Below are 144,179 nucleotides of genomic sequence, written 5' to 3'. Positions count from 1 at the left end.
TTGCTTCTCCCTACTTATACCTCCCGAGGAGATCACGAATATAAAATTAGAGAGATTCGAGCGCGCACGGAGGCTTTCCGGCAGTCGTTCTTCCCGCGAACCATACGCGAGTGGAACAGGAATGTGCCCCCCGCCACACACCGTTGGGTGGCTTGCGGAGTATAAATGTAGATGGAGATGTAGATATCCCTCACTGCAGATGTCGGACGTCGTTGGCTGGGCAGACTGGTAAAACAGGACAGGCGGCGAACTGTGGCGGAGCTGACACCAGACTTTAACTCTGGGCAGAGTAGGAGTGTGTGTGAACGCACACTGCACCGAACACTCCTAACGATGGGCCTCCGCAGCCGACGACCCTTGCATGTGCCTATGTAAACACCACCACATTGACAGCTGCGACTGAAATAGCCACGTGACCTTCCGCACAGGACGTTGGCGCAGTGGCAGAGCGTTGCTCGGTCTGATGAAACCCGACAGATTCTTCACCGTGGGGTTGGGAGGGCGCGAATCTGCGGGAACAGCTCCTTGACATCTTGAAAGGGCTCTGTTGGATTCCTTTCATGTTAATTTCCTAAATCTGTTGTCATTTACCGCATACATTCCACTTCTAAATTTACTGTGGTGTTTCTGACTCTATCTGGGAGGAGACAAGCAGTGGAACATGTTACTTTTACACATAACCAAGAACGATCTGTCACGCTACTAAACTTTAAAACACAGCTTATATGTAATTCATGTCACACAGTCTCACACAGAACCTACACCCGCTTTCTTTTATATACTGTATATGATAAGATACTGTCACCCTCCTTCCCTTCCGTGTGAAAGGATGAATGAGCAAATGTATTTCTAGTTGCATGCTTGATGGTAGCACACAAGCCTGTCTGCTAGAGAACACTAGGACCAACGTCGGAACAGGTAGCTACGCTTTCTAAAAGAAAAGAGGTTTCTATTCTTAGTATGGTCCTGTCCGTCCCTTGTCATGTTGGTATAGGAAGCTGCCTCTCTGGTCACTTCCGTTCGTATCTGTGAGGCACCCTCAGGAGGGGCAGTCTGTCTGCGGCGAGCGTCTGAAGTGGTAAGATCTCCGGCTAACTGAAAATTTAATCACCTTTATTTCAGGCTTAGATCTAAAATATCTTATGTTATCTTAAATTGCAATGCAGTGAAATTCGAGTGTGAAGTTCAGAATAGCTTCCAGTAGTTGCTTTTGTGAGTAAAGTGGAACTACGTGTTGATGATCCGTAACTCTAACTAAGATCATCAATCGTAAATGCAAATGTGCGTGAGATTACAACGTCTCGTCTTGACAATATTTTTCAATATAGCAACTTTTCTTTATGTTCAACCCACGTGGGGTGTATTTTGTGAGACCAGTACCACGTGCTTATACAATTGTTTGACCCACCAGGTTAATAGTAAGACAATAGTAACTAGTTCGAGGTTTTTCTTTTGTAAATTGCGTTTCTATGTAATTTATTTTAATTATCAAAGTAATTGTGGAGTTACACTCTTTGTGTAGCCCTCAGCTATTCTTTTCGGGAAGATTTCACAGAGAGTTAGTATGAATTTAGTATACCAGTGTGTGGTAATTTCATGATGGACAGGAGTGCATTACGAATGTAACTTCTTTGGGTGAAAATTGAATCGGTTGGTTGTGGTTAATTTCCTCTTGCATATGTTTCAACGTTCTTCGTGTGTTATTTTATGAATGCAGTGTTGTATGCAGTCTCCCAATCTTGGCTCCATATTTCATGTGTTCCGTAAGATTACAAGCTCACATTTTCACAATCCTAAATAAGGCACCAGTTTAGTTATGAATCAAGTTTAATATGCTGAAATTTTAACGGAATAATGATCAATGTTAAAAAAAACGTCCAAATATAAACTGATTTATACTGTATATCACCGGTTGTCGTAAGATGACTATTAAAAGATTATAATTGATGTTAGTCTGGTTGGGAATTTGGTAAGCTAGGCTGGATACCTGGTGAAACAGTTGCTCAGTAATGCAAGGTTAGCTTTCCCAGATAGCGCACAGCTTTTATCCCGCTTTTATTGTCTTGAATATCAGCACCGCTTTCAGAACAACTTACTGCATCAACATTACAATCTGCGCGATGGAGGCAAGCTGACGGCTGCTCCATTACACTCTGAGGAATATAAGTAAACAGACAGAATACAGCGCTGCGGCAGACAACGCCTACATAAGACAACGAGTGTCTGCTGCAGTTGTTATATTCGTTGCTACTGCTACAGTGGTAGGTTATCGAGATTTAAGTGTGTTTGAACGTGGTGTTGGCGTACGAGCTATCACCTCACGAGAGTACCGTGAAGATCACGAATCCGGTATGATATCAAATCTCTGACATCGCTGCAGATGGAGATGTTGCAAGAACGGGGCCAACGACAATTTAAGAGAATCGTTCACCGTGGCAAAAGTGCAACCTTTCCGCAAATTGCTGCAAAATTCAATGCTGGGTCATCAACAAGTGCCAGCGTGCGAACCATTCAACGAAACAGCATCGATATGGGCTTTCGGAGCCGAAGGCCCACTCCTGTACCCTTGATGACTGCACTACACAAGCATTATACCTCCCCTGCGTTCGTCAACTCCGACACTGGGCCGTTGATGACCGGAAACATGTTGCCTCGTAGGACGAGTGTTGTTTCAAATTGTGTTGAACAGATGGACGTGTACGGGATGGAGACAGTCTCATGAATCCATGGACCCTTCATGTCAGCAGGGGAATGTTCAAGCTGGTGGAGGCTCTGTAATGGTGTGGGACGTGTTAAGTTGGAGTGATATGAGACCCCTGATACGTCTAGATACGACTCTGATAGGTAACACGTACGTAAGGCCGGTATTACACTATCAAATTTTGTTTGTCAAAGATTTGATCAAAGATGTGATTAAATATTCCGTCAAATATTTTTGACAAAGATCTTTGACGTAGCGCTAGAAGGGGTATTACACTGTCATCATATTTTTCGTCAAAGTTCAAGATGGCTGACAACAACAACTTGTTATTAACCGCAGCAGTTGCATGTACCACAATTGCACTGTGTGCATATGTGGAAGAGAAGCGGGGAAAGAAATGGAAACATACCTGGGTGAAGCCGTGGGTTTTACGACGACACGATGAAAGCATTCAACAAAACTTGTTACGTGAGATTATAGTGGAGGGCGTCAAGTCGTACATCAATTACTTAAGAATGGTTGAGCATACATTTCTGTGTGTGCTCGGTGAAGTGTATCCTCATATCACAAAGCACAATATTAGCTTAGGATCTGCTACATCTGCAGAAGACAGGCTCACTGTAACACTCCGATTCCTTGCTACAGGAGAGAGTTAGGTTAGGTTAGGTCAGGTCCTTAATCTACTTTTGTATTCAGCGTGCCTCAGGTTGTAAAGCGCCTCATCAGCTTCATACATCTCTATTAATTTTGTAGTTGTCGGCACACACCAATTGGATTTACCGGCAATGTTTATAAAAACACTACAGACGACAGAATGCTGCAGCGATACTAGCGCTCCATGTGGTAACATGTCACATTGCAGTGAACAGGAGACAAACGACTTCTTTGATCGAATCTACAGCGAGGCCCTAGATTTGATGAAATATTGGACGACATTTGACCAAGTTCCCTATTACACCATCAAATATCTTTGACAAAGATATTGGACAAAGAAATTTGATAGTGTAATGCCGGCCTAAGCATCCTGTCTGACCACCTGCATCCATTCATGTCCATTGCGCATTCCGACGGACTTCGGAATTCCAGCAGGACAATGCGACAGCCCACACGTGCAGAATTCCTACAGAGTGGCTCCAGGAACACTCTTCTGAGTTTAAACACTTCCGCTGGTCAGCAAACTCTCCAGACATGAACATTATTGAGCTTGTATGGGATGCATTGCAATGAGCTGTTCAGAAGAGGTCTCCACCCATTCGTATTACGGATTTATGGACAGCCCTGCAGGATTCATGGCGTCAATTCCCTCCAGCACTACTTCAGACATTAGTGTAGTCCATGCCGTGTCGTGTTGCGGCACTTCTGCGTGCTCGCGGGGGCCCTACAATAATAGCTCTAATGCTGTACGGATTTATTTTGCCTTTTGTTTTGGTTTGATGTTATAACATTGAGTTTCTGTAAACGTTGTTGGATTGAATCCATACCATGGGAGTGTTTATTGTTTTCTCTGTTAAAAACTGTGATGTCTTTTAGATGTAGGAAGTGTAATCTATGAGCAAATTATATGTTTTGTCTTTGTCATATAATTTCTTTGGTTATCTTTGAAATTAAATAATTTTATTAATATGATTTTGTGTAGAACTGCCAATATATGCAAATGTTCTATTATATTTAAAATGTTTGTTTGTTGTTATGTAAACTGCTGACCTTCACTTAGGGTTCTTAGTTCTTTAGTATATAAAAGGTGTTGTGGTTCCCCTCGGGAACGGAACTGTGTAGCGTGCGCAAATTGTGGTTGGCCTAGGTAGAAAACGTGGAACCAAGAGGCAGTCGGGGATGAGCTACCAAACTGTCAATTGCTCATGTAAAGGCTGCTTACTGTGCTGGTGCCGAGAGAGGTTTTCCTGCTGCTTTCCAATGCCTCGGATGGATGGATAAAGAACTGGAGCTATTCTGGAATTGATGTCTATCATCGCCACCAAGAAATGACAGAGTCTGGCAATTCTACCTGCAAATCCACCTACCAACATGCAGTTGCCACCACATTGCAAAATCACTGTAACGGAACACTATAATAATGTACAGTGAAGGATCAGCTTATTGGATGTGTTAGTGCTCTCAGATATAAGGTAATTTATAACTGAATTTATGTACCTACCTTGATATCTTCCCTTATCATAACACCCCTCAGGTTTCTCTCCATTTGAACTAAAGTGAGTGTCCTTACTGAAAGAACATTAAAGCCCAGTGTTTTGCTAATTAATCCCTCTTGAACATAGTAAAAAGAAAGTTAAAGTTAATGTGGCAAGAGCAAGAGAGTGAGTTAAAGTTAATGATGCTTGCTGAAAATAATTTTCCTGTTAAAACTACTTGTTAATATGTTGTTGCCAACTTCAAAATTAAAAGTTCGTAAGACTGAGGCTTATAAAGTTTTGCTTAGTAAATGATCATATTGCTGCCTGTTGTAAATCGCAGAAGGTGAGTCAGTATCTTAAAAATATGTTAATTTTGTGTCTCACTGTAGTAAAGGTGGAAAACTGAAATTGTGGATATATACTCATGCTTGCTAAGCACTTGTTACTTTTGTGTATTAAAAGTGCATATTAATAGTGTAATAGGATCCACAGGTTATCCTTTATGCTCTAGATAAATAACAATAGAAAGACCACTACCTATGAAAACAGTAATTTCCTTATTCAAAAGACCGTGAGAAGTATCTTGTTAGTGAATTCCATTTAACTTTTGTTCTAATTAGAAAAGTATTTAGCTGAGAGAGGCTTAACCTGCAACCATTTCATAATTTTGCAGTGAACTACATTTACAATTTTATGTCAGCTAGGAAAATGTTTGAAAAGTAATACTGAACCTATGTCCAATTTATGATTCTACAGTGAATATTAATAGTAATGTTATAAGGACCATTCAGTTTGAATAAGCCCTGAAACTAATAGTGTGTAGCCGGCCGCGGTAGCCAAGCGGTTCTAGGCGCTTTAGTCCGGAACCGCGCGACTGATACGGTCGCAGGTTCGAATCCTGCCTCGGGCATGGATGTGTGTGATGTCCTTAGGTTAGTTAGGATTAAGTAGTTCTAAGTTCTAGCGGACTGATGACCTCAGATGTTAAGTCCCATAGTGCTCAGAGCCATTTGAACCATAATAGTGTGTATTATTATCTGTTACATTTATGCAAATAGTTTGTTCTGCCCTGTCAGCTTCCAATCTTACCGTGAACATATGCAGGTGTCAGAATTCATTCCACTCGCATGTGGCAAAGTATAGGTTGTGTTTGTCCGTTAAAGTTACACATACTTATTTTCTGTCAATCATTCTCTTGCCTAATTAGGCTTGCGACCGTTTTCCTAATTCTTTGAACAGTGTAGATAGGTAAAATATTGTTTGTTACTGTTTAAATATTTACGTAATTCTGACTTTCACTTCCGATAAACCATCTCCGTTAGGTACAACACGGTCAACATAACAAAATTCCTCTCAGAGGGTAACACTGCTCTGTTGCTTTATACCATAATTGCTTTAACAAGATAGTTTTATATCACGACCTGCCTCCAACTTTAAGGTTATGGTATAGCAGTAGCAGACAGAAGTCTTACACGTGGCTTTTCCGTGACAGGACTAATTGTTCTGTCGGGGCATAGTACGTAATAAACCAAATTTGGTATTTGATTGCATAAGCTACGTAAATCCAGTTGTAGTGTTATAGTAGGTGTACCAGTTTCTTTGGCTCTTCAGTGTATATCTCCATCTATGAGGGCCAGTGGAATGAAAACTGAACACCCGCCACAAGATGATCATGGTATGGTTCCATTCAAAACTAACCACCCCACGCGTTGAGACTTTCACCCCACTGCGAGACGAGGCGCTCAGTTCCTCTTTCGTAGAATGCGGTCGGCCGCTGACGGATCAACAACCGCTACCACTCTTGTAGTGGCTCGTCCAGCTGAAATCGGCGTACATCCATGTCTTTCTTCAGATCTTCAGATGAGAAAATCACACGGTGAAGGATCCGGGCGCTGCAGAGGATACTGCGGTGTTTCTCAACCACATCACTAAAGTCTAGCTTTCGTCTGGTTCACAGTGTGGGGGCTGGCGTTATGGCGCAACAGGATGATTCCGTCCGACAGTATTCGGTAGCCCGAGGGCAAACGGCAAAGCCAACAACGGAAATACCCCACATGTCCCCCATCAACGAAATCCAAAGATGTTCACTCAAGTTCCCATACGGTCATGATGACCTTCTCTGACCTCAGGTACCATCTGCTCGTCGAGTTCCTCGAGCGTGGAACCACAAGCAGTGCGCAGTGCTTTGAAGACACTTTGCAGAAACTGCAAAGCGCCATAAGGTCAAAACATCCAGGAATGTTATCGGGCGGAATCATCCAGTAGCACGGTAGTGTCCGCCCCACACTGCCAATTGGACGAAGGCGATTTGATTGGCAAGCACTGCAACATCAATCGTACAGCCCGGATCTTTCCTCGGTGTGATTATCACGTCTTTAGCGACCTGAAGAAAGACACGAGAGGACGCCGGTTTCAGTCTTACGAGGAAGCGCAAGAGCGGCTGAAGTTGTGAATCCCAACGCGTTCCACGAAACAGGAACCTGTAGCTTCGTCTCCCAGTAGGATAAGTGTCTTAACGGGTGTCGTGATTTCTTTTGAATGGGTTGTGGCCCCTTTGAGTCTCGTGTCCGGTGTCCATTTGGGTTCTCCATATACATGTGAACTCTGCACGTTACCTTTCGGCGTGTGGCGGAGGGTACTTTGTGAACCAGTGTAGTTCCCCGTGCCACGCAAGGCTACAACGGAATATCGAACATACAGGGTGGTGCATTGATGGTGAGCGGGCCAAATATCTTACGAAATAAGCACCAAACGAAGAAACTACTAAGAACAAACTCGTCTAGCTGGAAGGGGGAAACCAGACGGCGCAATGGTTGGCCCGCTACATGGCGCTGTCATAGGTCAAACGGATATCAACTGCGTTTTTTAAAATATGAACCCCCATTTTTTATTAAATATTCGTTTAGTACGTAAAGAAATATGAATGTTTTAGTTGGACCACTTTTTTCTCTTTGTCATAGATGACGCTGTAATAGTCACAAACGTGTAACATTCCCCCAGTGCGGGCGGTATTTGCTTCGTGATACATTACCCGTGTTAAAATGGACCGTTTACCAATTGCGGAAAAGGTCGATATCGTTTGATGTATGGCTATTGTGATCAAAATGCCCAACAGGCGTGTGCTATGTATGCTGCTCGGTATCCTGGACGACGTCATCCAAACGTCCGGACCGTTAGCCGGATAGTTACGTTATTTAAGGGAACAGGAAGTGTTCAGCCACAGGTGAAACGTCAACCACGACCTGCAACAAATGATGATGCCCAAGTAGGTGTTTTAGCTGCTGTCGCGGCTAATCCGCACATCAGGAACAGACATATTGTGCGAGAATCGGGAATCCCAAAAACATCGATTCCACCCGTACCATATTTCTATGCACCAGGAATTGCGTGATTACGACTTTGAACGTCGTGTACAGTTCTGCCACTGGGCACAAGAGAAATTACGGGACGATGACAGGTTTTTTGCACGCGTTCTATTCAGCGACAAAGCGTCAATCACCAACAGCGGTAACGTAAACCGGCATAATATGCACTACTGGGCAACGGAAAATCCACGATGGCTACGGCAAGTGGAACTTCAGCGACCTTGACGGGTTAATGTATGGTGTGGCATTATGGGAGGAAGGATAATTGCCCCCTATTTTATCGATGGCAAACTAAATGGTGCAGTGTATGCTGATTTCCTGCGTGATGTTCTACCGATGTTACTTCAAGATGTTTCACTGCATGACAGAATGGCGATGTACTTCGAACATGCTGGATGTCCGCCACATAGCTCATGTGCGGTTGAAGTGGTATTGAATAGCACATTTCATGACAGGTGGATTGGTCGTCGAAGCACCATACTATGGCCCGCACGTTCATAGGATCTGACGTCCCCGGATTTCTTTCTGTGAGGAAAGCTGAAGGATATTTGCTGTCGTGATGCACCGACAACGCCTGACAACATGCGTCAGCGCATTGTCAATGCATTTGCGAACATTACGGAAGGCGAACTACTCGCTGTTGAGCGGAATGTCGTTACACGTATTGCCAAATGCATTGAGGTTGACGCACATCATTTTGAGCATTTATTGCATTAATGTGGTATTTACAGGTAATCACGGTGTAACAGCATGCGTTCTCAGAAATGGTAAGTTCACGAAGGTACATGTATCACATTTGAACAACCGAAATAAAATGTTCAAACGTACCTACGTTCTGTATTTTAATTTAAAAAACCTACCTGTTACCAAGTGTTCGTCTAAAATTGTGAGCCATATATTTGTGTCCATTACAGCGCCATCTACCACAAAGCCAAAAAAGTGGACCAGCTGAAACATTCATATTTCTTTACGTACTGCACGAACATGTAATAAAAATGGGGATTCCTATTTTTTAAAAAAAGCAGTTGATATCCGTTTGACCTGTGGCAGCGCCATCTAGCGAGCCAACCATAGCGCCATCTGGTTTCCCCCTTCAAGCTAGACAAGTTTCGTTCTTTGTAGTTTTTTCGTTTGTTTGGCCTGGTCACGATCAATGGACCACCCTGTATACAAAGATGGGTAGCACATGTTATCATAAGTTTGTTTGACCCACGGGAGGGTGTCAGAGGGATGTTGAAGAGACTGAACTGGCAGTGGTTTGAAGATGGATGCTATGCCTCAAAAGTCTAATTATAAGTTTCGAGAGTAAGTGTTAACAAGCGATGTGTATATTACAGCTTTCTGCGTATCGAATAAACAGGTTTAGATTAATTACAAGGCGCACAGACTCGTTCATCACAGTTTCCGTGCTTCATAAGCGAGTGGAGGTGAGGAAGCATTAATACAGCTATAAAGGGAACTACCCCCAGTACCCAGCATATAAAGGTGGATGTAGGACTATGGATGGAACCAATGCTCTCGAGGTAGCATATTTGACTAATAATGAAAACATGCTGGGTCCAAGGTTCGAAGTCGACATGTGCTTCAGTTCTGAATGAAAATCATCAGCAATGGCTGCCGAAAACTTCCGGCAGGAGAAGTCACCCTCGGTCTGCCAACGGCCTTGTTGCCCCAAGAGGCGGAAGATTCGGCTATGATCAACGCCATGGGGAAGCAGAAGCTAATGGAAACCACTCAATTAAAGACACATAAGGTGTATCCACCGGCAGATGAATGCGAAAACTATCGCACAATCGCTTAACAGCTGATGCATCCAAGGTGATGACAAGAATGATATGCAGCAGGATAGAAAAGAAAATAGAGGATATGTTACGTGACGACCACTTTGACTTTTGGAAAGGCAAAGGCGTCAGAGAGGCAGTTCTCACGCTGTTAATAATGGAAGCAAGGCTGAAGAAAAATTAAGACACTCTCATAGGGTTCATAGACCAAGCAAAAGCGTTCGACAGTGTAAAATGGTGAAATATTTTCAAAATTCTGACAGGAATAGGAGTAAGCTATAGGGAAATACGAGTAACACACAATATGTACAAGAACCAACAGAACTGGAAGATCAGGAAAGAAGTGCTCGGATTAATAAGGGTGTATGACAGGAATGTAATCTTTCCCCCCTAATGTTCAGTATATACATCGAAGATTCATTGAAGGAAATAAAATAAAGAATCAAGTGTGGCGTTAAATTCCGGGGTGAAATGATATAAATGATGAGATTCGCTGATGAAATTGCTATCCTCTGTGAATATGGAGAAAAATTACGACATCTGTTGAACGGAATGAACAGTCTAATGGAGTATATGGACTGAAAGCAAACGGCAAAAACATAGAGGTAATGAGATGTAGTAAAACTGAGAATAGCGAGAAACTTAACACCAAAATTGGTGGTCACGAAATTGAAAAAGATAACGTATCCCGCTACCTTGGAACCAAAATTACCCATTGCGGACGATGCAATAAGGACATAAAAAGAAGTCTAGCGAGGGCAAAGAGAGGATTCCTCGCCAAGAGAAGTCTACTAGTATCCAAGAAAGGCCATGATTTTAGGAACAAATTTCTGACAATGTACGTTTGGAGCACAGCATTGTATAGCAGTGAATGGTGCACTGTAGGAAAACAGAAACTAAAGAGAATCGAAGCGTTGTGGTGCTACAGAAAAACGTTGAAAATTATGTGGACTGAGAAGATAAGGAACCGTGAATTTCACCGCAGAATCGGTGAAGAGAGGAACATATGGACATATGAAATACACTCACACGAAGAAGGGACATTATAATAATCCATATGCTAAGACACCTGCCAGCCGGGGTGGCCGAGCGGTTCTAAGCGCTACAGTCTGGAACCGTGCGACCGCTATTGTTGCAGGTTCGAATCCTGCCTCGGGCATGGATGGGTTCTCTGGTTAGTTAAGTTTAAGCAGTTCTAAGTTCTCGGGGATTGATGAGCTCAGCAGTTAAGTCCCATAGTGCTCAGAGCCATTTGAACCATTTGAACCAGCTAAGACACCAGAAAATAACTTCCTTGTTACTAGAAGGAACAGTACAGGGTAAAAACTCTGCAGGAAGACAGAGAATGGAGTAGAATCCGCAAATAACTGAGGAGGCAAAGTGCAGGTGCTACTCCGAGAGAAAGAGGTTACCGAAGGACAGAAGTTCGTGGTGAGCCGCATCTAACCCATCAGCAAACTGATGACTTAAAATAAAAAAGACGAAGCGCATCAAAAAGAAATGGACTGTGATTTAAAAGAGAGACCGCCAAGTGGGAGGTGACCCTGTGAAAAATACTGAATATCGAACGAAAGGGCTCTACGAGTAGGGAACCTATAAAATCTGAAAACGGACGTGCTGAGTCTCAATCTCTCGGGGTCACAGAAGTGAGATGGAAAGAAGGTAAGGATTTTTAGTTGGATGAATGTACGGACATATCAACATCAGCGGAACATAGTATAACGGGAGTAGGATGGATAGGAAGTTAGGGCAAAGAATGAGCTCCTGTGAACAGTTCAGTGATAGCGCTGTTCGCTTCTATTCTATTCTAGGAGGGTTACGGAAGACGGGTAAGTGAGCAGACGTGCCCTCAGTGCGTCTGTCTCAATGTTCAACCATGGAAGAGAGGTATTTGAATATTTGTACTAATTCTTTTACTTTCAGGTTCGAATTGTGCACGGAAATGAATGTTCTCGTTTAATTTCGGAAATTTGACCCCCTGGGTTAATGTATCTGGTCCCTAGTTTTCCCGTTATCCTCCTCACATAGTGGATGTCCCATGTAAAATATTGGGAGACTTTGGTGGTATACATTCGGCCAACGCCATTCCGTCTTGCCCGTTGAAATGTGAGTGCAGATTAGTATATAATATACCCGAGCTATAAGTTGTAAAATTGTAATATCTGTAAACTGGAGCAATTGCTGCAATCGCTGTAAAATCGAGTGATAATGTTTAAAATAAATAGGTAATCAATTGTCATCAATCCTTAACACACCTTAAAAAAATCACATAGGAGTCCAGTTAAAGGATTTCATTTAAAAATAGAAGATATAGAATGCAGGGACCCACACATCAGCGTGTGAGCCCTCCAGCCCCTTGCCTAGTATCGTACAGAAAGGACACGCTCTCTAGGTAGCGCTCTCAAGCTCCCCTCCCCAGTTATCCGTTGCGCAATTTTGATTCAGGGCTTGACGACATCAACTTTCATCTGGCGTCCCTAGGCAAGGAGGTTAGACGGTAATCTTTCAGTTTGACAAAGAAGGAATTACAAAAATGTTCGAGGAAAGATATGAATACAGCAATACAACTCAGTTAGGAATGAAAGTAATAGGAAGAGCAAGGCAGCCAAGGTGAAATGTCTAAAGGAAGACGTCCAAAAAGTCCTTTTCTACCTCTTCGATGATTTACTATTAAATGCTTTTGCTCTCTTGTTCTTTTTATACCTCAACAGACAATTATTTCTTACTTCATTTTTGTACTTTTAATTTTTGTTACATTTTTAATCGTATCTCATATGCATTTTAACTATTTTATTCTACGCATATTTAGTTTTATGACTGATAACGACTCGGATTATATTTGTATATTTTGATCTGATGTTTTATAACCTGTTACATTTCGGTTGGTTTTACGTCTGATTGATGCTTCTACGGCTATCTACCGACCGATGCTGCTAATTTCTACCTAGTATTTCGCTTTATACTTCATAGTACGCATTTTTCGATCGTCGGTCATCATGACACTGCTAATTTCCATATCATATACTGCTTATACCTCACATTATGTGGGGATCTTTCGCCCATGACGGTTACCTCACAACATACCTCAGCGTTTTTATGCACATCAACTGTTTTTCATGCCTGCGTGCTGGCACACAACGGAGAGGCGAGATGCTGCCGTATAATTGACATCTCTTTCCCCCAGAGATGCATGGTGCATATCGAAACCTTTTCGAAATCTCCGTGGAAACAAACGCGTCACATAGCTCTACCTTTGCTGTGATTATTCCCTACGAATTATCTTCAAATACTCATTGAGGGCAATCAACGTGTTCAGAGTCGGCTACAATTGGTTATTCTCCTGCACGCATTTAAATGTATTTTGAGAAGTTTGTTTATATAGCATATATTTACACTACTGGCCATTAAAATTGCTACACCAAGAAGAAATGCAGATGATAGACGGGTATTCATTGGACAAATATATTGTACTAGAACTGGCATGTGATTACATTTTCACGCAATTTGGGCACATAGAAATCAGTACCCAGAACAACCACCTCTGGCCGTAATAACGGCCTTGATACGCCTGGGAATTGAGTCAAACAGAGCTTGGATGGCGTGTACAGGTACAGATGCCTATGCAGCTTCAACACGATACCACAGTTCATCACGGGTAGTGACTGGCGTATTGTGACGCGCCAGTTGTCGGCCACCATTGACCAGACGTTTTCAATTGGTGGGAGATCTGGAGAAGATGCTGGCCAGGGCAGCAGTCGAACATTTTCTGTATCCAGAAAGGCCCGTACAGGACCTGCAACATGCGGTCGTGCATTATCCTACTGAAATGTAGGGTTTCGCAGGGATCGAATGATGGGTAGAGCCACGGGTCGTAACACATCTGAAATGTAACGTCCACTGTTCAAAGTGCCGTCAATGCGAACATGAGGTGACCGAGACGTGTAACCAATGCCACCCCATACCATCACGCCAGGAGATACGCCAGTATGGCGATGACGAATACACGCTTCCAATGTGCGTTCACCGCATGTCACCAAAAACGGATGCGACCATAGTGATGCTGTAAACAGAACCTGGATTCATCCGAAAAAATGACGTTTTGCCGTTCGTGCACCCAGGTTCGTCGTTGAGTACACCATCGCAGGCGCTCCTGTCTGTGTTGCAGCGTCAAGGGTAACCGCAGTCATGGCCTCCGAGCTGATAGTCCATGCTGTTACAGACTTCATCGAACTGTTCGTGCAGATGGTTTTTGTCTTGCAAACGTCCCCATCTGTTGACTCAGGGATCGAGACGTGGCTGCACGATCCGTTGCAGCCATGCGGATAAGATGCCTGTGATCTCGACTGCTAGTGGTACGAGGCCGTTGGGATCCAGCACGGCGTTCCGTATTACCCTCCTGAACCCACTGATTCCATATTCTGCTAACAGTCATTGGATCTCGACCAACGCGAGCAGCAATGTCGCGATACGATAAACTGCAATCGCGATAGGCTACAATCCGACCTTTATCAAAGTCGGAAACGTGATGGTACACATTTCTCCTCCTTACACGAGGCCTCACAACAACGTTTCACCAGGCAACGTCGGTTAGCTGCTGTTTGTGTATGACAAATCGGTTGGAAATTTTCCTCATGTCAGCACGTAGCATGTGTCGCCACCGGCACCAACCTTGTGTGAATGATCTGAAAAGCTAATCATTTGCATATCACAGCATCTTCTTCCTGTCGCTTAAATTTCGCGTCTATAGCACGTCATCTTCATGGTGTAGCAATTTTAATGGCCAGTAGTGTATGTGATGTTATGTTACTTTCTTTATTAATTTTTGTAAAATTGTTACGTATTGTATGCCTGATTCCCTGTTTTTGTCGTAATGCTGTAAGCTGTGAGCAAAGTCCCAGTAGTTAGCCCGTAGCCCCTCTACTATAATCAGTAGCTGACTTACGTTCCTGCTTCGTTCACTGCCGCAACCTACCATCATGGGTACAACTTATTTTAATTTTGGTCATAACAGCTATTGTTAGAGTTCCCTTTAAATTTAGAGGGTGGCAGCTTGTAAGGTTCTTGTGGGGTAGGTTGTGCTGAGAGATAATTCTGAAGAAAAAATTTTGATATTTTGAGCCGTTCCAGAGATTTAATTAGCATTGAAGTTAGCCAATCAGGTAGCTGCGCGCCTAGATTCAAGAGGCCCGTCAGAGATGTTGTCGCCAAAAGTGGTCTTCGTTTGGTTCCCTAAAACTGAAGAAGAGAGCGATCCAAAAATAGGACATGGGTCGCTAGTAAGTGTCGAACCCAAGAAGACTGAATAGTCTCGTGTGCTATCATCTACACTATAACAACTGACACTAATGAAATAGCTTAATGAAAAAAGGCTAACATTTGATTTACCAAATTTTTGAGAAAATGAAAAATCTCTTTGCTGCCCAAACGACATGTCGTATTGAAAAATTCGCTGTTAAGCAAGTGTACTGCTAGAGTTCGAGTCTCGGTCGGACACACAGTTTTAATCTGCCAGGAAGTTTCATATCAGCGCACACTCCGCTGCAGAGTGAAAATCTGATTCTGGAAACATCCCCCAGGCTGTGGCTAAGCCATGTCTCCGCAATATCCTTTCTTTCAGGAGTGCTATATCTGCAAGTTTCGCAGGAGAGCTTCTGTAAAGTTTGAAAGGTAGGAGACGAGATACTGGCAGAAGTAAAGCTGTGAGTACCGGGCGTGAATCGTGCTTCGGTAGCTCAGATGGTAGAGCACTTGCCCGCGAAAGGCAAAGGTCCCGAGTTCTAGTCTCGGTCGGGCACACAGTTTTAATCTGCCAGGAAGTTTCATATCAGCGCACACTCCCCTGCAGAGTGAAATTCTAATTCAGGAAACGTCCCCCAGGATGTGGCTAAGCCATGTCTCCGCAATATCCTTTCTTTCAGGAGTGCTAGTTCTGCAAGTTTCGCAGGAGAGCTTCTGTAAAGTTTGGAAGGCAGGAGACGAGATACTGGCAGAAGTAAAGCTGTGAGTACCGGGCCTGAGTCGTGCTTCGGTAGCTCAGATGGTAGAGCACTTGCCCGCGAAAGGCAAAGGTCCCGAGTTCGAGTCTCGGTCGGGCACACAATTTTAATCTGCCAGGAAGTTTCAAAAGTGGTTATGTCTTTCATAATATTACTGTCATTAGTTAATGACAAATTAATTATTAAACGTGCTGGGGTATCATCCTTTTTCCATTCACTGTTTAAACAACTCGAGAAATAGTGATAAGAAAGGCTACTGGGCAGAAAAGAGTCCAAACCAAAATACTGAAGACAATAGCTATTATTTACAGCCGTTAATGAACAGTTTATTTACTGAAATGGAAACAAGTAAACCTATTGGAGATGACAAAATCATTTCGAGATACTTCACCCGTAAGTATCGCTGTTCACCGAACAGGAGAGAGATCCAAGAATTGAACGTGGGTCGGTAGTAAGAATTGAATCCAAGCTAAAGGCTGAGCAGTCTCGTGCGATATCACCTACATTGTAAGAACAATTGACACTAATACAATAGAAGTAGGCCATTGAAAAATCTCATCATAAGATGACCTGTGGGTTTCTAGCACGTAGTGTATCCCTTTTTTAGAAGTCCTGCAGCTTGTTAGAATTGATAGGGAATTTTCCAACATACGCTTCGTCTTTCGTGAGCATCACATCCTGTGCCTTATTCAGCTTGAATGACCTCCCAACTAAGCTACCGATGGACCCAAAAGTCTCCACATATCCTTTCAATTTATTACAGCACTCCACATGTCTGTATATGCTACTGTTGAACGAATAAGCATTTCTCCCAACGTCGTTGGACGTCTTCTTGTAGTAGCGAGGCCTCCAATCCTTGGAAGTTCAGCACTTGATTGGCTTGGAGATTCTTAGCTACAAAAGGGAGTTTGCGTTTCCTTACAGTGCGAATTATTTCCCACAATCTTCAGGCAAAGAAATGCGACCGAATCTTCGAACGACTCTCTTGGCGACTGAGAAGTTTCTGTCACAGGCTAATAAACTACGTCCTCGAATCGGAAGGCACCGAGAATCTGCCGTTCATGATAAATGTCAAAAATAGCATCGGTACCGTGTGGTTGCAATTCTGTCCAGCAAATGCACCGCTGAATATATGCAGTCTGGTGGTCCGCTTGAATTTGCGAGTGCTAATTAACTCGAAACCGGCGCATCGTGTCGAATTCATTTCTGAACAATTATTTCTAAGCACGACTTGCCCTGCAACACTCTTACATGTTTCTCAGACTGTTTCTGACCAGCCTCTATATTGTAATTACTTTTCAGTGCATACGGTACAAAGATGGTTGCTGTTTGATCGAAACCGATTGAAATTTTTAATAAAAGTCCTATTGCGATCAAGACTGTTTTAATTTTAAATATTCCATTGATCTCGCTGTTTTATTCTCCATAAAAATGGTTTTAAAAATTGCGCTCGAGAAAATACCCCGCAATTGAAGCAGCCAAAGAGGCACGATTATAATGCAGGGTAGTAGACCCAGTAGGGGCTCGACTCGTCAACCGCAAAACGCGGCAGCAATTACGTTCCCACTGACCACAACAATGTAACGCTTGGAAAAGCACTGACAACTATCTACTACAAGGTAACCCCAGTAACGGTACCTGTTTCAATGATTTTTGCAGCTGGACCGAAGACTTTTTCCGGTATTGCATTCCAACCTTCCTTTGCGGCTATCGCTCCTGTGTGACTTGGAAATGACAACAAAAATTGTTTCTATGCAGGCTACCTCAAGGACGTATCGCATCCTGGAGCATATAAATGTGTCCGCTGGTCAATCATGGGCAACAATCTGACGAACATGAAGCTGCTGGTAAGTCATACCGTCTGTGTTTTCGTTATTTTCACCTGTCTCTTGGTTAAAATTTTCGCAACGAAGCGAGCTAGATCGCTACATAGGGATAGCTTGGATAGGAAGCAAAAGTTGGCATCTACATCTACATCTACATCCATACTCCGCAAGCCACCTGGCGGTGTGTGTGGCGGAGGAAACTTTGAGTACCTCTATCGGTTCTCCCTTCTATTCCAGTCTCGTATTGTTAGTGGAAAGGAATTAGCCGAGTGGTCTAATGCGCTGCAGTCATGGACTGTGCGGCTGGTCCTGGCGGAGGTTCGAGTCCTCCCTCGGGCATGGGTGTGTGTGTGTTTGTCCTTAGGATAATTTAGGTTAAGTAGTGTGTAAGCTTATGGACTGATGACCTTAGCAGCTAAGTCCCATAAGATTTCAAACTTTTTTTTTTTTTTTTTCGTGGAAAGAAAGATTGTCGGTATGCCTCTGTGTGGGCTCTAATCTCTCTGATTTTATCCTCATGGTCTCTTCGCGAGATATACGTAGGAGGGAGCAATATACTGCTTGGCTCTTCGGTGAAGGTATGTTCTCGAAACTTTAACAAAAGCCCGTACCGAGCAACTGAGCGTCTCTCCTGCAGAGTCTTCCACAGGAGTTTATCTATCATCTCCGTAACGCCTTCGCGATTACTAAATGATCCTGTAACGAAGCGCGCTGCCCTCCGTTGGATCTTCTCTATCTTTTCTATCTACCCTATCTGGTACGGATCCCACACTGGGGAGCAATATTCAAGCTGTGGCGAACAAGTGTACTGTAACCTACTTCCTTTGTTTTCGGATTACATTTCCTTAGGATTCTTCCAATGAATCTCAGCCTGGCATCCGCTTTACCGACGATAAACTTTATATGATCATTCCATTTTAAATCACTCCTAATGCCTAATTCCAGATAATTTATGGAATTAACTGCTTCCATTGCTGCCCTGTTATACTATAGCTAAATGATAAAGGATCTTTCTTTCTATGTATTCGCCGCACATTACACATGTCTACATTGAGATTCAATTGCCATTCCCTGCACCATGCGTCAATTCGTTGCAGATCCTCCTGCATTTCAGGCAACAGCGGTGAGTGGCTGCGTTTGTTTCTCTCTGGCACTGATTTTTCGGCTTGTCCTGTTCAAATGAACTACAGAGTCACCGAAAACGTGTTGTTTTCAAAACTCGAACGTTGCAAATACACTGGTGTCCAAAATTAAAGCAACAAACGGAAATTTTGCATGGTTGCGTTTATTTTGCCACAGAACAGTATACACAGTTTGTAAGGTGTCAGGCAAATCCAACATCTTCCATGAAAACCCTGACATGATAGCAATCCGGCAGTATGTCACATAGCTCCGAATAAATCCTCACATTAAATTAACGAAAGTAATACGATCAACGAGTGAGTAAATGGAATACGACAGACTAACACAAGAACGCCTAAATGCATGTCATACCTTCCCACCGTGAAACAGACTCAGTTCCGAGGGGAGAAACGAGAACAGAAGCCGAGAGCAGAGTCGTGTGAACTAGAAGACCCTACGATAAGGGACGTACACCCACATCGCTGGCCGATTGCCAAGAGCAGCCCCCGGCCTATGTTAAAAGATAGAGCCCTCCAGAAGAACAGTATAGATCTTACTATAACACTAAGAGGGCCACACCAGCTGCAAGTTTTTGCGTGAGACTATACGCGTCTCTGTTACGTAGCAAACATTAAAAACATTGACCCACCGCGAAAAGTATAACGTTTCTCATTGGATAGACAGTATTTTTGTAGGCGGAGCTTAAGGTTAACATTGAGACGCTGAGTGGTCAGTTGAAAACATAGCCAGATACCTTTTTCTTAAACCAACTTCGGTAAATTGTAGTAAGGAGAAGTTAGAGAGTTGCTTCCGAGACGGCGAGGTGTGTGGAGCTACGCCGCCCGCCGCCCCCTGATGCTGACTAACCGCCGACAAGGTATTGAATGCACGCAATGCCGTATAAGAGCACAGCTTCACTCAGAACTGCAGAAGTCTCATCTGTTACATCCCCTTTTTACGCAATACTAGTATCGATCGTCAATTAAATTTAATGGTATTCACATTTGCTACTAGAAGTTAAAATCTGAAATGCGATGATTTTTCTGTTATATAATTATTGAGAAGCCACATCAGCCACTGTAATTTATGACAAGTTAAATAAGTAATTAAAGATAATTGAGGGTCACTGTAGACCATTTTAGATAGTTTTCTCTTTTATGAAACTTAATTTAAACCTAGATTATAGATATGGTATGGCATAGGTCATCCTTCGATCCATTGTAGAACTTCGAAACCCATTCAGGGAATATTTGTTCACATTTTTGTTGAACATAGTTGGTTTTTATCATCCTGTTTTAAAATATTTCATTTCATCAATACTGGAATTTATAAACAATGTTTTGTGAGTAGAATAAAAATTCCAGTGCCAAACTTAACTGCTTTTTCGACGTTATTTTACCAGCTAACTAAAAATAGGAAAGCCTTGAACACCTTCCACTAAATTTAGTTAGTATTAAGATTCTTTTACAGCTGACGCTGAAATCATTAGGTATTTGATTATATCATCGCTAGTCTCACTGAACTCTTCTGAACTCTAAATGTCATGTGTGGTCTGGCGTCTCCTTACCAGCAACAGGTCCCAGGTTCAAACTAGTCAATTCCCTAAGAAACACACTCAGAGCGTCGTTGCACGAAAGTGGTAGGGAGACACGACTTAGAACAAACAGACACCACCCAGGATGTTAGAAGGTGATAGTAATGTAGAAACAATGTGAAGAACACAGAACGTAAACAACTACAACATGCATAATGGTAGACAAAAATGTTTTGTTTTTCCAAATTAACGGATTAGCACACACTTTCTGCTCAGTATGGGTGTCTCGCGTCCGTCGGCCGTCGTAATTTAATGTATATATTATTATTGTTATTATTATTTTTTGATTGTTGCCGACTTACGTGGTGGGCCTTAATAAAAATATTTAAGTTGAACAATGTAATAAACTTTTCATATTACTTTCCTCGGCTAGTCAGTTTACTTTAAAGCAAGAAATCTTTAGTTATTAATTAAAATTGCGGCCCACACACGCGCGAGAGTATTTTTCTTACCTCCGTTGACCATTGTATTGTAGTCGGAGTCCTGGCTCCGACTCTCAGCTATGGTACTGAAAATAAGAATCTTAAAGCTTAGTATTTCTGCAACTTCGTGCGGCTGTGGAGAAAAATTGATATTATGCTAATAGCGGGCGAGTTTTCCGCCTCCGTTAAATTTTCATAAGTTAATATTGCCACGTAATGGCGTCGTTGGCTGCATCGGCCGCTGCGATTGTTGAGCTGCAAATTACTTGAATGCAGGTTAATTCAAGGAAGGCGGACATGAAATCGGGATCACCTCTTACAAATTAGAAGTGCACAATAATATTAAATCGTTATATTATATGTTTAACTCATACAAATATGCTTACATTTGTCAGCACACGCAAGATGTCCCTCTAGACACATTCAAGACAAAAGAAGAAGTGAAGTCGACTAAAAAATTAACAAAAGAGCGTATCTTGTCGTCCCTTTAGATCATTCTGTCATAAATTATTTCTTTGCAATCTAAACCTACACAGAGAAATTATTATTTTACGGCTACATGATAAAAAATTTGGCACTGGGGACGCTATAGGTGCGGCCACCTCTAGCGGCAGAACAGGCATGAAAACGACAGGGCATGCTTTGAATGACGTCATCAGTCTGATTTTGAGGCAATAGCGCACATCCTTCCTGCAGAGCTGCTCGCATTCTTGGAGAGTGGTTGGTGGATGCTGACGTGACGCAGCCTGCCTCCCTGGTTAATCCCAGACACACTCTACGGGATTCAAATCGGGAGAGCGATCAGGCCACACCATGGGTGCAATATCTTCCGTTTCCAAGAAAATTACCACCCGTACCATGTGAGGACGACAGCACCTCTCGACAACTTCTCATGAGGTCGCAAGATCTCGTCGCGACACATGACAGCAGTTAAATCTTGCTGATTCAGCCGTACAATTTGATGAAGAGATGTTCGAGTGGCCAACATAATCCATCCCCACGCCTTAAGGTTGCAATTCTGTCCAGCAAATGCGTCGCTGAATATATGAAGTCTGGCGGGCCGCTTGAATTTACGAAAGCTAATTAACTCTGAAGCGGCGCATCGTGTCGAATTTATTTCTGAACAATTATTTCTAAGCACGACTTCTAACAACCGTACCACAACAAAGGTCAAAAATTAATTATGATTGTAGTGTTGCTCACGCTGCTAAATATTGCATTTTCGGGCAACAACAAAGTTATATTATGTGGCAGGTGTCATTAGAGCACAGTGAATAAAGTCATTTCTTGAAATAATGGATAAACTAGGCACTCATCTTTTCGTGTTTCCCACGCTGGTCTCGTTGTGAACTCATGGCTCAATCGTCGAAAATCTAGGTAGTGATGATTCCAAGCTCGGATGCAAAGAGGCCTAGGTGTTATTCTGCGATATTCAAAAGTTTTATAGATTTGTTTCATAATGGTACTTGAATTACGTAACCATTACGGCACCTCACCTCAACCTCTCGATACCACCAACATTCTACTGTGTTTCTGTGAAATAGGTAACGTATTTCTGTGACAACATTCAGATTTGATTTCATTAATGTAGAGGTACTTCAATACGTCAATATGTATATATTTCAATGATATTATTCTTACGAGTATTCTTTCTTTTGTCACTATGATCTTTGACGTACTTGTAACTCTGATTTTTGGGCGCGTAAGCGGTTATTAGAGAGTCAAGTTTTGGTCGTCATGTTAAAAAGACGCAAATTGTAGTCAGTTTATGAAATGTGAACTTTAACAGTGAGGAAGATGTTTTCAAGTATGTTTTACATTGTGAAGTGATGTTTTGGAACGAGTTACGTGATATTGCAACAAAAGTAATAAAAAAGAAGTGTAACTTAAATTCGGAGTGCTGATTACTTTCTTACATCACCATTGCCCTAACTTGCAAAAGTTTAATCTTGAAGAATGGTTTCTGAAAAACATCTATAGAACTTTTGAATATCGCAGAATAACACCTAGGCCTCTTTGCATTCGAGTTTGGAATCATCACTACCTAGATGTTCGACGATTGAGCCATGAGTTCACAACGAGACCAGCGTGGGAAACACTAAAAGATGAGTGTCTAGTTTATCCATTATTTCAAGAAATGACTTTATTCACTGTGCTCTAATGACACCTGCCACATAATATAACTTTGTTGTTGCCCGAAAATGCAATATTTAGCAGCGTGAGCAACACTACAATCATAATTAATTTTTGACCTTTGTTGTGGTAGGATTGTTAGAACCTGCAGCACTCTGACATGTTTCTCAGACTTTTTCTGACCATTCTCTATATTGTAATTACATTTCAGCGCATATGGTCCAAAGATGGTTGCTGTTTGAACGAAACCGATTGAAATTTTTAATAAAAGTATTGCGATCAGTGGTCTACATAATCCATGCCTACACCATAAGGGATCATCCTCGACGTCAGTCTCTTTCCACAATGTTTGGATGCCGAAACCGTGTTCCAAGTGCCCTCCAGATACGAATCCGTCGTGAATAGCTCTCCAGACCAAATCGGGACTCATCTGTGAAAAGAACATTGGTCCACTGTTCGCCCGTCCAGGTGACATGCTGACGACTCTATTCGTAGACCTTCTCTTCTGTCGAGACCTGTCAGAGGTAGACATACAGCAGGTCTGCGACAGTAAAGCCCACTCTCGTGAAGCCTTCTGTACACCGTTTGTCTCGATAAAACACGTCCAGTGGATGCTGCGAGGTGAGATGCCAGTTGCCGTGCAATGCTGAGGCGGTACCGTCATGCCTTTACAGCCAAATAGCGGTCCTCTTTTTCTGATGTCACAAATGGTCGGCTCTGCCCTCGTCTTCGGGATACAGTTTCGGTCTCTATAAACTGCCACCATATCCGAGAAAGAACGATTCACATTTTGCCATAGAAAGTCACATCAGTTTGCAACTGTCCTGCTTCCATTCTTCATATTGGCCCCCACCGCAGAGAATCTGCTAAGCGTCAAACAAATATGATCAAATATAGGGCCTCGCCGTAGAGTTGATTATAAAAGTCGTTCGTCTATTGTTCACTGCAATGTGAAATGTAACCGCTTCGAGCGCTGGCATCACTACAGCTATTTGACGTCACTATAGTGACTTTGTAAACATGGCTTCAAAGTTGGTTTGTTCCTTCGACTCTTTTTCTTTTAATAAACTTCCTTCGACTAGGGTGGGGGTTGAGAAAGGGACGCAGTGCGTGCTATTAATTGTGTGTCGATGGGCAGGTGGAATATGCTGCAAGCGACTTCATGTCCACAATCACCGCTACAGCCATCCATCTCTACATCTGGAAACATCCAGGCAGCTTCTCAGCAAGCCGAAATAAAGGGTGTGGTCACACTCTAAAATCAAATGTTCTTTCTTAGCTTTCCATCTTACATTGACTGTTTTTGAACTCTGGATGCTACATGTTAAAAAGCGCTTCATCTGTTTCATACTTTTCAATAATTTTGTAGTTGTTGGAACACTAATTCTATTAATTAAATTATTCAAGAATAAAAATTGTTCTTATTATCCATATAGTATACTGAACATTAATTTACCTTCACATATGCCCCATTCAGTGCTTTATAAATCACTTCGCACCTTTATGGAATTATTTTGGTTAATGTGCAATGTGAAGTTCGAGTGTTGTGTTGTAAGCTAGAGTACCTCTCTCCTGTATCAAGAAATCCCTGTGTCACAGTTCGCCTGTCTTCTGCACATATAGCACTTCTCAAGAGAGTATTCTGAATTGTAATATGAGAAGTCACTTTACTGAGCAAATACTAAAATACTCTATTATCCATTCGTAAGTAATTTATATATTAAGACTTGACTTCCTCCACTTGCAACTCTCGTCACAAATTTTTCTGAACGCTTTTATTATCTCGGCGTAAGACCTACGGCTTCATCCAAGTATGTTTCCTTTTTACTGCTGCTTTCCTTCCAAACGCACACACAATGCACTTGTGGTACTAGCAACTGCAGAGGATAATAACAAGTTGTCCACCATCTTGAAATGTGTCGAAAAATATGACGACTGTGTAGTACCCCCTCTTTGAGCCGCGTCGAAGATTTTCGTCAAAGAAATTTGACATTTGGAAACATCTTAGCAGCTTCTCAGCAAGACGAAATAGAGGATGTGGTCACACTCTAAAATCAAAAATTATTTCTTAGCTTTCCATCCTACTTTGTCTGTTGTTGAACTCTGAATGCCACAACTTAAAACGCGCTTCATCTGTTTCATACTTTTCAATAATTTTGCAGTTGTTGGAACACTAATTCCATTAATTAAATTATTTAATCAATTAATAATTAATAAATAAATATAAATATATATAAATATAACAATAAAAATAAAATAAAATAAATAAAAAATAAATAAAATAAGTAAATCAATCAATTAAATTTAAAGAAAATGATAGCGTAATACCGGCCAAACTCTCGCTCGCTGCGCGCAAGCTACACTACTGGCCATTAAAATTGCTGCACCAAGAGGAATGCAGATGATAAACGGGTATTCATTGGACAAATATATTATGCTAGAACTGACATGTGATTACATTTTCACGCGATTTGGGTGCATAGATCCTGAGAAATCAGTACCCAGAACAACCACCTCTGGCCGTAATAACGTCCTTGATACGCCTGGGCATTGAGTCAAACAGAGCTTGGATGGCGTATACAGGTACAGCTGCCCATGCAGCTTCAACACGATACCACAGTTCATCAAGAGTAGTGACTGGCGTATTGTGACGAGCCAGTTGCTCGGCCACCATTGACCAGACGTTTTCAATTGGTGGGAGATCTGGAGAATGCGCTGGCCAGGGCAGATGTCGAACATTTTCTGTATCCGGAAAGGCCCGTACAGACCTGCAACATGCGGTCGTGCATTATCCTACTGAAATGTAGGTAAATACATTCGCAGGGATCGAATGAAGGGTAGAGCCACGGTTCGTAACACATCTGAAATGTAGCGTCCACTGTTCAAAGTGCCGTCAATGCGAACAAGAGGTGACAGAGACGTGTAACCAATGGCACCCCATACCATCACGCCGGGTGATACGCCACTATGGCGATGACGAATACACGCTTCCAATGTGCGTTCACCGCGATGTCGCCAAACACGGATGCGACCATCGCGATGCTGTAAACAGAACCTGGATACAACCGAAAAAATGACATTTTGCCGTTCGTGCACACAGGTTCGTCGTTGAGTACACATCGCAGGCGCTCCTGTCTGTGATGCAGCGTCAAGGGTAACCGCAGCCATGAGCTGACAGTCCATGCTGCTGCAAACGTCGTCGAACTGTTCGTGCAGATGGTTGCTGTCTTGCAAACGTCCCCATCTGTTGACTCAGGGATCGAGTCGTGGCTGCACGATCCGTTACAGACATGCTGATAAGGTGCCCGTCATCTCGACTGATAGAGACACGAGGCCGTTGGGATCCAGCACAGCGTTCCGTATTACCCTCCTGAAGCCACCGATTCCATATTCTGCCTACAGACATTGAATGTCGACCAACGCGAGCAGCATTGTCGCGATACGATAAACCGAAATCGCGACAGGCTACAATCCGACCTTTATCAAAGTCGGAAAAGTGATGGTACGCATTTCTCTTCCTTACACGAGGCATCACAACAACGTTTCACCAGGCAACGCCGGGCAATTGCTGTTTGTGTATGAGAAATCGGTCGGAAACTTTCCTTGTGTCAGCACGTTGTAGGTGTTGCCACAGGCGCCAACCTTGTGTGAATGCTCTGAAAAGCTAATCATTTGCATATCACAGCATCTTATTCCTGTCGGTTAAATTTTGCGTCTATAGCACGTCATCTTCGTGGTGTAGCAATTTTAACGGCCAGTAGTGTGTATACAACCGCTCGCAGAAAGATCCGTAACTAAAGTCTGAAAAATTACTCAAGTCACACCGATACCCAAAAAGGGAAGTAGGAGTAATCCGCGGATTTACAGGCCCATATCACTAACACCGATTTGCTGTACGGTTTTGGAACATATACTGTGTTCGAACATTATGAGCTACCTCGAAGAAAACGATTTATTGACACATAGTCAGCACGGATTCAGAAAATATCGTTGTTGTGAAACACAACTAGCTCTTTATACTCATAAAATAATGAGTGCTATCGACAGGGGATGTCAAATTGATTCCATATTTTTAGATATCCAGAAGGCTTTCGACACCGTTCCTCGTAAGACTCTTGTAACCAAACTGCGTGCCTACGGAGTATCGCCTCAGTTGTGGATCTGGATTCGTGATTTCCTGTCAGAAAGATCACAGTTCGTAGTAATAGACGGAAAATCTTGGAATAAAACAGAAGTAATATCCAGCGTTCCCCGAGGAACCATTCCTGATCTATATTAACGACATGGTAGACAATCTGAGTAGCCCTCTTAGATTGTTTGCAGATGATGCTGTCAATTACCGTCTTGTGAAGTCATCAGATGATCAAAACGAATTGCAAAACGATTTAGATAAGATATCTGTTGTCGTGGTCTTCAATCCTGAGACTGGTTTGATGCAGCTCTCAGTAAAGCTGCATGCTCTCGGGAAAAATTACTGCTGTAGTTTCCCCTTGCTTTCAGCCGTTCGCAGAACCAGCACAGCAAGGCCGTTTTGGTTAGTGTTACAAGCCCAGATCAGTCAATCATCTAGACTGTTGTTCCTGCAACTACTGAAAAGGCAGCTGCCCCTCTTCAGGAACCACATGTTTGTCTGGCCTCTCAACAGATACCCCTCCGTTGTGGTTGCACCTACGGTACAGCCATCTGTATCGCTGAGGCACGCAAGCCTCCCCACCAACGGCAAGGTCCATGGTTCTTGGGGGGGGGGGGGGATGGGGGGAAAATATCTGTATGGTGCGAAAAGTGGCAATTGACCCTGAATAAGGTATAATGTGAAGTTGTTCACATGAGTACTAAAAGAAATCTGCTAAATTTCGATTACGCATTAAGTCACACAAATCTGAAGGCTGTAAATTGAACTAAACACTTAGAGATTACAATTACAAATAACCTAAATTGGAACGATCACAAAGATAGTGTTGTGGTTAGAGCAAACCAAAGACTGAGATTCGTTGGCAGAACACTTAGAAGGTACAACAGGTCTACTAATGAGACAGCTTACACCACGCGCGTCCACCCTGTTCTGGAGTACTGCTGTGCGGTGTGGGATCCGCATCAGGTGGGACTGACGGACAACATCGAAAAACTACAAAGAAGGGCTGCTCATTTTGTAATATCGCGAAATAGGGGAGATAGTGCAACAGACATGATACGTGAATTGGAGTGGCACTCATTAAAACAGAGGCGTCTTTCGTTGCGAAGGGCATCTTCTCATGAAATTTCAATCACCAGTTTTCTCCTCCGATTGCGAAAACATTCTGTTGGCACCCACATACATAGGGAGAAATGATCATCACGATCAAATAAGAGAACTCAGGAGTCGCACAGAAAAATTTAAGTGCACGTTCTTCCCGCGCGCTGTTGGATAGTGGAACGGTAGAGAGACAGCTTCTAGGTGGTTCATTGAAGCCTCTGCCAAACACTTTATTTTGAATAGTAGAGTAATCACGTAGACACGTAGATGTAGACGAAGCGGGTCGGAGGACGCGAAAAACAGCGCAGTCGCTGTCGTAATGCGGAATCGAAGCGGTTTATGTGACGTCCAAATGGACATGACCATCATTAGCTTTCGGGCCAAGGACGGAAGCATTTCAGCTGCTAAGTTCACGTGCCGGCGTAGATAAGTGAATGTGCATGGCAAAATGGCACTGTTCAAAACCGGCGCCGAGGCAAATGCGGTGCACCACGGGCCACAGATGAGAGAGAGGAGAACGAAGGTGTGCGGAGACTTGTACAGGCGAACAGACCTGCAAGTGTTGAGCAATTGATCGCCCAGGTCAACCAAGGATCTGCCAACAGTGTCTCCTCAACGACCGTTCAGCGAACGTTGCTGCCCATGGGTCTCCGATCCATGGTATTGGTAATGCACCCGTGCTGATTGCGGCTCATCGGCGACGAACGCTGTAATTTACATGCCAATGCCGAAACTATAAGTCCACAGTATGGCGACAGGTGGCCTTTTCTATGAATTACGTTTCATGCTCCATCCGACAGACTGGCGTCGGCATGTACAGCTCGAAACGTCTAAAAGTCCACCCCTGGCGGCTGAGTGGTCAGCGCGACAATCCTAAGGGCCCGGGATCGATTCCCGGCTGGGTCGGAGATTTTCTCCGCTCAGGAACTGGGTGTTGTGTTGTCCTAATCATCATCATTTTCATCCCTATCGACACGCAAGTCACAGAAGTGGCGTCAAATCGAAAGACTTGCACCTGGCGAACGGTCTACCCGACGGGAGGCCCTAGTCACACGATGTTAACGTCTAAAAGCGGACACCCTAGAACCAACTGAGCTCCCCAAGCACGACTCACGCCCCGTCCTCACAGCTTCACTTCAGCCAGTACCTCGTCTCTTACCTTCCAAACTTTACAGAAACTCTCCTGCGAACCTTGCAGAACTATCACTCCTGAAAGAAAGGATATTGCGGAGACATGGCTTAGCCACGGCCTTGGGGATATTTCCAGAATGAGATTTTCACTCTGCAGCGGAGTGTGCGCTGATATGAAACTTCCTGGCAGATTAAAACTGTGGAAACAGCGCTCCGTTAGTATACGTCGGACCAGCGTGTCGCCACTATCAGTGATTGCAGACCGAGCGCCGCCACACGGCAGGTATAGTCTAGAGAGACTCCCTAGCACTCGCCCCAGTTGTACAGCCGACTTTGCTAGCGATGGTGCACTGTCTACATACGCTCTCATTTGCAGACACGACAGTTTAGCATAGCATTCAACTACGTCATTTGCTACGACCTAGCAAGGCGCCATATTCAGTTACTATATTCTGAACACATAATATTGTGAATCGTGTACCGTCAATAGCGACGTTCATCATTAATGGATTAAAGTTAAGTATCAAACTAATTACGACCGCTTTCTGAATTCTAATTCCTTGTCATATTCCAGACCTCAGCGTCAGTATAGTTCTGCCCTCCTCACGCCAGCCTGCGTGAGCTAAAACGCGTGGATTTCGGCCTCCTCTAGTAACACGGTGTCGGCTCTTCTGCCAACACAACAAGTTTCATATCAGCGCACACTCCGCTGCAGAGTGAAAATCTCACCCTAGAACCAGGATGCACCGTTATGCTCTGGGGAAGCTTTTCGTGGTAGTATCTGGGTGGTCTCGTCAATCTGTTAAGGCACACTGGATCATCAAAAGTATGCCTCCATCCTTGGGAACCATGCCCGTCCCTACATGCAGTTTGCTTTTCCTCGGTCTCATGGCACCTACCAGCAGGACAATGCAACGTGTCGCACAACTCACTCTGTATTTGCGTGGTTCAAACACCACCATGACTTTACCGTATTTTCCTGCCCACCAAACTCCCGGATTTAAACGTAGTCCACAATCTGTGGATTCACGTCGGCCTAGCTTTTCATGCCATGGATCCAAAACCGAGAAACCTAGCTGAGCTAGACAAGGTACTGGAGCCGGCATGGCTCCAGATCCCTGTCAGCGCCTTCCAGAACCTCAGTAACTCTCTTCCAGTAGGTCTCGGACGGCAAAACATGGTGGCCGTATTTGACAAGCGGTGACGTTAACTTGAAGGTGTATAACACTCCCTTGGACTACACTAAAAGTTAGTTTTACATATGAAAAATTCTTTCTGTCGTGAAAAGCAGGCTGTGTTCTGTCTGCTAGGAACTCTTCAGTCTAGCGATAAACGTGATCTGACAGTCCGTACGCACGGTTTTTGTTCATTAGGAGGCAGTGGAGAGCTGTATCGAATGCCTTCTGGAATCAATGATCTTATTTACCTGTGCGCCGGTTATCTTCTTCTTTCTGCGTGTTACGTACGGCCGGCGACAGTGGCCGTGCGGTTCTAGGCGTTACATTCTGGAACAGCGTGACCGCTACGGTCACAGGTTCGAATCCTGCCTCGGGCATGAATGTGTGTGATGTCCTTAGATTAGTTAGGTTCAAGTAATTCTAAGTTCTAGGGGACTGATGACCACAGCAGTTAAGTCCCATAGTGCTCAGAGCCATTTGAACCATTTTGTTACGCACGGTCAGAGCGAACTGGGTTCCACACGGTCGTTACTTTCGGAATCCATGTTGATTCCTATAGAGGACATTTTCTGCCTTCACAAATGTCGTGTGGGCAGACCTTTTTGCGAAATACTGTAACCGAGTGACTACAGAGATTTAAGTCCACAGTTTCTGCGATTCTGTTCAACAAACACTCTTTCACTCAATGACTTTTCTTCAGTTACTAAGACTTTTCTGACAGTAAATCACAGATCCAGTTGTGAAAGTAAGATGAAAATAAATAGCCACACAATTTGATTAGAATCCACTTGTCAGGAACGGCGACATAACCTTGTTATAAGTCTAGAAATATGGGATCAATTTGAGACCACCTGTAGAAAGCACTCTTCGGTTAAACCAAACACGCCGTATGGCCAGCACAGACGCAAGAAATATCTGTCTTTTAAAGCATAACTAGCCCTTTATTCATGTGAACTTGAGGCAACTAAATATCCAGGAAACTATGCATCGTACAAAAAGAATTGTTCTTGCTGAGAAGTTGATGCAAGTAAATGGAAAGCTTGTGCGCTCAACAATTGGCCACCTCCCTAGTGGGCGGTGTCAGCTTTCTAGGAACTCCCCACTTTTATGGCTTATTCGGATTCTGCACCAGAAACTAGGTGTTCGCTGAAGGCTTTTGTCCCGTCGGGTCGTAAGTTTTTCTCCCGTCAGGAAATGGGAAGGTGTGAGTGCATCAGAATCATCTCCTGGTGTGATGGGCCCGGAGGTCACCGCGGCTTCAATACTGATCAAAGTGATGGTCAGTTGTTCCTCAGTGAGCTTTGCGAGTCCCAATACCTTCTGTAGGCAACGCATTATAGTTCCCACCATTCTTTCCCACCATCCTCCCCACCAAGCCGCCCGGGAGACAATGAATTTCCAATTAATACCGTGGTGGGCGAGGAACTGATAAGTTTTTGTGGTGGTTAATATCTTCCAAAGTTGGGCTAGTACCATATTCGTGGCGTGGAATGTTTTCACGTTACCTGTATATATCGTGTAGGGTAGTCCGCGTCTTCCGGCGAATCGCTGAAGTGCCATAAGAAACTTGTCCCTTGACAAGTTCAAAATGGCTCTGAGCACTATGGGACTCAACTGCTGTGGTCATAAGTCCCCTAGAACTTAGAACTACTTAAACCTAACTAACCTAAGGACAGCACACAACACCCAGCCATCACGAGGCAGAGAAAATCCCTGACCCCGCCGGGAATCGAACCCGGGAACCCGGGCGTGGGAAGCGAGAACGCTACCGCACGACCACGAGATGCGGGCCTTGACAAGTCTGTACAGAGTTTGAGGTGTACAGCTCGTGTGGTAGCACATGTGAAAAGAGTGATATATGACTTGCGCGTTTCCTTCCCCACTTTGATGAATAGTGGCCCAGCAAGTCTATTCCGGTTACAGAAAGTGGTTTGGCAGGCGAAACTCGTTCAGGTGACAGCGGTGCTTCAATCTGTTGCCCTCGTGGATTCTTCAAGGTCTTGCATGCGAGGCGTGAGTTTAGGATTCTTTTCGTGGCTTGACGAGCTCTAAGGACCCAAAATTCGGTTCGCAGTTCGGATAGTACAGAACGAACACCAAAGTGATGGAGGCGGATGTGTGTCTCTCGAATAACCAATTGTGTGAAGTGGTGGGAACCGTCAAGGAGTAAAGGATGTTTTTGTTCCCTATTTAGGCTAGTGCACTGCAGTCGACCTCCTAGACGTATCAATCCATCTTCTACGAAAGGATTGTAGGATTTTTGACTCTTTTGGCAGTGGTAAGTTATTTTGAAGTGCATTTAATTCGCTGGGGAAGGAATCTCTCTGGCCCACTCGAATCCAATACATTTTGGCAGCTGATAATTCGGTGGCTGTAAGTTCTCCTGAAGATTTATTCTTCTGACGAATGTTGTGTAGGAAGCGGAGAGTCCATGCTGTGATACGAATGAGTTTCCAGTACGAGCTGAATTTAAATAAGTTCAGAAGGCTGGTTGGTGAAAATATCGACAAGACTTGGCTCTGGGTTTTCTTCCTCTTTTCTTCGGGAGGAAGTCGTACCATCATTGGAGTATCGTTTGGCCAGCATTCAGGAGGGCGTGTAAGCCAAGGCGGTCCATGTCACCAAATATCCAGAGAATTCATAGTCACAGAACACACAATACAACATGTGAAAGATACACTGTCCTAAGAGTAAACAAACAATCTCTCACTTGCCACAAGTACTGTAACACTTCTGGCACTAAATGTAACTGGGTTTTCTCTTTTGGTGCTAGTCAATTGTCAGGATGAGCATTACTGCAAAGGGCATTTGATTCTAAAGCATTATGTCAGGGTGAAAATCACTAAATAAATTACTTTTTCTCTCTTAACAACACGTGGGCAGGGTGGGTTCTTCTTTGGCTCGGGTATGTGGTAGAATGAAACAGCAGTTTTACATAAGATAACTTTTATTGAAGATTTGCACAACGGTTTCCTTACTGGACCGTTCTGGCTGGGAGAGCGGCAGCTGTGTCGTCTGCGAAGCCTTCTGCTGCGGCAGCGGTGGCGTCTGATTACGCCTGGCGGTGTGTATCTCGTGTCGCCGTCTCGACCAGTTGACTGGAGACGCGCCTCGTGCTGTGGCCCGTCTAATTATTGAGAACGAAGTCGTGAATCGGATGGTGATACCTTGGATGTGGCGTCTCAGTGTTTCTCTTCTCTAAGCCGCCGCGTGTGTCAGTGTTGTGCGTCGGCCAGCGGAGCGGCGCGGTGGGGGAAGGCCAGTGTCCCGGACTCGAACAACGGACTCCCGCTTGCCAGTCTTCGGCTGTCAGGTCTTCATCCCAGCTCACAGGTGACTGCTCATGTGAGGCCGTCTCCTTCCCGTCCTCACGAGTCGCCCGGGTACGTAAAAATCAGTCTTCAAATACCTTTTAACTTTTGTCTTCTGGCGCCGAGACTGCTGCTGCTATTCTATTACAGCGGCGCACTTGTTGCGTCTGTGTATGATGTAGTCTCTTCTTGCATGACCGTCTTCAGCACCGAAACTGACTGAAAACTACTGCTACTCTTTTCGTCGGGCCCACTGCGTCTCGCATATTTATTCACTTCAGTTCACTGGAGGTGAACGACTTCACGGTCATTGCCTCTTCTGTCACGTTGAAAAGCTTCTCGAAGAATCTTCTTAACGTCGGTCATTGGCTCTTGGAATGTAGGCGAGGGCCTTTGATCACACGTGACAACTGAGAAACACGTGAGCCGGTCGGGCGATGCCCTGATGACTGAATCGACAGCGTCCGCTTCTCTCCTGAACGTGCTCACTTCAAGCGCCGGCCGTTGCCACTGCTGCTCTGCCCGCTGTTTGCCAGTGTGTAATTCTTCTAAACTAAACTAAGTTTTCTAATTTCTACTTCACTTCACATTGATTTCACTAATTTATTTACCTATCTTAAGTACCACTCAACAGTACATCACTCTGTGACACTAAGTACGGTTTACTCAGACCATTATTTCCCTTTCGTGGTAGATGACACTGTAATCGACAAGTATCAAGTGTGCCTGTTTCAGTAATTAAGAAACGACACATTTGATTATACACTCCTGGAAATTGAAATAAGAACACCGTGAATTCATTGTCCCAGGAAGGGGAAACTTTATTGACACATTCCTGGGGTCAGATACATCACATGATCACACTGACAGAACCACAGGCACATAGACACAGGCAACAGAGCATGCACAATGTCGGCACTAGTACAGTGTATATCCACCTTTCGCAGCAATGCAGGCTGCTATTCTCCCATGGAGACGATCGTAGAGATGCTGGATGTAGTCCTGTGGAACGGCTTGTCATGCCATTTCCACCTGGCGCCTCAGTTGGACCAGCGTTCGTGCTGGACGTGCAGACCGCGTGAGACGACGCTTCATCCAGTCCCAAACATGCTCAATGGGGGACAGATCCGGAGATCTTGCTGGCCAGGGTAGTTGACTTACACATTCTAGAGCACGTTGGGTGGCACGGGATACATGCGGACGTGCATTGTCCTGTTGGAACAGCAAGTTCCCTTGCCGGTCTAGGAATGGTAGAACGATGGGTTCGATGACGGTTTGGATGTACCGTGCACTATTCAGTGTCCCCTCGACGATCACTAGTGGTGTACGGCCAGTGTAGGAGATCGCTCCCCACACCATGATGCCGGGTGTTGGCCCTGTGTGCCTCGGTCGTATCCAGTCCTGATTGTGGCGCTCACCTGCACGGCGCCAAACACGCATACGACCATCATTGGCACCAAGGCAGAAGCGACTCTCATCGCTGAAGACGACACGTCTCCATTCGTCCCTGCATTCACGCCTGTCGCGACACCACTGGAGGCGGGCTGCACGATGTTGGGGCGTGAGCGGAAGACGGCCTAACGGTGTGCGGGACCGTAGCCCAGCTTCATGGAGACGGTTGCGAATGGTCCTCGCCGATACCCCAGGAGCAACAGTGTCCCTAATTTGCTGGGAAGTGGCGGTGCGGTCCCCTACGGCACTGCGTAGGATCCTACGGTCTTGGCGTGCATCCGTGCGTCGCTGCGGTCCGGTCCCAGGTCGACGGGCACGTGCACCTTCCGCCGACCACTGGCGACATCATCGATGTACTGTGGAGACCTCACGCCCCACGTGTTGAGCACTTCGGCGGTACGTCCACCCGGCCTCCCGCATGCCCACTATACGCCCTCGCTCAACGTCCGTCAACTGCACATACGGTTCACGTCCACGCTGTCGCGGCATGCTACCAGGGTTAAAGACTGCGATGGAGCTCCGTATGCCACGGCAAACTGGCTGACACTGACGGCGGCGGTGCACAAATGCTGCGCAGCTAGCGCCATTCGACGGCCAACACCGCGGTTCCTGGTGTGTTCGCTGTGCCGTGCGTGTGATCATTGCTTGTACAGCCCTCTCGCAGTGTCCGGAGCAAGTATGGTGGGTTTGACACAGCGGTCTCAATGTGTTCTTTTTTCCATTTCCAGGAGTGTATATTGCAATTACGATGTAGCCTTTAAATCGGCCGCGGTCCGTTAGTATACGTCGGACCCGCGTGTCGCCACTATCTGTGAGTGCAGACCGAGCGCCGCCACACGGCAGGTCTAGAGAGACTTCCTAGCACTCGCCCCAGTTGTACAACCGACTTTGCTAGTGATGGTTCACTGACAAAATACGTTCTCATTTGCCGAGACGATAGTTTAACATAGCCTTCAGCTACGTCGTTTGCTACGACCTAGCAAGGCGCCATTATCAGTTACTATTGATATTGTGAATCATGTACCGTAAAGACCGACGTCCACCATTAACGGATTAATGTTAAGTATTCCACCAGCTACGTCCGTTTTTCTAAATTCTAATTTCCTTGTCCTGTTCCAGGCCTCACGCCAGCCTGCGTGAGCTAAAACGCGTGCCTTTCGGCCTCCTCTAGTAACACGGTGTTGGCTCTCCTGCCAACCAAAATAACGTAAACTTTTGTGTTCCAACGACTGATACTGATGTTCGAATTTTCTTCAGTGTTTCATGTCTAGAGGCTGGCATTTCTGGCAGATAAGCTACTTGTACGGTAACACAGTTTTCTGTTCCTTACGGGGTTGATTGTGGTGAGTCCCCAAACCATTGAAACACTTGATTTCGCTGGCCGCCCTGTAACCCCGCTATCAGAGTAACTGATTTCGGTGTGTCTCCGTCCAACTCATAGCAGCTCTCACGCTGCCCTCCACGTGGCTGCCTGCGGAACACAAACTACAACCGTTCTGTTGTTGTTGTGGTCTTCAGTCCTGAGACTGGTTTGATGCAGCTCTCCGTGCTACTCTACCCTGTGCAAGCTTCTTCATCTCCCAGTACATACTGCAGCCTACATCCTTCTGAATCTGCTCAGTGTATTCATCTCTTGGTCTCCCTTTACGATTTTGACCCTCCACCCTGCCCTGCGGTACTAATTTGGTGATCCCTTGATGCCTCAGAACATGTCCTACCAACCGATCCCTTCATCTAGTCAAGTTGTGCCACAAACTCCTCTTCTCCCCAATTCTTTTCAATACCTCCTCATTACTTATGTTATCTAACCACCTCATCTTCAGCATTCTTCTGTAGCACCACATTTCGAAAGCTTCTATTCTCTTCTTGTCCAAACTATTTATCGTCCATGTTTCACTGCCATACATGGCTACACTCCATACAAATACTTTCAGAAACAACTTCCTGACACTTAAATCAATACCCGATGTTAAAAAATTTCTCTTCTTCAGAAATGCTTTCCTTACCATTGCCAGTCTACATTTTATATCCTCTTTACTTCGACCATCATCAGTTATTTTGCTCCCCAAATAGCAAACTCCTTTACTACTTTAACCCTTTCAGGTACATAAGAAAACTAAAGTGCTAGTGATTAAAGTTTTTGTATCTCTGTGGTAACTGGAGGTTTTATAAACAAAATATGTTATAATTTCAAACATTTTTATTTGTACTGCTAAAAAAAAAAAGCTGGGACGTATTTGTCCCTGTGGTCCTTAAAGGACAGTTACAGAACACATTACACCTAATACATCGAAAAATTACAGAGGCTGTGTATATGTTGTTTCTTGGATGTGAAATTTTGCAAAACGGTTTCTGCTTGACGTAAAGCATAAATTAACACCACACTGTTCACAAATATTGTAAGTGTGATTTTCAACACACTTTGAAGCACAATGAACACATCTCTTCCTTACGTCTGATTTTATCATTCGGTGCTCAGGACTCTTTGGATTGCAACTGGTCTGCAACCTTCTTGATGTTTTCACTCCTGTTGATAAATTCCTTTGTCGACTTGAATAATTTCCAATTAGATTTCTCACAATGCATTGTCTGAACTCTAGGGATGATACTGTTGATTTAAATCCTGATTCTTCTGCCAATTTTGAATATATTACATACGCATTGTTTACACCAATGTCAAGAAGATCGAAGAAAATTCTCAGGTAATACTTAATCTTTGCCTTCCTGTCGATCTCATAAGTCACTTTCTTGTGGTCCATAAGGTCCACCCCTCACATCCACTTGATGTACTTTCTTATCATAAGAGGACACTGAACATTGATCTTTTCAGAAGAACCAGACTGACGCCTCTTCACTGTCGTACATGGTATTGGGGAAATAAAATTAGTCAGTAGAAAAACTGGCTTGTTATTCATCCATTTCAGGATTGTCAGACCATTGCTACTGAGACTGTATGAATCACCTCTGTCCTTGTCTGGAGGGAATGTTTTTGGGAGGTTTTTACGATTGGTGCGCACTGTTCCACATGATCTGATATTTTGTAATCCAAGGTAATACTGCAAAGCTGGAGAGATAAAAAAGTTATGTACGTAAATTTCATATCCCAGTCTGGATTGTGATTTTGTCAGTAGCAGAACTACTGACTCACCAAGCCCTACTTCAGGACCTGAGTTTTTTTTGCCAGTGTATAAATCACACTCAAAAAGGTAGCCAGTTTCCGAATCACATCTGCACCACATTTTGAAACCCCATTTAAATGGCTTATTTTTAACATACTGTCACGTAACATTATGTCCTTTGAATCTGATCGTATGCTCATCTACAGATTGAGTCCTAGTTGTACTAAGAGATTCCTGGAAGGTCTTGTTCAAATAGGTAATTACAGGTCTCACTTTTTATGTGCAGTCTTTCTTTATTGACTGATCTGCATTACTGGAAAAATGTAAGTACTTTCGAATCTCTTCAAACCGATGTAGTGGCATAATCTGAGCTATATAAGGAACACCTAAATCGGGTTCAGTTGCCCAGTAGCTTCTAAATGTAGGCAAAATAAGGTACCCCATTACCAGGTTCATACTAAGAAATGCCTTGATTTCATCTTCATTTGCGCTGAATGCGTTGCCTGATTGTTCTGCATACCGAATACTTTCAGGAATTAATATATCATGCACCAAATCTTTTAGGCCAATAGTGGAAGAAAAAGTTTCAAATGGCTGTTGCATTTCACGATTTTCACTGACACTAAACAAAAGCACTTTCCCAAATTCACGTTTCATGTTATCACTGAACTGTCTTGGTTGGTAAGTTCTGGACCATTTAAATACTGGTAAATCTGGAAGGGAATCAGGTACCTCAGCATTTGGTTCTGATAATTCGTCTGTATGTCTTCTTTTGCTAGGTGGGCTACGTATTTCTTTTTCAGGATCTTCTATAATAACATGTTCTCTTTCATCTTCCATATCTCCTTCAAGAAAAATTTTCTTCATCCAGTAACAGATTATCTTCGTCATCACTACTGCAAGCCTCCAAAATCTGCATAACACTTTCATCAGTGATGAAAAATTCTCTTTTTCTGGAACACATGATTTGAAATTATATCAGTACAAATTTTTTCCGCTTATTTAATAAAATGAAAGATAATATATTTTCAACCGAATTTTAAATACCATTCTGCTCGTTATTTTACGTAATAGTAACGATTTCATGACATTCAAAAACAAGTACACAAATTACCATTGTGGTACCATTGTGGTTAAAATAAAGATTTCCCCTTATGAAAAACAGTTATTTTCTAAATGAATGGTCTAAAGTAAAAGAGAAACATACTTGAATATACTTTCAAGCTTTGACAGTAAGGCAGAGAACACAATACGCACACAATAAGTGAATAAATTTGTGTGTCTGCTCGAAGTGAGAACCACCAACAATAATCGACGGCTGATGGTAGTTATAGTAATTGTTGCCACCAAAGATGTACGATATTAAAGAAAACAAATATCTCTGCTTCAAGTAGAGCATCTGCAGCACATCAACTGTGATTACAGTCCAATTAGTAAGATGATTTATATGTGGGACAAATGTGTCCCATGTACGTGAAAGGGTTAAGTGTCTCATTTCCTAATCTAATTCCCGGAGAATCAACCGACTTAATTCGACTACGTTCCATTATCCTTGTTTTGCTTTTGTTGATGTTCATCTTATACCCTCCTTTCAATACACTGTCCATTCCGTTCAACTGCTCTTCCAAGTCCTTTGCTGTCTCTGACAGAATTACAATGTCATCGGCGAACCTCAAAGTTTTTATTTCTTCTTCATGGATTTTAATACCTACTCTGAATTTCTCTTTTGTTTCCTTTACTGCTTGCTCAGTACACGGATTGAATAACATCGGGGAGAGGCTACAACCCTGTCTCATTCCCTTCCCAACCACTGCTTCCCTTTCATGCCACTCGACTCTTATAACTGCCATCTGGTTTCTGTACAAATTGTAAATAGCCTTTCACTCCCTGTATTTTACCCCTGCCACCTTTAGAATTTGAAAGAGAGTATTCCAGTGAGTGTTGTCAAAAGCTTTCTCTAAGTCTACAAATGCTAGAAACGTAGGTTTGCCTTTCCTTTATCTTTCTTCTAAGATAAGTCCAAGGGTTAGTATTGCCTCACGCGTTCCAACATTTCTACGGAATCCAAACTGATCTTCCCAAAGGTGGGCTTCTACCAGTTTTTCCATTCGTCTGTAAAGAATTCGCGTTAATATTTTGCAGCCGTGACTTATTAAACTGATAGTTCGGTAATTTTCACATCTGTCAACACCTGCTTTCTTTGGGATTGGAATTATTATATTCTTCTTGAAGTCTGAGGGTATTCCGCCCGTCTCATACATCTTTCTCACCAGATGGTAGAGTTTTGTCAGGACTGGCTCTCCGAAGGCTGTCAGTAGTTCTAATGGAATGTTGTCCACTCCAGGGGCCTTGTTTCCACTCAGGTCTTTCAGTGCTCTGTCAAACTCTTCACGCAGTGTCATATCTCCCATTTCATCTTCATCTACATCCTCTTCCATTTCCATAATATTGTCCTCAAATACATCGCCCTTGTATAGATCCTCTATATACTCCTTCCACCTTTCTGCTTTCCCTTCTTTGCTTAGAACTGGGTTTCCATCAAAGCTCTTGATATTCATGCAAGTGGCTCTCCTTTCTCCAAAGGTCTCTTTAATTTTCCTGTAGGCAGTATCTGTCTTACCCCTAGTGAGAAAAGCCTATACATCCTTACATTTGTCCTCTAGCCACCCCTGCTTAGCCATTTTGCTTAGCCATTTTGCACTTCTTGACGATATCATTTTTGAGACGTTCGTATTCTTTTTTGCCTGCTCCATCATTAATGAGACATAATCTAGAGGTCAGTCTGTACAAAAAATCCTGCACCGGCAACACCTTCGCGATTATAGACGGCCATAGAGGCAGCAGGGAACTTCCAACGACTTGTGACCATGCCACGTCTAGTTGCTGCACTGTGTCAGGCAAAAGGAGGATCGACACGTTTTAAGAGGTGTCACATGACTATTCTCACCCTAGTCTACGTTGTATGGAAGTGAGTCATGGACTGTGGGAACTGTAGGAAAGAAGATAATCAAAGTGCTTGAGATTTGGTGCTACAAGAGGGTGTTGAAAATTTGGTGTTTTGATACATGAGAAATGAGGAGGTATTCGAAACAATGGGCAAGGGAAGGAAGTGTGGAGCGAACGTGTGGAAAATATTGATAAGAAGGACGGCAGGGTGATAGAACATGTGTTAAGACAACAAGGAATAGCTCCCATGGTCTAGAGGGCTGCACAGGTTAAAAACCTCAAGGGAAGACAGAGATTGGACTATATCTGTCAAATAACTGTGGTCGTAGAGCGCAAGCGCTACTTTGACATGAAGAGGTTGGCAGACCAGAGGAATTCGTGATGGGCCACATCAAACCACTCAAAAGACTGATGATAGAAAGAGAGATGTATCTGCTGCATCCAACATCCTCTGTAATCTGATTTTAATGTTGTAGACATTTTCACCCCCAACTCCTTCCCCACTAATCACACCTATTGCTTCTTCCGGCCCCAGGTTGACTAATCTTAGGTGCCGAAGGATGGTTCTTACAATGCTGCCCACGTGGGTGCAGTTACACCATTAGCTCACTCGCAGCTAAGCTACTAGCCAGGCAGCCCTATTATAATTCTGATGAAATGTAATGTTAATATAACTGGAGCTCATTCTGTATGAAAACAATTTGTTTGTGAAAAATGAAAAAAATGATTAACGAAGGTGCTCGGCTGATGCACAGTCGTTTTAACCACTAAACATCCCTGTCACAACATTTTGTGCAACTGATATCATCTGATACAAATGATATCACATATTAAAGAAAATGAGTTTGTCAATAAATCTCTTTAAACATATTTGAATAACTATGTCCCTAGTATCAAATTATAATTCATCAAATGATATTTGCATCCGAACAGTTGAGCGCCAAGAGAAAGGAGAACACAGAATAATAAATGAAAATAAATGAAACAAATGATGTGCACTCAAAAAAAAGACAAATGACTTGAAAGGATGACATACAGGATTAAATTCTTTGTATGTAATTATACAATAATAAATCTTTCCTACACAGTGATTTGTTTGTGATGAAATTTTCTCTTTACACACAGTCGTATGTGTATTATTTGCTTTCGGTGGAGATAATACAAAAAGCTGAAGCTCTATAATAATCCTGCTAACTAGACAGGAGAATCCTTTCAGTTAAGTCACTGGTGTGTCATTCCCAGTTTTGATGTTAAGCGACTTATTATTGTCGTTCCTACTACTTTTTGTCACCCAGTAAGATTTATAGGTATGAAACTTCCTGGCAGATTTAAACTGTGTACGAGACAGAGACTTGTCCGCGAAAGGTAAAGGTCGCGAGTTCGAGTCTCGGTCCTGCACAGAGTTTTAATCTGCCAGGAAGTTTCATGTCAGCGCACACTCCGCTACAGGGTGAAAATGTCATTCAAGATATGTAGCTTAATATGGTACAGGAGAGCATATTCATTGGTGTTAACAATGTAGAAAGTATCTTGCCGTGTCAACAATGCTAGTGTAAACGGGTGGTAACTGGCCCTGTGTACTAGCATCATTCCTATTCAAGCTCTCTTGTGTGAACTTTTTTGCACTGGAACGCTCTTAGTATTATATTACAATCAATCCCTGTAGTGTGTTCCTTGTAAAAAATTTTACGAGAACTGCTTTTCTCTTGAAGAGTTGTTTAGTGGCACACGATGTGGAATTGTATGAAGACGAAAGTATTAATAAAAATCGTAATTGCAATGCTATTGCAGTGCTTCTGTTGGTAAACAACTTACGAATTCCCAAAATTTGAATCATAGATGCTACAAATGGTCCTGCAGTAGCACCCTCTGAAACTGTTCCAGACTGTTGGGGGGAGAACGGCTTGCTACAGCTGTTGCCTACGCTTTATTTATTACTAAATTATATTACAGGTCTTTACTCTTATTAATATGAACTTGTATCCTACTTGTTTGTTTTGGCATTAAATCGTACTAGGACTTTGTCGTCTTTGAGATTTCCTATACAACACCACCTTGCTCTGTAGACTAGTAGTAGCCATTACTGATACTGTGGTTTCTGGAGAGATGTGTCACTTGTGTATAATCAATCCTCTTTCCGTGTGACAGGTGTCGGTCCTGTTGGTGGCTGCTGTGGTTGTGGTGTTGGTGGACGCAGGAGGTGAGTGTTGCGTAGCTGCACGTAACAGGGACGACATGCAATAAAATACTCAATCATTTCGTAATTTCAAGTACTGCTTGTTAGTAACCGTTTAAGTAACATTGTCATTAGTGAAAAATTTACATTTTTATTTCCTTAACGAAATAATCGAACTAAAAATCCTTACTGAAGAAAATCACAAACATAATTTTAAGTATGTTTGTTTTATAACTGTTCTTCAGACAGCTTATACAGCTTTTTATTTATACTTGGATAGTGATTTATTTATACAGCCATCTTCCAACCCTGATGTCCATGATGAGATGGCAGCGTTAATACAGTAGTTCCTTACACTAAGTATTAAACAATTTTGTACGATTAACAATTATTGTGGCTGCAACCTAACAATGAATATCTATGTCGCAAGATGCCTGTTTAGCTAAAACAACCAACAAGTGTAAAAAATAGATTAATTGTGTTTCTAGATCAGATTACACTTCGCTATGTTGTCAACTGACATCATGGTGACACTATGGATGTATATTACATATTTTCTGACTTGGTAGAGAAATATGTTCTTACGATCAAAATTATTATCGTACACAGCTTCCAATGGATTTTCAGTCTGACAGATCGTAATGCAATGCTGTAAATATCAACTACACTAAAGTTTCATATTCCATAGCTGTGACAATTCACTGACATATTTTCCACTGACCACCTATTTATTTATTCGTTCTATAAATTGAAACGCCTTTTTCTTGCTGCAGTCTATATTTATTTATGTTCCACACATTACGCCATATACATTAAGGCATTTTCAGGGGATTTAGTCTGGAACAATACAGATTTGTTTTACTATGAGGTATTTATAAATAGTAAAAAAGAGCTTTATTTTCATAAAAATCATGGAGTATCAGTATACTGCCCTTGCGTGCCGGCCGAAGTGGCCGTGCGGTTAAAGGCGCTGCAGTCTGGAACCGCAGGACCGCTACGGTCGCAGGTTCGAATCCTGCCTCGGGCATGGATGTTTGTGATGTCCTTAGGTTAGTTAGGTTTAACCAGTTCTAAGTTCTAGGGGACTAATGACCTCAGCAGTTGAGTCCCATAGTGCTCAGAGCCATTTGAACCAACCTTGCGCCCTGAGACACCTTGATATACATGCAGTTCGACTGTTGCTTTGGCCATCCCATTTCGAACCGACGGGAAACATCTGCCAATAGGCTGCAAAAAGGCTGGTATGCCTCCTCAACTTACCATCCGCTATCAGTAGAAAGAAAACTGGCGTTCTACGCATCGGAGCCTGGAATGTCAAATCCCTTAATCGGACAGGTAGGTTACAAAATTTAAAAAGGGAAATGGATAGGTTAAAATTAGATACAGTGTGCATTAGTCAAGTTCGGTGGCAGGAGGAACAGGACTTCTGGTCAGGTGAATACAGGGTTATAAATACAATATCAAATAGGGGTAATGCACGAGTAGGTTTAATAATGAATAAAAAATAGGAGCACGGATAAGCTACTACGAACAACATAGTGAAAGCATTATTGTAGCCAAGATAGACACGAAGCCCACGCCTACAACAGTAGTACAAGTTTATATGTCTACCAGTTCCGCAGATTATGAAGAAATATATGATACGATAGAGGAAATTATTCAGGTTGTTAAGGGAGACGCAAATTTAATACTCATGTGTGATTGTAATTCGATAATAGGAAAAGGAAGAGAACGAAACGTAGTAGTGAATATGGAATGCCGGTAGGGAATGAAAGACGAAGCCGCCTGGTAGAATTTTGCACAGAGCATAACTTAATCATAGGTAACACTTGGTTCAAGAATCATAAAAGAAGGTTGTATACATGAAGGAGACCTGGAGACAGTAGAAGATTTCAGATAGATTATATTATTGTAAGACAGAGATTTGGGAACCAGATTTTAAATTGTAAGACATTTCCAGGAGAACATGTGGCCTCTGACTACAATTTATTGGTTAAGAACTGTAGATTAAAACTGAAGAAACTGCAAAAAGGTATCAATGTAAAGAGATGGGACCTGGATAAAATGAAAGAACCAGAGGTTGTAGAGAGATTCAGAGAGACCATCAGTGAACGATTGACAAATACGGAGGAAAGAAATACAATAGAAGAAGAATGGTTAGCTTTGAGATGAAATAGTGAAGGCAGCAGATGATGAAGTAGGAAAGAGGATGAGGCCTAGTAGAAATCCTTGGGTAGCAGAAGAGATATTGGATTAATGAAAGGAGAAAATATGAAATGCAGTAAACAAAGCATGCGAAAAGGAATACAAACCCTCAAAAATGAGATCGACAGGAAGTGTAAAATGGCTAAGCAAGGATGGCTAAAGAGCAAATGTATGCATGTGGAGGCATATATTACTAGGGGTAAGATAGCTACTGGCTACAGGAAAATTAAAGGGTCCTTTGCGGAAAACAGAACCGCCTGAATGAATATCAATAGGTCAGATGGAAAAACAGTCCTAAGCAAAGAAGGGAAAGCAGAAAGGCGGAAGGAGTATGTAGTGGGTCTGTACGAGGTAGATGTACTTGAGGGCAATATTATGGAAATGGAAGATGACGTAGATGAAGGTGAAATGAGAGAAATGATACTGTGTGCACAATTTGACAGAGCACTGAGAGATCTAAGCCAAAAAAGACCCCCGGAGTAGACAACATTCCACTAGAACTATTAATCTTGGGAGTGCCACCCATGATTACCACCTGGCGAACAAGATGTATGAGACAGGAGAAATACCACCAGACTTCAAGAAGAGTATAGTAATTCCAATTCAAAACAAAGCAGGTGTCGGTAGGCGTTAAAATTACCGAACTATCACTTTAACGATTCAGGGCTGGAGAATACTAACACGAATTCTTTACAGACGAATGGAAAAACTGGTAGAAGCTCTCGTTCCGCAGTTACTCACGCTAACCACGGGACCATGGCGATCCTCGAGTCCCATTGCCCTTGATGTTGCCTATCTTCGCATGGACTACTCAGTTTGTATATTTTACTAATTTTTTTCATAGTTCCACACAACTTCTTCCTGTTTTCTCGATTGATCTGTGTTCAGTTTTTCAAGGCCTACCCACTGTGCCAACTTCCAACTAAATCTGAGGGGGGTGCGATGGGGAGGTTCCCTTGTGAGCACTATGGGACTTCTGTCATCAGGCCCCTAGAACTTAGAACTACTTAAACCTAACTAACCTAAGGACAACACACACATCCATGACCGAGGCAGGATTCGAACCTGCGACCGTAGCGGTCGCGCGGTTCCAGACTGAAGAACCTAGAACCGCTCGGCCACTTCGGCCGGCACTGTGCTAGGTGCAGGGCCACTAAATGATACTGACTCGGGTTGTTGGCTGCATCAGCAGATGGTGATTGAAGAACAATGCTTCCCTCGGCAACACAATCGATAGTCTCCTCTGCAGTATCCACTAACTTGAACCACTTTGGCTGCTCTTTATATTTGCCCTGATGTGGCACACTGTGGCGTGGACATTCCAGGTGCCAGGTAGCCACCCCGTCATAACCCTGAAGTGACATATCAGATCTTGGTAGCGCAGCTGAACAGCACTCATGTTGTGCCATATAGTTAGTGTAATTCGAAGTAAATGTTTGCAGAAATCTACAGTGGCTATTCATTCAATGGGCAATAACCTCCTAAACTTGGCTATCATTGTTTCACTGTGTATCCCAAATTAGCTACAACTTCACAATTTCGTGCATTTTTCCTTCCGTACTGTATAAGGACAATAAGTATAATTCAGTTATGTAGGGAGTGGACTTAAAATTTTAATGACCAACAATGTATATTAAGAAGCTGCAGTGTTCTATTGTAAACGATGTTTTATGCCAGACAAGTAATTGTGGCCTGTGTTCTTCATCATGTTTCAAGGTAAAGGCGGTGGGAAAGGAGGTGGCGGAGGTAAAGGCCAGTCAGGTGGAGGTGGCAGCAGTGGTGGTGGCAGCAGTGGTGGCGGCGGTGGTGGTGGTGGCGGTGGTGGTGGTGGTGGCAGCAGCGGGGGAGGTGGCAGCAGTGGTGGAGGTGGCAAGAGTGGCGGAGGTAGCAGTGGAAGTGGTGGGGGTGGCAGTGGAAGTGGTGGGGGTGGCAGTGGAAGTGGTGGGGGTGGCAGCAGTGGTGGGGGTGGCAGTGGAAGTGGCGGAGGTGGTGGCAAGGGGAAAGGGAAACGCAGCGTGCTGCTGGAGCCCCTGCCACACGCCGTGATCCACGGCCCCGTGCCTGCCTACCCCCACCTCTATGTGCCAGTGCTGCCCTACGGCTACGTCAAGCACCATGGTCCTGTCCTCCACGGATAGAAGCAAGTCTTAAAGGCCGGCAAATGAAGAGTGAATGCCCAGTTCCTGAGTAGCAGTAATGCTCAACAATCCAAGGAGAAACAACAAGGAACTCAATACCACATTGTAAAAATCTTTATTATTGTTGAAAAGAGGATAAAAATAAACTTACAGTGTACTTTCGATTTACAGAATTACTTATTTGTGTTGGAACATTTCTGCTATAGATATATAACCCATTAGATGTAAAATGATGTAATATAAAGGAAAAAAATATTAGAAGGAAATAGAAACGAGAGCCGATCTTCATTGGGTGTATTGAACTGAATTCTACAGGTTGGTGGCGAAGTGGTTTATACTCATCACTTTTAGTGTGGTCAGTCTTAAGCTTGTATCAAAGAACCATGTTAGCCACCATTTTTTACAGTTATCATCCAGCATTTAAGGAAAAAAACTTAACAGATTCACTGTAATTATAGTTTTTCTGAACTTTACAACAGATGATTAACATCTGTTATTTAATTTCCCTGCTGAAGTATGAATTTCAAATATGCAACAATAAAAACTTCAAATTCCAAATTAGTGCTTACTAGAGGAGAGGTAATTGAGGGTATAATATTTTACTGATATTTGGGGAAAAATCTGTTTCACAGTGTGAACTAAGGACATTCGAGTTCCAGGGAATGCACGACCCAGATACACGTTGAAAAAACTTTAGAGGAGTGCAACAGTCGCCTTACAGCACGGAGCCAACAGCCTGTGGCTATCGAGACGAATGCAGAAAATTCTGGGGAAATATATTCATTTTATAAAATACATGATACATAAATGCTGACTTAATTTATATTTTTTCCTACCAGTTTTCGTCATAAACCATGTACGTGGTCCTGTAAGAAAATTATGTCAAAATTTAGAAAAGAAATGGCCGACAAGTTCACAAGATTATTTGTAATATAATAGCAGAACAATTACTTACGTCGAAAATTTAATCTGCAGCCAATGTACGTATCAAAAATGTAAGTATTTTTCACCTCAAACATTACAAGTATGATATCTGTGTGAACAGCAACTAACAGAAGGGAACTATCACAAGAAATACGCTGGAATTACTGGGCCAGAACTCATAGTAAACAATTCAAAGATCAAGGAATACAAAGACATTATATTCATAAGCAGGATGAAGATAATACTAATTAGACATACTGCAAATATCCAGTCCTGCTAGCATACATAAATAAAGGCTATTTAAGTCAATTTACAGATTTTTTAAGCAAAAAGGATCGTGAAGTAACATTAACTATTAAACCCAGTATCTGAAATATTTCCAGCAAACGTAATCAGGAATTATCACAGTCATTGTCATTTGAAACGATAAGAACAGGTATAACCACTGTTACACTTTAGCCTTTACGATGACAAAGGATGTGGTTACCATAAAGTAATTAATTATGTAAGGCAAAAAACCCTTATGTAATGTAATTCTAAATGTTTGTTATTTGGTCTTCTTGAAATGTTTGGTAGGAGTACAATTTTGTTACGAGATGCATGATTAATGTTACCTTTATCCTGCTATGAATGTAATATCTTCATTGTCCTTGATCTTTGAATTATTTACTGTGAGTTCAAGCCCTGTAATGTCAGTCTATGTCTCGTACTGGTTCTCTTCAATTAGCTGCTCGCCATACAAGTATCATTTGTCTAATGTTCGAAATGAATGGTACTTTTACTTTTGATATGTAGTGTTGGCTGTAGATTAATTTTTCGATGTAAGTAATAGTTCTGTTGTTACATCCAATTCGATGTCTTGTTTGTCTTACAGGACTGTGTTACATTGTTTATGACCCAAACCTGTCAGAATATTACGTAAATAAAGTCAGAATTTGCGTTCCATATATATATAGGGTGTCCCAGCTATCTTGTCCACCCGAAATAATGCTGGAACGATAACAGCTTTTTGAAAACGACTTTCACCGGTATCAATGTAGGGCTGGGGCCCATGAATGTACATATTTGGAAACATTCTAAAACGAAAGCATATGTGTTTTTTAACACAAACTTATGTTTTTTTAAATGGACTTCCTATATTTTTTTTCGGCAATCCATAGCATGACAAAGCACATACACAATGACGTTGATTGCATCGCAATATTCCCATTACATCCCGAGATATTGAGACGCGAAGTTGACGCTTGAAACACCCGACTTGCGCTGCTAGCGCACGTTCTGAGGCTCAGGCATGAACCCCATACTACCCGTAATCGCGATGTGATTGACATGTGAAATCACACCTCCATACTTATAAAGAGGGACACTTACTTGTCAATCGCATCTCGATTACGGACAGCATGGGGTTCACGCCTGAGCCTCAGGACGTGCGCTAGCAGCGCAAGTCGGGTGTTTCAAGCGTCAACTTCGCGTCTCAATATCTCGGGATGTAATGGGAATATTGCGATCCAATTAACGTCATTGTGTATGTGCTTTGTCATGCTATGGATTGCTGAAGAAAAAATATAGGAGGTCCATTTAAAAAAACATAAGTTTGTGTTAAAAAACACATATGCTTTTGTTTTAGAATGTTTCCAAATATGTACCTTCACGGGCCCCAGCCCTACATTGATACCGGTGAAAGTCGTTTTCAAAAAGCTTTTATTGCTCCAGAGATATTTTGGGTGGACAAGATAGCTGGGACACCTTATATATATACGTTGATCTATCCACCACAGATCTTAACGATGACTGCTCCAATATATTTCTACGCATTAAGGCAGTTATAAAGTATTTACAAGCTGTAACTGCCTTAATACGTAGAAATATTGAAGCAATCACCGTTAGGATCTGTTGTGGATAGATCAAAGTATGTAGGTTGCGTGAACTTATATCCTTAATAATATTTAAATATATTTATTAATCAATTTCAACAACTGCAAATGCATGAATAAGATGACACAAGTAAGGTATTCAATGCTCAGTTTACTAAAATGCAAAATTTAGTATCCAACATAATAGAAGATATGAAAATATAATCTGTCCCTTATATTTTCACCAGTCTTAAATAAACGGAGCAAGAAATATTACACAACAAGAAATATTAAAACATAACTGCAGAAGGAGAACAAGAGAAAAGAATTATCAATTTTAGCGAATACAATAGCCTTAAATATGCCCAATGAAAAGGCAACATTCTAGCTAACACTACACAAGCAAGTACCGAGAGAGCAAAACTCAGCAGTAGACTACGCCAGTTCAACTCTTCTGGGCGCAATAAGTGAGAACAACAAAACAGTGTATGACACAACAAAGGATGATTAAAATTTCACTGACTAAGACAACAATAAAATAAAATTTTCCCACTATAATACAGTAGGTCGTACAGGTCCTCACCATAGCTGTAAAATTGTAATCTCTTGGTTATTTAATTTGCCCAACAAAGACACACTAAGAGACCGCACTGATCGCAACCACCGCAATTCGCTTTAACTGTCAGAGCCAAATTCACATCACAGTTAACAAAAGTAAACTCCTGGCCCCACTCCATTCCTTGGATTCATGAAGCAAAGTACTGTCTACTACTCCAAACCTCAATAATGCCCAGTGTTGACAGCAAACCGCCCCCAGCCTTAACTGTAAGTCCAACAGCCTGTCCCCTGTTATCCTCCACAACTTCTTCCTTCACTATGTCCAGCTGCCTGCTGCTCTCTTCAGAGGCTGCCAGCTGCATTGTATCTCAACAGACCCCCCTGACACTCTTCGTCCCCAATGTGGCTCCCTGTGACAACAGCAGCTGCCCTGTCCTGCACACACACAAGGTCGCTATGAGAAACACCTCCCTAGGCCATCCATACTGGAACATAAACAAGCTCAGACAGTGCTACCTGGACAGACTGACACCACACACAGGTCTTGCCTGCGAATGGCTCTTGGCGCTGGTACAAACCTGGAATTGCGTTGTACCATAACAACTGTTCAGTAGTTTTGGGATAGTACATAAAATGGTGTAGTAAGTGGTAGGATTATGTGTAGAATTGGTAGCTGTGGTACCTTGTGCCAGTACCACCGCCTCGTGGTGTATCAAGGTTGGTAACGACATGGTAAGTTTCTGTCTCATGCTGGTACTAGTTGCACAGGGTCTGGCAGACCCAGTGGTGCATGTCCACTGGCCCACACTTCCAAGGGACCGATGACCGTCGCAGTCTGGTCCCTTTAATCCCACAAAACAACCAACCCACACTTCCAGCAGCTCTGTATTACGAGCGCCCTCAGCTGTTGCAATACAAGACAGCCGCCGGCAGTCGCTCAGCCCCATTAGCTCTTGGAGAATCATCGCATTGATACGATAGTTCACGCTGTAGTTGAAAGAGTCTCATCTGGTCTGATGTTGTGATAGCTGGACTCTTCTTTTCTTGCTGCTTAATTTGTAATAAGTCTCTGTATGCTTGGAGAAGTACAAGTTAAGTAAGTCTTCTGTTCGTTGCATTATATTGTTTGCTAATCATTTCTGGTCCTGTCCACCTTTCCTATGACGACAGTTGCCACGCCACCCTGTGGTCTCCCTTCCTCACTGTTGCGTATGAAGCTGTACACAACACTGCCATTGGTATGGAAAGAAAAATAAATGAATGTGTGAGGGAGAAACCAGGAGCTATCGTCTTCTCTTTGTTTTTATATGTTTGTTCGTTTCTTTTGCAAATAATTAGAATCACACATCGTTCAGTGTTAGTCCATTGTATATTTTATATCTTTACAAAATATAAATTTATTTTATAAGTGGTAAAAATTTGTTGACGTGTAACTTCTGCGCTTTTATGAAACCAAACCATTTACTTTCGATACAAGTACAGATTACGTGCAGAAACTTGAAAAACTATTTAATTGTTGTTGTTATTTTGTACTCAGTAGAACGTCTTTCATCATGATCAGAAACAAGAGTTTTCTGTTATTACTGAAAAGTCTTAAGTTGTTTATGAATAATAGAAACATATTTCATATATGTTCCATGAAGTAGTAAGGCGATATTTGGTACGTTTTTCTTTCGCTTTCTTTAATTTTACTTTTTTAGGAAATTGCGTTTACTAGCACTATGTGATAAATTTGTATTGTTTATAGGTTTCTGTGCCTTAATCTATAAAACGTGACCTTTATAGGATCGCTATGTTGTCTGTCTGTCTATCTGTCGGTCCAATTTTTAAGTACCCTTTTCCTCAGGAATGAGTAGATGTATCAATTTAAACTTTTTGTCACATACTGAGGAGTACGATCCCTTGCCGATGTACAACATTTAAGGTTCTAAGTCATTAAAATTAAACGATACACTCGCAAATTCCCTCATGAAAACCTTAGGAGTTCTTCCCATTGACCTAGAAACATGAACTTTGGGAAATTTTAAAGTTTCACACCACAAAAAATGAAAATTGTTAGATGGTTATCATGTCACACAAAAAATAAAAAATTTCTTTTCGCCATTGGAACTCATATTGCATTCATTGCCCGTCAAAAACATAATAGAATGTTATTGTATGCAAACATAAAATGTAAGTTGTAGTCGTGTTTTAGTAAGTTAATAAAAAGTATTTTATTAAATCTTCCCTCTCCATGTATGTAAACTTTAGTCCCACACTCACTTCTTTTAGTATTTCTGGGACAGTGGGCCAGTCTGATATAATAGTTTGCATGGGATCATCAGTTCATGACCCCTAGACCCCTATTCACACTTGGCCAAATTCTTCATTTTTTCTATATCCCCCAGTTTTGCATTAAAAATCAACAATATTCGAGTAAAGCCTGAGTTGAACTTTGGCAATTTCAATTTTCCTCTAAATACTGTTTATTTTTGCGCTACAGCAGAAGGATAACTACGTAGAACAAAATGTTCAAAGGGCCTAGCGTTGTGGGGCCCTTTATACACTGAAGAGCCAAAGAAACATCTACACCTGCCTTATATCGTGTAGGGCTCTCGCAGGCATGCAGAAGTGCCGCAACACGATGTGGCATGGACTCCACTTATGTCTGACGTAGAGCTGCAGGGAACTGACACCATGAATCCAGCGGGGATGTCCATAAATCCGTTAGAGTATGAGGGAGTGCAGATCTCTTCTGAACAACACTTTGGCATTGCATCTCAAATATACTCAATAATGTTCATGTCTGGGGAGTTTGACAGCCAGCAGAAGTGTACAAACTCCGAATAGTGTTGCTGCAGCCACTCTGTAGCAATTCCGGATGTGTGGGGTGTCGCATCGTCCTGCTGGAATTGCCCAAGTCCATCGGAAAGCACACAATGGACATGAATGGATGCGGGTGATCGGACACGATGGTTACGTACATGCCACCTGTCAGAGTCGTATCTAAACGTACCAGGTGTCCCATACCACTCCAACTGCACACGTCCCACACCATTACAGAGCTTCCACCAGCTTGAACAGTCCCCTGCACACATGCAGGGTCTTTGGATTCATGAGATTGTCTCCATGCCCGTACACATCCATCTGCTGAAGACAATTTGAAACGAGACTCGTCCGACCAGGCAATATGTTTCCAGTCATGAACAGTCCATGACGGTGTTGATGGGCCAAGGTGAGCCTTCAAGCTTTGTGTCGTATAGTCGCCAAGAGTACACGAGTGGGCCTTCGCCTCAGAAAGCCCATATTGATGATGTTTTGTTGAACGGTTCCCGCAGACACTTGTTAATGTCCCAGCATTAAAATCTGCAGTAACTAGCGGAAGGGTTGCACTTCTGTCACGTTGAACGATTCTTTTCAGTAGTCGTTGGTCCCGTTCTTGCAGGACCTTTTCCCGGCCGCAGCGATGTCGGAGATTTGCTGTTTTACCGGATTCCTGATATTCACGGTACACCCATGAAAAGGTCGTAGGAGAAAATTCCCATTTCATCGCTACCTCTCAGATGCTGTGTCAAGCCGCTCGTGTGCAGACTATAACACCACGTCCAAACTCACTTAAATCTTGATAACCTGTCACTATAGTTCCAGTAACCGATGTACCAACTGGGCCAGACACTTGTTGTCTTATATAGGCGCTATCGACCGCAGCGCCGGATTCTGCCTGTTCACATATCTGTGTATTTGAATACGCGTGCCTATATTCAGTTTATATTCGCCTATAGTCACTCAAAGACAACATTTGTCCGTACACAACAGTATCATTAGCAAACAGCCGCAAATTCCTGTTCACCCTGTCCGTTAGATTATTTATTCATATAGAGAACAAGAATTATCCAATGACACTTCCCTGGGGCTCTCCCGACGATACCCTTGTCTGTGATGAACACACGCCGTCGGATACAGTATAATAGAATCTGTTACTTCAGAAGCCTTGGAGCTACTCGCTTATCTTGGAACCCATTCTGTAAGGTCAGACCCCTTGCTAACAGTCTACAGCGCCGCACTCTATCAAACGCTTTCCGAAAATCTAGGATCATGGAATCTGCCTGTTGCTCTGTCTGTCATCATCATCATCAGCCAATTCAATCATTAAATGATGTGGCCTCTTCGAGCCGTGGATTCAGGTAGGCTTTCAGCAGTCTTCTCCAAGTGGGACGGTCTTAGGCAGTTCTCTGCCAGGTGTTACCAGCGATCTTCTTGATGTCTTTGTCCCATCTGTCTGGTGGTCTTCGTCTAGGCCTCCGGTGCTCTCTCGGACTCCACTCCAGTACTAGCTTCGTCCATCTGTTGTCTTTTCTTCTTGCGATGTGGCCAACCCATTGCCATTTCAAGGAACCTAAAATGTCATTAACCTTCGTCACAGACCGGGTGTCATCTGCCCTTTCCCTATCCTTTCTTGTATAGCCCAGCATTGATCTCTCCATGGCTCTCTGTGCTGTCCTAAGCTTCCCTTTTGTAAATGAGTTCAGTGTCCATGTCCCGCAGCCGTACGTCATCACAGGAAGAATGCACTGATCAAATATTGCTTTCTTCAGATTTACTGGCATTTTTGATCTGAATACTGTTGAATTCTTCCCAAATGCTTGCCAGCCAAGCTTGATGCGTCGATAGATTTCTGGCCTTATCTCCCTTCATATTTATAACCTGGCCAAGGTAGACATATTCACTGACCTCTTCCAGTAGACTGTCCTTGACTTTCACATCTCTAGCTGGGGCCCATTTGTTGGACATTACTTTTGTCTGTATAGTCTACAAAATATCGTGCGAGAAAAGGGCAAGCCGAGTTTCGCAAGAAGGATGCTTTCTGAATCCCTTCTGATTTGTAGACAGAAGCTTTTCCGTGTCGAGGAAGTTTATTATACTCGACTGACAATACGTTGAGAATTCTGCAGCAAACCGATAGGAAGGATATTGGTCTGTAATTATGCGGGTCCGTTCCTTTACCCTTCTTGGAGCCATCCGCATTTTTTCCAGTCACTTCGGACTTGGCGCTAGGCGGCTGATTAGCGATATATGCAAGATGAATAACGGGTCAAGCCGAAAAGCACTTTCTGTAAAACCGAATTGGGATTCCATCCACTTGGAGACTTTTTTTATCAGTTCTCTCAGTTGCTTCTCAAGATCAGAGATACCTTCCTCTGTGTCTCCCATATAGGAATCCGTGCCACTATCAAACGATGGTGTGTCTGTAGGATCCTCTTGCATCAATGATTTTTAAACGCGAAATTTAAAACTTCTTTGTTCCCGTTTCTTCTACTGCCACACAAGTCTGACGGACAAGCTTACTGATTTTAACGTAGTTATCAGAATTATGTACGGTTCTTGGCAAGATCTTCCACTAACGTACATAGGTGGAAGTAGTTTCATTCTTCACTCATCGAACTTTTCAAAGATTCACAAATTTATACTAATGTTTGCGTATAGAGATTTTTGCTTATATTAGTATCACCACACACATCAAAAAAGGTTTTGCATCACCGCGGTTCCGAGAGATCAGGAACCTGTACACAAAATTCGAGTAGAGATCAACATAAACATCATTTCCGCCCTTTTTATTGCTCATGAAAACCACACATTGCATGTTGTACCACCATTCAACGAGACTTTCAGAGGTGGTGGTCCAGATCGCTGTACACACCTCTACCTCTAATACCCAGTAGCACGTCCTCTTGCACTGATGCATGCCTGTATTCGTCGTCGCATACTATCCACAAGTTCAGAAAGGCACTGTTGGTTCAGATTGTCTCACTCTTCAACGGCGATTCGGCGTAGACCCCTCAGAGTGGTTGGTGGGTCAAGTCGTACATAAACATACCTTTTCAACCTAGCCCTGACATGTTCTATAGCCGGCCCGGGTGGCCGAGCGGTTCTCGGCGCTACAGTCTGGAACCTCGCGACCGCTACGGTCGCAGGTACGAATCCTGCCTCGGGCATGGGTGTGTGTAATGTCCTCAGGTTAGTTAGGTTTAAGTAGTTCTAAGTTCTAGGCGACTGATGACCTCAGATGTTAAGTCCCATAGTGCTCAGAGCCATTTGAACCATCTTCGATAGGGTTCATGTCTAGAGAACATGCTGGACACTATAGTCAAGCGATGTCGTTATCCTGAAGGAAATCATTCACAAGATGTGCTCGATGGGGGCACGAATTGTCGTCCATAAAGACAAAAGCCTCGCAAATATACTGGCGATATGATTGCACTATCGGTCGGAGGATGGCATTCACGTATCGTACAGCCGTTACGGCGCCTTTCATGACCACCAGCGACATACGTCGCCCCCAGATATGCCACCCCAAAACAGCAGGAAACCTTCACCTTGCTGCATTCGCTGGACGGTACGTCTAAGACGTTCAACCTGACTGGGTTGCCTCCAAACACGTCTAAGAGAACGTGATGCCAATCCTGAACGGCGTGTTGTTAGGCCCATCGGTACCGCGCTGCATTTTGTCGTGGTTGCAAAGATAGATCTCGCTACGGACGTTGGGAATGAAGTTGCGCATGATGCAGCCTATTGCGCACACTTTGAGTCCTAACAAGACGTCCTGTGTCTGCACGAAAAGCATCATTCAACATATATGAAGATGCTATCTGTTGTTTCGAACATGTCCGGAAGAACAGATATCATCTTCATATAGTCAAGACTAACCGGCCAAGGTTAAAAAATTTTAAACATTTAAACATAAAAAGGTACATACCTATAACTATCGCATTATTTGCTAGTGTCAACAATAAGATGCATGTAGTACATCGCTGTGGTCCTAAAAAATTCAAGAACAGTGAGTAATACAACAACGAATCGATTAACACAATAAGAGCTTACATGTGGTTCATAGTTCCCTCACACAAGTGGTATGAGGAAGCAAGTCCATCAGCTAATGACACTAATCAGATAATGATGTATCTTGAGGTTCGTCTCTTGGTGGGGGCAAAAGTACGATATCATAATAAAATAAAATTGTAGCCAACTATATATTTCATAAGGCATAAACAAAAATTTAAGTGCTCATAAACAGCGTAATTACTTGTAATGACACAGGTACGGGGTGCTTCCTAGTGGTGATGACATCGTTTCCGAGCCACCACAGGATGCCTCGCCTGTTGGGCCAGTGGCCGATTCTCCGGCAAGGTCCCGACAGTCACAGAGGGCGGGCCTATTAGTTATAGGAAGATCCAACGTTAGGCGGGTTATGGAGCCCCTCAGGAAAATAGCGGGTAGGTCGGGGAAGAATGCCAGTGTGCACTCGGTGTGCTTGCCGGGGGGTCTCGTCCGTAATGTGGAGGAGGCCCTTCCGGCAGCTATTGAACGCACTTGGTGTGACCGGCTGCAGATAGTAGCACATGTCGGAACGAATGACGCCTGCCGCTTGGGTTCTGAGGCCATCCTTGGTTCCTTCCGGCGGCTGGCTGATTTGGTGAAGACAACCAGCATCGCACGCGGAGTGCAAGCTGAGCTTAATATCTGCAGGATAGTGCCCAGAGTCGATCGCGGTCCTCTGGTTTGGAGCCGTGTGGAGGGTCTAAACCAGAGGCTCAGACGACTCTGCGACTATAATGGTTGCAAATTCATCGACCTCCGTTATTGGGTGGAGAACTGTAGGGCCCCCCTAGACAGGTCAGGCGTGCACTACACACCGGAAGCAGCTACTAGGGTAGCAGAGTACGTGTGGCGTGCACACGGGGGTTTTTTAGGTTAGAGGGACCCCCCCTTGGGCGAAACGATAAAATACCTGACGGCTTACCAGAGAGGACATTATCATCGTTGATAAAAAACGTCCGTCCTCAGAGACCAAAAACAGGAAAAGTTAACGTAATATTGGTAAACTGCAGGAGTATCCAGGGCAAGGTTCCTGAATTAGTATCTCTTATTGAAGGAAATAGTGCGCATATAGTATTAGGAACGGAAAGTTGGTTAAAACCGGAAGTGAACAGTAACGAAATCCTAGACACAGAATGGAATATATACCGCAAGGATAGGATAAACGCCAATGGTGGAGGAGTATTTATAGCAGTAAAGAATTCAATAATATCCAGTGAAGTTATTAGCGAATGCGAATGTGAAATAATCTGGGTTAAGTTAAGTATCAAAGGTGGGTCAGATATGATAGTCGGATGCTTCTGTAGACCACCTGCATCAGCAACCGTAGTAGTTGAGCGCCTCAGAGAGAACCTGCAGAACGTCGTGAAGAAGTTTCGTGATCATACTATTGTAATAGGGGGGGACTTCAATCTACCAGGTATAGAATGGGATAGTTACACAATCAGAACTGGAGCCAGGGACAGAGACTCTTGTGACATTATCCTGACTGCCTTGTCCGAGAATTACTTCGAGCAGATAGTTAGAGAACCAACTCGTGAAGCTAACGTTTTAGACCTCATAGCAACAAATAGACCGGAACTTTTCGACTCCGTGAATGTAGAAGAGGGTATCAGTGATCATAAGTCAGTGGTTGCATCAATGACTACAAGTGTAATAAGAAATGCCAAGAAAGGAAGGAAAATATATTTGCTTAACAAGAGTGATAGGGCACAAATCGCAGAATATCTGAGTGACCACCATCAAACGTTCATTTCTGAGGAAGAGGATGTGGAACAAAAATGGAAAAAATTCAGAAACATCGTCCAGTACGCCTTAGATAAGTTCGTACCGACTAAGGTCCAAAGCGAGGGGAAAGATCCACCGTGGTATAACAATCATGTACGAAAGGTACTACGGAAACAAAGAAAGCTTCATCATAGGTTTAAGAGTAGTCGAATCATAGCTGATAAGGAAAAGCTGAACGAAGCGAAAAAGAGCGTAAAGAGAGCAATGAGAGAAGCATTCAACGAATTCGAACATAAAACATTGGCAAACAATCTAAACAAGAACCCTAAAAAGTTTTGGTCATATGTAAAATCGGTAAGCGGATCTAAATCCCCTATTCAGTCACTCGTTGACCACGATGGTACCGAAACAGAGGACGACCGAAGAAAGGTAGAAATACTGAATTCAGTGTTCCGAAACTGTTTCACTGCGGAAAATCGTAACACGGTCCCTGACTTCAGCCGTCGCACGGACGCCAAAATGGAAAATATTGAAATAAACGATATCGGAATTGAAAAACAACTGCTATCACTTAGTAGCGGAAAAGCATCCGGACCAGACGAGATACCCTTAAGATTCTACAGTGATTATGCTAAAGAACTTGCCCCCTTTCTATCAGCAATTTATCGTAGATCGCTGGAAGAACGTAAAGTACCTAGCGACTGGAAGAAAGCGCAGGTCGTTCCCATTTTCAAGAAGGGTCATAAATCAGATGCGAATAATTATAGGCCTATTTCGCTTACGTCAATCTGTTGTAGAATAATGGAACATGTTTTGTGTTCTCGTATTATGACGTTCTTAGATAATACAAATCTCCTTCATCATAACCAACATGGATTCCGCAAACAGAGATCATGTGAAACTCAGCTCGCCCTATTTGCCCAAGAAATTCACAGTGCCGTAGACACTGGCGAGCAGATTGATGCCGTATTCCTGGACTTCAGGAAGGCATTTGATACGGTTCCGCACTTATGTTTAGTGAAAAAAATACGAGCTTACGGAATATCGGACCAGGTTTGTGATTGGATTCAGGATTTCCTAGAAGAAAGAACACAACATGTCATTCTTAACGGTTCAAAATCTGCAGATGTAGAGGTAATTTCGGGAGTACCGCAGGGATGCGTGATAGGACCTTTATTGTTTACAATATACATAAATGACTTAGTTGACAACATCGGTAGCTCCGTGAGGCTATTTGCAGATGACACGGTTGTCTACAAGAAAGTAGCAACATCAGAAGACTCGTACGTACTCCAGGAGGACCTGCAGAGGATTAATGCATGATGCGACAGCTGGCAGCTTTCCCTAAACGTAGATAAATGTAATATAATGCGCATACATAGGGGCAGAAATCCATTCCAGTACGATTATGCCATAGGTGGTAAATCATTGGAAGCGGTAACGACAGTAAAATACTTAGGAGTTACTATCCGGAGCGATCTGAAGTGGAATGATCACATAAAACAAATAGTGGGAAAAGCAGGCGCCAGGTTGAGATTCATAGGAAGAATTCTAAGAAAATGTGACTCATCGACGAAAGAAGTAGCTTACAAAACGCTTGTTCGTCCGATTCTTGAGTATTGCTCATCAGTATGGGACCCTTACCAGGTTGGATTAATCGAAGAGATAGACACGATCCAGCGGAAAGCAGCGCGATTCGTCATGGGGACATTTAGTCAGCGCGAGAGCGTTACGGAGATGCTGAACAAGCTCCAGTGGCGGACACTTCAAGAAAGGCGTTACGCAATACGGAGAGGTTTATTATCGAAATTACGAGAGAGCACATTCCGGGAAGAGATGGGCAACATATTACTACCGCCCACATATATCTCGCGTAATGATCACAACGAAAAGATCCGAGAAATTAGAGCAAATACGGAGACTTACAAGCAGTCGTTCTTCCCACGCACAATTTGTGAATGGAACAGGGAAGGGGGGATCAGATAGTGGTACAATAAGTACCCTCCGCCACACACCGTAAGGTGGCTCGCGGAGTATAGATGTAGATGTAGATGTAGATGAAATCCTAACGATAAATAAAATAATACCAGTGACAAGTGGTGCTACGGATGGGAAATTTCTGAACTTATCTCCAAACAGCTCTAGTGAGGTTCGAAGGTGGTAAGCCACTCTCTCATTTTAATTACTCTGTCGTCAGATTACTATTCATATTTCAGGTCATGATCTCCGTGTTCCCCAGTACTACATCTGGTATGTGTGGCTTATGACATTTTTACATGAGGAAATTGTGTGGAGAATGTTTTTATAGCTGCATGTGTAGCACGTAAATTACTTGTGTCCGAAGGGCCATAGTGGAGGCGACGGAAAACAGGGAGAAAGATGGATTTTGGGCCACAAATGTGTCCACTGACTTGGCTGTGCGAGTGGTTCGGAGAAGCAGCACTCTGAGAATTGTACCTGCAGATGGACCTCGGGCCGTGGCGAACCACTTTTCCCACTTAATACACTCGAGGTATGAGCTAAAAAACGCCTTCAGTCACAATTTTTCGTGTTTTATTTAGAACACGGTGCATTTCTGACCCTGTGGGTCCATCTTCAGGTGTAATTCGTCTTAATACATGATTTATTTGTTCTCCTGAATGAGATGAAATGCATATTCCTGTCACGAAAAGGTTTGATGTTAGGTTACGAATTTCGTAAGTCTCACAATTGTCTCACAGTTACTTTACATTCAATGGGAAAGTTTACTAACAGAATGAGGGTCTTGCCATGGGCAGTAGCATATCAAGTTTTCTGGCAGATATATTTCGCAACCACCTGGAAAGTAAGTTCTTTAATGAAAACAATAGATTCAAAACTAAAGTAATATACTACTGGACATATGTTGATGATACCTTGCTTCTATTTGATGGAACAAAAGATGAGACTGAAGAACTACTAGCAGTATTCAATTCTTTCCACAAAAACATAAAATTCACAATAGAACATGAGGACAAGAAAAGCATAAATTTCCTGGACATTAAAATGACCAACCATCAACAAAAACATAAGTTCAGCATACACAGAAAACACACATACACAGACATAACACTGCCATCCCACCACACAGAACCATGTTGCATTTAGGTCTACGCTACACAGAGTACACTCTCTTGATCTAGAAGGAAACACCCTCAAGAATGAGATACATACAATAAAGAGCATAAGCAATGGCTACACAGCCAAAACAATTCACAATTTAGACAAATACACAAAAGCAAGACAAAGAATGACAACACTATGAAAGAAGAGAAAACAATCGCCAGTATCTTATACCTGGGCCCCATATCACAAAAAATATCTAATCTTTTCAAAAAAACAACTGTAACAGTTTCATTCTCAACAAATAATAATAAAGGAAACTTACTCATCCATAACATAAAATCAAATACACAAACCTACAACAACAGTGGAGTGCACAAAGTGTCATGCCCCAGTTGTCCTGACTACTATGTAGGGAAAACAGACAGAAACTTCAAAACCCGTTTTCAAGAACATGTAAATGCTTTCAGGCTCAACCACGTTGAAAAATCAGTCATTGCACAACATATTTTGGAAACGAAACATGTCATCAACAATTTAGAAAACAATTTGTTTGTTGTTGTTGTTGTGATCTTCAGTCCTGCGACTGGTTTGATGCAGCTCTCCATGCTACTCTATCCTGTGCACGCTTCTTCATCTCCCAGTACCTACTGCAGCCTACATCCTTCTGAATCTGCTTATTGTATTAATCTCTTGGACTCCCTCTACGATTTTTACCCTCCACCCTGCTCTCCAATACTAAATTGGTGATCCCTTGATGCCTCAGAACATGTCCTACCAACCGATCCCTTCTTCTAGTCAAGTCGTGCCACAAACTACTCTTCTCCCCAATTCTATTCAATACCTCCTCATTAGTTATGTGATCTACCCATCTAATCGTCAGCATTCGTCTGTAGCACCACATTTCGAAAGCTTGTATTCTCTTCTTGTACGAACTATTTATCGTCCATGTTTCACTTCCGTACATGGCTACACTCCACACAAATACTCTCAGAAACGACTTCCTGACATTTAAATCTATACTCGATTCGGAGTAGGTATTAAAATTCATGGAGAAGAAATAAAAACTTTGAGGTTCGCCGATGACATTGTAATTCTGTCAGAGACAGCAAAGGACTTGGAAGAGCAGTTGAATGGAATGGACAGTGTCTTGAAAGGAGGATATAAGATGAACATCAACAACAGCAAAACAAGGATAATGGAATGTAGTCTAATTAAGTCGGGTGATGCTGAGGGAATTAGATTAGGAAATGAGACACTTAAAGTAGTAAAGGAGTTTTGCTATTTGGGGAGCAAAATAACTGATGATGGTCGAAGTAGAGAGGATATAAAATGTAGACTGACAATGGCAAGGAAAGCGTTTCTGAAGAAGAGAAATTTGTTAACATCGAGTATAGATTTAAGTGTCAGGAAGTCATTTCTGAAAGTATTTGTATGGAGTGTAGCCATGTATGGAAGTGAAACATGGACGATAAATAGTTTGGACAAGAAGAGAATAGAAGCTTTCGAAATGTGGTGCTACAGAAGAATGCTGAAGATTAGATGGGTAGATCACATAACTAATGAGGAAGTATTGAACACCATTGGGGAGAAGAGAAGTTTGTGGCACAACTTGACCAGAAGAAGGGATCGGTTGGTAGGACATGTTCTGAGGCATCAAGGGATCACCAATTTAGTATTGGAGGGCAGCGTGGAGGGTAAAAATCGTAGAGGGAGACCAAGAGATGAATACACTAAGCAGATTCAGAAGTATGTAGGTTGCAGTAAGTACTGGGAGATGAAAAAGCTTGCACAGGATAGAGTAGCATGGAGAGCTGCATCAAACCAGTCTCAGGACTGAAGACCACAACAACAACAACAACAATTCGATGTTAATAAATTTTTCTTCTTCAGAAACGCTTTCCTTGCCATTGCCAGTCTATATTTTATATTCTCTCTACTTCGACCATCATCAGTTATTTTTCTCCCCAAATAGCAAAACTCCTTTACTACTTTAAGTGTCTCATTTCCTAATCTAATTCCCTCAGCATCACCCGACTTAATTCGACTACATTCCATTACCCTCGTTTTGCTTTTGTTGATGTCCATCTTATACCCCCTTTCAAGACACTGTCCATTCCGTTCAACTGCTCTTGCAAGTCTTTTGCTGTCTCTGACATAATTACAATGTCATCGGCGAACCTCAAAGTTTTTATTTCTTCTCCATGGATTTTAATACCTACTCCGAACTTTTCTTTTGTTTCCTTTACTGCTTGCTCAGTATACAGATTGAATAACATCGGGGATAGGCTACAACCCTGTCTCACTCACTTCCCAACCACTGTTTCCGTTTCATGCCCCTCGACTCTTATAACTGCCACCTGGTTTCTGTACAAATTGTAAATAGCCTTTCGCTCCCTGTATTTTACCCCTGCCACCTTCAGAATTTGAAAGAGAGTATTCCAGTCAACATTGTCAAAAGCCTTCTCTAAGTCTACAAATCCTAGAAACGTAGGTTTGCCTTTCCTTAATCTTGCTTCTAAGATAAGTCGTAGGGTCAGTATTGCATCATGTGTTCCAACATTTCTACGGAATCCAAACTGATATTCCCCGAGGTCGGCTTCTACCAGTTTTTCCAATTGTCTGTAAAGAATTCGCGTTAGTATTTTGCAGCTGTGACTTATTAAACTGTTTGGTAGTATTACATAATGAAGCCAATTGTAAAACCCTGAATCTGTCAGAACAACTGGAGATATACCTTCACAAAATCAAAAAACCAGAATCGATGTTAAATTAATAAACAGATTTCGCTAGCCATAGCTATTTCAGTAATTTTAAAGATCTATTCTAAAGTTATTTCCTGCGTATGTCTATTGTTTCCTTCATATGTCAATTGTTTAATAATTATATCTGTAGCACTACGAAAAATTCATATTTGACCACACAATGTACAAAAACACCTGTGAGTTTACAAACATGTGCTTGCGAATGTGCCACTTAATAAAGTGATATGCTTGAAAACGATGGGCGAATAAGCTTATACTGTTACTAAAACATTAAAAATGCTTTTCTTGCATTATTTGGTAAGTTTACACTACTTATCTTTTCCACTATTTCACACATATTTTCCGCTCATTATACTGCGACAGTTATAAGTATGTACCATTTTTTATGTTTAGTTTTCATATTTTTAAATTATTAATCCTTAATTTCAGTATTCATATCTAATTTCTAATTATTTGTTGCATATTTTTGTGCACAGCCATCTGGAGAAAGGCTCTAAGTTCTTGAAACCGGTGAGGAAGTTAAATTTCTTTTATGCTGATGGTTGCAGATTATTTAGATGTATACGACTACAGTTACTGAAGATGGGTTAAATATTAGCTGCTCAAAGTAATTTTCGGACAAGACATTCAGAATACTGCCACTTGAATCTCGGTTCCTGGCACCAGTTCTGACAGCATGACTCTCCAAATCTATGCTTCGCAAGTTGGTATCCCGCCCTTTTACAACCTCTAATGCCCGATTTATCACAGCTGGAGGCCGTGTAGTATGTGGTTCACAGTTCACGTGTGTCTTAATCTTTCTTGTTACTTGGGAATAGTTTTCCTCCTTTCCGTTGAGTTTGCGTGAACTTGCCACCTCCTATCATTAGTCAAAAGGTCAGGTCGCTCTGTCACTTGGCAAGATTCACAATCCCGTGTTAAATTTCGGGGAATCATTAATAATTAAAATAAGTTATCGAGCTAGTGTTTTTGATACACAAATAGCTAAGACGTTGTTTTCCTCTTGGACGAAGCACAAAATCGCTTAACGCGGAAACATTTCGCTTCTCGGGCGATAAAAGATAGTTATTTCTTCACATGTGAGTCAGTCTGATTTACTGTCACATTTTTCGTTAGAGCTAACACGGTAAAGATCGGCTGCTATATTGGTGTTGTACACCGCCTGTCCTTGGTTGCCGCCATTGTCTGAACACTTTAATCAGGTTTCCCACTCGTTAATTCGTGTTTCGAAGACTTACGCCTATTCATTGTGCTTTCGCCATCTTTAACTCTTCTAAGGCACTTCTCGGTCGCCTGTTGCAGATTGTCCGCTTCGCCGCTCTTGCGCGCGGAATTCTTTACAACCTGTATGAGAACGCCAGCCGGAGTGGCCTGCGGTTCTAGGCGCTTCAGTCTGGAACCGCGCGACCGCTACGGTCGCAGGTTCGAATCCTGCCTCGTGCATGGATGTCCTTAGGTTAGTTACGTTTAAGTAGTTCTAAGTCCTAGGGGACTGATGACCTCAGAAGTTAAGTCCCATAGTGCTCAGAGCCACTTGAACCATTTGTACGAGAACGCTGCAACGACAGTGGCGGTCAACGGAAAGCTGAAACCGCCGGTTATGTCTTTGCTTGTCCTGTCCCTCGTACCGCTGTCGCGACAAGCTGCTGACCGTCTGTCAGGTTCAAAATTCTCAGGGGGGAACCTCACAGATCGGGCTTCAGCCGGTAACATGGTGGTCCTTAGATTAGATTAGATTAGTTTTTCGTTCCATAGATCCGTGCTGGCGAGATCCTCGTGGATGTGGAACATGTCAATTTTTTTTTCAGCTGAAATAACAATACTAATAGTATGAATATATACAATACATCATTTGTTTCTATTAAAAAATTCATCAATGGAGTAGAAGGAGTTGGCCACTTTTAAACTGATCTTTATTTGTAACTAAATTTTTTGTGTTTGCCCGGCAAATTATTGAAGATGAGTGTTTCTGAGTAGTGGACCCCTTTTTGAACTAAAGTAAGTACTTTTAAGTCCTGGTATTGTATGTATGAACTGAGCTGTTTGTTGTAAAAAGAGGTATATTATTTAGGACAGATTTCATTAAGGAGTAAATATATTGAGAGGCAGTAGTTAGTATACCCAGTTCTTTGAACAGGTTTCTACAGGACGTCCGTGAATTTACTCCACAAATAATACGTATTACACGCAATTAAATTCAATATTTCTTCTGTTACCCAAGGATTTCTATTAGGCCTCGTCTTTTTACCTACTTGATCCTCTGCTGCCTTCACTACTTCATCCCTCAGAGCTACCCATTCTTCTTCTACTGTATTTCTTTCCCCCATTCCTGTCAATTGTTCCCTTATGCTCTCCCTGAATCTCTGTACAACCTCTGGTTCTTTTAGTTTATCCAGGTCCCATCTCCTTAAATTCCCACCTTTTTGCAGTTTCTTCAGTTTTAATCTACAGGTCATAACCAATAGATTGTGGTCAGAGTCCACATCTGCCCCTGGAAATGTCTTACAATTTAAAACCTGGTTCCTAAATCTCTGTCTTACCATTATATAATCTATCTGATACCTTTTAGTATCTACAGGGTTCTTCCATGTATACAACCTTCTTTCATGATTCTTAAACCAAGTGTTAGTTATGATTATGTTGTGCTCTGTGCAAAATTCGACCAGGCGGCTTCCTCTTTCATTTCTGTCCCCAAATCCATATTCACCTACTATGTTTCCTTCTCTCCCTTTTCCTACACTCGAATTCCAGTCACCCATGACTATTAAATTTTCGTCTCCCTTCACAATCTGAATAATTTCTTTTATTTCATCATACATTTCTTCAATTTCTTCGTCATCTGCAGAGCTAGTTGGCATATAAACTTGTACTACTGTAGTAGGCGTGGGCTTCGTATCTATCTTGGCCACAATAATGCGTTCACTACGCTGTTTGTAGTAGCTTACCCGCATTCCTATTTTCCTATTCATTATTAAACCTACTCCTGCATTACCCCTATTTGATTTTGTGTTTATAACCCTGTAGTCACCTGACCAGAAGTCTTGTTCCTCCTGCCACCGAACTTCACTAATTCCCACTATATCTAACTTCAACCTATCCATTTCCCTTTTTAAATTTTCTAACCTACCTGCCCGATTAAGGGATCTGACATTCCACGCTCCGATCCGTAGAACGCCAGTTTTCTTTCTCCTGATAACGACATCCTCTTGAGTAGTCCCCGCCCGGAGATCCGAATGGGGGACTATTTTACCTCCGGAATATTTTACCCAAGAGGACGCCATCATCAAGTAATCATACAGTAAAGCTGTATGCCCTCGGGAAAAATTACGGCTGTAGTTTCCCCTTGCTTTCAGCCGTTCGCAGTACCAGCACAGCAAGGCCGTTTTGGTTATTGGTACAAGGCCAGATCAGTCAATCATCCAGACTGTTGCCCTTGCAACTACTGAAAAGGCTGCTGCCCCTCTTCAGGAACCACACGTTTGTCTGGCCTCTCAACAGATACCCCTCCGTTGTGGTTGCACCTACGGTACGGCTATCTGTATCGCTGAGGCACGCAAGCCTCCCCACCAACGGCAAGGTCCATGGTTCATGGGGGGGGGGGGGGATTAGACTTATATATATATATTTTTTTTAAATAAAATAAAAATTCGACTTATATTTTATTTAATTGCCGGGCCATCGACACCAATAAGTGTTTTGGAGTAATAAATGGCGTTCTTAAAGGCACTTCTGCTAGCGTACTCATTTAAAGTAGTTCAAATAGTACCTGCAGATTTTATTTAATTGCAATCTTTCATTTATAAATTTCTATGTTACATTCAAAATTCGCAATTGCCGAGTGATAGGAACCTTCGACCATTCCATTCATGTGTGTATTCATATTGTGTTCTGTAGACTCAGCAGTATTTGGCACGTAATGCGACAACTACGTATCCCAGCCCCTAGACAACGAATCAAGCCAAAACCTTTAATATTTCAACTCTGAGTCTGAGGGTGCCTAGTTAAAGGCCACCAATAATTTTTTATTAGAAAGCCCGCAGTATACTGCTAGTAACGGCTGTGACACACGAACATCGAATGAGTTCGTTGAAACTTCCTGGCGGATTAAAACGGTGTGACGGACCGAGACTCGAAGTCGGGACCCTTGCCTTTCGCAGGCAAGCGCTCTACCAACTGAGCTACCCAAGCGCGACTCACGCCCCGTCCTCACAGCTTTAATTCCGCCAGTACCTCGTCTCCTACCTTCCATACTTCACAGAAGCTCTCCTGCGAACCTTGCAGAACCAGCACTCCTGGAAGAAAGGACATTGCGGAGACATGGCTTAGCCACAGCCTGGGGGATTCATTCATCTGCCAGGAAGTTTCATATCAGTGCACACTCCGCTGTAGAGTCAAAATTTCATTCTAAATGAGTTCGTTGTCAGAAAAGTAATAGCAGCCCAAGGAGAAAGGGGAAGGTCAAAGTTGTCAAATGTTCAAAATGTGTGTGAAATCTTATGGGACTTAACTGCTAAGGTCTTCAGTCCCTAAGCTTACACACTACTTAACCTATATTATCCTAAGGACAAACACACACACCCATGCCCGAAGGAGGTTTCGAACCTCTGCCGGGACCAACCCCACAGTCCATGACTGCAGCGCCCTAGCCGGCCGATGTGGCCAAGCGGTTGTAGGCGCTTCAGTCTGGAACCCGTGGCTGCTCCGGTCACAGGTTCGAATCCTGCCTTGGGCATGGATGTGTTTGATGTCCTTAGGTTAGTTAGGTTTAAGTAGTTCTAAGTTCTAGGGGACTGATGACCTCAGATGTTGAGTCCAATAGTGCTCAGCCATTTTCTGCAGCGCCCAAGACCGCTCGGCTAAACCCGCGCGGCGCCAGAGTTTTCCTACACAAAGAAAACAGAGAGAAAGCAGCTGATATGAAGAAGAGAACAAAGGACAGTGACAATAGAGGGAGTGAGTACCTTGAAATGCCAGTATCCTGGTCATGTCGCTCGAAGAACAGATGGCAGGCGGTCCAAACAAGCACTAGATTGGAGTGCAGTTTACCAAAAATAACCAAAGGGGAGACCACCTGGCAGGTGACACAGAGATTTAAAGAAGACATCCGCATTTAACTAGCAACGTGAAGCTCAAGATCAGCAGAAACGGAAGAACCTGGCCGACTCAAAGGGGCACTTTACCAAATGATGGAACTGGCTGACAACATGATACTTTGATCATGGGTATCTTAAAATGGATAATAAAAAGATATATACAGGTTGTTCTGAGCAGACTAAACTGGAGATGAGAAAAAACGCTATATTGTTTCATTGATAGCCAATATACTTGAGCCATGGCTGACTCGTGTTATGCTTTGCAATAAACCCTGGTTGCTATTCTGTGATTAGGTTCCCTCAGTTATCGCGATTATGCTGTTATTCTCTCTCTCTGCAAGTGGCAATAGCAGCGTGTATCGATACTCGCACCCTTGCACTATCTTTGGCCTCGTGTTTATAGTTTCCAGCTGTGCCGTGTGCGGGCTGTTGGTCGGTTGGCATGGAGCAGCGAGGAAGTCTCCATGGCGTGTGTCTGGCTGTGGCCGCTGGCGGCGTCCATATGTGGTCGGAGTGTGAGGGGCTGGCTGTTCCCACTGCTACAAGGTCCATGACTCACACATCCCGGACAAAAAAGTTGAGTCTTTACTTAATCTACCAACCAGCCCCAACTATTCACGTTATGCGTCGTTTGAATTTCGTTGTGGTCTGTTGGGACATTCCTGCTAGCAACAACAGGTTTTTTTTTTTTTTTTTTTAAGTTGGCGAAATTCTAACCGCCTTCCTGTGGAGTTGAACTTAACTTGATTATTTTTGAATTGAAGTGCACCAGCGGTATCTTCTGCCTTGTGGCCGGTTACCTGCCCTGGACGTTGACGTAAATTCAGGCTGTGTATTTTCCTCATCGAGTTGTGGCTGTCCAGCATGGCGTGGAAGTTGACAGCTGAATGTGTAATTCGTTGTGGGAGTCGATACCTTCTCCGTTGTTCCATTGAACTCCCTGTTGTGTGCTGGTCGGGTGGAGCGGGGTGTGTCCTGTTGCTTGGTCTGTTGACTGTCTGTCGGTTGGAGTGCCGTCGGATTGAGAATTGTTAGCCCGACTGCCTGTCTCACCTAAGCGAGCGTTAGTGTTTGAATTCCAGGCCGACCCTTGGAAACTTCCGAGCGCCATTTAATGTGCTGCCTTTCCTTATTTGCCCCTGTTATTTGTTTATGTATGGCTTCCAACCCATTTTTAAATTAAAGTTGTTCTGCCCTTAAGGCGTGAGATTGTTTGCACCTTCAGCCTGATTTAAAGAAATTTTAGGATAAGGCCTTCTGTCTTTTAAAATTCAAATGCCTGTTTTGAGCCAACAGGTTGTTGGCCTTCAGCCGATTTTAAGTTAAAGTTGTTTTGCCCTTAGGGCGTTAGATTTTTTGGGTCTTCAGTCTAATTTAGATAAATGTTTTAAGATGAGGCTTTCTGCCTTTTAAATTCAAATTCCTGTTCGAGTCATAAGTTATTGGCCTTCAGCCGGTTTTAAATTAAAGTTGTTTTGCGCTTGAGCCGTGAGATTGAAAGGCGCATTTAGCCGGGAATTAAGTTCTAAAACTAATGTTTGGCTTGCTCTGTTTTTAATGTTTTCTCTATTCTTGCAATGTTTGTCAAATGAATAAAGTAGTATGTTGGATTGTAACTGACAGCCACTCATTTTGGCCCCTTTCCACAAATTAAACTATCCATCCTGTCCTGCAGGTATAGCAGGGGAGGGGTTGGGTTGTTTGGGGAAGGAGACCAGACAGCGAGGTCATCGGTCTCATCGGATTAGAGAAGGAAGTCGGCCGTGCCCTTTCAAAGGAACCTTCCCGGCATTTGCCTGGAGCGATTTAGGGAAATCACGGAAAACCTAAATCAGGATGGCCAGACGCGGGATTGAACCGTCGTCCTCCCGAATGCGAGTCCAGTGTGCTAACCACTGCGCCACCTCGCTCGGTATATAGCAGGGGATCTCGATACCTATATTGTGCTGCAATTACCACTAATGGGGGCTATAAATCCATGCTGCACGGCCTGTACAACAAGAATATAGCCATACACTGCTAGAATGAAATTTACGCTGACCGAGCAAAATTAATAATCGCCTATGTCGTGTGTATCTTAACATTCAACTTTCTCGCAGATTGCTAGCTCTGATCACATCAAAAAAGTTTTTTAGTTTTAAAAACAGTATACACTTGTCGGAAGATAATTCACTCTTGAATCCAGACCTAGTCTCATAATTTCTGTATCGTCATCAATTTTCCCGTAATATATATATATATATATATATATATATATATATATATATATATATATATATAGTTGTAATAGAGGGAAACATTCCACGTAGGAAAAAAATGTTTCCCTCTATTATGACCATATCATTGGTCTTTAAATACGTCTGTTTGTGTCTGTATATGTGTGGATGGATATGTGTGTGTGTGCGAGTGTATACCCGTTCTTTTTTCCCCCTAAGGTAAGTCTTTCCGCTCCCGGGATTGGAATGACTCCTTACCCTCTCCCTTAAAACCCACATCCTTTCGTCTTTCCCTCTCCTTCCCTCTTTCCTTATGAGGCAACAGTTTGTTGCGAAAGCTTGAATTTTGTGTGTATGTTTGTGTTTGTTTGTGTGTCTGTCGACCTGCCAGCACTTTCATTTGGTAAGTCACATCATCTTTGTTTTTATATATATATATATATATATATATATATATATATATATATATATATATATATATATATATATATATATAAAGTGTGGAAATGCATGCTTTAACATAGACACAGCTGCTGCTGGCGCCTGGACGTTGCACTGTCGCATTTGACCATGAAAGAGGCACCAGTGAAATGTCATCAACACGTTGCAAGTCTCAGTCGTGATTACTGCAGTGCCCCACGTAGACGAGAGTGTATTATGTCGGAGACAAGTGAAATCGAACGTAGGAAAATTATTGCACCTCCTATGTTGGATGCTTCTGTACCAGAGGTAGCCGAAGTGTGTGGACAGGCACTGTATCGAAGGATTATGTTGCTTACAGAGAGAAAGCGGAAAAACGTCATCGCTGAAGTCTCGGTGCGGACGAAAGAGTGTTATTGTCACAGACGGTCATTTGCAGAGGACTGTCACGAAAAATGACAACCGATGCAAAAATCACTGCACAACTGAATGTTACACTCGCGAATCGTGTCAACTCGAAAATAACACGAAGGAAACTACGTAAGCTGGTAATTCGAGGGTGAGCTGGAATTTCAAAACCGCACATCATTGACGCAAATGCTCATATCAGGAAAATGTAGTCCCGAAGCCACAAAACTTGGACTGTGTAGAAACGGAAGAATCATTTTCTTGGATGAATCTTATTCTACACTGTTACCAACTCCTGGCCGAGTTTACGTCTGTTTCTGAAGCCTATGTTGCAGACTCCAAGAGTGAGATGTGAGGAGAGGTGCTCGGTGATTATTTGTGCAGCCATATTGTGGTGTTGGCAACGGCCTTGTCGCAGTGGATACACCGGTTCCCCTGGGATCACTGAAGTTAAACGCTGTTGGAAGTGGTCGGCACTTGGATGGGTGACCATCCCGCCGCCATGCGCTGTTGCCATTTTTCTGGGTGTACTCAGCCTTGTGATGCCAAATGAGAAGCTACTCGACCGAATAGTAGTGGCTTCGGTCAAGAATACCATCATTACGACCGAGAGAGCGGTGTGCCGACCCCACGCCCCTCCTATCGGCATCCTCCTTGAGGATGACACGGCGGTCGGATGTTCCCGGTAGGTCACTCGTGGCCTGACAACGGAGTGCGATATATTGTGGTGTTAGTCTACAACGTCACATTACTGTCAAGGATTAAGTGACCGATTTGCCTTATCAGGCCTATCAATATTCGTCCCCCAATGGTGATGGTGTGGTCCAAGACGATAGGGTTCCATCACAGTCATCAGATTTCAATATACTACTGTCCTTTGGGGGAAGCATGCGTTGTGCCTGAGCCGTGGCGAGCTGGCGCCAGTGTTATTTTGTTCATGTATCGTTGAGATTGATTGTGGTTGAGCTAAGCTATCTTTGCTTTTCGCGTGTGCTATCTTCCAGATTGGCGGGCGAAGCGAGTTGGTTGTTAGCCTTCGACGGGTAAACCTCGAGATCTCGTGACATTCGCGGGGAGACGAGTGTCAACGGCTGCCGAAAGAGTTTGATGACCGTTATATTTCGTGGTGTGAAAATGATCGGGCGTTTGGGCGACATGGGCAACTTGGAGATACAGGCTCTGTGATTTCGCTGGGAAAAAAATTTGAAGTGAAGCAGTGAAGCTGTGGAACCGGCTGCCTCGTATTGTGTACATGATATGAAGTAGGTGGTCGTAATTGTTTTGTTGACCGACGCACTCAGAGCCATTTAAACTTTATTATTGCGGTGAGACTTTCGTAGTCGAACTTTAAGATGGTGTGGAAGAGTTCAGTTGGCCTATTTAAATGGTGGCCGTTATTTTAAAGATTTGTCAGAAGTTTAACTAGTGTTTTGTGTCCCTTGTAATCAAACGATTTTATGTTGGCGTTTTCAAAGCTAACTCTATTAATACAGTAGTCTACGGGTAAAATGCTTAAGGTCAAAGCTGCGATTTGTCAGTAGTGTAATCTGTTCCTTTACACACTTACCCATATATGGAGTCAAAGGTTCTGCCGAATGTTTCTATGTTTCAGAGTTATTGGAAGGTCTTTGTGATTCGGGCAGGAACTTTTGATTGTGCCAGCGCCTTGGCGGGAAGTGAAATATCGTCCGAGATCTAGGCCCGGCAGTGTTAAAGAACCTGGCCACTACCGGGAGTGGTTCGCGTGTAGCCTTCCAAAGTTTAGTATTTATCTTCCTTCCGCCAAGGCGGATTAAGCTGGCAGATATATAAATATATATTGTATGTAACCTGTTCCTATATGAAACTGTTTCCTTAAATATTACGGATTGACAGCAGGCTAAACCTTAAGCTGCATAGCATCCGCTGAGTTCCTTGTGCAGCTCTTTCTAGTAATTTTTTATTAACACGTCTCAGCACGTGAACATTTGTTTTTAAAGATCAGTATTTCTGCACTAGTTTTTATTTAAGTGGTTCTATCATGTGAAAATTACCGAACTATCAGTTTAATAAGTCACAGCTGCAAAATACTAACACGAATTCTTTACAGACGAATGGAAAAACTGATAGAACCCAACCTCGGGGAAGATCAGTTTGGAATCCGTAGAAATGTTGGAACACGTGAGGCAATACTGACCCTACGACTTATCTTAGAAGAAAGATTAAGGAAAGGCAAACCTACGTTTCTAGCATTTGTGGACTTAGAGAAAGCTTTTGACATTGTTGATTGGAATATTACTCTCTTTCAAATTCTGAAGGTGGCAGGGGTAAAATACAGGGAGCGAAAGGCTATTTACAATTTGTACAGAAACCAGATGGCAGTTATAAGAGTCGAGGGGCATGAAAAGGAAGCAGTGGTTGGGAAGGGAGTGAGACAGGGTTGTAGCCTATCCCCGATGTTATTCAATCTGTATATTGAGCAAGCAGTAAAGGAAACAAAAGAAAAGTTCGGAGTAGGTATTAAAATCCATGGAGAAGAAATAAAAACTTTGAGGTTCGCCGGTGACACTGTAATTCTGTCAGAGACAGCAAAGGACTTGGAAGAGCAGTTGAACGGAATGGACAGTGTCTTGAAAGGGGGTATAAGATGAACATCAACAGAAGCAAAACGAGGATAATCGAATGTAGTCGAATTAAGTCGAGTGATGCTGAGGGAATTAGATTAGGAAATGAGACAATTAAAATAGTAAAGGAGTTTTGCTATTTGGGGAGCAAAATAACTGTTGATGGTCGAAGTAGAGAGGATATAAAATGTAGACTGGCAATGGCAAGGAAAGCGTTTCTGAAGAAGAAAATTTGTTAACATCGAGTATAGATATAAATGTCAGGAAGTCGTTTCTGAAAGTATTTGTGTGGAGTGTAGCCATGTATGGAAGTGAAACATGGACCATGGACGATAAATAGTTTGGACAAGAAGAGAATAGAAGCTTTCGAAATGTTGTGCTACAGAAGAATGCTGAAGATTAGATGGGTAGATCACATAACTAATGAGGAGGTATTGAATAGCATTGGGGAGAAGAGGAGCTTGTGGCACAACTTGACTAGAAGAAGGGACCGGTTGGTAGGACATGTTCTGAGACATCGAGGGATCACCAATTTAGTATTGGAGGGCAGCGTGGACGGTAAAAATCGAAGAGGAAGACCAAGAGATGAATACACCAAGCAGATTCAGAAGGATGTAGCTTGCAGTAAGTACTGGGAGATGAAGAAGCTTGTACAGGATAGAGTAGCATGGAGAGCTGCATCAAACCAGTCTCGGGACTGAAGACCACAACAACAATATCATGTTATATAAGTGTCATTAAGTCAACCTTTACTTGTAATTGTTTTCATTTCTATAAATGCCTGGCACATTAAGTTTTGTTATAACTATCTCTTAAGGGACTGTTTATTTGAGTACTGAGTACGTTGGGTTTATAATTGTATTTGCAAAGCTTTATCTAGTGGTTCGTCCACAATTTGTTATTGTCAAATTCCGTAAAAGGTGTAATGTCAATAAATTGTTTTAATTATAAATTGTGACCACCAGCCATGATTCTGGTGTGTAAGTGTGGTACGAAAAGGCGCCCACGTACCAGTTCCTATCCACTTCCATAATCGTTAGCTGAACTTGTCACTATTTCGCAAGAAGAATGGTACAAAAGTCTCGCGAAAACCATGAAGAACCTGTATTTATCCATTCCGAGACAACTGAAAGCTGTTTTAAATGCCAACGGTTTTCCTATATCGTATTAAGCATGGCAGCGTGTTGTGTTTTTTGTTGTTTCCATATTCTTTCTCGCCCGCTGTAGCTCCGTCACTGTGACTGCTATCGACAGTTTGCAGTTACGTCATAAGAAATGTGGCCGTCGTCATGTAACGAGGAGATTAAGAATAAAGGACTTCTAGACTGAACTATCCAGTAACGCACACCTTATGCCCAATAGCCTCTTAACGCTCGTCATAAGCGGAACACAGTTGGTTTTTTTTTTCTTTATTGTTATTTTAAACCTGTACAACAGGAAGGCTGTCAGCAGCATTCTACGCCGCTCTTCAGCCAGAGGATACACAAAGAGAAGAAACACTGAGAAGACACATAAGTGACAGAACAGTGGGCAATAAAACAGTAGACACATAAAGACAAACACGGAGCCATTCACACTCGACGATAATCCACACTGCAAACTGTTGATACGACGCACAAACACTGAAGAAGACGATGGCACTGGTGAACGATGGAGTGTGACGGTGAACACTGAACACTAAACATGACGGCACACACGAAACACTGATGGCGGTGATCTCAGATGTGTGAAAATGTCCACGTAGCGTGTGTGAGTCCGGGGACCTGCCAAGAGGGGAACAGGGGTGAGGTGGGGGCGACGGGAGAAAAAAAGGATGCCAATGGCTTGGGGGCAGGAGGAGAGGGACAGGGGAGGGGAAGCCCATGGGAGGAGGGGGGAGAAATGGAGGAGGGAGCGAAAAGGGAGAGAAGGGAGGGAGGGTGCCCAGAGGAGCAAGCACAGGAGGAGGGCGGGAGGATTAAAGTTGGTACGAAGGGTAGATGGAGGGGAGGAGGGCATCATCAGGGAGGGGGAGCTGGCGGAAGCCATCTTGGGAGAGGGTAAGGAGGGTGGAGAGATGGAGACCGGGTGGGACGTGCGAATACAGGCGCGGCAGCGGGCGGGGTGGGAGAGGATCAGTGAGACGAGAAGGTGAGGAGGATCGAGTTTGCGGGAGGTGTACAGGATCCGTATCCTTTCAAGGAAAAGGAGGAGGTGGGGGAAGGGGATGAGATCGTACAGGATCTGCGTGGGGGAGGGGAGACAGATGCGATAGGCGAGGTGGAGAGCATTAAGTTCAAGGATTTGGAGGGATTTATAAAAGGTAGGGGGGGCGGAGATCCAAGCCGGATGGGCATAACAAAGGATAGGGCGGATGAGGGACTTATAGGTGTGGAGGATGGTGGAGGGGTCCACACCCCACGTACGGCCGGAGAGGAGCTTGAGGAGACTGAGTCGGGAGCGTGCCTTGGCTTGGATTGTCCGGAGGTGGGGAGTCCAGGAGAGGCGGCGGTCGAGGGTGACGCCAAGGTACTTAAGGGTGGGAGTGGGGGCGATAGGACGGCCATAGATGGTGATGCAGAAATCAAGGAGGCGGAAGGAAGGGGTGGTTTTGCCTACAATGATCGCCTGGGATTTGGAGGGATGAACACAGTTGTCATCAATAGTGTTTTAATAGCAGGCAGCATAAAATACCTACTAAAATTAATTACCTCTAGCAGTAGCGATTTATGAAGAAATATGATTGGCATACAACATTTGTAATTGGAGTATGTACAGAGTGTACAGGAAAGAACTCCCTGATTTCAAAATTAAATATCTCGAAAACAAAGATCGATAGAGGAATGCAGTAAACGGTATGTTTATTGTGAAAGCTGTAAGAAGTTTATACAGCAGTTTGAAATAATAGTTACAAAAGCTTCTAACGGATGGCGCTGTAATCGCCATACGTAATGCCTAGTATAAATAGTGATCCGAAGCCCAGAGCGATCAGTTCCACTATTGAAACGTGAAAGGAGGTTAGCGTACCGAAGGAAGAGATTAAAACCATGTACTCCATTGAACAACGCGTTTTTCTGGTGCTAGAGTACCACAGGTTAGAAGAGAGTCATACGGCAACAAGGCGAAGTTTTCAAGCACGATTTAATGTTCCAAAAGGACCCTATCCGAAAACCATTCGTACGCTCTTCGCAAAATTTCAACAAACAGGCAGTGTAACTGATGATCTAGTGAGGCATGTTGGCCGCAAGCAAACCGCAGTTACGCCTGAAAAAATCGCCACAGTTTCTGGAATTATTCAGCGAAATACAATGTCATCCGTCCGTAGTATTGCATCTGAGACTGGTTTGAAGCGTTCCAGCACGCAGAAAATACTGAGAAAGAGCCTACACACGTTTCCATTCAAAATTCAAACGCACCAGGGCATACCCGTACGAGCTGTGCAACAAAGGGTTGCCTTTGCTAATCAGATGCTCACAATGATTGATAGTGAAGGATTTGATGTTGGCTGCATCTGGTTTACAGATGAAGCACACTTCCACCTGAATGGATATGTGAATAAGCAGAACTGGCGATTTTGGGGTTCCGAAAAGCCATATCGGTGTGAAGCGAAACCCCTGTATTCTCCTAAAGTTACTGTGTGGGCTGCAGTATGCAGCAGAGGCATTATTGGCCCTTTTTTCATTCGAGAAACGGTCACTGGTGCACGTTACGTTGCAATTTTGGAACAATTTGTCGCCACACAGCAAGCGTTGGTGGATCGACCAGGTACTGAATGGTTTATGCAAGATGGAGCCCGACCACATCGGAGCGAACAAGTGTTTCGCTTTCTTGAGGAATACTTCGGGAATCAAGTCATTGCTTTGGAATATCCCAAATTTACTGGTGTAGGCATGGATTGGCCTCCAAATTCGCCGGATTTGACTCCCTGTGACTTATTTTTGTGGGGCACAGTGAAAGACATAGTCTACCCGAAGCATCCCGCCACGCTGGACGAGATTGAATCGGCGATCTCTGTGGGATGTGAATCCATTTCGGTTGAGACACTACGAAATGTGATGGCGAATTTCATTCTTTGTTTGCGCTGACCACTCAACTATCGGGGCGGACGTTACGGTAAATGAAACTTTTACATATTCTAATATACCGGGTGATCAAAAATTCAGTATAAATTTGAAAACTGAATAAATCACGGAATAATGTAGATAGAGAGGTACAAATTGACACACATGCTTGGAATGACATGGGGTTTTATTAGAACCAAAAAAATACAAACGTTCAAAAAATGCCTGACAGATGGCGCTGCATCTGATCAGAAAGCAATAATTAGCCTAGCAAAGTAAGACAAAGCAAAGATGATGTTCTTTACAGGAAATGCTCCATATGTTCACCATCGTTCGTCAACAATAGCTGTAGTCGAGGAATAATATTGTGAACAGCACTGTAAAGCATGTCCGGAGTTATGATGAGGCGTTGGCGTCGGATGTTGTCTTTCAGCATCCCTAGAGATGTCGGTCGATCACGATACACTTGCGACTTCAGGTAACCCCCAAAGCCAATAATCGCACCGACTGAGGTCTGGGGACCTGGGAGACCAAGCATGACGAAACTGGCGGCTGAGCACACGATCACCACCAAACGCCGCGCGCAAGACATCTTTCACGCTTCTAGCAATATGGGGTGGAGCGCCATCCTGCATGAACATCGTATGTTCCAGCAGGTGTTTATCAGCCAGGCTGGGGATGATGCGATTCTGTAACATATCGGCGTACCTCTCACTCGTCACGGTAGCAGTTTTGCTGTCCAACGCCATCTGTCGGACATTCTGTTATTTTTTTTGTTCTAATAGAACCCCATGTCATTCCAAGCATGTGTGTCAATTTTTACCTCTCTATCTACATTATTCCGTGGTTTATTAAGTTTTCAAATTTATACTGACTTTTTGATCACCCTGTATTAATAGCCACCAAGGTGCTTCTTAGTCACACTTCAGCTGTGTAGTTTTTATTTCAAAAACTGTGTACAGTTACAGCCTCTGCACTGTTGTGCTCTGATTGTCGCGCTGTTAATACTCACTATGAAAATGACTGAGGCTGCTTCGTGTTCCGTGGTGAAACACGTGTATGGGTTGGAAAGTGCCGAGAAATAGGTTGTTCTTAATGTTTGTCACAAGCTTTCAGAGAAAAATCAGCTTTGAACTTTTCCAAGAAATTGTACTTAATTAAGGAGTCTTTCAAAACGCAATGCACAGCTGTGTCGATAGCGTTGCAAAATAGTAACTGATTACAATCCACGGATCGAAGGTTAAAATTTAGCTCGCTTTGGTCGTAATTTCTTTCGTTCAATTAGAACACGTACATCTTTTAAATGTAAAATTCATTAATTATATGCTACTTAACGCATACCTAATCATTATTTTTAGTGAGAATGCAGGTAAGTACGTATTGTACACAAAATTACAATTTCATTGCAGTTATAAATTCTTAACTATACAGGGTGAGTCACCTAACATTACCGCTGGATATATTTCGTAAACCACATCAAATACTGACGAATCGATTCCACAGACCGAACGTGAGGAGAGGGGCTAGCGTAATTGGTTAATACAAACCATAAAAAAATGCACGGAAGTATGTTTTTTAACACAAACCTACGTTTTTTTAAATGGAACCCCGTTAGTTCTGTTAGCACATCTGAACATATAAACAAATACGTAATCAGTGCCGTTTGTTGCATTGTAAAATGTTAATTACATCCGGAGATACAGTAACCTAAAGTTGACACATGAGTACCACTCCTCCGCTGTTCGATCGTGTGTATCGGATAGCACCGAATTACGTAGGGATCCAAAAGGAACAGAAGAGACTGGAACAGCACATTACGTCCACATGCTAACACCTTTTTATTGGTCTTTTTCACTGACGCACATGTACATTACCATGAGGGGTGAGGTACACGTACACACGTGGTTTCCGTTTACAATTACGGAGTGGAATAGAGTGTGTCCCGACATGTCAGGCCAATAGATGTTCAATGTGGTGGCCATCATTTGTTGCACACAATTGCAATCTCTGGCGTAATGAATGTCGTACACGCCGGTGTACATCTGGTATAATGTCGCCACAGGCTGCCACAATACGTTGTTTCATATCCTCTGGGGTTGTAGGCACATCACGGTACACACTCTCCTTCAACGTACCCCACAGAAAGAAGTCCAGAGGTGTAAGATCAGGAGAACGGGCTGGCCAATTTATGCGTCCTCAACGTCCTATGAAACGCCCGTCGAACATCCTGTCAAGGGTCAGCCTAGTGTTAATTGCGGAATGTGCAGGTGCACCATCATCCTGATACCACATACGTCGACGCCTTTCCAGTGGGACATTTTCGAGCAACGTTGGCAGATCATTCTGTAGAAACGCGATGTATGTTGCAGTGCTCTCCGATACACACGATCAAACAGCGGAGGAGTGGTACTCAAGCGTCAACTTTGGGTTACAATATCTCCGGATGTAATTAACATTTTACAATGCAACAAACGGCACTGATTACGTATTTGTTTATATGTTCAGGTGTGCTAACAAAACTAACGGGGTTCCATTTTAAAAAACGTAGGTTTGTGTTAAAAAACATACTTCCGTGCATTTTTGTATAGTTTGTATTAAACAATTACACTAGCCCCTCTCCTCACGTTCGGTCTTTGGAATCGATTCGTCAGTATTTGATGTGGTTTACGAAATATATCCAGCGGTAACGTTAGGTGACTCACCCTGTATATATATATTATAAAAGATTTTTAGTAAAGGTTGTTTAAATAAAGAAAACATAACAAATTAAATTTTTGAGACAAAGATGAGAAACCAGATTCTCCCTATTTCCACTTTGTCCTTCGTATTATACCACAGATGTGGTCTCGCACGAGCCAGAGTGATGTCATCGGAAGATGGACAACAATTTTCTGCTTTTTTTTGCGTCAAACAAATCTCTCGCAGAAAAATTACCCTTTGTTTAAGTTTGGAACTTTTATCGTTTCTAGCAGGAACGAGAGCATCTTATGGTCTCCGTCTGGTCCTCTAGGAACCGTGCAGTATTACTGGAGTTTTGCCGAATATTATTTCATTCTGTTTAAAAATTAAATGACATTCGAAGCTATACTGTTTCTGTGCTAGTGTCTTTTTGCGTCGTAACTGCAGCTGCAGGTCACGTGGACCTGTTAGCTGACCTTTGCTCTCCAAGTTACATACGCCCGTAAAGCTGTTGTCCCGTCGATGTGCGTATAACGCACACCATAAAACTTATCCTCATTATAGTACTTGACTGTGTACTCGAGACAGCGTGGCTTCCGCTTCACGTGAAACGAAATCCAATGAGTTTCTAGATAACGCGGAAGAATACGCGGTGTAATGTTTACATCAGGTCTATTCTTATGGTTAACACAATATAGAAGAAAACAGCCATATAGTCACAAATAGATCTTTGAACTTTCATGTCTGCAGGAAAAAATTCCAGCTGGCAAAGTTTTTTCCAAAGGCAGATAACCCTGAATATCATTACTGAAGACAGACCGGTTTTCCTCAATTATATAATGTCAGTTTAAAGTGGTGTTATCGCCAATAACCGAATGCCCCACGTGATTTCTTTTTCAGGGCACAAAAAAATGGGCATTATCCTTTCCAGTTCAAAGAAAAAATTTTCACTTCGTTTTTCAGTTTTCTAGTTTTTCCTTTTACAGTTTCCTAGAATTTAGTTAGCTGCTTACTGGCTAATTAGATAGCTTCATATAAAATGGATCATTTGCACGTTAAATCGTAATGAAGTGCAACGAGTCGTTCTTCATTCACATCGCAATTTAGTTCTTAAATATTGCTGCATGCTGAATGGTTGGTTCAAATGGCTCTGAGCACTATGGGACTTAACATCTGAGGTCATCAGTCCCCTAGAACTTAGAACTACTTAAACCTAGCTGACCTAAGGACGACACACACATCCGTGCCCGAGGCAGGATTCGAGCCTGCGACCGTAGCGGTCACGCGGTTCCAGACTGAAGCGGCTAAAACAACTCGGCCGCTGCATGCTGAATATTTACAATTTTTTTAACATACAGATGTGAGGTACTGATTCCTACCAAGCACCTTCTTCTATACATTACAATAACAGAAATTCATCCGCGAAATACGAGCTGTCAAGGAGAAACATTTTCAGTTTGTTTTCAAATTTTAATTTGCTGTCTGTTGTCACTGGATAAGTTACCAAAAATTTTATTTTCAGCATTGTACATCCCTTTCTGAGACAAAGACAGCATTAATGTGGAGTAATGAATGTCATTTCTCCTTCTGATGTTGTAATTATCTACATCACTGTTTATTTTGAACTATTGTGTATTATTTATAACAAGCAGTACTCAGAATACCAACTCCTTAAAAAGATGTCTACAAGATGATCCTGGGTGAGCACCTTTTTCATGATTCGAAAAGCAAATGGCGCTGATCTAAGTTGTTTTACAAGTTGCAATATGTGCTTTTTCCAGTTTAGATTATATTCAATGTGGGCACCTAAGAATTTTGAAGTTTCCATGAAATTTATTATTCGCTCGCCAACTCTTACACTTACCATTGAGTATACAGGAGTGCATATGTTGTCTTTTTAAAAGTGAGACTAAGGCTATTGGCAGAAAAACGATCGGTGGCGGTATTAAGAACAATGTTTACCATTTCTTTTGTTTCTGTATCTATGCCTCGATTGATTACAATACTAATGTCACCTACAAAAAGAAATAATTCTGCTTTTTTCTACATATTTGACTTAAGATCGTTGAATCCATATGTGATTGCTCCCCAGACAGAATAACGTCCATAGATCACACAAGTTGTATTTCTAAGTACAGATTTGTGCATTATCTTGGTTACGTATGACATTATCCATTGGTTAGCTGTACCATCAATCCCATAAAGCCAAAATTTGTATTGATGAGCGCTGTGCTACACACAGCCCAGTGCCTTAGATAACGCCTTAGAAAATACCAACTGGCGCTATTTATTATTAAATGTTTGTAAAGTTTGGTGACTCATGTAAATGGCGTTCTCAGTAAAACAATCCTTCAGAAATCCAAACTGTGATTTGCCAAAGATATTATTGTTGCTTAGGTGAGATACTAATCTAGAGCACATCACCTCAGTGGTGACACAGGTCGGTAGTTATTCACTTCTTTCTCATAACTTTTGTTAGTTAGAGGTTTGACAAGGGTACATTTCAGCACCTCTTGAAAAATGCCTTATGTTAGTGATACATTGCATATTTAAGATAAGACAGGGTTTATTGTACGGGAACAAATGTTTAGTACCCTGTAGAAAACACCACCAAACCCAGATGAGACTTCATTGTTGAGCGTATATACAACGTTCTTAAATGCAGAAGGAGAAGTCGGTGACAGATTCACATTACTGAATTTTGTGAGAGTTGCTTTTACAACACAGTGATTTTTCTCTTGCACTGTGTTTCCCTATACTTCCTGATATATTTACGAAATGATGATTAGTTACATTTCCTACCTGAGACTCATCATTTATAGCCCTTCCATTCAGTTTGGTAGTGACGTTACACCATTCTGTGGCTGGTTGTCCTGTTAGTCATTTCCTTACATTCCATACAGCCTTAACTCTGTCGTCAGATTAATGATTCCTGACATTATGTGAGTATTCCTTGATTTCTTAATGACTTATCTTAGTAATTTTGATTTGTTTTCGTAGTTTGCAACTACCATAGGATCTCTACCTGTTCTTGCCAACACATACATTTCGCTTTTCCATTCATAAGCTGCTTCAATCGCTTTAATGATCCACAGTTTTTTTATGTGGTTGTTTAATGTCTTTCCTGATCAGCTTATGTGGAAAGCTAATTTCAAACTATATGTAGTTATCATTAAATAGGTTAAATTTTTTGTTATTATTTGGTTAGTTATAATCTCTTGTAAAGTATTTTCAAGGACATTTGTCCTAGGGTCATTAATTATTCTGATTTCCACTAAGGAGTATCTATACTTCAAGGCACTATCTTACTTATACTAACTGTGAATCATAATCAGAGAGAGTGTTTATTACTGAATAAACAATAATTTTCTTACTTTGAGCTTTAATGAAGAAAACATGACACTTAAGGCCCTACTGTCTTTATCCATCTGTTGGAAAGTTAATTACTGAGATTAATTTTTAGGACCCAAATAAGGTTTCCATATCACTTTTCCTATCAGAGCGCTTTAGAAGATCTACACTGAAGTCACCACAGACTATTAACTTCTTGCTGTTGTCTGACAGACAGCATAGTAAAGAATCTAGATTCCTCATACGCTGTTCAAAATTTCCCAGTGGGGATCTACATGCAGTTACAATCAAAAGTGAATTATTTTTCAGTATTAATTCACAAGTACACACTTATATGTGCTGATCACCACAAAATCTACTTTTCTCTACGTTTCTGAACTTGTGTTCTATGTAAATATGTAACTACTCCTCCTTCTCCCATATTAGTTCTGCGTGAGTACACCGCTACAGTGTAATCTTTTACGTGTAAACCCATGATTATGTGTTGCTCAGATAGGCATAGGATTATTTTTCAGAGCTCTCTAAATTTTCCTAGTAGACAAAAAGCTCTTCTTACCCACTCTTCTAATTTTTTGACGAAATAAGCTAACCTTACTTCTCTGTACATTCTTAAGCATTTTTGGAGCTCCCCTGCTGTTTTGAATTCTTTTAAAACATAATGCCTAATACTGATTCTACCCTAAAACCTCTCTGGCACCAGTCATTTTAAATTCACGTCGCAAATTAATTCGTAAATATGGCTATTTGCTGAATATTTGAGTTTTTTAATATACAGATTTGACTTAGTAATAGTCTCCCATATTAAATTTCACGCACCACTAAAATAGAAAGTCTTTTACAAAATAGCAGTTGTCAAGGAGAAACTTAACTCCAAGTGTACCTTACTATTTAGGCACTTAAACAGTAACTTATGTGTAACATATCGTCATAAAATTGGATTATTTTCATTTCTGTCCCCCTTTGTCAGATAGAAAGTCAAATGATTTGAAACTTACTGAATTAAAAGGTTCCATTATTAAACTCAAAAGTAACACAAGTTTCCTTCTAGCAAGTTTAATAGACAGCACATTTTTATTGAATAGGTCTGCTTCTACCTGCTTCGACTAAAAGCTTTTAGAGCACTCAGATATTATGGTAGAGGGGAATAAATTGCTTCTTCTTACACTATTTTGCACTAGAATAAGTTTCAGCAATTTATTTTCGTTATGAAAGTGTCTATGTAGAACTTATTTTACAATACATTTCCCCTGTTCTAAAAAAAAAAAAAACTTAATGTGGTGTCACCGCCAGACACCACACTTGCTAGGTGGTAGCCTTTAAATCGGCCGCGGTCCATTAGTATACGTGGGACCCGCGTGTCGCCACTGTCAGTGATAGCAGACCGAGCGCCACCACACGGCAGGTCTAGAGAGACGTCCTAGCACTCGCCCCAGTTGTACAGCAGACTTTGCTAGCGATGCTACACTGACAAATACGCTCTCATTTGCCGAGACGACAGTTTAGCATAGCCTTCAGCTTCGTCATTCGCTACGACCTAGCAAGACGCCATTACCAGTTTATATTGCGATTGTAATTATGTACCGTCAAGAGCGATGTACACCAATTATGGATTAAAGTTAAGTATTACATCAGCAACGTACCTTATTGGCTATATTAATCACATTGTCCTGTTCCAGACCTCACGCCAGTTTGCGTGAGCTTAAACGCGTGCCTTTCGGCTACCCGTCACTCTCGATTGGCTGTCTTGCCAGTCCACAACACTTAACTTGTTTCCATTCTGTACAAAAACAGCCAACTCGAACCTCACTGAGGTGGAAGGACAAGCATCTATTGATCTATTGTTGGCTCTTGGTTGAAGTTGTCAAGAAGACACTGTGGTCGCTCCAAAATGGTGTGGGTTGCATGCACTGACCAGGAAAGTACTTGGGCTCGAACAAACAGATCTGTATGGACGTTTGGTTACAGGACCATTATGTACCTCTGAATGTGCTGGTGGGTGTCGTTTTACTGCAAAGCTCTGCAGTCGTGCTCTAGATATCACTTTAGATGTGATTGTAGACGCCATACGCAATGCAGCAATCTTAACAGTTGCATACCAATGGGTGGGATCATAACTGACACCAACGAAGTTTTTAGGCTAAAACTCCTGACGTGTTCAGTAGTTTATTTAATAAATACATGACATTTATCATAATTATAATTGCTACAATCGACAATAAGAACAGCTTTTGGTTTACACTCATTGTTGAGTTACAGCGATTGTTATAACTGAAGGTGTATACGGTCAACAATCACCATTCGCAGTCAACCGGTAAACAGTGTGGTGAGCGGAAGGTAATATCTTTTTGGCATTTGACAGAATGTACAAGAACATGAAATCGACAGATGACGGAATTAGGAATTTGCTTGATAGTTCAGACAATGAATTTAGTGGTGAACTGTCCGAAAGCTCAAACAGTACTGGAAGAAAGAAGTACCTGAAAGATCTTGCGTGTGAACTTTGTGACCTCAACATGAAAAGACGCGCTCAAAATGCTGTAGGCCTACACTCAAAATACACTACAGCGTTATCAACTTTTGGATATGACTGTAATCAAAATCAAGGTACTGTGAGCAAAGGAAACAACGTTACGGAGCCGCGACGGAAAGTAACACGTGCAGCTGTGCATAATCTGCCAAAGAAAGGACGCTGTTACTTACGCGCCAGAAGCAAAGACCGTAAGTACATGAAGGGTTGCACTTCTTGCAGGAAGTATATCTGCCTTGCAGGAAGTAATTCGTATTGTAAAGTGTTCTGAATGTGAACTGAGTAATCTTTGTAATTGTGAAATTACTACAAATAAGTGTAAAAAACTATTTATTTTTTACTAAAAATGTCCCAGAAACCCTTTCCCAGTAATAATAATGAACATTTTAATCTTCTAATCTGCCAAAATTATGGAAATACGTAAGTAATGTGATTTATCCTGGATAGAGAATGTGTGATGGTTGTGGGGTCAGTCGCTGACCCCTCCCATTGGCGTTGGCCAGTCCAACATACAGCATTGGTATGCAACTGTTAACTATAAATGTAAATGCGATATGTCAATAAAATGCTCCGAGCAATACGAATGACTGAAAAACGCACAGTGAAGAAATGCAAGTTGATCGCATGGTGTATTTGCACATTCTATAATATCAGTGTTGAAAGCCACGTCAATGACGCTTTTGAAGTTGTTCACTGGTTCACCAATATCGTAGCCAGCGTTCTGCCACGCGTAACGAAGCATTGGTCTGTATACTCCCGCAGATAACTGATTGTAAATGACAGAATGCAATTTCGGCTGAGTATTACTGGAACGTAGTTTAATGAAGTCTGTTATTCTCTTGACATAAATTTTATATTGCCTGAAGAAATACACATTCAGAGGTTGTGCATATTTTGTAGTTTTAGGCGGAATGATTTTTAAATCTACATGTTTTCCGCCAGATGGTTCCAGTAGCACTCGTTCATCCTTATGTCCAGACCAAGAGTCACAAAGTACTAATGACTTTTTCGACAAATTTGGATTCAAAACCGACAGAAAAAACGTCTTCAGATGTTGTTTCGTCATCTTCCCACTCACACTTGCATCGACGACGACATTTGGAGGGCATCGCCTTTCTATTTCCCTTGACACGCGGGGTCCAAACTTCCTACTGGATTCTTGAAAGCAGATATAGAGTTTGTGTGCCAATCGTCCGTCCATTGATACAGCAACATCGGTCGTGTTAACTATGTGTTGCTCAGTTAACTGATTGCAACATCGCGACAGTGTTTCTCTCCCCTTTCATGGATAGTGTTCTGTCACAAGAAAGTTCATAGTTGAACTGACTCTGATCACAGTTCCATAAAGAACTAATATCGATGTTTTCTCTCATGATATGCTCATTGACGTCAGCAACAAACGTTTGAGCTCCTTCAATCAGCTCTTCTTCGTCATCGTTATCTTTTCGTGCTTGGAGCATAGTGATAAGGCGTGATGTTATCCTAAACTCCTTTTTCAAATTAGTAATAAATCCTAGTGAAGCTGTAAAGTTTGTACACCCGAGATTTCTGGCTACGTCCAATGCCCAATGTTGTAAATGCCAATAATGAACGGCGGAACCGCATTCTCGCGCATCATCGAATTTTGCCATAACACGCTCCTTGATGGACTTGAACAGCAGTGTACGATTTCCTTTGAAAACTGTATTTCCTTCTCTTTTCTTTGCCACGTAATCCAGTATGTTTTTAATATTGCTTTTAGACTTCACTTTAGAGTATCTAGCTTGTCGTATGTGTCGAAACCTCTTACGTAATAATCATCGTACATGTTCTCCAGTGTGTTGTCATCAGACGCCGTGATGATACTTGCAGCTTTATAACCTTCTTCTTGGGAGACGGTTGGTATCCACTGTAACTGCTTCCATCGCCTCTTCCCGCACTTGCCATAGCACTACCGTCTGTAATGAGTTGTTCGTCATTATCATCCCTGCCATCATCATTATGTGTTAGTGGTACAACAGTATCTGTTTCTCACTTATGCTCATATTTCTGCACTATAATAGATACCAGAAAACATGCGAATGATTCGTCTTCTACACCAATACTATCTTCACGAAGAAGGGTTCTTCGTAACTTCATCTCAACCAATCCCAATATATTAGCAGGAATGATTACCAATCGCCGAGCCATCTGACGCTTCAATACACAAATAATGTCACAAAACGCAACTTCAGAGGCACACTCCACCGTCCCTACTGGTCCCGACTGGCGTACCGGCAGGTCAGTGTGCAGTGCGGCGTGGCATACGAAGATGCCTCTAACGGACGACTGCAGAGTTTTGCAGAAGAGGAGTATCACTAGTGCAATCAGAGACCTTTACATTATTTCTCACACGATTTTAGTGTATATGTGTTTGTTCGAGACCAAGTACTTTCCTGGGGAGTCCTGTGGTCCGACTGAACCGATCATTGGTTGGTAGTGTTTATATCCACTTGCTTGGAGACCATCTGCAGCCATTCATGGACTTCATGATCCGAACCGTGTCAGCAGGCCCCAATTTTTCAAGATTGTTTTGAAGAACATGTCGGAATCATGGGAATCGATTGAACTTGTCTCTTCAACAGAGCACTGTTGAGTTTGCCTGTCGTTGGATTGAAGTGTCAATTCGGAAAAGAAAACTGTGTCCACCGAGCGTGCTGTGAATGTGGTATAAATAAAAGTAATTGTATTTTAGCACTTGCGCGTAAAAGGCAAAGGTCCTGAGTTCGAGTCTCGGTCCGGCACACAGTTTTAATCTGCCAGGAAGTTTCATACCAGCGCATACTCCGCTGGAGAGTGACAATTTCATTCTTGAAATTGTATTTTGCGTTTAACATGCATCTATCTTTAATATAGCGATCAGCTTCCTCTCTAACAAGGGAACCTCCCCATCGCACCCCCCTCAGATTTAGTTATAAGTTGGCACAGTGGATAGGCCTTGAAAAACGGAACACAGATCAATCGAGAAAACAGGAAGAAGTTGTGTGGATCTATGAAAAAATAAGCAAAATATACAAACTGAGTAGTCCATGGGCAAGATAGGTAACATCAAGGAGTATGTGAGTTACGGAGCGCCGTGGTTTCGTGGTTAGAGTGAGCGGCTGCGGAACGAGAGGTCCTTGGTTCGTCTTCCCTCGAGGGAAAAGTTAATTTTTTATTTTCGGACAATTATTATCTGTCCGTCCGTTATTTTTCATCATTTTTTTTGAGAGTGATTATCACATCCACAAGAAAACCTAAATCGGGCAAGGTAGAAGAATCTTTTTACCCATTCGCCAAGTGTACAAGTTAGGTGGGTCAACAACATATTCCTGTCATGTGACGCACATGCCGTCACCAGTGTCGTATAGAATATATCAGACGTGTTTTCCTGTGGAGGAATCGGTTGACCTATGACATTGCGATCAAATGTTTTCAGTTCCCATTGGAGAGGCACGTCCTTTCGTCTACTAATCGCACGGTTTTGCGGTGCGGTTGCAAAACACAGACACTAAACTTATTACAGTGAATAGAGACGCCAATGAACGAACGGACAGACCATAACTTTGCGAAGATAAAAAAAGTAAACTTTTCAATCGAGGAAGGACTTGAACCAAGGACCTCTCGTTGGGCAGCCGCTCACGCTAACCACAGGACCACGGCGCTCCTTAGCTCAGATTCTCCTTGGTGTGGCCTATGTTGCACATGGACTACTCAGTTTGTATATTTTGCTTATTTTTTCATAGTTCCTCACAGCTTCTTCCTGTTTTCTCGATTGATCTGTGTTCCGTTTTCCAAGGCCTATCCACTATTCCAACTTATAACTATATCTGAGGGGGGTGCGATGGGGAGGTTCCCTTGTAAGTATATAATTTAATAATTTATTTTAGAAATTTTTTTTTAGTCTGTATGAAAACTTTGCAACAAAACAGCCTCCTTCGAGTTCCATGCGTTAATGCCGCCAAGAGCGCATGCGCTGATTCGCGACAGGTATATCCCGCGCGAATTGTGTAATGTAATAGGCCTACCAGAACCAGTCTGCAGTCCCAAAGGCGCGCTGCCGCGTAGGTGTACTCCTTAGATGCATCTTGTAACGGGGCTTAACTGTCATAACGTTGCCAGACGATCCTAGATTAATACTAATACATTCGTACGGAAACAAAGACAGACAACCAAGTAGTTAAATACTTTAACAGCTTCACCAACTCCTTTGCGAGGCCCCCACAGGCACGAGGTCTAGTATAAATCGCGCAAAAAAGGAGGTAAACTAGCGGTAACGTGATGTATTGATAGTAATGTGATTAGACCATATTAATAATGATAATGCAATTTTTACTAGATTCTGCACTCAAGGCAATTTCTTAGCCGATTTTGGTGCAATTCGGAGAAAGAGAGAGCAGAGTTTTGAAGTGCGTTGCGTCGGTTCACGATTGTGTTCAGGAGGAATAATGTCTGATGACGCAAAGGTGGCTTGAGCCTGACATTTTACCCGGATTGCCTTCACGCAATCTGATTCTTCGATACAAATACCTAAGGGACCTAACTTGACATTTAAAAAAATGGGGGAAATGGATACACGAAAGTGGGTATTGGTAATGGTTATCAAATCTGAGATTGAATACATTACTAGCCTCCCGAAAACAACCGAGAGTCTTTGTGTAGACGCACATTACAAAAACATAACATTTTACCAACTACAACTTGATGTCTGTTCCACTCTTTTATGACAAATATTTTATATACAGAGCATCCTAAACCCAATAGTATTACAGAGGCCGTCAGCAGCGTAACGCGTAGCGCCGACACGGCACCTCTATCATTGAGTCCAGTCTAAAGAAGAAGTTTTTCTCTATTCCTTTCTTGAGGTCCATCTTCTGTCAGATACAACGCCTTCTTCGTAATAAATACAACTGTAATGTTGCCTTTTCAACCAATAATAGTTTGAAAAAAATGTGTTCATAACTTAAAATCGACCCGTTCCCCTTTGAAAGACTCTGGTGTCTATAAAATTCTTTGCGACACCTGCTCTTCTTACTACGTAGGACAAACAAGACGTGATTTTACAGTCAGATACCAATATCTTTAAAGAAAAAATGGTACTAGCACTCAGAATTAGTCTTTTGCCGACCACCTTCTGATTACAGATCATTCGCCTAAGCTGTTCACGACATCAACATTCTGCACACTGAGAAGAAAGGCGTAGATTAAATGTTCTCGAAGAATTAGAAAGTTTTTAAAACATCTTGCTCGAAATGGCTTCCTTCTTAATGAGCAGCTACAACTACGTAATAGAAGCTTCTTCAACGGTATAAAGCCGTTGCTTGATATTTGATTTCGCGTTCCTTCGTGCAGTTACCGAAATATTTTTTCTAAGTTGATTTATAATTTCTTGTTCATTAAATGGTTTATATTATCTACATTCCATATTACATCGTTATTTCTACTCGCTGAGTTATTCAGCTCCCTTTGTAATTCTTTAATGGCGTTTTCAGCCTTTAAACTGTACTTCTAGGCTCTTATGTAGACAAATTGTTACCATGTCTGCTGCTGACAGATAAAATATTGCCTCTTACTTCATATATTAAATAATGTTCATCACAATATTGGCCTGTCTACATTTCGAATGTTAAGAAGCCTGTTTGTATTTGCGGCTACTAGATGGCACTTTTGGCGTAATGTTCACCTGCCGGGCGCCTCAGAGGTCTGATGCTACTGCAGCTCGATAGGTGTGAGCAGCCTGCAGTGGGTTGCCGTCTATGGTTTCCATTTCAGAATTCTGTGACTAAAGCTTTATCGCTTAATATTTACTTTATACGTGACATGTAAGTACTGTGCCTTTTCTTTTTATACTGTTAGTCAGTACTTAAACTTATAAAAACATTTTTTCCCTAAAACTTTACACTCATGTTATAGGCCAGTTTCAATGATTTATTTCTGATGAAGGCACTCTTAGAAGTGGCCGAAACGTAGGTCAAATAATTTTGCGGCCGAGCGCTGTTTATTGGTTTAATTTTAAGGAGAGGGTTTTCTGCATCGTTGATTGGAAAATGTAATGATACACTGACGTCATTGAGTAATGCATAATTTTCCTCGTCTGGTACTGATATCTTGTTACTTTGTTTCTCTCTGTTAAGATGTCACCCGTGGCAGAATGCAAGCTTTTCTATGGGAATGACACAGACCAGTGTCTTTTTATGATCGAGTGTTATTCTGTGGTTTTTGCGAGCTTCCGTTCTGGCTTGCCTAAAGCACGGTGCGGTCATCGATCGCGTGAGTCTGCCAGTTACCCGCTCCGCAATGGAACAAGTCTGCTGACCTCTGTAGCGGGGTGTGTTATCGCCTCGCGAGAGATTACACGTTTTCCTGCTTGGCACGGAGTCACCTCGACGCAGCTGCGTTTCTACGCAACATACGCAACACCCGTCGGTGAGGTTTTGTTTCCTTTCCGACGCACACCAGCCGGCGGGCAGCGTATAAATGGACAGAGCTGCCCTTCCCTGGACTGTCGCCGCCGCCACACCGCCAAGATGTTTCTGCCACGGGGTGTTCTCTCTGCGTTCGGTCTCGCCATCTTGCTTCACGCACAAGTAAGTACTTCCCAATGTCTTCCTTCGTTCCTTAGCATGAAATTCGAGGATCACTGTAAAAGTGATGGGCGCTTGTTTCTCCATACAATTTTATCAAGACAATGAAAAAAAAATTTGCAAGATACTTGATGCCTAACAAACGGATCCTCATGGAATCGCATAACCAAATTTACTTCCTATAGAAGTAGATTAGTGCCCATACATCTATTTTCTAATGCAGTATGCAACAGATCTCAAATGAATAAGTACACTACTGGCCATTAAAATTGCTACACCAAGAAGAAATGCAGATGATAAACGGGTATTCACTGGACAAAAATAGTATACTAGAACTGACATGTGATTACATTTTCACACAATTTGGGTGCGTATATCCTGAGAAATCAGTACCCAGAACAACCATCCCTGGCCGTAATAACGGCCTTGATAAGCCTGGGCATTGAGTCAAACAGAGCTTGGATGGCGTGTACAGGTACAGCTGCCCATACAGCTTCAACACGATACCACAGTTCATCCAGCACGGCGTTCCGAATTACTCTCTTGAACCCACCGATTCCATATTCTGCTAACAGTCATTGGATCTCGACCAACGCGAGCAGCAATGTCGCGATACGATAAACTGCAATCGCGATAGGCTACAATCCGATCTTTATCAAAGTCGGAAACGTGATGGTACGCATTTCTCCTCCTTACACCAGGCATCACAACAACGTTTCACTAGGCAACGCCGGTCAACTGCTGTTTGTGTATGAGAAATCGGTTGAAAACTGTCCTCATGTCAGCACGTTGTAGGTGTCGCCACCGGGTCCAACCTTGTGTGAATGCTCTGAAAAGCTAATTATTTGCATATCACAGCATCTTCTTCCTGTCGGTTAAATTTCGCATCTGTAGCACGACAACTATGTGGTGTAGCAATTTTAATGGCCAGTAGTAAAAAAAAAGGAAGTAAAATTAAAGTACGGAAAAGTCGGAATTGAAGATTAAAAGATTTCCTATCACTGCTAAGTATCCAGCAACTAAAATTGGAGAATGGTTTCTTGATCATAAATAAAGAAATACGTGTTTTAGCAATTCTGGAAATTTAACTCCTATGGAGGTAAATGGAGTCGTCGTGTGACTAGGGCCTCCCGTGGGGTGGACCGGTCGCCTGGTGCAAGTCTTTTGAGTTTCCGCCGGTTCGGCGATTTGCGCGTCGATGGGGATTAGATGACGATGATAGAGACAACACAACACCCAGTCCCTGAGCGGACAAAATCTCCGACCCAGGCGGGAATCGAACCCAGTCCCCTTGGAATGACAGTCCGTTGCGCTGACCACTTTTTTTTTTCTCATTTTGTTCACTTGTGTTCGTTGCGTCTGCTCGGGGCGGACGTCGTAAGACATCCGTTTGAAGTTCGTTGTTGATCGATTAACTCAGTTTTTTTGTTGGAGAGGGCAGCTAACCCTCTGACCGAACACGCTGAGCTACCGTGCCGGCTACTAACGGGGCGGATGTTGCATGGAGGTCTAACTGTGAATGAAAGCTTTCTTGAAAATAAATCATTATTAAAGAAGTACCAGAGCAATTTAAATCAATGAAAATTGGAGTTTGACTTGCAACTTAGAACTAAAAAATAAGTGTTTCTGTCTATTTCGAAGTTCAACCCCTAAGCTTTTATGGAAATAAAACGTGTCACTATGAAAAAATTTTCAAAGCTAAAGCTGTGAAAATTTGTATTGCGCTTGTCAGTTACAAATAAAAAAATATGTTTTTCAGAGTTTTTTTTTGGAAATACAGCCTCTGACACAGTGATGTATGCACTCCGTCTTCCGGTCACAAGTGGCCCATCTGGACCATCTGACCGCCGTGTCATCCTCAGTGGAGGATGCGGATAGGAGGGGCGTGGGTCAGCACACCGCTCTCCCGGTCGTTATGATGGTTTCCTTTTAACCGGAGCAGCTACTATTCGGTCGAGTAGCTCCTCAATTGGCATCACGAGGCTGAGTGCACCCCAAAAAATGGCAACAGCACATGGCGGCTGGATTGTCACCCATCAAAGTGCCAGCCACGCCCGACAGCGCTTAACTTCGGTGATCTCACGGGATTCCGTGTATCCACTGCGGAAAGGCCGTTGCCGACAGAGTGATATAGGGAATGAAATTTTTATGAAAGTATTTCGTCATATAAAAAATTTTCTTTTAATTTAAATTTATAAAAATCGGTTTGTGGCTTGTAAGAAAACGTATGTTAGGGGATGAGACTCTCTATGCAACTGCCACCACGAGAACTCATAAGGCAAGTTTAACAAGGAGCTCCGGCTACAGCTACCAGAACCGCTTTTTGGTCAGAAGTGCATCCGGAAAAGACTCTGCTTCTATGGCTGAAATTAGCGTGGAAAGTTTAGGTGATGTTGCGTTTTGTGAAAAACATAATTCCATTAAATAAAAAAAAAACTGTTGAGACCATACAGTCTACATAAGCAAAGCAGCGGGTGGTAAGCTAGTTTACTACGAAATGGAAATTTCAACCAAAGATATTGTGTCATAATTGACTAAATGAAGCCGCACGGAGTGGCCGCGTGGTTTGAGGCGCCGTGTCACGGTTTACACAGCCCCTCCCGCCGGAGGTTCGAGTCCTCCATCGGGCATGTGTGTGTGTGTGTGTTGTTCATGCATAAGTTAGTTTAAGTAGTGTGTAAGTCTAGGGACCAATGACCTCAACAGTTCGGTCCCTTAGAAATTCACACACATTTGACCATTTTCGTCTAAATGAAAATAAAATGTTTTTGTTTCCACTCACTAATCGCATGAAAATGAACTATAATTTGCAGAGAGATAAGAAACGATATATCCTGAAAAACGTAGGTAGATAGAGAAATAAAAAAAGTATTTTTTCCATTTGATCTTACACATTTTGGTAAGGAATTTTAATTTGTTTTAACGACTTGCATTTTCATACAGTTAATAGTTGAAATTGAAAAAAATGTTTTGTTTATTAAAAATGATTCAAGAATATGAAGAAATCACATTACGTAACAATTTGATCTGCTTTACAGTATGGTCTATTTTGGTCGAAGATCATTTTCCAGCACGGACTCCTACGAACAGTCTAACATTCTGCGTGGTGTCTGTTTGCTCTAAGTCGTGTCTCCCTACGACTTTCGCGCAACGACGCTCTGAGCGTGTTTTTTAGGGAATTGACTAGTTTGAACATGGGACCTGTTGCTGGTAAGGAGACGCCAGACCACACATGACATGTAGAGTTCAGAAGAGTTCAGTGAGACTAGCGATGATATAATCAAATACCTAATGATTTCAGCGTCAGCTCCACTACACTCCCTGTAAAAGAATCTTAATACTAACTAAATGTAATGGAAGGGGTTCAAGGCTTTCCTATTTTTAGTTAGCAGTTAAGTTTACCATTGGAAATTTTATTCTACTCACAAAACATTGTTTATAAATTGCACTATTGGTAAAAGGAAATATTTTAATACAGGATGATAAAAACCAACTGCATTCAACAAAAATTTGAACGAATATTCCCTGAATGGGCTTCCAAGTTCTACAATGGATCGAAGGATGACCTATGCCATATCATATCTATAATCTATGTTTGAGTTAAGTTTCATAAAAGAGAAAACTATCAAAACGGTCTACAGTGACCCTCAATTATGTTTAGTTACTTATTTAACTTGTCGTAAATTACAGTGGCTGATGTGGCTTCTCAATAATTATATAACAGAAAAATCATTGGGTTTCAGATTTTAACTTCTAGTAGAAAATGTGAATACCATGAGCTTTAATTGACGATCAACACTAGTATTACACAAAAAGGGGATGGAACAGATGAGACTTCTGCAGTTCTGAGTGAAGCCTTATGACTCTTATGTGGCATCGCGTGTGTTCATTACCTTGTTGTTGGTTAGGCAGCATCAGGGTGCGGCGGGCGGCGCAGCTCCACACACCTCACTGTTTCGGTAGCAACTCTGTCTAACTTCTCCTTACTACAATTTACTGAAGTTGGTTTAAGAAAAGCTATCTGGCTGTGTTTTCAACTGACCAATCAGGGTCTCAATGTTAACCTTAAGCTCCGCCTACAAAAGTTCTGTCTATCCAATGAGAAACATATTTTTAGTGGTGGGGAAATGTTTTTAATGTTTGCTACGTAACAGAGACGCGTATAGTCTCACGCTAAAACTTTCAGCTGATGTAGCCCTTTTAGTGTTACAGTAAGATCTATACTGTTCTTCCGGAGGGCTCTATCTTTTAACATGGGCTGGGGGGGGTGGTCCTGGCGGTCAGCCGCGATGTGGATGTCCGTCCCTTATCATAGGGCCTTCTAGCTTAACACGGTCTGCTCTTGGCTTCTGTTCTCGTTTCTTCCCTCGGAACTGCGTCTGTTTCACAGTGGGAAGGTATCACATGCATTTAGGCGTTCTTGTGTTAGTCTGTGGTATTCCATTTGCGCACTCGTTGATCGTATTATTTAATGTCAGGATTTATTCGGAGCTAAGTGACATACTGCCGGATTTTCTATCATGTCAGGGTTTTCATGGAAGGTGTTGGATTTGCCTGACACCTTACAACAGTTATGTTGGCGTTTTTCGCAATGTCTAGCAAGAGTCAGCCCAAACAAGTACTGCTCATCATGTTTTTCATGCTGCACCAAACTTTGGTCTGTTTCCCAGTATAAACAGAAATCATTTCTTAAAGCAGAATTTTTCGTGCTCACTCGATAGGGCGGCCCAAAATCACTCTAATGCGATATTCGGTTTGGTGACATGCATTAACAGTGACAGTAAAACGAGGAGAGTAGCCGTTACTCCACGACCGACTGTTCAGCGCTGCCATCTGCCAGTGACACTCAGTGCTGGCCAGGGTGGCGTGCGAAACGACCAAACTGACCGAGGACTGGACCGCTGGAGTTGCAGATGTTCTGCGTACTTTACAGTCAGCGTTACTAAGTATCGATAGAACACGTGTGTCAACAGAACAATTTGGAACCGTTCTGTTGCATGACCACATAAAATTCCGCTTTAAATACAATCTTGTTTCTACCGGGAAACAACTGACGTTTTACATTCACATTGGCATTGCATGGAATATGTTAGGAGTAGTAATTACCTGGGCGCACTCTTGTTCCACATTTCGAAAACGAAACTACAACATATAAATCTTGCTCTTGGCAAAAATCTGCACTGGGTAATGGTTCTTCAAAAATGGTTCAAATAGCTCTGAGCACTATGGGACTTACCATCTAAGCTCATCAGTCCCCTAGAACTTAGAACTACTTAAACCTAACTAACCTAAGGACATCACACACATTTTTGCCCGAGGCAGGATTCGAACCTGCGAGCGTAGCGGTCGCGCGGTTCCAGACTGTAACGCCTAGAACCGCTCTGCCACTCACACCGGCCACCGTCACCGATTTAATCTGCAGCTGACTAGAAGAAGACCTCTACATTCGACGTTTCGTGAAGGAACACAGCGAATCGAGTACGTAACTGCTGCCCAGTAGCCATCCAAGAGCACAAGATTTCTCCAGATGCGCGAAATTGAGGAGATTAGCACGGCTTTTCCGTGTGCAGTAGATGTGAAACTGTTGTGATGATACAACAGACGGTTAAGAACAAGAAACGGATATTCTTTATGCATGGTGGAGCTCCAGACGAACGGAGTTTGCAGCCTTTTACGTAAATCATCTGCGGCATCAATTCTAAAATATTATTCTAGTGTATGGGGTCATTATCGAGAAGGTATTAGTAAGAGAGAACATAAACACATGCACTTCTAAGGCTATAAGGTTCTGCATTTAAAACAAGCTATAACGTCAGATCGTTGCGGTATCCGACCTATTACTCGCATGGAATGCAACGCTATTACTATCTCCTTGTAAGAAACGTATTTCCAGCGCATGAGATAAGTTCTCCTTGCAGGTTTCTCTACGCTAAACTACGGTGGAAAACTATGAAATGAAAAACTGCTTCCTTAAAACTTCGATTCTTTGTGATACATGTACAATATAGCTTTCCATAGTGTGTAGCGTCCACTGTTCTCGTCCGATCACGAATCAGAAACTGCACTACGCTCGCCAAAATGTTCAAATGTGTCTAAATTCCTAAGGGACCAAGCTGCTGAGGTCATCGGTCCCTACACTTACACATTACTTAAACTAACTTACGCTAAGAGCAACACACACACCCATGCCCCAAGGGAGGACTCGAACCTCCGGCGGGAGGTGCCGCGCAATCCGTGACAAAGCGCCTCAAACCACACGGCCACTCCTCGCGGCTACTGTGCTCGTATAAAATGATCGTTAGTAGCGAAGAACACCTCACGCAAAGAATGAGATGATGCGCGTTCATGTTACTGCGCGCCAAACGGTAATTTTTTCATAATGGAGTGGTTGCGCCGGCCGGTGTTGCCGAGCGGTCCTAGGCGCTTCAGTGTGGGACCGCGCGACCGCTACTGTGGTGTGCGTACTGTAAGACCTTCGGTACACACACCATCAGATTATTTGACTTGTTGCTCTAACGAAGTAGGCGAATGTCAGCAATATGTCTCGTGGTCTTATCGTGGCGTGTTTATCTTCCCCCATTAGGTCAGACGATTGAAATGCCACTTGCACGCTTAGAGTAGCAGATTGACGGTGACCAACTTTAAACAGAACTTGATTAATTAATTAATACATCCATGCCCGAGGCAGGATTCGAACCTGCGACCGTAGCGGTCACGCGGTTCCAGACTGAAGTGCCTAGAACCGCACGGCCACACCGGCCGATGCCAGAGGTTACTTTAACGTCTGTAGACGTCTCTCCATTGATAACAACATGCTGTGTTCTGTTTGCTAAAAACTCTTCAATCCAGCCACACAGCTGGTCCGATATTCCGTAGGCTCTTACTCTGTTTATCAGGCGACAGTGCGGAACTGTATCGAACGCCTTCCGGAAGTCAAGAAAAATAGCATATACCTGGGAGCCTGTATCTAATATTTTCTGGGTCTCATGAACAAATAAAGCGAGATGGGTCTCACACGATCGCTGTTTCCGGAATCCATGTTGATTCCTACATAGTAGATTCTGGGTTTCCAAAAACGACATGATACTCGAGCAAAAAACATGTCCTTCGCGTACTCTGTGTAAAATAGAACTGATATCCCATCAGGTCCAGCGGCCTTACCTCTTTTGAGCGATTTTAATTGTTTCTCTATTCCTCTGTCGTCTATTTCGATATCTACCATTTTGTCATCTGTGCGACAATCTAGACAAGGAACTACAGTGCAGTCATCCCCTGTGAAACAGCTTTGGAAAAAGACATTTAGTATTTCGGCCTTTAGTCTGTCATCCTCTGTTTTAGTACCATTTTGGTCACAGAGTGTCTGGACATTTTGTTTTGATCCACCTACCGCTTTGACATAAGACCAGAATTTCTTAGGACTTTCTGCCAAGTCAGTACATAGAGCTTTACTTTCGAATTCATTGAACGGCTCTCGCATAGCCCTCCTCACACTACATTTCGCTTCGCATAGCTTTTGTTTGTCTGCAAGGCTTTGGCTATGTTTATGTTTGCTGTGAAGTTCCCTTTGCTTCCGCAGCAGTTTTAAAGCTCGGTTGTTGTACAACGGTGGCTCTTTTCCATCATGTATGTGTACTGCCAGTCGTTACGGAAGATATAACGTTACAGGTATTTGCTGATACCACAGCGACAGTTGGCGTCTACTATGAAACGCTGTGCCCAGTGTGCAGAGGATTCTTCATAAACCAGCTGCTTCCGGCTTATAGACAGGCTCCAGATCGTATCACCGTTAGACTGGTCCCATTTGGCAAAACTGTGGTAAGTAACACTTTCTCTCTACTTTCTACTGTTTAAGACGATTGAAACACAGTAAACTACACGTAAAGCTTTATTTCACACCACTCATCAGTGTTACATTACACACACACACACACACACACACACACACACCTGCTTCAGAGGACAGCACATTCTACTCTATACATCTACATTTACATCTACATACATTGCCTCCCAACCACCCTACGGTGCATGGCGGAAGGTATCTTGTACCACTAGTACTCGTTTCCTTTGCTGTTCAACCCGCAGACGACTGCCTATGTGCCTTATAGTATTCTCAAAATGAAAAAATTCGACACATTTCAGTCTTAGCATCATAGAAAGAGCTCATTCCCTATCAAGATCAAGCTTACGTCAGAAACAGGCATCTTAAACAACACTTGCTAGGAAATCAGCTGGAACGTTTTGTATTTCCTTTTCCTTTTTAAAAAAATGAAGGTAACATATATCTTCATATCACAGCTTAAAAGGCACTTCCTAAAATACACAGCGAACAGCGCCACAAGTAAAAGCATAAGGAATTGCAAAGCATGAAAATGGGTATTACCCACATAATCAGCCATCTTCCCAATACCAAAACACCTGACTAGTCAAGAAATAAATTACTGTCCAAGGCAAAAGTGGATCCAAACCATTTTCCACAGCACAGCGACGCTCCAGGAGGCTCTACGGTGGGACGACCACTAGCCCAGACACAACTCACTTCAGCCTGGCGAATGCCAAATCCAGCTGCCCGGCTCTACGAAGAAGCACTCCCTGTGTCTAACCATTTAGCGTCGAATGGCGTTGCCACAGTGGTAACATCGGTTCCCACCGGATCACCGAAGCTTAGCGCTGTCGGACTTGGCTACCGCTCGGGTGGGTGACCATTTGGGGTCTGCCGAACACTGTTGCCAAACAGTGTGCAATCAGCCTGTGAGGCCAGTGTGGTGTGCGTACTGTAAGACCTTCAGTACACACACCATCAGATTATTTTACTTGTTGCTCTAACGAAGTAGGCGAGTGTCAGCAATATGTCTCGGGTCTTATCGTGGCGCGTTTATCTTCTGCCGTTAGGTCAGAAGATAGAAATGCCACTTGCACGCTTAGAGTAGCAGATTGACGGTGACCAACTTTAAACAGAACTTGATTAATTTTCACACACATTTGTTAAAATAATAAAAAGCATAGACATTACGTAACTTGATTCTGGATGCTGTTTACAATTGACAATCTGAAGTTCCTTTGGTCTTGGTACGTTAATCTTATTCTCACATATCTCTGATACTTGACAAAAGTGTCTATTCATTTATCTTCATAGCTATGTACAGGAATATGGGTAATCTTATTAGGCACAGACTGAAACTTGACTATAGACTGGTACAGACTGGTGCAGACAAATGCAGACTGGTACAGACTGACTAATCGGAGGTCTGTACACTCGTTATAATACCTCGCGCGTTCATGTATCAATGCGCGAGTGTGATCCGCGAGGAGAAAAGGTTCTACGTTAGCAGTAATCTCATTGGCTGCGTTACATATTAATACACGGATCGGTGGAAGCAAAATTTGGTCCATCTCTAAGGCAGCGCCATCTCGTAGTGCGGAGACGGACGAGCGCTGCGCCTGCACTGTTGTGCTTAGCGGAGCGCGCAAGTGGGAAAGTTGTGTACGCGCTGACTACACGGAACTATGTACACGACAGCCAGTTTAATAGCTGCTTGACTGAGAAGTAGCGGCTCTCGTCACAAAAGCTCACAACGGCCAGGAGAGCGGTGTGCTGACCAAATGCCGCTCCACATCTGCGTCCAGTAACGCCTAACGGCTGAGGATGACACGGCGGTCGGTCGGTGCCGCTGTGCCTTGAGAGGCATGTTCATACAGAGTTAGAGATTATTCGCACCCACCACCCATACTCGCCATCTTCCTGTACATCAGCAAACAGCTGTTAATTGCTGCTCACCCTGTTCGTCGGGACGTTTTTGTGTGTGGAGAATAAGAGTGGTCCACCTACTCTTCCATGGAAGACTCCTGACCATACCCTCGTCTCTGACGATTCGAGAAGCTGGACGTTCCTTCTGCGATATTTCAGCCACTGTACGTGATTACTGGCAGCGCTGGTCACGAGAATGTACGACCATGCTCTGGACAGCCACTTGGCACTACCGAGAGGGAAGACCATCGTGTTTGGAGTATGGCTATGGCGCATTGCATCTGCAGCAGAAATCTGAGCAACAGTTGGCACAACAATGGCACAACTGTTACAGATCGGTTACTTGAAGGACATCTCCGACCCACACGGCTTGTAGCGTGCTTTCCAATGACCCCGAGCCACCACCATTTGCGACTTCTGTGGTGCCAAGTGAGTACTCATTCGAGGGCAGGGTGGAGGTCTGTTGTGTTTTTCGATGAAAGCTGGTTCTCTCTCTCGGTGCCAGCGATGGCCATTCGTTCGTTAGGAGGAGGCCAATGGAGGACTTTCAACCAGACTGTCTGCGAGCTAGGCACACTTTACATACACCTGGAGTTACGGTCTGGGGTTCGATTTCAAATGACAGCAGGAGCACTCTCGGGGTCATCCCACGCACCCTGACTGCAAATTTGTACGCAGCCTGGTGATTCGGCCTGTCATGCTGTCATTAATGAACAGCATTCCAGAGAGTGTTTTCCAACAACAGGACAACGCTCGCCCACATACCGCTCTTGTAAACGAACATGCTGTACAAAATGTCGACATGTGCCTTGACCTGCTCGAACACCAGATCTGTCTCCAGTCGAGCACAAATGAGACATGATGGGGCAGCAACTCCAGTGTTACCCACAAATAGCATTAAGCGTTCCTATATGGAACGACCAAGTGTAAAACTGGCGTGGAACTCCATCCTACAAACTGACAACCGCACCTATACAACACAATGCATGCATGTTTGCTTACTTGCGTTGAACATTCTTGCAGTTACACCTGTTGTTCATGCACCTGCTTTCACAGTTATAATGGCTTATCTCGCGCTTATATTACCTGTGATCTAGCAATGTTAATCACTTTAATTGTTACCTATACAAATGTGTTCCCGAAATTTCATTACTCTATTTTCATCATCATCATTTAAGACTGATTATGCCTTTCGGCGTTCAGTCTGGAGCATAGCCCCCCTTATAAAATTCCTCCATGATCCCCTATTCATTGCTAACATTGGTGCCTCTTCTGATATTAAACCTATTACTTCAAAATCATTCTTAACCGAATCCAGGTACCTTCTCCTTGGTCTGCCCCGACCCCTCCTACCCTCTACTGCTGAACCCATGAGTCTCATGGGGTAACCTTGCTTCTCCCATGCGTGTAACATGACCCCACCATCTAAGCCTGTTCGCCCTGACTGCTACATCTGTAGAGTTCATTCCCAGTTTTTCTTTGATTTCCTCTTTGTGGACACCCTCCTGCCATTGTTCCCATCTACTAGTACCTGCAATCATCCTAGCTACTTTCATATCCGTAACCTCAACCTTATTGATAAGGTAACCTGAGTCCACCCAGCTTTCGCTCCCATACAACAAAGTTGGTCGAAAGATTTAACGCTGCACAGATAACTTAGTCTTGGTACTGACTTCCTTCTTGCAGAAGAGAGTAGATCGTAGCTGAGCGCTCACTCCATTAACTTTGCTACACCTCGCTTCCAGTTCTTTCACTATGTTGCCATCCTGTGAGAATATGCATCCTAAGTACTTGAAACCGTCCACCTGTTCTAACTTTGTTCCTCCTATTTGGCACTCAATCCATTTATATTTCTTTCCCACTGACATTACTTTCGTTTTGGAGATGCTAATCTTCATACCATATTCCTTACATTTCTGATCTAGCTCTGAAATATTACTCTGCAAACTTTCAATCGAATCTGCAATCACAACTAAGTCATCCGCATATGCAAGACCGCTTATTTTGTGTTCACATATCTTAATCTCACCCAACCAGTCTATTGTTTTTAACATATGATCCATAAATAATACGAACAACAGTGGAGACAGGTTGCAGCCTTGTCTTACACCTGAAACTGCTCTGAACCATGAACTCAATTTACCGTCAACTCTAACTGCTGCCTGACTAGCCGTGTAAAGACCTTTAATTGCTTGCAAATACTCTATTTTTTGAGTTCTAATTTTTTTCCGCCAATTTATCGTCCTGGACAGTGGTAGAAAACTTCACGATCGGTGGAGGTTTCTTCTGTCTTTAAAGTCAACTTCACCAAAGATATCCGTGCATATTGATATCCACTCAGACATCAAATAACTTGCTTGTGACCTGGTGTCTGGTGTTAACCAAATGACATATAGGAATCTTATAACACTTACGTAACGGCCTTGCCGCAGTGGATACACCGGTTCACGTGAGATCACCGAAGTTAAGCGCTGCCGGGCGTGGCCAGCACTTGGATCGGCGACCATTCCGGCCGCCATACGCTGTTGCCATTTTTGGGATGCACTCAGCCTCGTGATGCCAATTGAGGCGCTACTCGACCGAATAGTAGCAGCTCCGGTCGGAGAAAACAATCATAACGGCCGGGAGAGCGGTGTGCTGACCACACGCCCCTCCTATCCGCATCCTCACCTGAGGATGACATGGCGGTCAGATGGTCCCGATGGGCCACTTGTGACCTGAAGATGGAGTGCTATGCTATAACAGTTACGACAGGCGAAAACTGTTTTCCGTGCATAAATTTACCAATTAATCTTATTAACTTTTTAATTATTCAAGCCGTAGGCCTGTAACTACATAACTGAGATCGTGACTATGTATGCAGTAAGAATCCGCGATTGGGAACAAGGTGTTTATTTTCTTAAACTCTCTTTCTTTGTTAAGTGTCCCGAGTGGAGAGAAGCTGAGGCCTTTCCACGCGGTTTATACGCCTGAGGTATGTCTGCGTTTCACACGCCGACTTGGTTTACTGCATGTAATTAATTACCACATGAGTGGACAAAAGCTCTTCCTCTTTTAAAGACAGGAAAGAGGGAAATCAGCTGTCTCAATCCTCATCCCATCTTCCTGCCCAAAATTTTTGACAGATGAATGCATTCTCACTCTTTTAACAAGAACATTGTAAATCATTTAACCCAGTCACTCTTTGTAGTTAAGCGTTCGTACAAAGCATCTCCCTCTAACTGCCACTATCCACATATGTCCCTTTCCCACTGTTTCCTTTACCTCCCATTGATTTACAGTATATCCCACTATCACTCCCTATTTCTCTCTCTCCCTCTTACAATGTCTCCTTCTGTCTTTCTTTCCCACTACTATTGTCTCCACCATAAGTTGGTAGCTTAATAATTCTGAGTAGTCCAGCTCCTGCACACGCATCTTTAAATTTTCGGTCCAAAATGCGCCCTCCCCTATTTTACTCCCCAATTTGCCGGTCTGGGAGCGTCCAGACCCCCAAGACTATGGATGATCGACCCATCTGTATTTTTAAGTTCCACTGTCTGTTGTCTCTTTCGGTCCCAGTGCACCTATCTCCATCTATTTCTCGTTCTCTTTCACTGACGTCTTTTTCTCCTCCATCACCACCGCCTCCTTTCCCTTCCTCTCACACTGCCACTGCCTCCTCTCTCCGCCGCCGCCACCGTCTCTTTGCTGCTGTGTTCCAGCACAAAAAGTTTTGGGAGGAAGACGGAATGGGTACTGACTTCCCTGTCAGTCTTTCCGAGAGGAACATATCCGCCATATTTGTGCTCTGATAGGAGTATTTTTCTGCTACTCCCCTTCTTTTCCTTGCTACAGTAGTGTGTGCTGCTTATATAAAACGAATTACGTACGTCACCAAAGTTTTGACTGTTTATGTGCTTGGAAATACTGTATACTTCGATACATTCAAATAACAAATAAGTTCGCATCGTAAGAGATTAAGACAAAATAGTTTGTATTTCTTCTGAATACTTTGTTCACCGATCGCATTTCATCGAAAATTCGCAGTTAATGATTTGTAAAAATGTTATTAAAAATATTTCACTGAATTTTCAGTCATGCCAATTTTATAAAATCTCTGACATTGATTTTAAGTTCAGTTTGGTATGTTAAGACCTTTTTCAGAACATTTTTTCCAGCACTACGCTCGGCATATTTGTGAAGGCATGAAATGTCCACCTTAGAGACAGCAAGTCACAAGGTTTTATTCATGAGAAGATGCCGACTAAAAACTTAGTTTGGTGACGTCAGAACTATTTCGATGAGCCTATAGTCCTTGCCATGTGTTCACTACGTCAGTTAAAATTACATTTACGCCTAAGACCGAATATCAGGCGCATTTTTATGTGTGTTAGGTCTGTAACATAGACCTCGATAACGGATAATGATTTCGAAAAAAGTTTCAAGGTCCTCAGAAAATTGTCTTAAGGATTTATGATACAAATTTCGACGATCTGCTATGAATATAAATCATAAAAGTTGCCATTCCCACAATTGGTACTTTTCGTACTCAAAAATCATGGTTTTTTTAGTGGTTTTCTCACGGACCGCTGATGAACAAATAGAGCCTAAGGTCGGTGTTAGACCGCTCCTAACGCAGAAGAATCAACCGATCTGCCCAATTTGGCTGGACCGGAGGACGTATGTAATGTTTAAATTTTGACACTGTAATGCAGGGCACCTACAGTATGCCCGTTCTTCCGATATATATACAAACGGTCGTTAGGCAAAGGGTTCTCCAAAACATATGACCGCTTACCTCTGTTATGAATAGGAGCCAAGATATGAGACCCTGAAAAGTCGCATCTTCGCGCACAGACGGATAAGTACAATAGCGGAAAAAAAATTAGTACACCCTTTCAGGGATTTCCAATTCACTCAACATTTATTGTTGCAACACTGTATATGGAGTGCACGAAATGATTACATTTACACATCAATAGCACAGGCGGTTCTGAGGTGTGAGGTATCGAACCATGCTGGAACACCCATATTAGTACGTGGTGCAGTCTACACAGGCGGCAATGCAGGCGCTGAATCTGGCATCCAGTCGATCGTACAAAGGGAAACGTTATGCCACGACTGCTCAGCGTGTTGTTGGTTGATGAGCCGCACCAGTCACTCCTCGTCCCATCGTAGCCCACACGTGCTCGTTTGGAGACAAGTCCGCAGATCGTAGTGGCCAGGGAAGCTGCGGCGCGTCTTGCACAACACGGGCAGCGTGTGGGCGGGCACTATCTTGTTGGAGCAATGCATTACCTTTCTTTTTCAAAGAAGGCAGAAGAATGGGTATAACAACATACTGCAAGTACCGAGCGCTGATTAACGTCCCCTCCAAAAACACCAGTTGTAGCTTAGTGCACGCCACACCATAAGGCCTGGGTTTGGGTCAGTATATCTTGGACGAATGCACTCTAAGAGAAAGCACTGACCAGGTCTACGTCGTACGCGCAAGCGACCATCACTTGCGTGCAGGTAGAACCTCTACATCTACGTATATACTCCGCTAGCCACCAAGCGGTGTGTGGCAGAGGGCACAATTCGCGCCAAAGTCATATTCCGCCCTCTCTGTTCCACTCGCGGATCGCGCGAGGGAAAAACGACTGTCTGAACGCCTCAGTACGAGCTCTAGTTTTCCTTATCTTTGAATAGTGATCATTGTGCGATTTGAAAGTTGGTGGTAATAATATATGCTCTACATACTCGGTGAAGATCGGATTTCGGAATTTAGTGGGCAGCCCCTTCCGTTTAGCGCGCCTTCTATCTGCAAGTGTGTCCTACTTCAAAGTTTCTATGAGATTTGTAACGTTCTCGCGATAGATAAGTGTTCCAGTAACGAATCTTGCCGCTCTTCTTTGGACCTTCTCAATCTCTTGAATCAGATCCCACTGGTAAGGGTCCCATACAGACAAATAATACTCTAAGACTGGACGAACTAACGCATTGTCCTTGTTGAAGGACTTCGTCGCTTCAAGATTTTACCAATACAACGCAATCTAGAGTTCGCCTTACCCGTTACTTGTGTAATCTGATCATTCCATTTGAGATCATTTCGAATAGTCACACCCAGATACTTGACGGATGTTACCGCTTCCAAAGACTGGGCATTTATTTTGTACCCGTACATTAATGGGGATTTTCGCCTTGTTATACGCAGTAGGTTACACGTACTAATATTGAGAGATAACTGCCAGTCATTACACCACGCATTTATTTTCTGCAAATCCTCATTGATATGTTCACAACTTTCTTTTGATACTACTTTCCTGTAGACTACAGCATCATCGGCAAACAGTCAATACCATCAACCATATCGTTCATGTATATCGCAAAAAGCAGCGAACCTATTACGCTGCCCTGGGGCACAGTTGAAGTTACCCTTGTTTCTGTTGAAGTCTCCGCGATCAGGACGATATACTGCTCCCTGTCTGTTAGAAAACGTTCTATCCAATCGCATATCTCATCGGATAAACCGTAAGCGCGCACTTTTTGGAGCAAGCGACAGTGCGGAACTGAGTCGAACGCCTTTCGAAAGTCGAGAAATATGGCATCAACCTAGGAGTTGGTATCTAGAACCTGTTGTATATCATGCACAAAGAGGTCCAGCTGTGTCTCGCATGACCGCTTTTTCCTAAAACCGTGCTGGTTTCTGTAGATCAGCTTCTCAGAGTCTATAAAGGTCACTATGTCAGAACACAACAAATCGATGTCAGTGAAATGGGCCAGTAACTATGTGCATCCGATTTTCTACCCTTTCTTATAGATTGCTATGACTGGGCCTTCTTCCAGTCCCATGGAACCTTCATTGCTCAAGACCACGGCGCACAATTTCCTCTCCCGAGCGATCTTCTGACGACACCACACGAATCGTGTACCTGTCCCCACTGCTAATAAACAGTTCGCAACAGTTCTTGTTGACACGTCTGGGCTCACAAGCTTTCTCATGAGCCACTTGGTAGCTGTACCATTCGCCTCTGCTGCCCTTGCAATACCACGATACTGGTGGGCGTCTGCGCTGCGTCAACGTCCAGAACGTCACCTACGGTTTATGAGAACGTTCACGTGACTGCTGATATCAGCATCGTTACACAACTGACGCAGCACGTCCAACGTGTGTGGTGATTCTCCAAAAGAACCATCCCGCCACAATCTGATCCCTGTCACTCGCGCTCATTTGGCTGTAGGTGGCACGAGAGCCTGTCCGTGGCATGGTTGCCTGCCTGCTTCACACTTTTGCACCATACTGAGCCTTCTGTGTGGGAGCATTCCCGATTAAAGTGTAGACACAGACGGCGCTCTCGTAGCTGCGCCACTTGCTGTGGGATAACATTCAGTGTCAGTACATCTACACTCACGCTCATAAATTAAAGATAACTGAAGAATGTGGTGCCACACAACGTGGCACTACGCAAAACTGGCGCTGATAGCATAGGCACATAGAGAATACACACGACACAGATCTGTAAGTCCACGGTATGATAAGTTGAAAAAACTGTCCATAAACACATGTGCTACAAAACGCCACTGTTTCCTGCGCATGTACCCCGACATTAATATGGGATATGACCACCATGCACACTACACAGGCCGCACAACGGATTGGCGTACTCTGGAGCGGGTGGTCGAGCAGCTGCTGGGGCGTAGCCGCCCATTCTTGCACCAGTGCCTGTCGGGACTCCTGAAGTGTCGTAGGGGTTTGAAGACGTGCAGCGATACATCGACCGAGAGCATCCCAGACGTGCTCGATGGGGTTTAGAACAGGCAGGCCACTCCATTCGCCTGATATCTTCTGTTTCAAGGTATTCCTCCACGATGGCAGCTCCGTGGGGCCGTGCGTTATCATCCATCAGGAGGAAGGTGGGACCCACTGCACTCCTGAAAAGGCGGACATACTGGTGCAAAATGACGTCTCGATACACCTGACCTGTCACAGCTTCTCTGTCAGACATGCAGGGGTGTACGTGCACCAATCATAATCCCACCCCACACCATCAAACCACGACCTCCATGAAGGTCCCTTTCAAGGACATTAAGGGGTTGGTTGTTTAGTTCCTGGTTCACGCCAGATGAAAAGCCAGCGAGAATTACTGTTCAGACTATACCTGATCTCGTCCGTGAACATAACCTGGGACCACTGTTCCAGTGACCTTGTACGGTGTTCTTGACACCAGGGGTCAGTGGAATGCACCTTGTAGGTCTCTGGGCGAATAAATTATGTCTGTTCAGTCTTCTGTAGACTGCGTGTCTGGAGACAACTGTTCCAGTGGCTGCGGTAAGGTCCCGAGCAAGGCTACCTGCAGTTCTCCGTGGCCGTCTGCGTGCACTGATGGTGAGATATTGGTCTTCTTGTACACTGTGGCCGTCCCGTACTGTAGCGCCTGGACATGTTTCCTGCCTGCTGGAATCGTTGCCATAATCTTGACATCACACTTTGTGGCACACGGACGGCCTGTGCTACGACCTGCTGTGTTTGACCCCTCCTAACGTCATCAACATGTGCTCTTTGAGCCATTTTCAGCACACAGTCACCATTAGCACGTCTGCACACTTATTCGCTGCACCGTACTCTGACATGCACCAACACACCTCTGCGTATGTGGACTGCTGCCAGCGCCATCGTGCGACGACCGCAGGTCAAATGCACCGCATGGTCTTATCCGGAGGTGATTTAAACCCGCAAAGCGCCCACCAGAGCGTTGTTTCATCACGTATCAGCATTATCTTCAATTTATGAGCATGAGTGTATCCCAGGTCTCATATGCCGTCATGGATGGAAATCGACGTCGTCTTTCCAGGTGCGTGAATTTTTTTCTTTTTTGTTTTTTTAGCAGTGTACAGAAACTCAGCTACAGATTCGATGACTTGTTACTAATTACTGAAAAGCACCAAGAACTGACGGAAGATTCTCTTAACTTTGTTACTAACTTATGCAGTTTTTACTTGCTTGTGTTTACTACAGAATGTGTGTGTCAATTGCTTTTACTTTCACAGATTAATAGCACGAATCCTTACATTTTCACATGCGAGCACGGTGAAACGGAGTGCGAAGGACTCAAAATCCACTCGTGTGCCGTATCCCTCATCCACGACCAGACCACGCTGCTAAACCTGACGGAGTGCACGATCCGCAACCAGACAGACCCAGAAACAATTCTGACTGAGGTAAGCCAGCCGTGAATTCGCATCGATTATCGTTCAGTCGACTCAGATTAGCTGAGCTCGGGCGGTGAGAACGACTTAACCAAGCGCTCCCCGCCTTTGTAGCCTTGCAGACATTGCTTCTTATTTTTATAGTTTTTTATCTTCTTATTAACCAGCTGTGGACACGTAATAAATTCAGACCCTCTCCTTTCCTTGTATTCTATTATTGCAGTAGTCCTTCACCTTCTCCCTATGTTGCCTTCTCCTTTCTTCTTTCCATGTTGTTCCGAATTTCTTATTTTATCTCCACTGAAAGCCTTCTGAATGTAGTATTTTATTGTTAAAAAGATTTGGTTCTGCTATTTCCGATTTTTTATTCTAATTTTTTTCTACTCCTTTCCTTGTTTCTATAATTCATGCTGTTGTGATTTCTTCTTCCCGAAATACAGAAACATTTATTTCGCGAGCCTGTTCTCATTTATTCGGTAGAGGTGTCCAAAAAAGATTAATCTTCTTGTAACCATTGCTTCTGATATTTCCTTTGTGTTTTTGTCGATCTCCTCACTACTTATCATTTTCCAGGTATCTGTAGTTTGTATTGCGTCCATCATTTCTTTCAACAATGCATCTTCCAGGGACCTCTATCCTATCCAGCTTATAGTTCATTGTTAGGCATTCAGATCCATATAATATTCTGGTAGTATTATTGTGGTAATGTATTTTAGTTTTGCTTTTCTAGATATGTATTTCTTCTTGTAAGTATTCTTTGTCAGATCATATGCTCCCTCCTTATCGTTACCTCTTACATATATTTCAAAATTTTCTAGTCCCTTCTGTTGTATAGCTTCTCCAAGATATTTAAATTTACTTACTCGCTCTATTTTACCTACCTGTTTTTCTATGAATTTTGGTGCATTTTTTATATTTGTCATGAATTTGATTTTTTTTTTCAGCTAAAATTTTGAGACCAGATTTTTCACTATTTCTTCCAGAACATTTATTTGAATAACTGCATCTCTTGTGTTCCAAATTGGGCTCCAAAAGCCAGGCAGTTTACCTTAATACCATTTGTCTTCCTTCATGGCATTATTGATTCAATTTTGTGATCTTTCTAGCTCCAAATTCCAGATCCTTACTACACTACTGGCCATTAAAATGGCTACACCAAGAAGAAATGCAGATGATAAACGGGTATTCGTTGGACAAATATGCTATACTAGAACTGACATGTGATTATATTTTCACGCAATTTGGGTGCATAGATCCTGAGAAATCAGTACCCAGAACAACCACCTCTGGCCGTAATAACGGCCTTGATACGCCTGGGAATTGAGTCAAACACAGCTTGGATGGCGTGTACAGGTACAGCTGCCCATGCAGCTTCAACGCGGTACCACAGTTCATCAAGAGTAATGACTGGCGTATTGTGACGAGCGAGTTGCTCGGCCACCATTGACCGGACGTTTTCAATTGGTGAGAGACCTGGAGAATGTACTGGCTAGGGCAGCAGTCGAACATTTTCTGTATCCAGAAAGGCGCGTACAGCACCTGCAACATGCGGTCGTGCATTATCCTGCTGAAATGTAGCGTTTCGCAGGGTTCGAATTAAGGGTAGAGTCACGGGTTGTAACACATCTGAAATGTAACGTCTACTGTTCAAAGTGCCGTCAATGCGAACAAGAGGTGAGCGAGACGTGTAACCAATGGCACCCCATACCATCACGTCGGCTGATACGCCAGTATGACGATGACGAATACACGCTTACAATGTGCGTTCAGCGCGATGTCGCCAAACGCGGATGCGACCATCATTATACTGTAAACAGAACCTGGATTCATCGAAAAAATGACGTTTAGCCATTTGTGCACCCAGGTTCGTCATTGAGTACACCATCGCAGGCGCTCCTGTTTGTGATGCAGCGTTAAGGGTAGCCGCAGCCATGGTCTCCGAGAAAATGGTCCACGCTGCTGCAAACGTCGTCGAACTGTTCGTGCAGATGGTTGTTGTCTTGCAAAAGTCCCCATCTGTTGACTCAGGGATCGAGACGTGGCTGCACGATCCGTTACAGCCATGCGGATAAGATGCCTGTCATCTCGACTGCTAGTGATACGAGGCCGTTGGGATCCAGGACGGTGTTCCGTATTACCCTCCTGTAGCCACCAATTCCATATTCTGCTAACAGTCATTGGATCTCAACCAACGCGAGCAGCAATGTCGCGATACGATAAACCGCAATCGCGATAGGCTACAATCTGACCTTTATCAAAGTTGGAAACGTGATGGTACGCGTTTCTCCTCCTTACACGAGGCATCACGACAACGTTTCACCAGGCAACGCCGGTCAACTGCTGTTTGTGTATGAGAAATCAGTTGGAAACTTTCCTCATGTCAGCACGATGTAGGTGCCGCCACCGGCGCCAACCTTGTGTGAATGCTCTGAAAAGTTGGTCATTTGCAAATCACAGCATCTCCTTCCTGTCGGTTAAATTTCGCGTCTGTAGCACGTCATCTTAATGGTGTAGCAATATTAATTGCCAGTAGCGTATTTTTCATGGAACGCAGTGAAACAGTAAACGGGATGAACCGTCCCCTTGTCTAATAGCAATTTTCATTTCAAATGGCCGAGGTAATGCTCCTACAAATTTACCTTTAGATATCGTCAGTGTTAGTGTTTTGAAGAATTGTGTTTGCTGATTTGCCTTATAGTTTGTTCACTTAATTTTTTGAAAACTCAGTTTCTTGATTAATGTAATCATTTGAAGGATGGTTTGATAGTGAAAAGTTTGTATGAACAGTTGTATAACATCGTAGTTCATTGTATTTTAGTGCAATAAAAGAATCGGGGAAAAAATAACTCGCTAACGCACACCAGTTGGGCGGCACTCCGCTCGGAAGTAAGCCGATTCAAATCCTAGAGGTGGATGAAATTTTAAGTGCCAGTATCTGGTGGGCAGTAAAGGGGAGGACAGGTCGTCGCGTAAATTTTCTGATCATCAGAGTTTGCGCCAATGTCCGATATTAAATTCCAAAACCGTGTGTAGTGTCTTATCAAGTGAGGGCATGTCACACTGTTGATGGTACAAAGACTTCTTTTCGTTGTGTAACCACAACTGTATATGCCCATTTTCTGAAAATGGAGTAAAATCGCAACAGTTGGTGAACCAGTAATATTTTGTTGTTTATTGTGAACAATAAAATAATACTGGGTTAGATAGAGCAGCAATCAGTCGTAGAATTAAGTTGCTTTAATATGACATTTATAGTCACAACGCAGATCAGATTTCGACCTGTGTCAGGTCATTATCAATGCTAAAAACAAATACAAGAGTATATATTACAATGTGATTTACAAAAGTTACAAGTCCATCACATGGTTGTCTTTTAACGTTCACATTATATACCAGTGCGGAATTGTAGCAGTTGTTCGAGCTCAAGTGAATGCTTACACAGAAATAAAACACAAACTCATGAGGGTAACTATTAGCAACAATCAATACGTAAAACTGTCACTTTTCAAAATAAGTGTTCAAAAGATCACGCTTTATCATATTGTTTTTATTTCTCGGCCACTAAGTGCGACATATTGAAATGATGCTTACAAGCGCTCCTAGCGCCAACAAAGTGCATTTTGTAAATAAGTTCACGTTATATCTTTCGTTAAGTAACAACTAATTAAGTTAAGACAGGTCCCAACACGACAAAATATGCAACACTTCCTATAACGTACTTTACGTAGCCATAGCAGTTTTATAATTAATTTTAGCCCATGAGGCGTAAAATGTCGTTGTTTCGTGCTATTTCATGATGCTACTTAGTTATTACACAACATAAATATTACAAAAAATGTCGTCAAAACTGTAAACTTCAGGCGTAGCTCATAGAGGGCGCCATACGCAAAACCGATGTGTACTGTGAAACCAACATATAATTTTACGACAGTAATGGTTGAACTGTGTAAGCATTCACTTGAGCTCGAACAACTGCTACAATTCCGCACTGGTATATAGTGTGAACATTAAAAGACAACGATGTGATGGACTTGTAACTTTTGTAAATCACTTTGTAATATATACTCTTGTATTTGTTTTTAGCATTGATAATGACCTGACATAGGTCGAAATCTGATCTGCGTTGTGACTACAAATGTCGTATTAAAGCGACTTAATTCTACGAGTGACTGCTGCTCTATCTAACCCAGTATAACCACAGTCGTTGCGTGCACCCACCCCATGGAGGGCAACCTGATGAAAATAATACTCGTTTAACAACTGTTATGGTTTTCGCTGTTGAATGTGATCCGCCCCTGAGATAACGACGTCAACACTTCTGCTACCGGGATTATTTTACACCATAGGGATACCAAGGGGGTAATACACTAAAGTGACAAAAGTCACACTATACCTCCTAATATTGTGTCGGACCTCTTTTTCCCGGCGTATTACAGCAACTCGATGTGATATGTACCAAACAAGTCGTTGGAAGACACCTGCAGAAACAATGAGCAATGCTGCGTCTGTAGCAGTCCGTAGTTCCTAAAGTGTTGCCGGTGCAGGATACTGTGCACGAACTGACCTCTCGATTGTGCCCCATAAATGTGCGATGGGATTCACGCTGGGAGATCTGGGTGGCCAAACCGTTCGCTCGAATTTTCCAGAATTTCCTCCACACCAATTGCTAACCATTGTGGCCCAGTGACAGGGCGAATTATCACGGAAACACGAAGTCCGTGTATGGCTACAAAGGGTTTCTAAGTAGCCGAGCATGCCCATTTACACTCAACGATTGGTTCAGTTGGACCGGAGCACCCAGTTCATTGTATGTAAATACAGTGCAAGACATTGTGGAGCCAACACCAGCTTGCACACTGCCTTGTTTTGTCGAGCAAAACAAGGCCCATGGCTTTTTGGGGTCTGCGCTACACTCGAACCCTGTCATCAGCTCTCAGAAACTGAAATCGGAACTTACCAGACAGGGCCACGGTTTCCTAGTCGTCTAGGATCCAACTGATATTATCACAAGGCCTGGAGAGGCACTGTAGGCAATGTCGTGCTGTTAGCAAAGGCACTCGCGCGCGCGCGCGCGCGCGCGCGCGCGCGCGTGTGTGTGCGTGTGTATGTGTGTGTGTGTGTGTGTGTGTGTGTGTGGTTTGAGGTTTTCGGGCGCTAAACAGCGTGGTCATCAGCGCCCAAACGCATAGAAACAGGAACACATGCGGTGAAGGGACGAAGACGGGACATCGAACAAGGAGAACGGCTAAAAGACACAGACCTGACGCAGTTCCAAATTCTCACATACAGAGGCAAAACAAGAGGAGAAGAAACGCACTAAAAAAGGAAAGGAAACACAAGGAAAAGAGAACAGAAACCGAAGCGAAACAAGGAGGTAATCGTGACTGGCGGACCTCTTACCTAAAACCTGGGTGAGCCAGTCACCCAGCAGCACATTAAAATCCTCTCCATAAAATCCGAGGCAACAAATTGGACAGGACACAAAACCGTAAGACCTTAACCACAGTCGTTGCGTCGTCTTGCAAAATAGAGGGCAAATCCGGTGGCAAGGAAACCACCACCCTCTGCTCAGAGAATAAAGGACAGTCAAGTAAAATGTGGCGGACAGTAATCTGAACGCCACAAGCACTGCAGATTGGGGGGTCCTCCCGCCGGAGTAAAAAACCGTGCGTTAAGGGACTGTGCCCGATGCGGAGGCGAGTGAGGAGAACCTTCATCCCGCCTGCATGACTGGTAGGACGTACGCCATGGCCGCGTGGTAGCCTTGACCAGACGCAGCATATTTTCACCGACTGCCAGCCACTTCTCTTCCCATTGACGCATAACACGAAAACGCAAAAGGGAGGTAACAGCATGGAGGGGGACATTCAACAACGTGAGGGAGAGAACATGCATCTTTGGCAGCCACATTCGCCAGTTCGTTTCCCCTAATACCCAGGTGCCCCGGCACCCAGCAGAAGGAAACCTCCTTCCCCTGTCGTTGCAGGTGGAGTAGGGCATCATGGATGTTCTGGGCGACCGTATCCGCTGGGTACAAGGTTGCATGGTCTGAAGGGCACTCAGGGAGTCAGAACAGATGAGAAACTTAAGACTGGGAACACATCTCATCTGCTCCAATGCCCGCAAGATCGCAAACAATTTGGCATCAAAGATGGTAAACGCCGCAGGAAGCCGTAACTTGACGACTCGATCACGGAAAACAACAGCACAACCAAGAGAGTCCCCCTGTTTAGAGCCATCCGTAAATACTGGTACATGGTCGGGATGCTGGTGTAAAATATCGTAAAATAAGAAGGTAAAAACAAACGCAGGAGTGCAGCTCCTCCGGTACTCTGACAAGTCTAAAAGGACGCTGGGCCTCTGGAGCAACCAGAGAGGCAGGCGGGTAAAACCCTGGAGTTGGGGTGCCACACGCTCCACACCAAGGGAGTCAAGCAAATGTTTGGCACGAATCCCAAATGGTCTCGTTGAGCTGGGGCGACTGGAAAAGAGACGTTCCATAGGCGGTCGGGCAACGGTAGGGTAAGCAGGGGAGGTAGGACAGGCGAGGAATTGGCACACCCGTCGCAACATGAGGAGGCTTACGCAGGCAAGGCACTCACGTTCGTCGCCTGCTGCCATAGCCCATTAACGCCAAATTTCACTAGAGACGGGATTCGTGACTCCCTGTCCGACGAGAATGATGATGGCGTAGTGGTCTGCCTAGTGAGCAGCAGACCTGGATTCGAATCCAAGTCTTGGTATAAAATTTTCATTCGTCGCTTCAGTCTGCATATCTGAGGTGGATATCAAGAAGGGACCTCTTATCGGAGAATCAAAATTCTCGGCGCGAGCGAAAATGTTCTACAATGTCTAAAAAATCCGCTTCTGTAGTTTTGTGTTTTACAGTAATTCACTTCATTCTGTACATGCTAGTGTCGACTTGAATGCTGTTCGTATCCGACAGGAGTGAACAACAACATTGAATGCAATAGATATGAATCTTCTGAAAACAGATCTTCCGTCGTTATGTGGAAATAACACCGGAAAAAGACACTTTTTTTTAAATCTCGTAGCTGGGTATGTAATGCCTCACAAAGTTCCATATCCGAAATTTCAAAGGCATTTTAAGGAACTCAGAGTAGCTTTGTATAAAAAAGAACATATTGTGATTACACTGGCGCCAAAGAAGACAAATAGTTCCTTGTTATATGAGAGTTATCAATGCCTACAGATGTTGCCAGTTTATAGTTGGTCATAACACAGAATAATAACACGAAAATTTTGTCAAAAAAGGCAGCACAGCATTGACTAATTTCTCGCAATCTGGAACCAGTTTACTTGGTTTTAAATTTATGTATAGTTTAATTTGCTATAGGGCTGACCACATAATGTGTAACGTTATCTTAAAAACTCCGTACCACATGCCAAAGGACGTTTTAAGGGTAATATATGTGCAGAAGTTGTTTCTTAAGTATGTCAAACAATGGTAATAAAGTGATACTTTAAAACTCGTTATCTCAAAACATCTATTGCCGCAACAAACATCCAACCTGTCACAACTCCATATTTCTTACAAACTGTTCAGAATTTGATGAACTTCTCATGGTTGGGATTCACAGTCATATAATATTTCTTAAAAGACATCATAGTCGCCGTTGACTGTATAAAATATTTATTGTTACTATAGCAATTTCGGCCTTATGGCCATTTTCAAGTAACACTGCAAAGTCACCTAAACTCAAAAATACAAAAGTGAAGCACAGGGTGTATATACATAATTAAGCAAACATTTCATTAATAAAGTAGCTCAATTACAAAAATTGGAGAGAGATGTACATTACTTACATTCTGTCAGAATGTCGTCGTTTTTTTTCCCTTCTTTATCGTCATTTCATTACCCTGCCCCATATCGGCAGGGGAGGGCTGTCAGCGGCACAATCTGCCGCTCTTCAGCCGAGTAACATGACAACTTAAAATAAGAATAAAATGTTGTATACACAAGGCGATAAAGGGGAACTTAAAACAGAATAATGGGAGAAACTGGAGGTCAAAAATAGGATAACACAGAGACGTTCATGGAGGACAGTTAAAAAAAAGGTCACCAGAAAGTTAAAAAACACAGTTGGCGATTCTTCAAAACTCAGAGGAGACACTGAATGGACATGCACACGTTAAAAGTCGGCCACAGTAGTAAAAACACTCCGGAATAACACACTTAAAACCCATTTGGAATACACACGATGAAGAATAAAACTGCCAGGCGGGACCTGCCGAGGGAAAGGGCAGAGAGGATGGAAAAGGAGGGGAGAGCATTGGGCAGCAGGGGAAGTGGCGGGATGAAGAGGGGAGGGGCATCAGTGGGTACACGAAGAGGCAGGAGACACGTGAGGCAGGAGATGAAGAGGGAAGACAGGGCAGGAGAGAGTGCAGAGACACTGAAAGGAGGCAGAAGAGATGGAGGAGAAGTAGGATGGGCAAGCCGCTCAGGAGGAGGGAGGGGGAGGAGAGGGAGCCCTGAGGAGGAGGCAGGAAGATGGGGTTAGAGTTGGTTGGAAGGGTAGATGTCAGGGCGAAGATCATCATCTGGGAGGGGTAGATGGTGGAAGTTGTGTTGGGAAAGGAGATAGAGAGTCTGGAGATGGAGAGAGGGTGGGACACAATGGGAAAGGTGCGGCAACTGGATGGGGGTGGAGAGGAAGGGAGACACCAGGGGGTGAGGGGGATCAAGGCGGCGGACAATATATAGTGTGCGGATGTGTTCAAGGAAAAGGGGAAGGGGAAGAGGTCATAGAGGATGCACGTGGGGGACGGAAGGCTGATGCGAAAGGCGAGGTGGAGCGCATGGCATTCGAGGATTTGGAGGGCTTTACAGAACCGGGAAGGGGCGGAAATCCAAGCTACGCTGGCATTACAGAGGATGGGGCGGATCAAGGATTTGTAGGTGTGAAGGATAGTGGAAGGACGCAGACCCCACATCCGGCTGGACAGGAGTTTCAGGAGGCAGAGGCGGTTGTCAGCTTTGTTTTGGATGGTAAGGAGATGGGGAGTCCAGGTGAGGTGGCGGTCGAGTGTGAGGCCAAGGTATTTGAGGGTAGGAGTGAGGTGGATAGGACGGCCATAAATGGTGAGGTAGAAATCACGGAGGCAGAGGGAGCGGGTGGTGCGACCTATGATGATCGCCTGGGTCTTGGAGGGATTAACACGGAGGAACCACTGGTTGCACCAAGCGGTGAGTTGGTCAAAGTTGGTTTGGAGGGTACGTTGGGACCGTTGAAGGGTAGGATAAAGGGCTAGGAAGGCAGTGTCACCAGCGAACTGGAGAAGATGAACGGGAGGGGGAGGTTTGGGCATGTCAGCAGTGTACAGGAGATAAAGGAGAGGGGAAAGGACAGAACCTTGGGGCACGCTGGCAGAGGGAAGAAAGTACGGGAGTTGGAATTGTGGATAGTCACATAGGAGGGACGATGGGAGAGGAAGGAAGCAACGAGATGGACGAAGTTGATGGGGAGAGCATAGGTCTGGGGTTTGAAGAGAAGCCCGGGATGCCAGACACGGTCATGGGCGTTCTGGAGATCAAGGGAAACAAAGACAGCAGAGCGACGGGAGTTAAGTTGGAGGGAAAGACATGTCGTCAAAATGCAGCCTTTTGATTGAGAGTTCCACAAGGTCCAATGAGTACGACACTTATTACATCGTAATATGTTGTTAAATATATACTGAACTGTCGATGTTACCATCGTTCTAATAATCTATCACACATACAAGGTCAGGTGCACTGACAACATGTGGAGCTAAGTCAGTTGGCGCGAAAATACAGTTACTAAAGATACTGCCTGTGCACGTAGCAAAGATAGTGCACACCAAGGATACAACTTAGGGAGCACAGAACATTCCAGCCTATGACTCGCGACTGGGGAAGACCTAGAACGACGAGGACACCTGCAATGGACGAGGCAATTCTCCGTGCGGTTGACGATAACCCTAATGTCAGCGTCAGAGAAGTTGCTGCTGTACAAGGTAACGTTGACTACGTCACTGTATGGAGAGTGCTACGGGAGAACCAGTTGTTTCCGTACCATGTACAGCGTGTGCAGGCACTATCAGCAGCTGATTGGCCTCCACGGGTACACTCCTGCGAATGGTTCAGCCAACAATGTGTCAATCCTCATTTCAGTGCAAATGTTCTCTTTACGGATGAGGCTTCATTCCAACGTGATCAAATTGTAAATTTTCACAATCAACATGTGTGGGCTGACGAGAATCCGCACGCAATTGTGCAATCACGTCATCAACACAGATTTTCTGTGAACGTTTGGCAGGCATTGTTGGTGATGTCTTGATTGGGCCCCATGTTCTTCCACCTACGCTCAATGGAGCACGTTATCATGATTTCATACGGGGTACTGTGCTGCTAGAACATGTGCCTTTACAAGTACGACACAACATGTGGTTCATGCACGATGGAGCTCCTGCACATTTCAGTCGAAGTGTTCGTACGCTTCTCAACAACAGATTCGGTGACCGATGGATTGGTAGAGGCGAACCAACTCCATGGCCTCCACGCTCTCCTGACTTCAACCCTCTTGTGTTTCATTTATGGGGGCATTTGAAAGCTCTTGTCTACACAACCCTGGTACCACATGTAGAGACTCTTCGTGCTCGCATTGTGGACGGCTGTGATACAATACCCTATTCTCCAGGGCTGCATCAGCGCATCAGGGATTCCATGCGACGGAGGGTGGATGCATGTATTCTCGCTAACGGAGGACATTTTGAACATTTCCTGTAACAAAGTGTTTGAAGTCACGCTGGTACGTTCTGTTGCTGTGTGTTTCCATTCCACGATTAATGTGATTTGAAGAGAAGTAATAAAATGAGCTCTAGCATGGAAAGTAAGCGTTTCCGGACACATGTCCACATAACATATTTTCTTTCTTTGTGTGTGAGGAATGTTTCCTGAAAGTTTGGCCGTACCTTTTTGTAACACCCTGTATAATACTTTGTATGCGTGTAAATTCAGCACGAGTTATACTTTGTAAATCCATGTGGATTTGTACATAAACGCTTTTATCCCTCAAGAAAATTTATTGTTGTTTATTGTTGGGTTTGTTTTCAGTGTGCTACGAACCTGGGGATCGAATTGAAGCCGATAGCGGACTGCGCCAAGTCGACGAATGGCAGCCAACTGCTGAAACTCAACGGAGACAAAACTAAAGAGCTGAATCCGGGAGTTAAGGACTTACCCACCATCACGTTGAACGGGGTGAGTGGGTGACCGACCACGACGGAAATTATCCTTTTTATTCGCCTGTTTGAACGAGGTTTTACTTTCGGTGAAATTGCTTGGTTACGATGATTACAACGATCATGTGTTCTGCTAATTAGGCAGGTCTATCACCGCACAACACAGCATTCTTTAAGGTTGAAGCACCTGTTTGGGGAGATAATGCTGCGGAAAGAGACTTCCGCCGAGAATGGGGCTCTTGTCCCATAAGCGGCTTTTCGCAGATGGCACGTTATTGTCAGGATCTTCAGTCCCAAGAATGATTTGATGCAGCTCTCCAAGCTTCTCCATCCTATGCAAGCATCTTCATTTCCAAATAACTGCTGGAACCTACATCCTCCTGAATCTGCTTACTGTATTCACCTTTTGTCTCCCTCTACGATATTTACGCCCCCTCCACAATCCCCCCCCCCACACACACACACACAAACACACTCCCCTCCAGTACAAAATTCGTAATCGATTAATGTCTCACAATGTTCCCTATCAATTCATCCCTTCTTCCAGTCAAGCTGTGCCAAAAATTTCTTGTCTCCCCAATTCTATTCAATACCTCCACATCAGTTACATGATGTCCGCCCCGCTAGCTGATTGGTCAGCGTGACGGATTGCCGTCCTACGGGCCAGGGCTCGATTCCCGGCTGGGTAGGAGATTTTCTCCGCTCAGGGACTGGGTGTTGTGTTGTCTCATCATCATTTCATCCCCATGTGAACATGTTTACTGATTCTGCTGCAACACCAAATTCGATTGTGATTTTATCTGTTGTTTCTCTATATTTGAAATGAAATGCTTTCTAGAAGTTATTTATTATAAAGTCATTTCTCATGCAGTGGCCTAGGCAATTTCTTTTGGTCCTCTAAACTGTTTCCAGTATTTGTCTTTTCTCGTTCAGCTTTTGTAACACAGTAACACTCTTTGCTACATCTGCCCATTGCACACCGCCCATTCATCTCCACTTCTACATCTCAAAAGCTTCTACGTATTTCTACTCTCTTCACCGTATTGTTCATTTTTCGTCACAATAGACGATAGCACTCCATCTAAAACACATATCTTTTCTTTAACTGTTTATTTAAAGGACCATGGAAAATACACCTCCTTGTGTAAGACACAATTCTGCAATAGCAATCCTTAATTTTATTTCTTGATTAAACATCATGTTTCTAGCAATTTTGCAACCTATGTATCGAAGTTATCAACTTGTTCCACTACCTCATCACTAATTTTTACTTTTAATTTTCGTTGATTGCCTTGTAAAAATTATTGGCTTAGTTTTCTTCACATTAATCTTCATCCATATTCCACACAGCTGGTGCCTAGCCTTTTTACTGCTCCAGAGCTGGCGCTGACTGTTGTGGACACCCTGCACATTAAAAACCGGTCATATTACTGATTTTCATAACTGTCTTAAACTCCTGTTATCTTTCTATCCACCAGCTGTGTAAATAATTAAAGTGGAATGCATTAAATTTCATATATCATCCAGTGGAGCGGTGCCTTCATTGGAAATACGGAAGCGTCCGATCCCGCCCGTCTGCTTTGACCCATGTCGTCACAAATATGGCGGAAACGACCATAAACCATGAGTCCAATATGGCGCATATAAAGTCGTTACGCACACATTATGAGGACAAAAATACATCGAAAAACAAACACACACACGTTCCACAAAACGCCTAATGACACTAACGGTACAAGCGCGGGAAATAGGGGGTTTTAGGGTGGGGACATACCAAATATAAACAAATTTAGACACCCACCCCCACGCAAAACGACGAAAAAAACCGACATCACAAAACTCCCCAAAACAACTTTCGGTTGTCGGCTATGATGGGGGACAGTGCGTTGTCTCTAATAAAATTTCTTCAACTATTCGAATTTTTGGATGAAGTCGTGTTCAGTATGTCGTGAAGAAATGGGGCTTACTTAAAGTTCCGGCGTCTCGGACAAGGGGCGGCGGTATGTGGAGCGACAACCGAAATCGTTGACCCTTTCAGTCATATCCATACCTACCAAAGACATAAAAAAAATCAATTTACCAAATTTCACACACGACACCACACTCGCAAACTAAACCAAAAACATCACCTAACGCACCACCAGAGAGCACCACCGATCGTATCAAAACGACAGCTACAAACACGCCACTCTCACAAACTAAATTCCACGCCGTCGTGACGTCACACACCACAACAGCCTTACGTTACTGCTCAAAGCCGACGGGTGGGATCGGACGCTTCGGTCGACCCCCTTCTTCATTTTACAGCGTCTTTAAAGTTCGATGTAACATACCTTCTTACATGCATGCATTCCTGGAGGAGCAGCCATATTAAACTATGAAATGCATTCGCCAATGGAGAACACGATTGTACAATGGCTATGCGATTTACTAGTAAAATACGAAATTTTGTACCAGACAGAAACATGAACCCCGATCTCCCACTACACGCAAGCGGTCACCTTAACCACCTACGCTGTCTGAGGACATCTACAGGACCGAAATAACTTCCATGTCCCTTGGCGCTCGCACACAAATCGTGTGATTCCTACACAGGGAGAGAATCTGTTTTTCGTCAGGCTGCTTGCTTTGCCATGAAATACAGTAGGTCAGTGTCTGTATTTTACATTGTCTGTATATTTTGACGCAATTTTACCAGTTCCATAGTGATATTACGAAATTCAAAAATAACTCTGTCTTTTGTTTTCGCGACTAAACTGCTGATCCAGTTCGATGAAATTTGATAGCGTGATAGCATACAACAGTCAAATCCTAAGAGGGTGAAGTATGCAATGGAATATCTTTCTTATATTAGTGAAGGTAAACCATGTTAAAAAATTATTAAATTTGTTGTATAGTCTAAGCGCTGTGTACTCCGTAGGTACTTCAATAGCACAATGCATAGACGTGCATTCCTGCCCCTAACCCCCTGCATACACTGGTCGGCAGCGACGACGTACGTGCTACCACGCCACGTGTTAGATCAGTTGACTGGGCGGGGGTGCGGGTGGGGGGGATGCACAGGACAAGCCACGCTCACCTGAGCAGGGAGACACTTGAGGGCAGCTGACGTCATTGCATGTACAACTGCCCACTTACTCACAATCACTCGTCATAACAAAACTACTAATGTGGGAGTGCAGCTATAGGTGACAGCTGGTTCCAAATTTGTTTCATTGCAGACAGCTGATCGTGTTTCATATGAATAAAACTAAATGCAAATTTTGTTTTAATTACACACACAGAATTTAAACAACTTTAATAATGTTGTTGTTTCCCCCCACCCCCCATATGAACCACAGCTTGCTGTTGGTGGGGAGGCTTGCGTGCCTCTTCGATACAGATACAACGGAGGGGTATCTGTTGAGAGGCCATACAAACGTGTGGTTCCTGAAGAGGGCAGCAGCCTTTACAGTAGTTGCAGGGGCAACAGTCTGGATGGTTGGCCTTGTAACACTAACCAAATCGGCACTTGCTGTGCTGGTACTGCGAACGGCTGAAAGCAAGGGGAAACTACAGCCGTAATTTTTCCCAAGGCTATGCAGCTTTACTGTATGGTATAAGCGAAGTTCGGTGGCAGGAGGCACAAGACTTTTGGTCAGGTGAATACAGGGTTACAAATACAAAATCAAATAGGGGTAATGCAGTAGTAGGTTTAATAATGAATAAAAAAACAGGAGTGCGGGAAAGGTACTACAAACAGCATAGTGAACGCATTATTGTGGCCAAGATAGACACGAAACCCACGCCTACTACACTAGTACAAGTTTATATGCCAACTAGGTCTGCAGATGACGAAGAAGCTGAAGAAATATATGATGAAATAAAAGAAATTATTCGGACGGTGAAGGGAGACGAAAATTTAATAGTCATGGGTGACGGGAATTCGATAGTAGGAAAAGGAAGAGAAGTAAATGTAGTGGGTGAATATGGATTGGGGGTAAGAAACGTAAGAGGAAGCCGCCTGGAAGACCTTTGCACAGAGCATAACTTAATCATAGCCAACACTTGGTTCAAGAATCATAAAAGAAGATTATATACATGGAAGAAGCCTGGAGCTATTGACAGGTTTCAGATAGATTACATAATGGTAAGACAGAGATTTAGGAACCTGGTTTTAAATTGTAAGACATTTCCAGGGGCAGATGTCGACTCTCACCACAATCTATTGGTTATGAACTGTAGATTAAAACTGAAGAAACTGCAAAAAGGTGGGAATTTGAGGAGATTGGACCTGGATAAACTGAAAGAACCAGATGTTGTAGAGAGCTTCAGGGAGAGCATTAAGGAACGATTGAGACGAATGTGGGAACTACAGTAGAAGAAGAATGGATAGTTTTAAGAGATGACATAGTGAAGGTAGCAGAGGATCAAGTAGGTAAAAAGACGAGGGCTAATAGCAATCCTTGGGTAACAGAAGAGATACTGAATTGAATTGATGAAAGAAGAAAATACAAAAATGCAGTAAATGAAGCAGGCAAAAAGGAATACAAACTTCTCAAATATGAGATCGACAGGAAGTGCAAAATGGCTAAGCAGTGATGGCTAGAGGACAAATGTAAGGATGTAGAGGCGCAAATCACTAGGGGTAAGATAGATACTGCCTACAGGAAAATTAAAGAGAACTTTGGAAAAAAGAGAACCACTTGCATGAATATCAAGAGCTCAGATGGAAACCCAGTTCTAAGCAAAGAAGGGAAAGCAGAAAGGTGGAAGGAGTATATAGAGGTTCTATACAAGGGAAATGTTCTTGAGGACAGTATTATAGAAGTGGAAGAGAATGTAGATGAAGATCAAATAGGAGATATGATACTGCGTGAAGAATTCGACAGAGCACTGAAAGACCTAAGTCAAAACAAAGTCCCCGGGAGTAGACAACATTCCATTAGAACTATTGACAGCCTTGGGAGAGCCAGGCCTAACAAAACTTTGCCATCTAGTGAGCAAGATATACGAGACAGGCGAAATACCCTCAGACTTCAAGTAGAATATAATAATTCGAATCCCAAAGAAAGCAGGTGTTGACAGATGTGAAAATTACCGAACTATCAGTCTAATAAGTCACGACTGCAAAATACTAACGCGAATTCTTTACAGACGAATGGAAAAACTGGTAGAAGCCGACCTCGGGGAAGATCAGTTTGGATTCCGTAGAAATATTGGAACACGCGAGGCAATACTGACCCTACGACTATCTTAGAAGTTAGATTAAGAAAAGCCAAACATATGTTCCTAGCATTTGTAGACTTAGAGAAAGCTTTTTACAATGTTGACTGGAATACTCTCAAATTCTGAAGGTAAAATACAGGGAGGGAAAGGCTATTTACAATTTGTACAGAAACCAGATGGCAGTTATAAGAGTCGACATGAATGGGAAGCAGTGGTTGGGAAGGGAGTGAGACAGAGTTGTAGCCTCTCCCTGATGTTCTTCAATCTGTATATTGAGCAAGCGATAAAGGAAACAAAAGAAGTTCGGAGTAGGTATTAAAATCCATGGAAAAGAAATAAAAGCTTTGAGGTTCGCCGACGACATTGTAATTCTGTCAGAGACAGCAAAGGACTTGCAAGAGCAGTTGAACGGAATGGACAGTGTCTTGAAAGGAGGATATAAGATGAACATCAACAAAAGCAAAACAAGGATAATGGAATGTAGTCGAGTTAACTCTGGTGACGCTGAGGGAATTAGATTAGGGAATGAAATATTTAAACTAGTAACGGAGAACTCCTATTTGGGGAGCAAAATAACTGATGATGGTCGAAGTAGAGAGGATATAAAATGTAGACTGGCAATGGCAAGGAAAGCGTTTCTGAAGAAGAGAAACCTGTTAACACCGAGTATAGATTTAAGTGTCAGGAAGTCGTTTCTGAGAGTATTTGTGTGGAGTGTAGCCATGTATGGAAGTGAAACATGGACGATAAATAGTTCGTACAAAAGAGAATAAAAGCTTTCGAAATGTGGTGCTACAGACGAATGCTGAAGATTAGATGGGTAGATCACATAACTAATGAGGAGGTATTGAACAGAATTGGGGAGAAGAGGAGTTTGTGGCACAACTTGACTAGAAGAGGGGATCGGTTGGTAGGACATGTTTTGAGGCATCAAGGTATCACCAATTTAGTATTGGAGGGCAGCGTGGAAGGTAAAATCGTAGAGGGAGACCAAGAGATGAATACACTGAGCAGATTCAGAAGGATGTAGGCTGCAGTACGGACTGGGAGATGAAGCAGCTTGCACAGGATAGAGTAGCATGGAGAGCTGCATCAAACCAGTCTCAGGACTGAAGACCACAACAACAACAATAAGGTTGTTCCACACAGCTCATTCTACTGGTGTGTGAAACATCACTTCTAATATCGTGGCCGGCCGTTGTGGACGAGCGGTTCTAGGCGCTTCAGTCCGGACGCGCGCTGCGGCTACGGTCGCAGGTTCGAATCCTGCCTCGGGATGTCCTTAAGTTAGTTAGCTTTAAGTAGTTCTTAGTTGTAGGGGACTGATGACCTCTGATGTTAAGTCCCATAGTGCTTGGAGCCATTTGAACCATCTAATATCGTATTTGAAGTTTCCCCTACTTCAGTATTTGTCATTCTCTCGATTTTAGCCCGACACTATGCTTTCGTGGCCAAAACCCTGTTTCATTTCTGTGAAGCATATACAGCACATATTTTCACATTATGAAAATTATTCATTCCTTTTCTTTCAATTTATTCTTTTTTAAATTAGAAATTGCTGATTTTTGACAGTCGTATATATTTAAATGTAGATTATTAGCTCGACACTAGCGGTGTTTGTAATCATCTTCAACTGACTTCCTGTTTATCTGCTTTCAGAGCCAGAACGATGAATCACAATTACGCACAAACCTCTGGAATGAGATTTGTAAAGTGTTGGTAAGTACTATATAAGAAATAATATTAGTGAACACTTGTTTCATAATCAAGGTAGATTTCATTTGCTGAAGTTTATATTAGACTTACGTTATATTGCTGAGAATATTTAACTGAAATAGACAAATAACTGTAATAAGTCGATTTTATTGATATTCCCATTATCAAGTGGACTTATTTCGATCAAAATACCAGTATACACACACGCACGCGCACACGCACACACACGCACGCACGCACACACACCTTCTTCTTATCCTCTTCTTATCTGCATTAGGGGCCAGAAGGTTGTCCTCCAGCGTCAGTGTCAACAAACAGGGAGGATATCCGGATCTGCCTGGTGCAATTGGTGTCATGTAAAGTGGAGTAGGTGGGGCTGCCACAGAGCTCTGGTCTCGGTAGCGTTTAATGTGAGCACATGGCTTTCGGAGAAAGGATCAAGTCTTAACAGCCACAAAATGCAGTGCACGCATTTTCTGGCACATCGCTCTTGTAAAAGAAAAAAATTATTGTTCCAAGGTGACCAAAGAGTCAGTGAAATCTACCATTTTAAATTCTTAGGACTGTGAATAGATCAAAAATTTACTTGGGAGCTTACATTCAAGACCTTGCGCAGGTGCCGAATGCTGCAATCTCCACTATGTCTCACACTGAAGCATTCGAGCTAATTTTCTTAATTTTATTATCATACTATTATTTTCTGTGGTATCAAATGTTCGAACAACTCTGTGCACCCATCAAGACTATTCTTCGGGCAAAAAAATGGTATTCAGATTGGTCTAGTGCGTCAGCTCACGAACTTCATGTAAGACATCGTTCGGGTGCCTCTGAATTATAACTCTGCCATCTCTGTACACATATTCCATCACGGGGTTTGTTGTTGACAGTACTGACTTAACTGGGTGAAACTGCAACATGCATTCAGTGAACTCTAGGCTCTCAGACAACACTTGCATTTAGATGTACTGCACAGAATGCTATCAGTTTCAATAGCCTTCCAACACAACTGAAAAAATTGAAAAAATTTTATAATACCACCTAAGCCTTCAGATGTAAGCTGTAAAACTTCCTTGTGAATAACTTCTATTCTGTACAGGAGTTCCTTCTGGTAGATATGAACTTTCCTTTGTAATGTCTTGTTTATTTCTCTACTCTCATAATTTTTCTCTGTTTTAATAATTCTTTAATTTTATGAGTATTGAGATTTGTAAATTTTCAAATCAGTATTCTGGCGTATACATACTGTTTCATTCCATAACAGTGTGTCATGTCTCACATTGTCCAAGCCACTTTAAAAAAAAAAAAAAGGGTCACAAAATAAGTACAAAATGTAATATAACTAACAGACCCAGTAACGCAGTTGCTAAAGATGTAGGAGAATTCGATACACGTGCTATTCTCCTTCTTCTCCTCTTTCTGTAAACCTCCCGCCCCCCTCTCTCTTTACATTTCCGGCTTCCTCCTATTTATGTCCATTTCCTCCCTCTTCCCTCTCTGTCCACCTCCTATTAACACCTCTCCTAGACTCTGAGTCTCGTTTATTGTTATTGAAAGTTCAGATTCCGTAGTAGTATTCTAATCATATGCCGATAAGACATCAATACAAGTTTCCTGTTCTTTGTGAAAACCGAATGTGAGGAGGAAAACAAAACAAGTTGTTGTGAGCACAATTTTTGCTTAAAATATGTATAGCGGGAAAATATATGTACGGGAGAAACATTTTGTTTGATGGTTGAAGCGCCTGTTTTTGTAGTTAATACTAACTGCTAAAAATAAAACAAAACCACACGTTTTCACAGCAGAGCAGAACACTGCACAACATTCTCTTTCTTGCAGTCGCTTTTAATAAAGTGCCTGTACACTGTTGTTTCAAAAAATGTAGTCTATGTTCGACTGAATGATTATTACAGTATCGTGTCAAAATTTTCAGTAAATCGGTCAAGAACTTCTCGAGAATTTCGGTAGCAACACATCTGTATAGTTGTATATATTTCATATATATATTTGTATGCCATATACATTTAAAAATATTTAGCTTATGTCTACCTGAACACTTATTAGACTAGTGCCTTAAAATTTGAAGTAAATCAGTCAAGAACTTTTCGAAATTTTTCATAAAAACATTTCCCCTTTGTTTAGTGCATTTAACATTATACACCACATATATTTAAAAATGTGTGAGCTATGTCTGTCCGAATATTTATTAAAATATCATGTAAAAATTTGATGTACATCACTCAAGAACTTTTCCAGATATTTGCTAACAACTTTAAACAACTTGTCTTTACATGGTATTATACATAACAATATTAAGAAACAATTAAAAGTGTTTCATATATTTCTCAGATTTCTGCCATTGTTACGGAATCGAAGGGTAGATTAGTCTGTTAACTCATTAGACTGAATGAATATGTTAACTCCATCAGAATCAGGCAAAGAATCTTTATGTACACACCAAATTTCATTATGTATTGTTATTGTTTGAGAGAACTCTAATGTGTGAAGTACGACTAATTGACAATGTGCAAATTGTTCCAGCAACCGAAGCCTTCAACTTGTCCATGACTTGAATCACGCTCCAGTGGCTAACACTAAGGAGTAGAAGACGATGGCAGAGCACGGATTCTGATTGTCAGCCCACATTATATTACTGTATAAAATAAAATGTTATTGTGGACATATATAGTCACTGTTTCATTCGTTGCTAAATACAGAATTATTCTTAAGGCCCAAAAACATTTTGTGACCATTCAAATTTTAAATATGATACAAGTAACTGCTTACAATGATCTTAACCAGGACTGAGGGAAGATACCAAACTAAAAAAGAACACACAGAGTATGACAAGTGAGCAGTACACCATACAATCCTTTGAAAATGTTACACTGAAATCATTATTAATAGACTAGTTCGAGTCACTGGAGCTAAGCCTTAAGTCTCCCTTCACAATTATTACCCTCCCCACTTGCCCAGTGGCACCCACTACCAAACTGTCACATTTTAAAACGCTCCTTCACACCTCAGTATGTGCCCTATCCCTTTGTTTCCCCTTACATTTTAATGTAAGGCCACCCATTCATTATTTTCGAGAAGCACGTGTGAAAACTGCATGCACGCTTAATATACTGAAACTTGTTGAAAAACCTTGAGCATAATACCATGTAAATCACATCCATAACGTCTTGGGAAGTAGCGTCATAAAACTCTTTCTCACTATTTAGATCAGTAGATCTTCTATTGTTTCTCAATCTACATGTATAGTTTTCAGTAGTCATATGTAGCATCATATTTAAAACGCTTATGTTGTCATTTTGTTCGCCCTATTTGCTGTCCACATTTTACTTAACACATTAGACTACATTTGGTATTAAAATTACACCTTTAACAAAACATTTTTCATTTATTATTTATGTATACATGTTTCGACACCTATGTGTCATCTTCAGCGGGTCTAGCTTTATTCCTCTAAAATAATTCACAAAAGATTTGACTGGTTTACTGTTTTAGACCCTAAAATATGACTTGTGCATTCCTATCCGAGCAAGATGACATAAGTCTACACACCTGTTACATACATTCAAAAGAGACTTCGTAACACATAAACCACACTGCAGTTGTAAGAGTCGAAATACTTTAATGGAAAGCATTGGCTGAGATGGGAGTGAGACACGGTTGTGACCTGCCCCTTATGTTATTCACTTTGAACACTGAGCAAGCAGTTCAGGAAACAAAGGAGAAAACTTGGAAACCGAATTAATTTTCTGACAGAAGTAACAGTGACTTGCAGATTTGCTGATGACATTGCAATTCTGCCAGAGACGCAAAAAGAATTGGAGGAGCGGTTTTACGGAATGGATAGTGTGTAGCAACGGAATGGATAGTGTGTAGCACAGAAAGTTTCCCGCTGCCACGTTTCACGTGCGCTTGAGCCATGGGCTGTTCTCACCGATACACCTGTTGGTTGATTCAGCCTTATGTCACTGCAACACGGAGGAGGACATCGACTGTGTTACTGCGACACCACGGGCAGCCGACATCATCTTCGTATCAGTGTGACGTCACTAATCGCACTGCATCGAGATAAATTTCACTTTTTGGCAGATGATCGCATCATCGTTTAATTGTTCTGATAAACCATTGTAAACATTTTGTATGAGTCTTACTACTGGCCATTAAAATTGCAACACCATGAAGATGACGTGCTACAGACGCGAAATTTAACCGACAGGAAGGAGATGCTCTGATATGCAAATGATTAGATTTTCAGAGCATTCACACAAGGTTGGCGCCGGTGGCGATACCTAAAACTTGCTGACATGAGGAAAGTTTCCAACCAGTTTCTCATATACAAACAGCAGTTGACCGGCGTTGCCTGGTGAAACGTTGTTGTGATGCCTCGTGTAAGGAGGAGAAATGCGTACCATCACGTTTCCGACTTTGATACAGGTCGGATTGTAGCCTATCGCGATTGCGGTTTATCGTACAGCGCCATTGCTGCTCGCATTGGTCGAGATCCGATGACTGTTAGCAGAATATGGAATCGGTGGGTTCAGGAGGGTAAAGCGGAACGCCGTACTGGATCCCAACGGCCTCGTATCACTAGCACTCGAGATGACAGGCATCTTATCCGCATGGCTGTAACGGACCGTGCAGCCACGTCTCGATCCCTGAGTCTACAGATGGGGACGTTTGCAAGACAATAACCATCTGCACAAACAGTTCGACGACGAATGCAGCAGCATGGACTATCAGCTCGGAGACCATGGCTGCGGTTACCCGCGACGCTGCATCACAGACAAGAGCGCCTGTGATGGTGTACTCAGCGACGAACCTGGGTGCACAAATGGCAAAACGTAATTTTTTCGGATGAATTCAGCTTCTGTTTACAGCATCATGATGGTCGCATCCGTGTTTGGCAACAACGTGGTGAACGCACATTGGAAGCGTGTATTCGTCAGCGCTTTACTGGCGTGTCAGCCGGTGTGATAGTATGGGGTGCCGTTGGTTACACGTCTCGGTCACCTCTTATTCGCATTGACGGCACTTTCAACAGTAGACGTTACATTTCAGATGTGTTACGAGCCGTGGCTCTATCCCTCATTCAATCCTTGCGAAACCCTACATTTCAGCAGGATAATGCACGACCGCATGTTGCAGGTCCTGTACGGGCCTTTCGGGCAGATCTCTCACCAACTGAAAACGTCTGGTCAATGGTGGCCGACCAACTGGCTCGTCACATTACGTCAGTCACTACTCTTGATGAACTGTGGTATCGTGCTGAAGGTGCATGGGCAGCTGTACCTTTACACGCCATCCAAGCTCTGTCTGACTCAATGCCCAGGCGTATCAAGCCCGTTATTACGGCCAGAGGCGGTTGTTCTGGGTACTAATTTCTCAGGATATATACACCCAAATTGCTTGAAAATGTAATTACATGTCAGTTCCCAGTTCTAGTATAATATATTTGTCCAATGAATACCCGTTTATCATCTGCATTTCTTCTTATATATATACAGGGTGAGTCACCTAACATTACCGCTGGATATATTTCGTAAACCACATCAAATACTGACGAATCGATTCCACAGACCGATCGTGAGGAGTGGGGCTAGTGTAATTGGTTAATAAAAACCATACAAAAATGCACGGAAGTATGTTTTTTAACACAAACCTACGTTTTTTAAATGAAACCACGTTAGTTTTGTTAGCACATCTGAACATATAAACAAATACGTAATCAGTGCCGTTTGTTGCATTGTAAAATGTTAATTACATCCGGAGATATTGTAAACTAAAGCTGACGCTCGAGTACCACTCCTCCGCTGGTCGATCTTGTGTATCGGAGAGCACCGAATTACGTAGGGATCCAAAGGGAACGGTGATGGACCTTACGTACAGAAGAGACTGGAACAGCACATTACGTCCGCATGCTAACACCTTTTTATTGGTCTTTTTCACTGACGCACATGTACATTACCATGAGGGGTGAGGTACACGTACACACGTGGTTTCCGTTTTGAATTACGGAGTGGAATAGAGTGTGTCCCGACATGTCAGGCCAATAGATGTTCAATGTGGTGGCCATCATTTGCTGCACACAATTGCAATCTCTGGCGTAATGAATGTTGAACACGCCGCAGTACATCTGGTGTAATGTCGCCGCAGGCTGCCACAATACGTTGTTTAATATCCTCTGGGGTTGTAGGCACATCACGGTACACATTCTCCTTTAACGTACCCCACAGAAAGAAGTCCAGAGGTGTAAGATCAGGAGAACGGGCTGGGCAATTTATGCGTCCTCCACGTCCTATGAAACGTCCGTCGAACATCCTGTCAAGGGTCAGCCTAGTGTTAATTGCGGAATGTGCAGGTGCACCATCATGCTAATACCACATACGTCGACGCGTTTCCAGTGGGACATTTTCGAGAAACGTTGGCAGATCATTCTGTAGAAACGCGATGTATGTTGCAGCTGTTTGGGCCCCTGCAATGAAGTGAGGACCAATGAGGTGGTCGCCAATGATTCCGCACCATACACTTACAGTCCACGGTCGCTGTCGCTCTACCTGTCTGAGCCAGCGAGGATTGTCCACGGAGCAGTAATGCATGTTCCGTAGATTCACTGCCACGTGGTTTGTTAAACCCGCTTCATCGGTAAACAGGTAGAACTGCAACACATTCTCTGTTAATGCCCATTGACAGAATTGCACTCGATGATTAAAGTCATCACCATGTAATTGCTGATGTAGCGACACATGAAACGGGTGAAAGCGGTGACGATGCAGTATGCGCATGACACTACTTTGACACAGTCCACCGGCTCTCGCAATGTCCCGTGTACTCAAGTGTGGGTTCATGGCAACAGCAGCTAACACACCAATTGCACCCGCTTCTCCTGTGACCGGCCTGTTACGGACCCGTTTGCGTGCTACGACCATACCTGTTGCATAGAGTTGGCGGTGGATGTTTTGCAATGTGCGTCACGTTGGATGCTCTCTGTCCGGGTACCGTTCTGCATACACCCTGCAGGCTTCAGCTGGATTTAGTCGACACTCGCCATAGATGAGTATCATCTCCGCCTTTTCAGAGTTCGAATACACCATGGTCACAGTTCCTACAACAATACACTATCACAGACATCTGGTAACACGGTGTACTACAGTTGGTCTGCGTGCGGAGACGAATGCAGAATAACAATAGCAGCAAGCGCTACATGCTGACACTGCGGCAGCTAGACCAAACCACAACAGTGCACTACAGCCACGCTCGTAAACACGGTCGTCATCGTAAACATGTCCCTGCAGATGCTGCTCGCAGACCGTGGCCCGTGTTTGTTACAACACGCAACTGAACGTCAGAGGTTTCAAGCGTCTACTTTAGGTTACAATATCTCCGGATGTAATTAACATTTTACAATGCAACAAACGGCACTGATTACGTATTTGTTTATATGTTCAGATGTGCTAACAAAACTAACGTGGTTTCATTTAAAAAAACGTAGGTTTGTGTTAAAAAACATACTTCCGTGCATTTTTGTATGGTTTGTATTAAACAATTACACTAGCCCCTCTCCTCACGTTCGGTCTGTGGAATCGGTTCGTCAGTATTTGATGTGGTTTACGAAATATATCCAGCGGTAACGTTACGTGACTCACCCTCTATATATATATATATATATATATATATATATATATATATATATATATATATATATATATATATATGTGTGTGTGTGTGTGTGTGATGAATATGATTGGATGTACCTTTTAAAGTCTAACATACTTAAATTCTAACATATAAAATATTTGAGACTGGCTAAATGAATAATGTCTGAAAACAACAATAAACAAAAAATGGGGAACAGTAAAAGTATAACAAGGATGATGTAATGTCGGTGAATGAAATCAGACAGTGAGAATTACACAGACATCAAAAAAAGTTTTGCTTCACCTCGGTTCCGAGGGTACCGGAACTTCCACAGAAAATTAGAATGGAGATCAACATGAACATCACTTCTGCCCTTTTATTGGTCATGAAAACCACACATTACATGCTGTACCACCATACAGCGAAACGTTCTGAGGTGGAGGTCCAGAATGCCGTACACATCGGTACCTCTAATACCCAGTGAGACGTTCTATTTCACTGATGCATGCCTGTACTCGTCGTGACGTACTATCCACAAGGCACTGTTGGTCCAGATTGTCCCACTCCTCAACGGCGAATCGACGTAGATCGCTCAGAGTCGTTGGTGGGTCACGTCGTCCATAAACAGCTCTTTTCAATGTATCCCAGGCATGTCGATAGGGTTCATGTCTGCAGAACATGATGGTCACTCTACTCGAGCGATGTCGTTATCCTGAAGGAAGTCATTCACAAGATGGGGACGCGAATTGTCGTCCATGAAGACGAATGTCTCGCCAGTACGCCGCCGATATGGTTGCATCATCGGTCGGAGGATGGAATTCACGTACCGTACAGACGTTACGGCGTCTTCCAAGACCACCAACGGCGTCCATCGGCCCCTCATAATACCACCCCGAAACAGCAGGGGAACTCCAACTTGCTGCACTCGCCGGACAGTGTCTAAGGCTTTAAACCTGACCGGGTTGCCTTCAAACACGCCTCCGACGATCGTCTGGTTAAGGGATATGCGACACTCATCGGTGAAGAGAACGTGCAGCCAGTGCTGAGCGGTCCATTCGCCATGTTGTTGATTGATCTTGTAATTTTCAATTGGAGGCGCAGCGAAATCTTTATGATTACCAGTTACCACAGATGATTAATTCTTCATGAAAGAATGTGTGTCTGTTTTGCTATTTTTATTTCGCAATTTATAAATTGCTTTTGTTGTTCTGGTTTCTTAGAAGCCAATAATAAAGGTCTACGCTGTCTAAGATATTACATGGTGTGTCTGTTCTATGTAAGTCGCTCGGATAGATTTTAGACCATTCCAGAAAGCATTTGTTCTTTCCGAACCGCTATGGACTAATGTGAATACTGATGAGCTTTTAATATCATGCAAGTATCCTTGGGGCTGTTCTAATGGTTTGCTGCAAACAAATTTTTTTTTATATTACCTTCTTATTGCTGCAACAACTTTTTCAAAATATTGGTAGTTGGTTTGTTAAATGTTTTGGTTAACTTATTAAAAAGCAGTTAACTTTTATGGTGTTGGGTTAGAGTTCAGAGTAATTAATTCTACCCTGAGACTTACGAGGGTTGTCCACGAGGGTTGTCCAGAAAGTAAGTTCCGATCTGTCGCGTATCGAATAGCGTCTCGGGCCAAGTATGACGGCCTGGTTAGAGATTTCGCCTGTGTCATGCAGCCCACATAACTGTCGAGCAGTTCCTTCGTCGTGCCAATTCTCGGCCGCACACTGCAGGGGCAATGGAGACGCTCCTGCAACGTTTCCGACCAGAAGTATTTGATCACCCACAATACAGTCCGCAGTTGGCTCCCCCTGAGTCTCATCTCTGCTCACAATAACCTCTGGCTATGAAGACAAAATTTTTCCACCGACAACGAGCTGCAGACCAGTGCAGATAACTGGCCGAAAGCACAGGCGGCTGCTTTCTATGACGAGGATATTGGAAATTAGATACAGCATTACGACAAAACTCAAAGTTGGAGAGGCGACTATGTAGAGAAGTAGGAGGAAGGTGTGCCTAACTGCTCGAAATAAAACGTTTCTGGTTTTCACTGTGATTTCCATTTCGCGACCGATCGGAACTTACTTTCTGGACAACCCTCGTATCTATTTGATGCACAGCTGTGTGTTGGAATTCCGTCTAATGAAAATAATCTGTGCTGCGTGGAGCCGTCGTTAGTAAGTCTCTTGTCCCCCATTGCTCGTGCGTGCTACGCACGGTCGGGCCCCGCTTACTTACGCCTCGTCGGCTTGCTTAGCCAGGCTCTTCACGTCATCTGGTGTGCGTACGCTCGGCAGCCCTCGCCGCTGTCTGTCTTTCTACATCTACATCTACATCCATACTCCGCAAGGCACCTGACGGCGTGTGGCGGAGGGTACCTTGAGTACCTCCATCTGTTCTCACTTCTATACCAGTCTCGTATTGTTCGTGGAAAGAAGGATTGTCGGTATGCCTCTGTGTGGGCTCTAATCTCTCTGATTTTATCCTCATGGTCTCTTCGCGAGATATACGTAGGACGGTGCAGTATACTGCTTGACTCCTCGGTGAAGGTATGTTCTCGAAACTTCAACAAAAGCTCGTACCGAGCTACTGAGCGTCTCTCCTGCAGAGTCTTCCGCTGGAGTTTATCTATCATCTCCGTAACGCTTTCGCGATTACTAAATGATCCTGTAACGAAGCGCGCTGCTCTCCGTTGGATCTTCTCTATCTCTTCTATCAACCCCACTTGGTATGGATCCCACACTGCTGAGCAGTATTCAAGCAGTGGGCGAACAAGCGTACTGTAACCTACTTCCTTTGTTTTCGGATTGCATTTCCTTAGGATTCTTCCAATGAATCTCAGTCTGCCATCTGCTTTACCGACGATCAACTTTATATGATCATTCCATTTTAAATCACTCCTAATGCGTACTCCCAGATAATTTATGGAATTAACTGCTTCCAGTTGCGGACCTGCTATATTGTAGCTAACTGATAAGGGATCTTTCTTTCTATGTATTCCCAGCACATTACACTTGCCTACATTGAGATCCAATTGCCATTCCCTGCACCATGCGTCAATTCGCTGCAGATCCTCCTGCATTTCAGTACAATTTTCCATTGTTACAACCTCTCGATATACCACAGCATCATTCGCAAAAAGCCTAAGTGAACTTCCGATGTCATCCACAAGGTAATTTATGTATATTGTGAATAGCAACGGTCCTACGACACTCCCCTGCGGCACACCTGAATTCACTCTTACTTCGGAAGACTTCTCTCCATTGAGAATGACACGCTGCGTTCTGTTATCTAGGAACTCCTCAATTCAATCACACAATTGGTCTGATAGTCCATATGCTCTTACTTTGTTCATTAAACGACTGTAGGGAACTGTATCGAACGCCTTGCGGAAGTCAAGAAACACGGAATCTATCTGGGAAGCCGTGGCTATGGCCCTCTGAGTCTCGTGGACGAATAGCGCGAGCTGGGTTTCACACAATCGTCTTTTTCGAAACACATGCTGATTCCTACAGAGTAGATTTCTAGTCTGCACAAAAGTCATTATACTCGATCATAAAACGTATTCCAAAATTCTACAACTGATCGACGTTAGAGATATAGGTCTATAGTTCTGCACATCTGTTCGACGTCCCTTCTTGAAAATGGGGACGATCCGTGCCCCTTTCCACTCCATTGGAACGCTACGCTCTTCTAGACACCTACGGTACACCGCTACAAGGAGGGGGGGCAAGTTCCTTCGCGCACTATGTGTAAAATCGAACTGGTATACCATCAGGTCCAGCGGCCTTTCCTCTTTTGAGCGATTTTAATTGTT

At 43.0% G+C, this 144,179-nt stretch overlaps 1 protein-coding gene and 1 long non-coding RNA gene across 2 annotated transcripts; both read left to right on the top strand.

The window, feature by feature from the left end:
* Nucleotides 1-17,723: 17,723 nt before the first annotated feature.
* On the top strand, nt 17,724-47,651 carry LOC124551043. Its single transcript, XR_006967759.1, has 3 exons — nt 17,724-17,822; nt 43,591-43,642; nt 47,540-47,651. It is a non-coding gene; the product is annotated as an uncharacterized LOC124551043 (long non-coding RNA).
* Nucleotides 47,652-95,487: 47,836 nt separating this feature from the next.
* LOC124551015 (gamma-interferon-inducible lysosomal thiol reductase-like) lies at nt 95,488-135,390 on the top strand. The gene is made up of 6 exons (XM_047125860.1): nt 95,488-95,643; nt 103,306-103,455; nt 114,401-114,571; nt 125,658-125,804; nt 132,653-132,712; nt 135,248-135,390. Exons 1-6 carry the CDS (start codon nt 95,584-95,586, stop codon nt 135,272-135,274), a joined length of 615 nt encoding a protein of 204 aa, XP_046981816.1. The 5' UTR covers nt 95,488-95,583; the 3' UTR covers nt 135,275-135,390.
* Nucleotides 135,391-144,179: the final 8,789 nt, after the last annotated feature.

Source organism: Schistocerca americana, chromosome 9 (genome assembly GCF_021461395.2).
Source record: "Schistocerca americana isolate TAMUIC-IGC-003095 chromosome 9, iqSchAmer2.1, whole genome shotgun sequence".
Classification (NCBI taxonomy): Eukaryota; Metazoa; Arthropoda; class Insecta; order Orthoptera; family Acrididae; genus Schistocerca; species Schistocerca americana.
The sequence above is the reverse complement of the archived record's forward strand: the minus strand, read 5'-3'. Positions and strand labels throughout refer to the sequence as shown.

Bases quoted from the DNA above. Each gene is read 5' to 3' on its own strand.
- LOC124551015 (XM_047125860.1), top strand. From the start codon at position 95,584: ATGTTTCTGCCACGGGGTGTTCTCTCTGCGTTCGGTCTCGCCATCTTG. The intron at 95,644-103,305 runs GTAAGTACTTCC...ATAACGTTACAG, and splicing joins CCATCTTGCTTCACGCACAA to GTATTTGCTGATACCACAGC. The intron at 103,456-114,400 runs GTAAGTAACACT...TTACTTTCACAG, and splicing joins TCCCATTTGGCAAAACTGTG to ATTAATAGCACGAATCCTTA.